This window comes from Pelecanus crispus, chromosome 7, assembly GCF_030463565.1.
Source record: "Pelecanus crispus isolate bPelCri1 chromosome 7, bPelCri1.pri, whole genome shotgun sequence".
NCBI classification, from domain to species: Eukaryota; Metazoa; Chordata; class Aves; order Pelecaniformes; family Pelecanidae; genus Pelecanus; species Pelecanus crispus.
The window spans coordinates 1,820,802-1,926,787 of record NC_134649.1 but is presented as its reverse complement, the minus strand read 5'-3'; the positions used below and the strand labels follow the sequence as shown (position 1 = coordinate 1,926,787).

Below are 105,986 nucleotides of genomic sequence, written 5' to 3'. Positions count from 1 at the left end.
GCTGGAGCAGCCGAGATGTTGCTTGAGTTGCAGAGAGCAGAGAAATAGGGCTAAACCCTTCAGAGCCGAGCCCGGATTGGGGTCACGCCACGGCACGCAGCTGGTGAGCACAACAGGGACCCTGCTTGGTGGGAAACCTGGGCGTCCTTGAGCAGGGCAGGGCGACAGCCGCCTGGCTGCACCCAAAATGAGCCTTCCCGACCTGTTGCTCCATGCTCACCTAAAAGCACGGCCGAGGAAGCACCTGCTCCTGCTCAGCGCCGGGACGGGATGTGCGCCCGCAAGCTGCAACACACCGCCCGCCCCATCCGGGTGCCGACCGCAGCCCACGTCCTCCCGACGGGATGCAGACCTGGATTTTCCCCTCTCCGCCGACAACCTGCTGTGCGAATCCCTCCAACAAGCTGTTGGGCCTTACGGAAAAATTCTCACCCACCTCCTGCGCTGAAGGGTTGGGGATAGCCGCGCTCCAGCCAAAAAACCCCATGGCGCAGCCGGGGAAGCTGCTGGGGCCAGGCTGGGGACGTGCACGTGTGTTGGGGTCTGGGGGATGCCAGCGCCCGGGCACCGCTGTCGCGGAGTGAATGCTGGTTTGGTTTTTGGTTGTAGGGGTGCTGGGGCTGTCGCCGAAGCCCGAGCCGTTAGCGCTGCAGGGGTGAGGGTCCCTTTGCAGCCGTGGCCGTCCCTTCGGACAGCCCAGCCCTGGCTGCCGTCTGCTCTGAGCATCCCTGCTCTCCGGTTGTACAATAGCTGCTGTAAATTCCCCCGAGAATAATGGTCTCTCTGTCCGTGCACAGGACCCTGCGTGCCCGCTCCCAGGCACGCCGGCCCTCGCAGGGGCTGGGGGGGGTCCGGAGTGATGGGGGCCACATCCTGACCCATCCGTGCCAGCAGCACCGGGAGCGCGGCTGTGCTGCTCGGGGGTCCCATGGCTGCGGGCAGGCTGGGGCCATCCCCACGCTGGCTGCCGGCACCCAGAGCCTCCGCACCCAGTGCTTTGGGGCTTTGTATCCCCACCTGTGAACGAGGGATTGCGCAGCCCACGCCGTGAAATCCCTGCTTGCAGCTGCGATAAGCAGCAGTTTTTTCGTGCGGGGCCGGGGGCCGGCGACGAGAGCGGGGGGCTGGAGCTAATCCTAATATTAGGAATTAGCTGCCTGCAGCTGCGCTGGCGCCGGTGGCTGCACCCCGGTGCCTGTTGGCACCCGCGTGTCTCGAGTGCGTTTGGCGAAGCCAAAGTTCAGGCTTCGTGCCCGGCAGCGGTGCTGCTGTAACCAAAGGGTTTCCCTTTCTTCCAGGATCGAGGAGCATCCACGGATCCCTGAGCCCTGCGTCCGTTCCTGGGTGTCAGGAGGTGCCCGACGAGCCCGTGGAGCAGAGCAGGGCAGGTGAGGACCCCGCGCTGCACCCGCGCCCCGACGGACCCCGGGGTGGCCCCAGGGAGGGGACCGGAGAGGGATGGAAACAGCCCAGGGACACGGCAGCCCCTCTCACCCCTCCGTGCCATCCCCAATCACTCTGCACATAGCTGGGCAAGTGGTTGCATGGCCAGAGAAGTATTTTTTAGCAAGAGGAGTGCAGCATCTGCCCGCAGCTCTCCTCCGCCCAAAATTTGACCCTGTACCCCAAAGAAGCTCCGTACGTCAGGAGAGAGGAGATCCACAGAAGACTCAGTCCTTGTGGAAATGCTGAGTCCTTTAAGCAAGTGGCCAAAAAGCTGAATGTGCAAAAATATTGCTTGGGTGAACACGGGGGAGGCTGCAATGCGCAGCGAGGATCCCGTGTGAGCACAGCCTGCGGGACGCCGGCTCCTGCACCTTCCCGGCGGGTTTACAGCTCCGGGTCGGTTCACTACGAACCTCTGGCAAAGAGAGTCGCTTTGGCTGCACTCATAATTATATTAAGTGCAAAGAAACCTGATTCTAGAGCACTGTGTGCTAAAACACGAGGAAAAATAGAGAAAAGGCAAGATTCGAGGCGGTGGCAAATGCATGGACATCACGGGGCAGGAGGGGAATATCGCAAACGTTCCTCCCTGAGCTTCCCGGCGCTCTTGTTTGTGCCTGAATAACAAGTCTCTGTTTTGCTTCTGTGGATGGTTTCCCCCTTTCCTGGGAGCCGGCGCACAAGGCAGGGCTTGTCCGGGCTCCAGCTCCCCGGCGGGCACCGGGCGGGCTGGCAGCGGGGGGGTCGGTGCCTCCCGCATCCCGGCCCCGGCCGTCCTGTGACCTTCATCCACCCAGGCTCTGGCACTTCCTCACGCTGGCCAGGAAACAGGTTTCTGAAGCCTGAAATATTTAGAAGATAGTGTTTGTTTTTCTTCTTCTTCTTTTTTTTTTTTTCTTTCTTTCTTTCCTTCTTCTCCTTTGGAAAACTTTTGCCCCCAACTGGGATAAACTTCCAAAAAACCCTTGCGGTTTTGTAAGCTGTCCAGGAACGAAGGGCTCCGTGCGGGAGCGGTGGGATGGGAAAGGAGCCGCCGGAGCCTGGGCTGCAGGATGCTGCCCCATGCCCCAAGGAGCACCCCGGGGTGCTCGTTCCCGGGGAACGTTTTGGGGCCTTTGGGTGGAAAACAGCAAGTGAGGGAGAGGTGTCTGAGCTGCTCACCTGTGCACCATCTCCCTGCTTTAGAGAAGCCCTGTTTGCCTGGATAAATAAGTTTCTGTGGCTCATGTCCCATAGCTGGGGCTTGGTAAGGACTTTTTTTCAGGCTATCACAAAAGTAGAAATGTCAGTGCTCCCAGCAGTCCTTTTTTCCCCGATTTTTTTACCCTCACCCACCAAAGAGCACCTTCCCAAGCAGTTTCTTGCCCGTGGGGTCCGGCAGCCGCCCTTCTCCCCACCGTCCCCCAGCCCTTTAACACCCGTGCGTGCGGCTTTTCACGTCTTCGCAATTAAAAAGCAGGTGAGTTTAGGAGGGGTTGGATTTATGGCGTCCTCCCGCCGGAGGCTTTCTCTTGTGATCCAGGCAGCCCCGCTTATTCTGCTTAAAACTGCTGGATCCTGGCTGGAAAAAAAAAAAAAAAGCGCCTGTCGTAACCCAGTCTCTTGACTGAGTCTTCTTGATGACGTGTGATGCGATGTGAAATAACACTCACGGACGAGCGCCTGGCTCGCTTACCCACTCATCTCAACACACGAAAAGAGACTTTTTCCCCCCTCTCTGAGTTTCCTAAAAACCTCTCAAGTTGAGAAAAAGCATGCAATATTTTTGCCCTCAAGGAAACATTATTCCAAGAAGCTGGAGGAGGGAGGAGGGTAAAATCCTGTGGTCAGTGACCCAGGGCAGCCCCGGGGGCCAGAAACACTTTGTGTTTCATCAGGATGTTTCCGCCAGCTTAGCGGGGTGGGAAGGAGTTGGGAAACAGAGTGGGAGGAAAATTGTGCTTGTTTACAGAATTTATTGACGAGCGTGAGATTTGTGTTCCTTCTCAGCACACGGGCCCAGGAGAGGTTTGGTTTGCCTCCCCCGGAAGGCTTCCCGGGGAGAAAATGGTCCAAAAATGGGGCCCCGGCCAGTACCCGCAAAATGCTGGTGCCAGGGATGCTTTTTGCATCGTTCCCGGGCAGTCCCTGACATCTCTGGGACCATGTGAAGTGCCCGGGGCGGGTGGGAAGCAGCACCATGGTCAAGGAGGGATGGGGACTCGCGGTGACAGCCCGGCCCCATGGCCAGGAGACATCTGGCCTCGCTTGGTGCTTTTTTCCCAGCGGCTTGGGAAGAGGAGAGGCTCTCCCCAGGCAGTCAGGGGTCTCTAGAAAGAAGAAATCATTGAAAAGTTGAGCTCCAGGGAAATCCCAGTCACTTCCTTCCAGGCTGGAAAAAACTCAGCTGGCAGATACCGCTTCAGAAATATTCATCTGTCTTTTGTCCTTTGTTTAGACCACGTTAATGGGATTAATTCTTAATATTTGTAAAATCAATCTACTGCCCTTTACAAGTTGGAGAAACACGGAGCGCTCTTTGCCTCTTCTTGTCTGTGCACCAAGGACAAGTGGCTTTCCCAAAGCCAACCGTGCCTGCAAAAAATCCCATCTCGGGACCCCTACCCCTGCTCTGGGGTCACTTTTGTGGGGCTGGGGTGCACCCACCACCCCAATGGGTGCAGAAGCAGAGGATTGTTTAGCCTGGAGAAGAGGAGGCTGAGGGGAGACCTTGTCGCTCTCTGCAGCTGCCTGACAGGGGGTAGGGAGGTGGGTGTTGGGCTCTTCTCCCAAGGAACAAGCGATAGGACGAGAGGAAATGGGCTCAAGCTGCACCAGGGGAGGTTTAGATTGGATATTGGGAGAAATTTCTTCATGGAAAGAGTGGTCAAACATGGGAACAGGCTGCCCAGAGAGGTGGGGGAGTCCCCATCCCTGGAAGTGTTCAAAAAAGGGGCAGAAGTGGCACTTTGGGACATGGTTTAGTGGGCATGGTGGTGTTGGGTTGATGGTTGGGCTGATGACCTTAGAGATCCTTTCCAACCTTAGTGATTCCTAGTTTTTTCTTTCCTTAAAAACTAATCCAGGCACCAAGCCAGGAAACATGAAATTCTTCCTCTCCCCTTAATTGGTTTAGTGGTGGGCTTGGCAGTGTGAGGTTAATGGTTGGCCTGGATGATCTTAAAGGTCTTTTCCAACCTAGATGATTCTATGATTCTATGATTACTGCTCTGGCTCTTGGCAGCTCAGCCCCACTTTGCGGGGGCCAAATGAGAGCAGCACCATGGTGGTGGGGGTCTCAGCTCCTTGGGAGCTCTGCCCTGGGCTGTACGACTGCCTGCTGCCCCCCGGTCTCTCCTCTGCGTGGACATTGCCCCAGTGCTAATATCACAGCATCGTACATCTCGCCATAGCATTGACCTTGGGCGCAGGCTGCGGCTCGTCCTGTCAGTGCCGGCTGCTGCAGAGCGCCCGCCGAGGTGCCGGAGGGCAGGCGCGGGGAGGAGCCGATGCAGGGACATCTGGATTTGCAGCACAACCTCGGAAAACGCCTTTTGGAGCATCCCAATGCGCTGCTGTCCCTGGCCCCCTTCGCTGGGGCTGCTCCGGCAGGGCTGGGGGCTGCGGGCGCGTGGGGCAGAGCGAGCCCAGGGGATGCTCAGGCTCCTGCCCGCCCGCCTGAGCGTGACCTCCTCACGGGGGGACATCACCCCACGGAGCTTCACGGCAGCCCTGGTGCTGCTCCGTGGGTCACGGCTGAGCGTGGGGCCGCCCAAATGCACGCACTGCTCCTGCAACACTTGTATCTCGCCGTCGGACTCGGTGTCGTAGAATCGTAGAATGATTTAGGCTGGAAAAGACCGGGTCTGTCCCCCTCCCTCGCCATCCCTGCCGAGGGGAGAGGTTTGGTGTGTGGGTGCCTTGGTGGGGGGCACCTTCCTGGGGCGCAGCACGGGCGGACGGTGCCAGCCCACCCGTGAAGGAGGCGGCCAGGCTACATCAGCACTGTGCTCCGGCGCTGCGAGGCAATTAAATCCCTCGCCTCATCATTCACCGCAGCGAACAGGCAAATGCAAAACCTCACGAGTAAGGGCACGGTGAATTCGGCATCAAACCTCCAGTCTGCTTTTTTAAGGCAGCCTTAACCCAAAAACGTGGTCTGGGGTTAAGCCCACGCTGCGGATATCCCACGCATCCCCCGCCGCAGAGCAGCCTGTGAACCGGGCACGGCCACCTCAGCTACGCCCCACGCCGCCCCCCAGCCCGCTCTGCGGGATGGAGGGGTTGAGAGCATGTTCTTTTTCGAGGCCCCACTCGGTGCATTTATTCCGGTGTTTATTAGAGCCCAAAGGTGTTTCCTGCGGCTGGGTGCAGAGCTGAAGCCATTCGCTCAGCTTCCCTCTGCCGCTCCAGCTGTTTGTGCCATCAGGCAGACGCATAAATAAGGAGAAAACAAGGAGCTTTGCTGGTTACTGGAGGATTTGGGTCTCCAAAGTGTTGTCGAGAGCAGGCTGAAGGGCTCTCCCCTGCTCCGGGGACTCTGTCTGCGTAAAGGGCTGGTGGGGAACGGGGAGACAGGGTCTCTGTCGGTGGTACAAACGCGCACGAGCCATGGGACAGACGCTCCGGCACCGCGTCCCGGCAGGAGCCGGTGAAAACGGAGCTGGTGGGGTGGGATGGGAGGAGGAGGAGGGCCCTGCCCGGCTGAGTCGCCTCTCCCCCCAAGAGGAGGGGGCCGGTGGAGATTCATCCTGCCCCGGGTGCGCATCGCGGCGAGGGGGGCTGCCTCGTGCAGCATCAGCCGGCAGGGGCGAGGACCAGCGTGCCCGTGGCTCTGCAGGCTGCTGAGCTCTGCCCGGCACGGCGCCCGGGGTTCCACGTTGTGTCAATAAAGCAAAAATTATGCAATTGCTTCTCAGCTTGTCATGGGGATCAAACCTCTATCAGGACCAGGAAAAAAAAGCTTCTTCCCAAGGAGGAGACTCTTTTCTCTGTTCTTGAACATTTATAACTAATTTGGGATATGCGTAATAATTTTTTTTACGGCGGGATCGAAACGTGCACAGAAAAACTTGATCTGAAAGAAAAAGCAGCTTCAAGATGCTGGTGGCATTTGGGACTGTGTCCCTGCTGCTGGCAATGGAGCATTTCCAGGCGGCATTTCTGCCCGCTGGCAGCTGTCGAGGGGCTTGCACGGCGTTCCCTGAGACCCTGGCGCGGGCACTCGGCCGGACCGGTGCTGGGGAAAGCAGAGCTGTGACCGTCCCCAGCCCCGGCCCGGGAGCCACCGTGCTCTCCTGGCAGCAGGAGATGGATGAGGTCCCACAGCACCACTGATGTTATCTTGGAGTCGAAATTACCGAGCCATCCAAACAGTAATAGCTGCATGGAGGCTTAATGGGGAGCTTTATTCTTCATTATCGACGTAGTTATTCTGCAATGGGATGTGCAGTTTTGCCAGTCTCATAAATACCCATAATCTGCCTTTTAGTGGTCAGTATATGATCCTTAACCGACCTCATACAACTATCCAACCCTTCCTTCCCCTCCCCTGTAGCTTTCTCAGGCTGGCAGGACCTGGTTTCGGGGCTCTGCTCATCGCTGCTGTGCTGCTACACGGGCGCGTTGTGTGCGGGGCTCCGGCTGCCGTCCCCGATGCCTGGGGCTGCTCCTCAGGGGGACACGGGAACGCCTCAACAAGCCGCATCCATCAGCCTGTGCTGGATTTCATGCAAGCCACCTTTTTTCAAATGTCAAGCAAGTGCTTCTTGCAGAGAAGCACAAATTCAAAAACTGAAGCCTTTGAATTGCACCATTTTAAAAGTTTGCTCGGTGGCAGCGTGCGAAATGGCTTTTCTCCGCGGCTGAGGGCAACCCTCCCTATTTCTAGTGCTTGCAAAAGCCGGTTGCACTGAAAATATCCAGCAAAAAAAAAAATGCCCTTCCTTTTTTGCCTCCCTGAGGAAGGGGCTGCCCTGGGGATGCTGCGTGGACCGGCCCCTCGCCTGTCGCAGCCGCTGCGGCCCTGCTGCCGTGTCACTTCATCCCCGTGCGGGGTTTGGGGCCAGATCCTGGCTGTGGCGGGCGAGGGGCGGCCGTGCCCACGCCGGTGTTTCGGGGGCTCTGAGCAGAGCAGCTGACTCGCCGGCAAACTTCACCTGGGCGTATGAATAGATGTTGCTTTGCATCCCGCTGCTGCTGGTAGGGTTTCTGGGTGGGTTAATGAGCACGTTACCGGGCTGCGTATGAGTCAGGTAATGTGCCGTGTACGTAAACGCCTCCATTTGCTGACGGTCTCAGGAGCAAAAACTATTTGTGTTGGAATGACTTTGTTCTCTAGAAGAAAGTAGGCGGCGATGCGTAATTATCCGAAACGGGGCTGGCAGTCGCCGGGGAGGAGGACACGGGGGTCGGCGTGATGGCTGCTGCCGGTGGCTCGTGGGGCTCGGCCTCGTGCCCTGCCGCCAGCGATGCTCCGGCTCCTGCAAAAACTGCCCGGGAGCAGCCCCGTGGGGATCGGATCCTGCCGTGCGTCGCCCAACGCCGTGGCGCAGAGAAGCAGGAAGGGTTTGTGTGTTTTATCTCAGCCTCCCGGGATGGTGAATTGAATGTTTTTGCTTTCCCTCTCTGCACAGAGCTCTTGTCGAGTCAATGAGAGACCTCCACAAGTCTAGCGTGCTGGGAAGCAAGCACAGCAGCCTGGTGAGTGTCCCGCGCAGGGCATTTTAATAAGGCTGGGACAGAGAGATGCATAGAAACAGCAGCTGAGCCCCAGCAAGCCAAGAGCCCAACTGGCCAGCTCTTGCTCTGCCGGTCCCTTGGCACAAAAGAGAAACCGCTTAATTTACACCGGAGGCTCGGCATTTCTTAGCCCATCTGCTTTTAAGTCAAGCTCGGGCTGCAAACGCGCCCGGCTGCCCCGGCCGAAGCATCCATCCTGCAGCAATGCTGAATCTGGACTTTCAGACACGTTTGGTGGCTGAATTGTGCCTGCACACTGCAAACATGTGTTGCTCTCTGTGGCGGAATTGTTATTAAAATGAAGAACGGGATGTGCCTAAATGTTAAATCTTACCGAGCCTCGTTAGCATGAAAGCCATTAATGTGAACAAAAGCCGTTTTCAAGGTTGAATTGAGAAGCATCAGAGCATTAGAGTACTGGAGAGATTAAAATCAGCATTTGTTTGGCTCTAATCTAATGTGCATGGAACAATAAGCATTTGATGACTAATTTTGGCAATGCTGGGTATCTTATCAAAATATAGCTGTTTAATTTCAAGCTTTTCTTTAGGGAGTGGATTCCAGCAGCATAAATCCTACATAGATGCTTTGCTAACGCGCCGGGCATGCACTGAGCAGATCGCATGCTCCGTGTCCGGAGGAGCCTGGGCAGGACACGTCTCGGGATGGCACCGTCCTGCCGCAGCCCGCAAGCGGCTCTGCCAGCTCCTGCTTGTGCATTTTCCCCTCCGAGTGGAAGAAATAGTGGTTTTGCTTAAGAAAAAAGCGAGTGGGGCTGGGACTGGGGCAGGGAGGTGGCTTTGCGGGGGGTCCCCCCACCACGCAGCGATTGCAGGGACAGCGTTTTGCTGTTTGCCAGCGTTGATTTAGGGTACGAGCACAGCCCCGCTCATCCCAGCGCTCCGCAGGCGCAGGTCCCCCTCAAATCCATGGCCAATATGCACCACGTCCTTTGGGAAGGGGTTTAATCCCCCCTTGGCCACGAGGCTCCTAAATGCCCCCCTGCCGACGCTCCCACGGGGCGTGGAGGAGCATCGCGGAGCAGGGACTTTGGGAATGATGGCTCTGTCCTGGAAGGTGCATGGCAGCACGCTTGGGAGCATGGCATGGCATCGGGTCTGGGAAGTGGCTTTTTCCTCTAAAATAAGCCCTGATGAATGGTTTTGATGGTTTTTTTTTCCCTGCTCTCTGCACATGGGAGCTGTGAGGAGCGTCCCCGCGCAAGGGCAGGGGGGGATCGGGCAGCCCTGTGCTTCCTGCAAATGAAGCCGGCTCCTTGGTTAAAACCTGCCGAAAAGCAGCTCTTGTTTTGGCCCAGTAACACTTCATTGCCTTAATGGCTGATCGATACTCACAATGTCAAACTTGAGCACCGCTGACCTTCCTGATAGAAAATAACTTCTGCCCAGCGGCTCCCGGGGATGTGCAGGCAACGTGTTGGCTCTGGAGAGGAGAGGGGGAAAATAACCCCACGCAAGGGGGGCACAGGGGCGTTGGGGGGGTAGGTTTCAGTTGTATTTGCTTTTCTTGGTACAAAACTGTGCCTTCTTCGTACAAAACTGGAAAGCCCCGGCTGGGGGATTGCTCACCAGAACCTCCGCCTGCGCCAGGAGGAGGAATGAAAAAAGGGGCTAATGTGATTTTGGAAAGGCACTGTCTCCTGGAGTGCCACAAAACCCCTCCTGAAAGCCCCCGATTTTCTAAGCAAAAAATGAGTGTTGGATTCCCTTTTCCCGATGCACTTTTTCATGCAAATATCTTTTTCTTGCTAGTCAACCATAACCCTGACGCTTAACCACGGGCAGAACAATAAGTCAGTCGGTCGCGATGGAAGAGCGCTGGTTTCCCATTAGAAACCTCTCTGAGGACGTGGGAGATGCTGCGTGCCATCGCGGTAGCCCAAAGAGCTGCTCTGGGTGCCACAGCCCCCTTGCCACCCCCCCAGCAGCGGGGTGCAAAGGAGAAAGGGCTCCCGCTGCGCCGGGGCTGGGGGGGCGGGTGTTGCCACCCCCCCAAAATGACTGCCTCGTCCAGGTAAAAGCAGAAATCCATTTCTCCGAAAGCTTTCATGATTGAGGCAGATTAAGCGCTGCTATATATAGGATATCCAGATTTTTAAGGGCTTCGAGTCCGCGGTGCTGTGTAGCTGCCTATTGCAGCGTCAGGGGCTCTTTGCGCAAGCTCGCCCTTCCGGCTGCTGTTGCCAAGACTCCCGATGCTTGAAAAGATGCATTTAAAAATAAACACATTGAGACAAGAGCTGTGTCCTGCTGCTGCTGGTAGGCAAGGGCTGGAGCTGCCAGAGGATCAGAAAAGCCTCCAAAGAGGGGCTGGGTTTTTTGGTTCTTGTTGCCTTTTTTTGTTTTTTGTTTTTTTTTTGTTTTCCCAAGCGAACGGCGGTGCCGTTCCCAGGGGGATGTGGGCAGAGCTGGGCCCCGTGGGTTCTGTGCGTGCCCCACGGCATCTGCTCTGCCTGGCCGATGAGGGCTGTGGGGTGGCTACCAGTCCTCCATCCTAGAGAAAAACCTGCAAAATAAAAAGTTGTTTGGTTTTTTTTTTTTAATGCAATTGCTCCTGAAGCTGCTGTCTGCTGTAGCACTGAACGGCAGCCTGAGACACCCACTTAAAAGCTTATTTCCCCCCCCTGCAAGAAGCAGGAGCTCGCAGGGTGCCCGGGACGGGGCAGCTCTGAGCCCGCCGCAGCTGCAAAATTGCTTTGCTCCTGGTCCTGGGGAGCTCCCCGCGCCGCTCGGGCGCGTGCCTCCATTTCTTGCTCGTGTGGCAGCCCCATGATACGTGATGCAATATTGCAGCTCCCGGGATAGATGGGGAAAAAGAGGGAAGTCAGCTCTCTGCAACCTCCGCGCACGGACCAGCCTGCGCTCTCAGCGAGGAAAACTTGCCCGTCGCTTCCCTGGTACGGGCTGCAGCCGCTCCTCAGCATCGTCGCCTTAATCCAGCCCTGTTATGTGTGGAAAAGTCTCTTGCTAGCTGACCTACGTTGCACGCTCCTGTCCGTCTTCTCCCCATAGCTGCTTTTGCGGTGGAGCGGAGTCAGATATTAATGCAACTCTGCAAAGGTGCCAGGGAGCGCGGCAGGCTCCACCCGGAGCCACGAACGCCGGGCTCCTTGCCTATAAAATTGTCCCTGGGGTCTTTCCCCACCTCCAGGTCTGCGCCTTTGCCTCTGGTTTTGAGGAACAGCACCGAACCCGACGCAAGGACACACAGAAATGACCCGGCGCTCCTCTGCGTTTCTCCTTCAATGAAACATTTTTGCTAAGCGAAGGATGTTGGCCCCAGCCTGGGTGCCCGGCGGTGGCAGATATCGTCGCTCCGATTATGAAACCTCAATGAGCTGCTTTGTTCTTTTGTTTGGAGAGGAGGAGGAGGAGGACGGCAGCGCTGCCCGGCGCTCCCCTCCCGGGGCTGCTGGGGAGCAGGGGTAGGGGAGGAAGGGCAAGGAGATGCTCTGCCCTGGCCTTATCCATTTTCTGCTCTAACTCGTTACAAAGGAGATTTCCACTTCCCAGCTTGGGATTTTGGGACACGCTCTTCCCCTCGAGCACTTAAAAAAGTAAAACATTGCAATGAGCCTAAAAACGCCGGAGAAGAACGGGGAATTTCTCTGCTGCTGCTTGTTTCACGCAGTTGATGTTGATGCCGAGTGTCGTGATTGGGGATGTGATTTGTTTTATTGCCTCGCTTCAAAGTGCTGTATAGTATTCTCATTTTTCATGGAAGTTCTGCTCAACCCAAAACAAGGGAGGAGTTTTGTAATGAAAGATAAAAACCGGCGTCCAAGAATAATGCAGAACGAGAATGAACCTTGGAAATGGTGGCACATTAGTCCGATTCTGGAGATGGATGGAAATTACTCCAATAAATCAATAATTTTTTTTTTTAATGCCTCTGAGCCATTGAGAGTGAGGTAGTGGAAAAATAAAAACACCCATTAGCATCAGTAGAATGTAGAGAACTACTCAAAAAGTGAGTTTCATAAGAATTATATATTGTAGGATTGCAACCACTCTGGAGAATAACTTCCAGAATTGCTGGATGTGGCACATCGCACGGTGACCGGAGCTGGTCCCCCGCTGCCGGGACCTCGATCCGAGCCAGGGCCGACCGGGGCTCCAGGGACATCTGCAGCTTCATGCAAGTGCACCAGGGCAAGCGGCACGCAGGAGCTAAAATTAGCAGGATTTTTTTGTCTTGAGCATCCTGCATCTTTCTGGAGAGCAGCCGGTGGCAGCACGCCCAGCGGCTGCGGGGTGAGGGCTGGGGGGCTCACAAGCTTCCCTGGATTCATCCCGAGTTTTTTTTTTTTCATTTTTCTGTTCTAGAGCAGAGAGAAGGCTATTCGTAGGGGTAAAATAATTTGCGAAGAAAATTATAGGTTCTGAACAGACATAATTTTGCACAATTTAAGTCAAAAATCCGCAGATAGGAGGAGAAAAAGGAAAAGAAATTTGGAACAAAACCCCCAAGAGTTTGAAGTGCTGTTCATTTCCACGGTTGCTGAAATGCAGATGGAGCGAGGGTTAAAATTCAAGGGGAAGACAGGAAATGCAACGTTTCTCTTTAAGTTTTGGGGAAGGTCCCTGTCCCCTGGCACAGGGAGGGCTTGCCTCAACGATGCCACCACGGCCACCTCTCCCCACACCCCGTGGGACACGAGACATTTCGGTCCCCGCATGCAAGCACCCGTGCAAAGCCCCCGGCCGCCGTCGCCGTCCCCCCAGGAGGAAGCGAAGGGCAGAGGGGCCAGCGTGGGACCGCGGCTGGGTCGCTTTTTCCATCCTTTCCTCTCCCGCTTTGTCTTGCACCAGTCCAGCTCCTTTGGGGAAGGGGCTGTTTTCCTCCCCGGCTGGGAAATGTCGGCACCACCTGCAAAATACTCGGTGCCGGAGGGGAACGCTGAGCTGCGTCCTGCCGGCGTCCGAAGCATCCCCGCATCCCCCCTCCTCTCCATCCCCTCCTTGTCTTCAAAAGCCTTCGCTGGCTCAGCCAGGAAATAGGATGTTTGTCCAGCGCCGAACTCCAGCGTGCCCCCTCCGAGCCCGGAAACCCCAGGGAGCGACGGACTCTGCAAAGCAGCACACAGAGGGAAAATAAATAAGTCAATAACAAAACTATTTCCCATTTGAAACCATACCCCTACCCTGGATTGCAGAGACTGTGGGATAAGAGATTTTCATCCTCCTGGCTAGAAAATTCAACTTGTTTTCAACAGCTTCCCATCATAAAGTGGTGTTTCTCGTGAAACTGTGTATTTTGCTGGGAAGCCTTCCCACGTGCAACCCGCCGGCAGCCGTGTTTGCAGCGTAAGGGCGGTGCATCGCCCTTGGCGCGTTGCTTTTTCATTGCCTGTCTTCTTCCTGGCATCCCGTAGGTCTCTTGGTGGCCTTGCATGTGGGCTTGCGCTCTTGTCCGCATCCTTCGGGAGCAGCCGGGTGCCAGGGAAATCTTTCCGGATCAGAGCTGTGGTGTCCCCGGCGGCGTTACCACGGGCTCAGCGCTGCGGCCACCATGGGCTGCCAGCAGAAACCAAAGGGCTCCTGCTCCTTCCCCTGTCCCCTGGATGCTTGGAAGCCCCATGAGATGACACTAGCTTCGAAGAGAAGGTTTAAGGATATATGGTGGGGAAAAGAAAGCCAACCGAATCCTGGGCTGCATCAAAAGCAGCGTGGCCAGCGGGTCGAGGGAGGGGATTCTGCTGCTCTGCTCTGCTCTGGTGAGACCTCACCTGCATCCAGCTCTGGGGTGCTCAGCACAAGGACACGGAGCTGTTGGAGCGGGGCCAGAGGAGGCCACCAAAATGATCCGAGGGCTGGAGCCCCTCTGCTCCGGGGCCAGGCTGGGGGAGCTGGGGGTGTTCAGCCTGGAGAAGAGAAGGCTCCAGGGAGACCCGATAGCAGCCTTGCAGCGCTGAAAGGGGCCGATAGGAAGGATGGGGACAAGCTTTTTAGCAAGGGCTGTTGTGACAGGACAAGGAGTAATGGATTTAAACTAAAGAAGAACAGATTTAGACTGGATATAAGGAAGAAATTGTTTACAAGGAGGGTGGTGAGGCACTGGCACAGGTTGCCCAGAGAGGTGGGAGATGCTCCGTCCCTGGGAATATCCCAGGCCAGGTTGGACGGGGCTGTGAGCACCCTGGGCTGGTTAAAGCTGTCCCTGGCACTGCAGGGGTTGGGCTGGGTGGCCTTGAAAGGTCCCTTCCAACCCAAAGCATTCGATGGTTCTGTGATTCTAAATCATAAAATTAAATGGAAAAATAAAGCTGGCATCTGCTTGGAAACTCAAAATTTTCGTCAATCCAGAAGGGAAATATCACTCACGGAAAGACCCCAAATGGGATAATGCAATGGGAAACCGGCCGTTTTTCTCTTGGCCAGGAGGTATTTCTAGGTTTTTATTTGTAGGCAATGCCTCCTGCAGCCCAGTGGGCTCCACGGGAAGGGGGTTTGGGCAGAGCGTGGCAGCCCGGGGTGGGCAGATCCCGCCGGTGCCGGCAGCACCTCCACGTGCCAAACCCGGAGGTGTAAACAGCGCTGCAGAGCAAGACGCCGCTTCCCCCGGGATGCTTTCCAGCCAGAGAACACAACCTCTGCCAAAGTCTTCTGCTGAAGGACGTGAAAGTGTTTTGAAAGCGGACTTTTCCTGCCCGCCCACCTCTTGAGCACCTTGCTGCAGCGACGGGACGAAACGCTGGCAGGAGCAGCCTGCTTCAGAGCCAGGCAAAGGGGCAAAGGATGCTGAGCTTTTTCTTTTTCAAACCAGAACCAACGTGGATGCATAAGTGTCCCATCAGCCGCTTTTCCCCCCTCCTCCTGCACCGCAGCACCCGGCGCAGAGCTCCATCCGAAGGCTGATGCTCCCCGCAGCCGGTGGGGCCGGGACCCCCGCGAGCCCCCCCCAGCTCCCTGGTTCTCCCACGCGGCACGGGAGCCATTTCTGGTGCGGGAAAACCTCTGCCGGCTGCCAAAACCAGAAATCTGCAGGAAAGGGCTCGGCTGGGAGCCGCCCGCTGCACAATGCCGGCTCTGGGCAGCCCTGCGCCCCGTGCCAGGGATTTTGCCGGCGTTTCCGGGCTGTCTGCATCCCTGGGGCCGCAGGGCGATGTGACGCTGTTTACAGGAAATACTGACTGAGGTTAAAGGAAAGAAACTCTGGATTTCTCCAGCGAAACAGGCACTGGAGCTCATTGCTTCCTCCTGGCATGGTGGGGGCTGAGTGGAGACTTGCCCAGTTTTTGGTGAAAGAATGAAACAGGGAGGGCTGGAAAAAAGAGAGATGCGAAAGTGCTGAGGTCCTGGAAGCAGCATCGCTCTCGTGTCTGGGGACCAGGATGAGTAGGGAGCATCCATCGCACGCACGCGAGGACCCACGTTAAGGGTAAAGACGCATCTCTGGGCTGCTTGGAGCTCGCTCGTGCTGGCGCTTCGTTTGGCAGTGACTTGCTACGTTGAATTTCTGGATGCGCAAAATACTGGGAGCCCCTTTTCTGCTACCCCTGTGCAGCAGGAGGAGTTTCCGCAGGGGGTTCCGTGGGTTTTCTCCTGCGTGGGAATACACTACGAGGCATCTGAAAAGTTTAGTGGGGGAAGGACGGAGCAAATGGCCCTTTTTGGTAGAATTTGGGGCTTTTTTTGCAGTAGGTCCAGAGCAGAGGGGCACAGAGGGCAGAAACAAGAGCAAAGTCAAAGTCCTGGGATCACGGAGCGAACTGAGAGCTTAAAAAGTATCAGAATGTATTTTTGTGCTTTTTTAACATTATAAAAAATTGAATTTCAATATGAAAACTCATCTGTTCAGACAAAGGAAAATGTAAGATTTAGTGAAACTCTTGAAAGCCACTCCTCGAGCTGCGGTCAGGGTGTTTTTCCTTGCCCTGCCTGGCTCTGAACGCTTGGGTAGGTTTGGCAAAGATTCACAGCGCTTTGTTGGACGCCAGTCTGCATTTTTTCAGCGCAGAAACCTTTCCAGCCAAAAATGCCTCTCTGCTCTCATTTCGTGTTTAAATCCTCAAGGATCCGCGTCCTTTTTCCCCGCAGCCTGGGGACTGCCGACAGCAACATGGCAAACGTGCGGCCCTGGTGCTGCCGTGCATCCTCGGAAGGATGCTCCCGGCGTACGTGCTGCTGGTGGGGTGGAAAATACAGCTGGGATTTTGGGTGCCATGGGTGGATGCGGGGTCAAGGCAGTGCAGCGGGAGCCGGCGGTGGGGTCTGCCGGCAGCCCCCCAGCCTCCCTCGCGCAGGTTTCCTGCAGGCAGGGCGTCGGATGCTGCGAGGAATATCGGCACAGCGGGGCTCTGCTCGCACGAGGCCACCGCAGCCTGTCCCTTGACATCAGCCCTGTATGCACGGGGCAGGCCGTTACCCTCCGCTGCTCCTCGCTCCGCCTTTTGCCCCGTAGCCATGAGTTAATCCTGCCGCTGGGCTTGCTTGTAAGAGTTAGGGACGGAAACGCTGCTGCTTCCAGTCTTAAAGCATTCCCCTTTCAAATTCAGGAGACGCTGCTCAAACACACCGTGCTCCCAACCGCGTGCCCGTGGTGTTGAGTTTGGGGCGAAGCAGGGACTCAGTCGGAGTTATTCGGGGTTAAAGCAGCCACCGGAGCATTTCATAGAATCATAGAATCATCGAATCGTTTAGGTTGGAAAAGACCTTTAAGATCATCCAGTCCAACCATAGATCATCCAGTCCAACCATAGGTCATCCAGTCCAACCATAGGTCATCCAGTCCAACCATAGATCATCCAGTCCAACCATAGGTCATCCAGTCCAACCATAGATCATCCAGTCCAACCATAGGTCATCCAGTCCAACCATTTCTCTGGTGTTGCCCCATGCCGAGCGATGCTCTCAGCAGATGACCCAGTGTTTAAGCACGCACTTACACGCTGTTGTCAATAGATGCTGGTTATGAAGACGTGAGCGGCTACGAGTCCTCAGGCGTGCAATCCCCATGTGTTTGGGTAGAGCTGAGTACTTGTGTTGCTCTAAGGTGGCTTAAACGCTTATGCTCTTCTGCACGCTCAAAGTGCCTTAAATCTGTATAGATTTTGTCGTGAACACTCGTGCTACCGTACGAACTGTTCAAAAGACGACTGAAACGGAAAAAGCAGTCTTTTTTTTACTTCGAAAAAGCAAAGTAGTGAGGACAAGCGAAAGCGCGCTCATTTCTGTGCATGCGCCTGCAGCGCTTGGGCTTGCTATGGGGAAGCGGGATGAGCCAGTGGGTCCTTGGGATCCCCGGTCCGCCGGGATCAGCTGGTGGGATCCCTGGGAGCGTCTCACATTGTTGGGAGCAATGGCAGCCAGCTCCCACCATGCTATGGATTAGGCTGTGCAAAATAAGGTGAGACAGCTGAGCGCAACGTGTACCAGCTCTCTGATGCTCGCTCCCTGCCTAAGTGCTCTTACTCTGCCCTGATGCATGCTTTCATGCGGTCCAGGCCAATCCATTTCCAAGTCATCGCATTAAAAGCCTTAATTCATTTGTCATATGCACATGAAGCAGTAGCGCTGCGTGTTCCAGAGAAGCAGTTCATGCTGGAAAGGAGATCAGCGTAAATTTTGCAACAGTAGAGAGCCTTTTAATGCCTTGTGTGAGTGAGTGGTACCTTGTACCAGGGAGACATCTTACATTTTTTCAAGGGTGTTATACTTGCAGATCTGGGCTGCCCCGATAGCGCTGTGCCTCGTCAGGCAAAATCCCTGTTGCAGCATGGGTTGGAAACTGGAAAGCAACTGGGAAACAGCCTGGGTGGGGTATTTTTGGAAGGCTAAGCCCTCTGCGTTTGCCCCGCAGATGTCATGGCGGCCGCAGTACCGCAGCTCCAAGTTTCGGAATGTCTACGGGAAGGTGGCGAGCCGGGAGCACTGCTTCGACGGCATCCCCATCACCAAGAACGTCCACGACAACCACTTCTGCGCCGTCAACGCCCGCTTCCTCGCCATCGTGACGGAGAGCGCCGGCGGGGGCTCCTTCCTCGTCATCCCCCTCGAGCAGGTAAGAGGTTTGGCCCCGGCGGAGGTGATTCCGATCCGGAGCCGGTCCCTAAGCGCGGGCGTGGGGATGCACGCTCCATCCCGGGAATCGCCTCCTGCAGCGGGATGTGTCGAAGCCTCTGCTGTCCTTTACTGGCGCTTTCTTGTGCGGGGAAGGGAGGATTTACAGCTGCCTTAGTGAAGTGAGTTTTTTCTTTAGGAAGAAAAAGAAATATTTGTTGAAAGCGTTTTTGGCGTCTCTCAGTGAGCACGTGCCGGCAGGGCGGGCGCTGGGCACATCACCCTGCCCCTTCGCAGTGGCAGAGGCCGCTCGGGTTTGTGACGCCGGTATTTCACCGACACAGCTCCCAGAAAGCAGGGGAGCCCCCGGGGAGCCCCTGGTCCTGCCAAGCAGGTAGCAGTCCTTGCCCTTTATTTAGGCTTGGCCGTATAATCTCAGCCCGCAAATTGCACGCCCTGGGCAGCGCGAGAGGGAGAACACGGCTGCGCACCCAGCTTCCCTGTTGCACAACCCCAAGGGCTTTTGCTTTGTGCGCTGCAGCAGATGGCACCTGGCAGAAGATTTATTTTTAAGACTCCATCGCCAAGCCGCAGCCCCTTCCGAGCAGCCGAGGCCCAGGAGCCCCATGCTGTGCAGAGGGCTCTGGGCTTCGATTTGCAGCTGCCCCCGTCTAAAGCTCTTTGCAGGGGAGAAGCGGCGCATACCCGCCCCGTGCTGTTAATCCTGTGGGCAGCACGTATCCTTTCTCCCCGCCGCGCTGTGCTTTTGCTTCCCCAGCTAAGGCTTTCCGGGGCTCTTTGCATGAAGACCCACGTGAATCCGCACGGCTCTTGCTCATGCAATTTTAAACTCCCAGAAATTCAGCTGATGCTTCAGAAGCCGCCCCGTGGGACCGCACCTGGTGTGCAGCCGTGGCTCCTGGCTGAGCAGTGGATGCGGAGCTGCGTCTCTTGGAGAAAAAGCCAGGCGGCAGCGACCTTGAACATGAAATAAATATTACCTTTGCTTTGCTACGCTCCCGAAAATTGAGCACAGGGCACGGCTGCGGCGTACCGTGGTTGCGCTGATGCTGCTGCTCTCCGGCCGGTGCTCCGGTGTGTGGACCCCCAGCTCCGAGCTGGTACCCACATCCCATCCCCGGGCACCCTGCCCTCGCCCCGCGGCTTTTGGGCTGAAGGAGGGGACACGGGGCTCGGAGACACTCATTCTCGGGAGCATTTTGGGCGTCGGAGGAGCTGCCCTCACTCCCCTTAAGGATGCGCCTACCCCACGTCAGTTGAAGACGCACCGCGTATGAAGACTTACAGCACGCATGGGGAGAAGGTGGTTGTCTCTCAGGCTCCCAGATGGCAAAGTCGCAGTGCCAAACCTGCCGGGATTTCCAGCCGGGAGGGGAAGCTGGCAGAGCCGGCCACGGTGGGATGGAGGAGTGCTCGCCTCCCAGCCCCTCCGCACCCCGTCTCCCCACGCCCTGGCATTTCTCTTAGACACTTTCCCCACGTAACGTTCACATCTCTTCTGAATTTCTCTTTAATTTCTGGAGTAGAATCAGCTACAGATGGAAGAAATGATAATCAGCGTTTTAATTGCAACGCACAGCTTGACTCTTATTAATATTCGAAAAACCAGGAGCTTTGTCTGAGCCCTCGGAGCGCTCCAGCTCCGTCTCTGCCTCCCTCCCCGTGCCACCAAGCCCGAGCTGGGAGGATGCCCATCCACACGCCGCTTGCTCCTGGTCCTAAATCCTGAGCTAATAACCCGGTACTGCCAGCAAATTACCCTTTTTTTTTTTTTCTGGCAGACGTTGCCCAGTCCCAGTGGGATAGGAGCAGAGGGAACGCGATGCCGTTTGCAACCTGTTCCGATGGGATCGTCAGCCCCATGTGGAAATCCTGGCAATATTGCACCTAATAAATCCCAGCCGGAGCAGACCTTGGCACTCCGTGTCAAGTGGCTGCACACGCCTTTGTACAATCAAATAATTTCTTTTTTTTTTTTTTAAAATAGGGACTGATTAGCTCATTAAGAGTAAACTAATTTTCTTTGGAAATCAGCAGCCCTCTAATTAATTGGCATCCATATTTAGCCGAACATAATTAAGGTAACCTAGATACTGCAGATCTACTCAGGATTTGATTTGCTGCCATCTTTTTTTTTTTTTTCCCACATTTCTGCCCTCTGTTCTGCTCAGAAATGTTCACCAGAAACCCCTCTGCTTTATGCTTTGAGTGACAATGCATTTGCATACGTTGGGCCATATGTTCCTCTGCCTGCACATCAGAAATGCCGGTTCCTCCTGTATTTACGGAGCAATCAAGCGGATGTGTAACCGCTTCTGCAAGGCTGCGTAGGCTGGAAAGATGGAGCACGGCTGCGTTTTGTTCCCCCGTCCTCCCCAAGCCTGTCCCCCTGCCCCGCGCTGCAGCAGAGCTGGGGCAGGATCCCAAATTCTGGAGCCTCGGCCACTGGGAATCAGCCTCTCCCTGGCACTGCAAAGGTTTTGTGCTGTAAATAATCCCGGAGAGTGGGCGAAGGACAGCTTGGGTGCTGATGCTCGGGCTGAGGCTTGAGAAGACGATGATTTGCTCCCCAAACCGTAGCGACAGAAGGATTTGGTCCAGACTTCAGCTGAAGGGGAGAGGAGGCCACATTGAAAATGGCCGTGCATTTTGAGTCAGCGATAATGGGTTGAGCTCCGTCATCACGAGCAAAATCCAATCTTGCTCGGACGGTGCAGTTCTGCAGGAAAGCAGCTCAGTGAAATTACGTCCCTGTCTGTGGTCCAGCATGGACCATGCTTCTGCTCCATCTCCTCTGGACATGCTCCCGGCACCGTAGGTCCACCCACAAGCCATCCAATCTTGCACCTTTCCACGTGCAATTCTGCAGGAAAGCAGCTCAGTGAAATTACATCCCTGTCTGTGGTCCAACGTGGACCACGCTTCTGCTCCATCCGCTCCGGACACGCTCCTGGAACCGTAGGTCTGCCCACGAGCCATCCCTCGTACTCTCCACCTTGTAAAGGGATGCGTGGATGGAGAGGGGCTGAGGGAGAAGGACCTGTGAAATTATAGGAAAGCCAGGATTTGGGTTGTGTTTTTAAAAAAATCTGTGCAAAACCCCCAGAAACATCAGCAATGGCGTGGCTACATTTTTTTAGCAGAGAATGTGCTTAATTGGGAGACCCCAAAGCGTTCTATGATTCTATGATTCTAATCTGAGATCGGACGTTTTACAGCCCAAACAGCGGTGTTTTCCCTGGTGCTGCACATCCCTCAACGCCAACACTGAAATCCAGCATCACCGTCAACATCGTCAACAGCACAAAGTCACCGATGGAGGAGCCTTTGCCTCTCCTGGGCTTTCAAACGCTCCAGGGTGCATTTTGTGGCATTTCCAGGCTTTTGTCGGTAGCGATGAAGCATTTCTGTTCCTCTGAAAGGAAAGCCACGGCTCTCACATCCATGTGTGACCCCAGCGCCGGGATGGGGCCATGCAGCCCCAAGAGCACCTGCTTTCCCCTCTCCCGGGGGTTTCCATCCCTAAATTGTTGTCTCCAGCTTTGGGCTGTTTAGTCTCCAAAATGCTTTAGCCTTATCCAAACGCGTGGGGAGCCCCGGAGCACGCTGGCCAGGGACGGGACAAAATACGTGGCACTTTTTGAAGATACTACACTTGCAGCCCTGAAGCCCGAGAGCTGCTCTCCTCCCAGTCCCAGGGCCAGGACAGCTTTTAGCAGCAGTTATTAAATTGGAAAAAAATAAACTCGTGCGTTTGTGCTGCAGCTCACCTGCGACAACCAGCACCGAGGAGGCTCGGAGAGCCCCGGTGCTTCAGGCAGCACCAAGGAGGCTCGGAGAGCCCGGGTGCTTTGGGCAGCACCGAGGAGGCTCGGAGAGCCCGGGTGCTTCGGGCAGCACCGAGGTTTTGCTGGCCCTGGGCTGGCCGAAACAGCTGGGGAAAACCAAGCTCCAGCGGCATGTGGCTCTGTCTCAGCTGTGCCTGATTTAGTTGGCTTCGTATAAACGGGGCTGGGGGTGAGGAGGGGTTTGTAACGCAGCTTGCTGGGGTGGCTGGGGGTGCGGTAGGGGCCCCCGAGGGCAGCCTTTGCAGGAGAAGGGTGGCTGGCATGGCTTGCGCTGCGACAGGAGGATTTTTGTTTCTAGCGGGGATGAAGACAGCTTGTTTTCCACAGCCAGACAATGCTATCTGCGTGCACGCCTGGAGGAAGCGGCGCGCAGGAAGGGGGAGTCTCTGTTTATGTGTAGGAAGCTGAGATCCAAAGCTGCGGCTCATGGCTGTTGTAGCTGCGCTCGGTTGTGTGCGAGCTGCTGGAGCTGCCTGTGGCGTGGGGCAGAGCAGGGGCTGAGCGTGGGGCGCGTCCCTCACCCCGGCGCTGGATGGGTGCGTGGGTGGTGTGAGCCCCAGGGTGCTGAGGTGGGAGCATGGGGGTCCCATGGGGCTGGCGAGGGACCGAGCCCCACCGTGTCCCCGTGGGATGCTGGTGCCCATCACTGCTTCTGTGGGGGTCTCTGCAAGGCTGCCCGGAGCAGGGGCAGCCCGTGGAGGTGACAGACCCGTTGCTGATCCCCACGGAGATCCCAAACCCCCACGGCAGCCCGTGGAGGTGACAGACCCGTTGCTGATCCCCACAGAGATCCCAAACCTCCACGGCAGCCCGTGGAGGTGACAGACCCGTTGCTGATCCCCACGGAGATCCCAAACCTCCACGGCAGCCCGTGGAGGTGACAGACCCGTTGCTGATCCCCACGGAGATCCCAAACCTCCGCGGCAGCCCATGGAGGTGGCAGACCCATTGCTCATCCCCGCGGAGATCCCAAACCCCCACGCAGCCCGTGGAGGTGACAGACCCGTTGCTGATCCTCATGGAGATCCCAAACCTCCACGGCAGCCCATGGAGGTGACAGACCCATTGCTGATCCCCACGGAGATCCCAAACCTCCACAGCAGCCCATGGAGCTGACAGACCCATTGCTGATCCCCACGGAGACCCATTGCTGATCCCCACGGAGGTGCCAAATCTCCGTGGCAGCCCGTGGAGGTGACAGACCCGTTGCTGATCCCCACGGAGGTGCCAAACCTCCACGGCAGCCCATGGAGGTGACAGACCCGTTGCTGATCCCCACGGAGGTGCCAAATCTCCGTGGCAGCCCGTGGAGGTGACAGACCCGTTGCTGATCCCCACGGAGATCGCAAACCTCCACGGCAGCCCGTGGAGGTGACAGACCCGTTGCTGATCCCCACGGAGATCCCAAACCCCCACGGCAGCCCGTGGAGGTGACAGACCCGTTGCTGATCCCCACGGAGATCCCAAACCCCCACGGCAGCCCGTGGAGGTGACAGACCCGTTGCTGATCCCCACGGAGATCCCAAACCTCCACGGCAGCCCGTGGAGGTGACAGACCCATTGCTGATCCCCACGGAGATCCCAAACCTCCGCGGCAGCCCATGGAGGTGGCAGACCCATTGCTCATCCCCGCGGAGATCCCAAACCCCCACGCAGCCCGTGGAGGTGACAGACCCATTGCTGATCCCCACGGAGATCCCAAACCTCCACAGCAGCCCATGGAGCTGACAGACCCATTGCTGATCCCCACGGAGACCCATTGCTGATCCCCATGGAGATCCCAAATCTCCGTGGCAGCCCGTGGAGGTGACAGACCCGTTGCTGATCCCCACGGAGGTGCCAAACCTCCACGGCAGCCCATGGAGGTGACAGACCCGTTGCTGATCCCCACGGAGGTGCCAAATCTCCGTGGCAGCCTGTGGAGGTGACAGACCCGTTGCTGATCCCCACGGAGATCCCAAACCTCCACGGCAGCCCGTGGAGGTGACAGACCCGTTGCTGATCCCCACGGAGATCCCAAACCTCCACGGCAGCCCGTGGAGGTGACAGACCCGTTGCTGATCCCCACGGAGATCCCAAACCTCCGCGGCAGCCCATGGAGGTGGCAGACCCATTGCTCATCCCCGCAGAGATCCCAAACCCCCACGCAGCCCGTGGAGGTGACAGACCCATTGCTGATCCCCACGGAGATCCCAAACCTCCACAGCAGCCCATGGAGCTGACAGACCCATTGCTGATCCCCACGGAGACCCATTGCTGATCCCCATGGAGATCCCAAATCTCCGTGGCAGCCCGTGGAGGTGACAGACCCGTTGCTGATCCCCACGGAGGTGCCAAATCTCCGTGGCAGCCCGTGGAGGTGACAGACCCGTTGCTGATCCCCACGGAGATCCCAAACCTCCACAGCAGCCCGTGGAGGTGACAGACCCGTTGCTGATCCCCACGGAGATCCCAAACCTCCACAGCAGCCCATGGAGGTGACAGACCCGTTGCTGATCCCCACGGAGATCCCAAACCTCCGCGGCAGCCCTGGAGAGCTGGGGACAGCAGCTGGGCAAAGCCTGAGCTGTGCTGCAGGGACCGGCTTGCAGGTATCGCCCCTCCCTTCGTTACCCAGCACAAAAGGATGCAGCGGAGGAGCAGCAGCGCCTGTGTCACGAGGAGCAGCATCACCGTCCCTCGTCTGCGTGGGATTAGTGGCAATAACCCGGGTAGGTGCCCCCCCGCCAGCTGCGTGGCAGCTGGTGAGCGGCAGGAGTGGGCTGCGTGCCCCGGGCAGCCCACCCTGGCTCCGGGATGGTTTGTCTTGGCTCGAGGTGCTGGTGGCATCTGCTCTGCCCCTGTGCTCGTGGCGTCACCCAAGGGACCCCCCCGTGCCTGCCCCCCTCTGTGGGGACACCCGCTTGCTGAGGCTGGGCAGAGAATGGGTGCGCTCATCGCACAGCTGCTTTCCTTGCTTCGTGGAGCTCCTGCGCTTCAAAGTGCTCGGAGGTTTTCTGTAGGAAAAAATACAGAATTTTCTCTGTTTCTCTGTCCTGTGAACCAATTTTCATGTCCTTGGAGCTTTTCTACCTTTAAACTCAGAACACAGGAGACTGCCTTGGTCTGTACTATGGGTTTTTTGGTTTTCTGTGAATTTTTCTCTGATTTTAGTCTGTGGGAGACATCTCCTTTAACCTAGAGCTGGCCAGGAAAAAAAAAACCAAAAGACCTGAGGCTTACACAAAAGCTGTCACTTCAGCATTACTGTTCCACACTGGAGCACAGTCTGATCTCCCTGCATTTATCAAGGAGATCACAGGAGAGCAGCTGTGGGAAGCCCAGCCCTGGCATCTGGCTTGTTTTAAGCACCTGGATGGGTCAAAAAGTGTCAGCGTAAGATTTTAATGCTGCCCTGAGAGCTGCTGGCGGATCAGAGGAGGAAAGGAGGTTTGAAAACGCGGGTCCTTGGGCCAACAGGAGCTTGGGAGGGGAAAGACGGATTTTTGCCCCCATTGATGCTGCTGCCTTTGCAGCAAAGGCTGGGGTCGAGCCTGGGGAAGCGGGAGCTCGGCTTTGCCTGGGCCATGGCAGTGCAGCCCTGCCTGCAATTGCCTGCCCCCTCTGCCGGTTAAAATAGAGAGAAACCCTGCCCTCGCTGGGGAGAAGTGGCTTTTTGTTACCAATAAACATGGATTTATTTTTAGTGTCCATAATCCAATTTAACGGGGACATTCTATGGGCTTTTGTCTTTTTGATTAACAAGCTTGCGCCTGGCTACCGCTTTTATGGTGCGGATAAATACTTCTGCAGCGAGGCTTCGGGCTTTTAATCTGTGCAAATTGTTGGTCAAAAGCTGCTGTGTGCGTTGCTTCGCGGGTTTTAGGGCCATCGGGCTCTAGAGCTCTGTGGGGCCGATGGTTACCCCACGCACAGGCAGTGGGGGGGCTGCCGTCTGCCCGGGCAGAAGACGGGATGCTTACAGCCCACAACAGCATTTATATTTAATTTAACGGTATTTATATCCACGCAAAGGGACTAACGTATTTAAACCTTCATCCTGGCAAGAATGGCATTAAGCAACAGTGATTTTTTTTTTTCCTGCTTTGACTTGCATGGTTTAGTTGTATAACAGAGTCAGTCTTCGATAAATTAATGTCATTTTTTATGGCAAGTAAGGTGGTAAATCTGCGACCGTTTGTTCACTCCAAAGCAGCCCTGAACGTGGAGTTTGCCAGAGGGGAGCCTCTGAGGCAGCGATAGCGTCGTCGCCTCTGGGGAAACTGAGGCACGGAGGCTTGAGGTGGTTGCTCGAGGAGCGTGGAGGCCAAGGCTGAGATGCCGTCCGGCGGCACGGGGCAGCTTCTGCCGGGGGAGAGGGTGGCTGAGCGTGCTTGCTGTATGGAGGATGGTCACCAGAACCTGCCTGGGTTGCAGCCTTTCCCGCTTTCCCCTCTCCCCGTGGCCAGGCCGGCTGGGGAAGGTGCCCGGGGACCCGAGCGGGTGGGAGATGCGCAGGCAATAAAAGCCATAGGATAGGCAGAAATCCTGCCCGGCTCTGCACGCCCCTGCACGTTCCCACTGCTCGGCTAAAGAATCCAAAGGCTGTTTTAGCAGCTGCTGGAGGGTGCGCAGAGCACGTCTCCCTCCCCTCCCTGGCTGGATTTCCCAGGTGTTCCAGGCTGGGAAAAGGGGCGGCAGTTCTCGCTCGCGGCGTTATTTTCCTGGAGGTGCACATCTGGCTAAAGAGCTCCTTCACTCAGAGGTGCCAGAACATGAGCTGAGCTTTTTATAATTTGTTTACTAGAAAGCTGGCTCTTGGCTTAGTGTTTTACTTCCCGCTCTCATTCACAAGAGCAGTCAAAGCTTGGCACTGTCCACGATAGCCAGGTTACTCTCTGCAGAACCCAGAAGCACGTTCAGACATTTCCAGCACCTGGAATTGATGTTTTCATGAATGATATTGTTGCTGCATGCATGGATTTCTTTTTTTTTTTTTTTTTAATGGGTTTACATTACTGCAAATCCCTGGATCTGCTTCCAGCCAGGTCAGTTGTGCGCCCCATCCTTCCCAGGGGACGATCCTGCTGGGAACACGTCTGGTCCCCCAATCTCCTTGGCCTTGGCTGGCTCTGGCCAAGCTGGGGCCATGCAATCGCTGCTGTCTGGTGGTCTGCAGCCGCTGGAGGCTGGGCGTGTGTCCTGGCAGAAGGGATGCTGCTGGGGAGAACAGACAAGGAGGAGGAAGGCTTGAAGCATCTGTCTTCGTTCAGTTGTTGGAGACATCTCCAGTAGCAGCATCCTTCCACCTGCACATGGGAATTTCCTTGGGGAATGATTTGTGCAGCTGCACAAGTGGCTGGGGCAGCAAGCGCTGGTTCTTGGTGCAACCCCTCCGCTGCCCAGTAACGCATCCCCTCGCGTTCAGGCTCTCCCCGCTCTTTCCTTAAACAGCTCGTGGGGCAGATGTGATGCCCAGCTGTGCCCGCAGCCCTCCTCTCGCCTCCCCCTTCCCGTGGGCTCTCAGCCGGGGCTGGTCCCCGCTACCGTGTGGGGAGAGCGTGCAGGCGGCAGCGCGTCGCGGCGATGGGTTTTCTGGGTCCCTGCCAAGGGTTTGTCCAGTTTCTCTCTCGCCCTGTGCTGGTTCTGTTTGACTTGGTTGCTAATGAAGACCGGTTCACCTGCAGCCACCTTCCCTTGTACCGAAATCAGTTGGCAATCTGGGAATTCTGTGTAATTTCCTCCTCTTTGGTTCTCGAGTCGGAGAGACCTCCTTTAAAAAGACAGCAGTAAATGTATTTACTCTTAATCTCAGCCACTGGAGACTTGTGTGTACTCAAGGATTTCCTGGGAAACCCTCTAAATCCCCTACGGCTCAGGCAGCGCTTCCCTGATCCCCCTCTAAAAGCTAATAAGGGATCAGCGGGCACCTGGGGGAAGCTGCTGGGTGGGGAAGGGTGGCGTGGCCGTCCCCGGGCTGGGGGTGGGTGCCCCTTCCTCGGGGATGTTCCGCACCCAGGGACAGGCTCTGAAGGTGCTGGTGTTGATGCCGGATGGATGCTGCTGCTGTTTCTGTAAAGTTTTCCCTGCAGGATTGGTTTGAGGGTAGAGGCGAATAAAGGTTTTCGCCACGCTTGTAGAGCTTCATAGGGAACACGAGGATTTGGAAACGGGTCTGGGCTTGTATTTCCAGGGAAGCTGGTGACAGGTTTTATGAAATACATCTATTAAAATGATTTATCTGAGCTTCCTGCTGGTTTGTTGCAAAGCGAATGCGGAGCCCTGCCATTGCGAGACTGCAGCTGGTGCTTCTTGGAGGGTCCGAAGTGGTAACGCTTCCCCTCGCTGCGCTCTGCCGATGGCCAAGAGGTTCACCGAGATGGACTCTGGTGCCAAAATTGCTCGTGAGCTCACGCCCCTCACAGCAACGCTTTGATGACTTAAGAGTGCTTAAAAGTGATGCTTCTAAGAATAAGGAGGCTTTTCTCCTAGTGATGGTGTTCCCCTTCCCGGGGCAGTCCGACCTCCCAGGGCCGTGCATCCGTCCCTCCTGGGCTCTGCCCTCGCTGCCGGTCCCTCTGCCCTCGCTGTGTTCCAGCCATGCCCAGGGGAAGGCTTCCTTCTCGGTCACCAAGCAGCAAAATAATTCAACCAGCTTAAAAAATTCATTGTCCTTTCTTCCCGTTCCCCCCCGAGACGTATACAAATAACTTTCTCCTTTTCAAGTGCTCCTAATTGCTCCAGTGAAGGGAGGGCTTTGAGGGGCTGCAATTGCTGGAAAGCTTGCTCCTTCCAGTGCGCGCCATGGAAAATGTCAGATTGCCGGAGCCCGGGGAGCTGCCCCACGGCACGGCTCTCGCTGAAGGGACGCTATCTGGGTCAGCGAGCTTCCCCTAGCCAGGATCCAGCGATTAGGATTCACTGCGGCTTAATGCATGGCTGCTGGCAAGGTCCCTCTAAGAATGGCTAAATGGGAAGCTATGGCATGAATCCCTGATTTTTTTTTTTTTTAAATATATTTTTTTCTTTTTATTCCCTTTATTTGGCTCCTTCTCCTCTTTCATGTGCCTTGGCCATGGGCACAACCCACCGCTGCTCTCGCACAAGGGCTGTCCCTTGCTGTGGGCACCGTGGCAGCTCCCGCACGCTGGCTGCTTTCAACTTATTTGAGTCAAAACTCTTGATTTCTTGGGCAGAAACTATCCCTGGTAACCAAACTCCTGTTTCGTCCACTTGAAAGCCTAATGAATTTTGACAAAACCCATCAGATCTACTTTGCAAAGGAGATCACTCGGCTGTTTGCTCAAAATTAAAGTGATTGCATATTAACTGGTGCCATTAAGAGGTCTGTCCGCCTGGAATTTAACAGCTGCTGCATGAATTTCTACTCTAGCCAGCGTGTTAATGATGTCATGCTAATGCAAATATGGAAACGGGGAGGGGGAAAGCTAGATAATCCGCGCTGTTTGGGTAAGCCATGTCTGCTGGTGTACTTACTGTAATAACCCGTAAAGCTGTGCTTTGCATCCCATTAATTCACGGGAGGGTCGCTGGGCGGGAGCGGGAAGGCAGAGCTTCGCGCGCTAACGAAGCGCCACCGTCGCTGCCTTTCCCCCCGCCTTGTGTCTCACCTTGGGGCTTTTTCCTTCCCAAACCTTGGCTGCTTGTCCCGGGGGCTGCATCCCTGCAGCTCGGGCTTTGCTCCGTGTGATGCTCGTGTGCGGGATGAGACCCAAAGCCCCTCGCCCTCTCGCCAGGGCTGTGGGGCGCAGGACTGAGCTCTCCCCACCCATGCCAGCTCCTCCCCACCTGTGAAAGGAGGGCAGAATTTGGGGTTTTTTTTTTCCCCATGGGAAAACTTAAAGAACCTGAAAAATCAGATTCAAATTCAATTAAAAAATTCAATTTAGTGGAAAACTACTTTTTTGATCAAATCTCTTTTCTAGGCTCTGCATTGGAAATTATTTATTTATAATTTATTGGTTTTATTATTTATTTTTATTTTTATTAATTTTTTATTATTTTTATTACTTTTATTATTATTTATATTTTATAATTTATTATTTTTATTTAAATGAAGCGTTTGTCTTCTCTAATGATTTTCCTTGCGTTATGGCCCGCATACTCTCAGCGCTCGGTCAGTCGTGCTCCTCCTTGGACCTCGCTTTTCCTGGGGACCGTTGGCTTCCAGCGTGGAGATCTGAGCGTTCTGGGGGGATCCCTGAGACGCGGGGGGCCATCGCCCCCACCGGGCAGGTTTGGCGTCACAGGGGCTTCCCAAGGGGCTGCCTTTGCCGCTGAGTAAAAGGAAAATTTAAAATCCATGGGGGATGCGTGCTTTAATGTATCGCCCTTCCTATGGGATGCTCCAGCGTTTGGGTGCTTGGTGTAATCTAGGCAAAGAAATTTGGGGGGGATTCAGGGGATCAGGTTCAGGGGACCGTTCCTCCAGCCGCGGCATCACCCACAGCCCCCGGCTGCCAGAGGTTTGGGTCACCCTGGCGAAGCTGTCAGAAAGTCACTTTGCTTGTTTTGATCCCTAAAAACCTGAACTGATTTATGGTGGCACTGATAAAAGCCACGCCCGCGGCGTTAACCAGGAAAGCAGCACAACGCTGCTCGATAACGTCGGAAGCGTTGTGTACGCCGGTCCCTGCCGCCTACCTGGGGCAAAGCTGCCGGGTAGGTGCGGCGACGGAAACGCGTTTGTGGATGGCAGGAGGCAGTTCAGGGTCCCGGGCTGACGTGGCAGCTCAGACCCGAGCCAGGCTGTTGCTGATGGGCAGAATTATCAGAATTTAGGCGCTCTGAGCGAGCCGAAGTGATGCTGTCGGCAGCTGAAGGAGGAGGCGGGTGCAGCCGCCCCGTCCCGGCTCTTCCATCCATCCCTGCCCTGACAGCCCTGAAATTGGCCCTAATGGAGGTTAAAATCACAGCGGCAGGTATCAGTCACCCCAGGGAAAATGAACCCTGCGCCATATGGGTAGGGAATTTGCGTAACGTGCCCTAATTAGAGAGAAGCTCGCGAGTTAGAAATCAGTCTTGCGTTAAGTGCTCGTCACGGAGCGGCTAACGGGGACGTGATCTCGCGCCTGTCGCACGCCGGGGAATTCGGCAGCATTTGTAAGAGACTGCGCAGAAGGGCAGAGGGGAAGGACTGCAAATGACCCTGTTAGCCGGCCCGTGATGGAGCCGAGGGTGTCCATTTGTTCATGAGCTGAAGGCAACGAGAGCAGGCACCTATTTTTTTTTTCCCCTTTGCCTCGATAACTGAAATAACCCATAAAACTGAGTCCCCGGTGCTTTAAGGCCAGCCTAGTTTTTATCTTATATATGAGCCACGTCCAAGGGATGACTTAGAGCTGTTGCAGCAGCTTGAGCGAGAACTGGCTTTTCACTCTAAGAAGAATGCCTATGAAAAGTATTTTAAAATTGATAAAGCGGGCTCGGGGAGGGTGGCGGTTGCCTGCGTTTCTCCCTGCCGTGGTTTTCTGCATCTCCGTCCCCACCGCGCTGGTGCCGGCTGGCGTTCACCGGAGCTGCGACCGGCCGTGCAGCGCGGCAGCGGGCACCGTGGCTGCCTGGCAATTAGCAGTCGTGTCTCCCTGGGAGCAAATTAATTCAAATAAACCTTCCCAGCAGTGACGGTGCAGGGGTGAGCCCCTGGGCCTGATCCGGCTGCCCAGGGCTCTCCTAGCCATCGCCCTTAGCCGCGGATGGTAAAAATGCAGCGCGTTATCCTCGGTGCGTTTCTTTGTTCGAGTTAAATGGAGCCAGGAGCTCGATATGTTCAAAGGTCAGCGCCGGAAGGGCTATGAAATATTTAGTGGCTGCGTCGTGCTGACCTAGTTAGTTTGCACGCTGCGAGCGTGCCACCACCTCCGGGCTGCGGCGAGGAGCCAGCGCAGGAGAAGGAAGGGCGGTGGGGTGGCCGGCTGGCCGCGGCGGCTCCCTGCGAGGTCCCTGCAAGGCGCAGGGGGCTCCCGCAACCCGCCTGCGATGGGAACCTTGAGAGGAGGCTGTGCCGAGTGCCGCGCGCCGTCCTCCGCTGCGGAGCTCTGCCGGTCCTCGCTCTGCCGGGATGGCGAGACCGGACCGTCCCTAAAAGTCTTGCAAGGATTTCCACCTGTGGGGAAGGATCCCATCAAGCGGTGGCACAGGTTGTTAGCGTCGTTGAGCAAGTGTTGACGATCCCGAAGCGGCTGGGGATTTGTCCCGCGGGGTACACGTGCACACCTTGCTCAAGGTCGCTTCCGGAGTTTGGGAGGAAAGTACCAAATAGTTCATGCGTGGCCCCATGGCTGATCTGCCCCGAGGGTCGGTTCGGAGCCTCTCGAGTCCCTTCCAGCCCTTTTGCCCGTGGCTTCAGAGGGTCAGCCGAAGGTTTCCTACTGAGCTCCCCAGCTGGTGGTGCCCCCTCCCAGGGCTGGGCAGCCCTGGGGGGTTGTGTTTGCAGAAACCCCTTCTCGCACACGGATCGGCTGCTGGGAATATCGATGGGGCAAAACCAATCCCTGCCTCAGCCGGGCATCTCCTCCAGCCAAAACCCCCATCCCAGCATGAGCTATGGAGCTCTCTCCCCTAACGAGGCTCCAGCCTTAAAAAGACCAGCTGTATCACTAAATTTTATTTTTTTCCCTCTCTTTTTTTGGGTTTATTTTAAATTACAGACAGGCCGGATCGAACCAAACTACCCCAAAGTCTGCGGTCACCAGGGCAACGTGCTGGACATCAAGTGGAATCCCTTCATTGAGAACATCATCGCGTCGTGCTCCGAAGACACCTCGGTGAGCTGGGACGCTTCGGGCCGGCACCTCCCGGGGGGGCGAGCGCTCGTGCAGCTCCGTGTCCCCTCCTGCCCCTAATTTATGTACCGAGAGATGTGGGGTAGGGGCTGCCGGAGGCACTGCGGGGTGGCTGATGGCTCAGCAGTCTCAGGAACGGAGAGGGGGTGAGAGATTGATGCAGAGCAAGAGGCAAATCGTGCCAATCCCCGGCTCCTGTGTCGGTGGGGCAGGGGCTGGGGCTGGTGCCCAGCTCCTCCGCTGTCCCCGCTGTCACTTATCGTCACAGCGCTGCTCTTTCTGTGTCCCCTGCTGCAGATAAGCCGTACAGCTATGCACAACAACGTCTTTTTTTTTTTTTTTTTTCCCAAGCCCAACAGCAATGCTATTATTAATCCTTCTTGCTATCAGGGACCGCAGGGGCTGCAAATGCTCTCATGGCCTGATCCATCAAGCGATACGAGCAAAAGGCGGTTTTGCAGGCTGGGGGATAATGAATCAGATCGTCTTTACATAGCGGTTATTTGCATCCTCCTCCTTTTTATTTTCTGGACGCAAACAAGTCCATCCCAAAGGCTGTATTGTAAAGGAAAAAAAAGCCTTTGTACAAGGGAGAAATCAGAAACCGTCGCCCGTTCTGCACGGCAAAAGCCAGGGTTTGGGGTGATCCAGTTTTTAACCAGTTACAAATCTGCCTTGCCTGATCCTTCGCGTTTCACTGTATGATCACCTAATGTCTCATCCTCTCCTTCAGTTCGGTATATTGGCATTTTTTTATGAGCTGAAAGCTTGTCAAGGAAGATATTGAGTGGGGAAAAAAATTCAGATCATGGCCATGAATCACGGTGAGCTGTCTCCCACTTTAATTCATCACGTTTTATACATGGTCGCCGGGGAATAGGAGCTGCTGGGAGGGAGGGAGGGTACTGGGAAGACTTCATGAGCCATCGTTAAACCTGGGAAATTAAGTTAATTGCCCCTGAGGCCATCCGGTGGGGGGGTTCCCCCCGATGGGGATGAATCGGAGGGGAGCGGCCCTGCAGCTGGGTGGGCTCGTGGCTCCTGGTGCCACCCCGTGCCCAGGGTGCTGCTTATGGGCAGGTCTTGCACCTTCGGGCTCTCTCTGCTGGCTCCCAGGAGGTTTGGAGAAGTTCAGGCCAATGGTCGTTATCAAAGAGAGAGGATGCTCGGGTCCTCGTGGAGTCCAAGCTGCAGAAAACCGAGTATTTGCATGATATTTGTCACTCGAGGGCACCGTCAGCCCCGGGCTGGGGACACCGCCGGCACAGAGGACCTGCCACGAGCGCGGCGATGCAGCCGGCCGGTCCAGCTCCGGACTCGTGTCTTTCCTCCAGCGTGCACTGTACGGAGAGGACAACGTGCGCAGCCTGGTCCCCGGAGCATCGCTACCGGTTAATCCTCTCCAAGGGGGCGATGAGGATTTTATGGCTTGGCAGGACCCGATATTAGCGGCCACGGTTTGACGCTGCCTTGCTGGAGAGTGATCTCTCTTGCAGCCCACCCAGGTCATCCCCCTGCTTGAAACCCCTCCTGTAATTTCTCCCTCGCTGTCAAACCCGTATCCATCCGTACCTGCCTGTCCCTGCTCAGATAACGGCGTCTGTCCTCGCCTGATGCTCTCCCTTGGGGCATCGGGAGTGTTAATTCGTTACTCGTCCTCGCAGGACAATTAGTGGCAGGGCTGATCCTTCAGTTCCCCATCCCGCCGCAGTTGCTGAAATGCTGTGAAGGCTTTTTGGGAAGGAGCTTTTAAAGGGCAGGACAAACCAAGCGGGAAGATTAAAAGGGGAATTGCCCAACCTCCGTAGGTGTTTCAGGCTCCGCGTTTTCCCTGTGCCGGAGCTCTCCGTGCACTCAGGCGCAGCGAGCTGATGTGGCATGCAGAGCTAGAAGGGGGATTTTGCAGCACACTCTCCTGTTTGCAGGATACATCTCTTTGCGGAACGCGGCGTTTCGGGGAAAATTTTATCAAGAAGGTTTCTTAGGATGGGTGGGAGAGGAAGCCTCTGGTTTCACAGGCTGCGTCCCATCCCCGCTGCTCTCCCTGGTGTCACGGGAGGAGGGTGGAGAGAGGCTCTTCTAGGGCTGTTCCTCTGGTTTTTTTAATTATAATTTTCCAAAAGCATCATTTCCATCCCAGGATGGGACGAGGTGTCGAAACGCAACGCTTGAGTTTTGGGTTAGCTCCAGCTATGCCTCTGCTGGCAACAGAATGGCGTTAGCACTGCAACCAGTTCCGACACGTCCATTTTCAGGTCATAGTGGCCACGCTAATGGGGAAACCTGCCTAAAATAGCCTGTCCCTGGCACTTGCCCCTCCCTTTTTTTTTTTTTTTTTGCAAGACACAAAGAATGATGCAACTCGGTTAGGAGCAGACCGCAGAGGTGATGCCGTGCTGCAGAGCCCCAGCGATGCTTCCCGGCCGAGCACGGATGCAGGATGCACTTAATAACCATCCTTTAGGCCACCTGCACGGCGAAAAGCAGGAGGGAGCTCCCAGCTGAGCGGACCCTGAGGATGCAGGGAGCCCGGGCGTCGCAGCTGAGCGCCCGAAGGTTTCCCCGCGCGTGTCCCCCGCCCCGGCTCCGACGGCGCGCGCCCCGAGCAGCGAGCGTGCCGCGGGCGCGTCTCCGGCGTGCAGAGCTCGCTCGGAGCCCTCCTGGGTGCAGGCAGCCGGAGCAAGGCGCAGCCGGAGGTTTGGCAACAGCCCTTTTGTAACCCGCCGCTTTCATAACCGCTTCCTTCGACACCCAGCGATCAGGGCTGTGTTGCTTGTTCCTCGTGTTGCGCCTTGTTTGAAAACTGCTGATGCTCTCAGAATCGTCCCTCCGAGCCGAACCGGCCTCTTAGCCCTGTCTCTCTCCTAACGCCGTTTCCTTGGTTGGATTTGATGATCTTAAAGGTCTTTTCTAACCTAAACGATTCCATGATTCTATTCCTCCGCACGCCCCGCAACCCAAAGAGCAGTGTCTCCCACCTCTAAATGTGCCGGTTCGGGCAGAAAACACCGCGCCGCCTGTACATCTTTATGCAGATTTTTCAGTGCAATATTGCAAATTAACTTTTGCTCCCCGGCTGTAGCTCAGCCCGTGGCTGGACGGGGTCACCCTTGGGGGTGCTGGTGAAGAGAGGGAGGAGCGACCAAAGGGGCAGCAGGATCAGTCCTCCCCAGGCAGCAGCCTCCCAGATATTCCCTGTTCTGGAAAAGCTTTATTGCAACTCAGCGGTGCTCCCTGGGGCAGCGCGGCCCTGGCTGCCAAAAGCAACCCCAAAAGCAAGCTCGTCTTTCGAGGTGCTGGCGGAGGAGGCGGAAGGGAACCCGCACGGGCCGTGTGCTGCATTCGATACCCTTCGGCTTTTTTAACGAGCGTTGCTTAAAGGTGATGCGACGTGTCCGCAGCTGATATTAGAGCCGGGGTGAGATGAAGGCTCTGGGAAGGACGAGCGCGCCGGCCAAGGCAGCCTGCTGCGGGGAGGAGATGAGAGCGCAAAGCTCGGCCGTTTCATCTCTCCGTCTGAACCGCGGTGACGTGCACGCACCACCAAACGCTGCCGGGTTTCGGGTGGCTCCGGGAAGCCGCAGGGCTGGCAGGACCCCGTGTCTCGCTGCTCGGATGGGGCCAGGGTGCTTGGGCATGGAGAGACCGGGGAGGGTTAGATAAATGTGCCAGGTCACTTCGCCTTCATACCGGTGACCTGCCGTGGAGATGAAAGCGTCTATAACCGCCCTTTGATAGCATTATCTGGAGCTGTTTAATTGAAGAAGAGATGCTACAGAAGCCTTATTCTGTCCCAGTGCCTTGCCTCCTTTTGTTCAGCAAGCACCTTCTCTGCAGAGGCTTTTCTGGCTTGGTTTTAACGCAGCTTTTCCCGGCTGGGTGAGCGGCAGCTCCCGGCGAGGCTGACGGCAGCGGGGGTCTCCCCTGGGTGTGCTGCATTGGCTTCATCGGGTCCTTTTCCTCAGCACTCATGGTCCAGGGGTGATACCGCTGCTTTTTTTGGGGCTACTCTTCCCCTGGAGCTTGTTGGTCTGATGGGACGGACTCGCCGTGCTCCCGCTCTGCCCTCGCAGGGGACTGGATGGACCCCTGGGACATGCATTGGGGCGCAGGATGAGGCCGCTGGCACTGGGATTCAGCAGCTCGGAGCCCCCCCGGGCGGGTGTCGGGGTCCTCGCAGGGCTCCCAAACCCATCCCGATGCCTGCCCCGTCCCGCAGGTGCGGATCTGGGAGATCCCCGAGGGCGGCCTGAAGAGGAACATGACGGAGGCCGTCCTGGAGCTGTACGGGCACAGCCGGCGCGTCGGCCTCGTCGAGTGGCACCCCACCACCAACAACATCCTCTTCAGCGCCGGCTACGACTATAAGGTGAGCACTGCCCGGCCCCGCTCCTTGTGCTCGGCCGCTGCCTGGGGTTCCCTTGCAGAGGCTTTCCCTGCTCATGGCACGGGTGGGAGTCACCTGCCTGCAGCCAGGACCCTGCTGGCTGGCAGAAAACGACCCACTGTGTCGCGCAGCAGACTGCGCCTTCCCTCGTGCAAGGGTCTTGCACCCGCTCGCAAGGGCTATTTTAATTTTGCACGAGCTGCAGGGCAGCCCTGGGAGGAGGGAAGGGGATTTGTGGGTGACGAAGGGGTGATTTCAGCCAAAATAGGAGACGTTGGCTGAAGGCCAACAGCATCCTGGCTTGTGTCAGGGATAGTGTGGCCAGCAGGAGTAGGGAGGTGATTGTCCCCTGTACTCAGCACTGGTGAGGCCACACCTGGAATGCTGTGTCCAGTTGTGGGCCCCTCAGCACAAGGAGGACATTGGGGTGCTGGAGCGTGTCCAGGGAAGGGCAGCGGAGCTGGGGCAGGGTCTGGAGCACAGGGCTGGTGGGGAGCGGCTGAGGGAGCTGGGGGTGTTCAGCCTGGAGAAGAGGAGGCTGAGGGGAGACCTCATCGCTCTGCAGCTCCTGGCAGGAGGGGGCAGGGAGGGGGGTCGGGCTCTTCTCCCATGTAGTTAGCGATAGGACGAGAGGAAATGGGCTCAAGCTGCGTCAGGAGAGGTTTAGGTTGGATACTGGGAGAAATTTCTTCATGGAAAGAGTGGTCAAGCATTGGAACAGGCTGCCCAGAGAGGTGGGGGAGTCCCCATCCCTGGAGGGGTTCAAAAAACGGGCAGAGGTGGCACTTGGGGACATGGTTTAGTGGGCATGGGGGTGTTGGGTTGATGGTTGGGCTGATGATCTTAGAGATCCTTTCCAACCTTAATGATTCCTAGTTTTACTTTCATTAAGAAATAATCCAGCCACCAAGGCAGGAAACATGAAATTCTTCCTCTCGCCTGAATTGGTTTAGTGGTGGACTTGGTAGTGTTAGGTTAATGGTTGGCCTGGACGACCTTAAAGGTCTTTTCCAACCTAGATGATTCTATATGAAGATGCCTAAAGCAGAACTGGAGGTTGCAGGAGGGGTGGGGGGTCACCAGCAGTGGAGACGCCGGGGCAGCCTCCCCGCTTCCCGCAGGTCCTCATCTGGAACCTGGACATCGGGGAGCCGGTGAAGATGATCGATTGCCACACGGACGTCATCCTCTGCATGTCCTTCAACACCGACGGCAGCCTCCTGGCCACCACCTGCAAGGACAAGAAGCTGCGGGTCGTGGAGCCGCGCTCCGGCAGGGTCTTGCAGGTGCGGTGCTCGTGCCGGGGTGCTGAGTGCTGCGTGGGAAGCCGGGGGTTGGAAATAAGATCTTGGGGAGGAATCCTACTGAAACGTGCAAAAACATTTGCAAGGAACTGTACCGGCTCGTGATGCGATGTTTTGTGCGTGTCAGGGTCTGCAGGCGACTCTCTGCTGTGGGGAGGGGCTGGTTGTTTTAATTAGGTGGAGATGATGGGGAGGGCTCTGCCTCATCCCAAGCACAGGAGGTGGAGGCTTTATTTCTTTTGTTAATTAAGGATTTGTGGAAAATAGGAGAAATTAGGGAGGGGTGCAGGAAGTTCCAGAGAGAGCCACAGTTTGGAGGAAGACGATGCTTTCTCGGTGAAGGCGATATTGGATATTAAGGCAGATGGGCTTTTTCATTTTGCGCAGGGGACGGGCGCCGAATCACGGTACCTCCATGCCGGCTGCCGCCCCGCCAGCACAGAGCCGGCGTTTCACCGGGGAGAGGCACTGGGGGGGTGGCGGGTCGGGGTAGCCCCCAAGGAAGGGGCTTCCCAAGGCGAGGGAGGGGCGGGGGGCTGCCGGCCAGCGCGCTCCTGTCTTGCAGGAGGCCAGCTGCAAGAACCACCGCGTCAACCGGGTGGTCTTCCTGGGCAGCACGAAGCGGCTGCTGACGACGGGGGTGTCGCGCTGGAACACGCGGCAGATCGCTCTCTGGGATCAGGTGGGTGCCGGCACCGCCGCGCCGTCCCCACCGGGCCCCCCTCTCAGCGCGAGCATCGGGATATCTTCCTGAACAACGCGCTTTTTCCTCTCGCGCAGGAAGACTTGTCCATGCCCCTGATAGAGGAGGAGATCGACGGGCTCTCGGGTCTCCTTTTCCCTTTCTACGACGCCGACACTCACATGCTGTACTTGGCCGGCAAGGTACGGGCTGCGATTCGCATCCGGGGGCTGCGGCATCTCCCGGGGAGGCGAAGGGGCCTCTGTCCCCCAAATGGCACGGGGGAGAAGAGCCGTCCCGGGGGCAGGGCTGCGCTGAGCCCCCAGCAAAGCGTTACACGGCTCTTCGGCCACAAATCCCTGGTTTGGGGAGGTGCCCGCCGCCGTGGCATGAGCGGCAGCATCCCGTGGGGCGATGCATGCTGCTGCAGTGGCCCCAGCCCGCATCCCTCCAGAATTCCCCAAGGACGGGCTGCCGGGGGTTGTTACCGCGGTCTGTTCACCCTCGTGTTTGCCAAAGCAGTGAACCCTCCCTCTTCCCCGCGCTCGCTCCAGGGTGACGGCAACATTCGGTACTACGAGATCGGCTCGGAAAAGCCTTACCTGAGTTATCTCATGGAGTTCCGCTCCCCGGCCCCACAAAAAGGACTGGGTAAGGATGGCTGTGCTGCTGACCCTTCGCTCTGCATGCGGAAGGTAGATGAGGGAAGGTGGGGTTTTGTGTTCAAAAAACGGGCAGACGTGGCACTTGGGGACATGGTTTAGTGGGCACGGTGGTGTTGGGTTGATGGTTGGACTGATGATCTTAGAGGGCCTTTCCAACCTTAATGATTCCTGGTTTTTACTTTCATTATAAATAATCCAGCCACCAAGCCAGGAAACTCATGAAATTCTTCCTCTCCCCTTAATTGGTTTAGTGGTGGGCTTGGTAGTGTAGGTTAATGGTTGGACTGGATGATCTGAAAGGTCTTTTCTAACCTAAACGATTCAATGATTCTATGATTCTAAGCTGTTTAATTAACTTGTAAATGGGTTTGGCGGTGCTGTGCCAGCTCTGGAGCATCAGCATGGGGCTGCAACGCTCGCGGGGCAGCATTCGCATTGCTGCGGTGATGCAGCCCGGCTGGGGCTGGGTCCTGGTCCGGTGCATGCCTGGTGACACCCTTCCTGCTGTCACACGTGCCACGGCTTTCCCAAGGGACATCAGTCAGCGATTCCTGTGGGTTTTTTCCTAAATAAAAGCTGCTCATCCCTTTCCCAACGTCCCTGCAAATGCCCCTGGCGTGGCCCAGGTCTGTGCCCCAGGTCCCCAGGGTGATGGCAGGGATTAATTCTGCAAGGATCCAGGTCTCCCGATGGAAAGCAAGGATCTTTTGGGGTCCCCCGTGCCGGGGAGGCGGGTGGGTCCCAGCCGGCTTGCAGCACCTGGGGGTTACCGTCTGCGCCTCCTCCGCAGGGGTGATGCCAAAGCACGGGCTGGACGTGTCAGCCTGCGAGGTCTTTCGTTTCTACAAGCTCGTCACCCTCAAGGGGCTGATCGAACCCATCTCGATGATCGTGCCGAGGAGGGTGAGTCCCTCGCTGCACCCCGGGGCGCGGGGGCAGGCTGGCGGGGGCGAGCGGCGTCCGTAGCGGCTCCGGTGTGATGGAGGTGCCCCCGCTTGCACTGCTTTGCTGACCGGTCCCACGGCCGGCTCTCTTTGCAGCAGTCTTAGACCTCCCAATCATTACGCTTCGCAGGCATGGGATTCCCAGGGGGGTTTTTCACCCAAGACTTAATGGGAATGTGTTTAGGAAATGCCTCTCTGCATTGCTCCCGGCCTTGAGGCAACTGTTTTGTGCACAACCAGCTTGGTCCATTGCGACAGGTAACACGGGGCTTGTCTCGCCTGAGGTTTGGGGGCTGTTTCTGCTAAAATATATCCCGGCGCTGGAGCAGGGTTTGGCGTTTGCCTTTCCAGCACCGTCTGTGGCCGGAAGCAAATGCAGCCGCCGGCCAGGGCTGCGCGGAGGAGCCGATCCCGGGCTCTGCCGCAGCTCAGCAGCCGCTCGTCCTCCTCCGGCCCCTCCGCTCCGCTGCGGCGGCCGGCCAGCATTTCCCAGATTCTCTGCGTGTGCCCCGAGCAGGCAGCGCTGGCGTTTCTCATCTAACTTCATGGTGCAAACGCCGGTTTATTACGTCCCCGGATGCCCTGGGTGGCTGCATCGCTGCATGCCAAAGGAGCGAGCGCAAGCATTTGCAGCGCGTTGCAACGTGCCGTTAAAATCGCGAGCGGATTGACAGAGGCGGTTGTTCTTCTTTCCCCGTGTTTTTAGTCAGAAACGTACCAAGAGGACATCTACCCGATGACCCCGGGTACGGAGCCAGCCCTCACGCCGGATGAATGGCTGAGCGGGGTGAACAGAGGTAAAGCCACCGGTGCCATGCTGGGTGGGCGGCACGGAGCCCCGAAAACGGCCGGGCAGCGGGACGGGGGCCGCAGCCCCCCCTGACTCGCTCCCGCGCTCTGCCCCGCTCAGATCCCATCCTGATGTCGCTGAAGGAGGGCTACAAGAAGACATCCAAAATCGTCTTTAAGGCGCCGGCGAGGGAGAAGAAGAGCGTCGTCGTTAACGGCATAGACCTGCTGGAGAACGTGCCGCCGCGGACGGAGAACGAGGTAGGGCAGCGCAGCCCTGGGCGCAGGGACGGAGGGGACGGTCGCTGGCTGCGGGGACATTTTCCGGGTGCAGCTTGGGAAGCCACGGCTCTGCGGGTCTCTGCTTCTGCTCCCAAACTGAAGTGCCTGGGCATTGTGTCTGCCTGTGGCTTGAAGCATCCCGCTCCGCATTAACCACAGAGCACCCGAAAGGAGCCGCGTTAAGCTCCTTTTGTTTTGGTTTTTGGTTTGTTTTTTTTTTAATTAAAATCCTCTTCCGGGAACAACATAAGGAGGCGCTGGGGAAACATCAGCACTTGGTCCCGGAAGGAATTTGTTTTGCTGGAGCTGAGGTTGCAGATTGCATGCGTAGGGCATCCCCGAGCTGGAAGGTGAAATTAAATCCCAGCGAGCGGGCAGCACGGCAGATGAAGCCGCGTTGCAAAAGCAGCCGAGTTACGGAACGGCCCCGGCGTGGCTCCGGGGGCTGGCAGGAAAGCGAAGCCCCGGGGGCGAGCGGCCGGCGCGGTCCCTCCAGCTCCCTCCTTCCCTTCCAGCTCCTTCGGATGTTCTTCCGACAGCAGGACGAGATCCGGCGGCTGAAGGACGAGCTCTCGCAGAAGGACATACGGATCCGACAGCTACAGCTGGAGTTAAAAAACTTACGTAACAGCCCGAAGAATAATTAACTTCCAGGGACGTTTTCTAAATAAACTCTCTTTGTTTATACTCGCTCTTTAATTTTATTGTATCCACTTACACAGAATACGAGCCAGAAGTCAAGTGACCTGCCAAGAGCCCACTCGCTAACTGGAAATGCGTCCTCCTAGTCTTGCCTAGCACTAAAACCGCTGTAACCGAGAGCTCTACTGCATGAGAGGCGGCTGGGGCGGCCGCCTGCCCCAGCCATGGTCTTGGAGTAAGTAGACGAGCAGCGTCCCTCCGTCGGGATAAACCGGCACGGGGCAGCCGAGGCGGCGACGCCCCGGGAAAGCGCGATGCTTCCTTGCTATTCGTTTTTATTTCCTATGCAAAAAATGTGACAGCAGGTGCAGAACTGGAAGGGGGTGCGGGAAGGGCGTCATTCACAAAAGCACGCTGCCGCGGCGGCAGCCCGGGACCCTTGCCGTGGTGGCGGTGCTGCCGGGAGGGGGATCCGGCACAGCCGGGTTTTGGCAGGAGCAGCCTGTGAGCATCCCCAGGCTCCAGCCCGGGGAAGGGAGTTGCTCCACGCGTGCGCGTGCATCCGTGCACGTGCACCTATATCCTTTAAAAAAAAAAAACAAAAACAAAACAAAAAAGAGGTTGGGTTGCCTAACCGGAGAGGGATTTTTTTTGCTCCCTCCGCCTCCGCAAAGAGGGCCTCGCCCCGCTCCTTCCCGCTGGGCCCCATGCCAGCGCCACGGGGACGGGGCGAGGATGCCACCCGCTCGCCCCGAGGGTCCCCGGGCGGCCGCCGCGGTGCTGCCCCGAGGGACGGACCCGGCGGGCGCTCGATGGGTTCAGCACGTGCGTTACAATCACAGGGTGGGGGGTTTTTTTTGTGGATTAGGTCTGTAGCACAGCGAACGACACCAAATACTGCTAGTTTACCTATATATATATATATATATTTTCACTAAATCAAGTTGCTGAACTGCCCGGCACTACCAGTGCGACGGTTTCACCTCTCCGTTATTTTACATCGTGCCCGCGCCCACCGCTTCCCCCTCTGCGCATTACATGTGCTGTCATTGCCTATTATTTATGCTACCACGGAATAGTGATGAAATAAAATGTTTTCAAGATACCAAAACCTTGCCCGCTCCTTTCTTTCTTCGCCGAGGGGCCGTGCACGAGCGCTGGCCGCCACCCCAGAGAGGGTGGTGGGACTCGAAGGGGAATTTTTGGGTGCACAAAAAGGTGTCTTCTGCCTGCCCTGCAGCTTTTCCCCTGGCTTGGAAGGTCCCTGCAGGGACCTTGAGCATTTCCAGGGCTGGGGCATCTCCCACCTCTCTGGGCAACCTGTGCCCATGTCTCGCCACCCTCAGCGTAAAAACTTTCTTCCTTACATCTCATCCGAATCTCCCCTCTTTTAGTTTAAAACCATCGCCCCTTGTCCTATCCTGCTCAAAAGTCCGTCCCCGTCTTTCTTATAAACCTCCTACGCCGAGACTGGCCCCAAATTTGCAGGTAAATCGCAGCCGGGCGTGCACGAGCGAGAGGGCAGCGCGAGGCATGCCGAGCTGGAAATAAAGGTTAAAGCTCTATTTCCTTTTTTTTTTTTTTCTTTTTTTTCGGCGTTGAGGAATGTGTCATCGCTTGGTGTCAGGACTGGCGTTTCCTGGTTTTAGCGTGTTTCGTAATTGGAAGGAGAACCCACGGCTCGGCTGCTTCGTGCAGCGACGGCTCAGTCCGGTTCGAGGTTATTTCTGTCCTACGCCGGCTGCGCTGGGAGTTACCGCACGAAATTGGCTCTTGTAAGGGAAAAGCCAAGGTTTCGCCAAAGCCCCTTGAATGCGTGCGAACCGAGCCCGATTCCAGCTGCGGGTGGTGATGATTAATGAGCCAATTAGCATATATGCAAACAGCAGCACAAGCTAGCTGCGGCTGCCGCCTCTGTTGCAGGCGAGGGGGGCACTGCTCGGGGTGCGGGGGTGACGGGCGCAGGATGCGGCCCCACGGGCTGGCTCTGGGTGGGCTTCGGCGTGCGGCGTACCTGTGCCGAGCGTGCTCGCGGGGCTCCCTGTCGGGGTTCAGCCCCAGCCCCAGCTCAGCACCACGCAGCCATCGCTCACTGCCCCTGCCCCGATGGGATGGGGGAGAGAATCGGAGGAGTGAGAGTGAGAAACACTCCTGGGATGAGATAAGAACAGGTTAATAATTGAAATAAAGTAAAATAATAATAATAACAATATAATAATAATAGTAATAATAATATCCAAAGCAAGTGATGCCCAATGCAGTTGCTCACCACCCGCCGACCGATGCCCAGCCAGTTCCCAGCAGCGATCGCTGCTCCCCGGCCAACCCCCCCAGTTTCCATACTGCCCATGATGCCGTATGGTATGGAACGGCCCTTGGGGCAGTTGGGATCAACTCTCCTGGCTGTGCCCCCTCCCAGCTTCTTGTGCCCCTGGCAGAGCAGGGGAAGCTGAAAAGTCCTTGACTGGCATAAGCAGTACTGAGCAGCAACTAAACCATCAGTGTGTTATCAGCATTCTTCTCATCCTAAATCCAAACCACAGCACTGTGCCTGCTGCTAGGAAGAAAATTAACTCTATCCCAGCCGAAACCAGGACACTCCCGAAACGTTTGGGAGATGCAAAAAAAAAAAATCTCCAGCCCAAGCCGTGGCTGTGCGGTTTCCAGGGCAAACCCCCAGGTTCTCACCGCGCCTTTCCGCCCGGACTCCCCTCTCCCGGGAACAGCTTGAGCTTTTCCCGATGTCTCCTCCTGCACCATCTGGGCGCTATTTAAAGCGGAAAGGCCCATTTTTGGGGCACTCGCTCCAGCCAGTTTTAGCACCGAATTCCCTGCGCTGCTGCAACCTTATGGCTCGACCACGGCGCGGGGGCCCCGTGCAGCCGGGTGCGATCCCGCAGCACCCCCAGGTCCTGCTGCCTCATCCCGAGGGGTTTGTGCCGCTTGGGAACGGTGAGACCGGCTCCTGCACCGACCCACGTCCCTGCCCTCTGCTCTTGATGAGCCTGCGGTGCTGGCTGTCGATTTTTATAGACGCTTCTGGGTCGTTCGCAGTATTTTCCAAGGTCTAAATGAGACCAATGAGTCCGTAACCTCCCAGCTTTTTTCCCTCTCAGCCCTCTTGCGACAGCATTACAGTTTCTTTAAAGCCTCCCGGCTGTCTTAGCAGAGCTGATCCCTTGCTCCCCGTGACCAGCTCCTCCAGGACCCCTCCAGGAACGGGATCCAGCCTCCGTAATTCACAAACATCCCATTTATCCGCAGCGGTTCCCAAGCCGTCCCCATCCAAACCCAGGCTGAGGTCTCACCCTTCCTGCAGTGCTGCTAATTGCAATTACCTCTGCATCCCAGCCCACATCTTCAGGGACAACAGCGTTTAAGGAAAAAGGCTTAAAGATCCCAGCTGTCCGTAGCGGACAGCCCCTTCCTTCTTCAAACACGGCCATGGGGCGATTTCTTTCCTACTTTGCTTTTCCCCTCCATATTCATGCTGTCCCTCTGTGCTCATCCTTATCAACCTGACCTACTTTCTGCTTCCTGGAGGTTTCGCTTTGTCGGAGGCTTGGCCTCCTCGCATGCTTCCTCGCTGCAGGATTATTGTTAATTCTCTGTTTTCCAACATTTCGCGAGTGCCTGGCTTGAAAAGATTTTTGATGATTAAAAAAAAAAAAAACCAACCCCCTGAATTTACGGATGAAGATACAGGATATGTTTTTTGAAATCTAAAATTAAGCAAACGCAGAGGAGAAGCCACTATGTGTTTTATTTTAATTAAATGGGAGTTTCCCATCAATTTGCTGAGGGTGATGCTGGTTCCTCCTTTTTCTGCCCTCCTCAAAAGCAAAGGGTGCTTTGCGCTCGCAGAGCGTGGCCCCGCTCGGTTCAGCAGCGCCGGCTACGCACTCAGGGACCCTCCGTGGGGAGCTCAACCCCCTCACAGCAAAAAATTAATTAGACATTTTTACAAATTCACCCCATTTTTTAGAAATTATGCGCTGCTGCCTATGGACCTAAAGCAAGATTCCCAGGATCCGACTTTCCCGACCCCTGCCGGAAGCTTTCAAAGACCAAAAGGGGAATTTGGTGCCGAAATGGAGCTGCAAGCGCACCGGGATTTGCGCGGCGGCCGGCCGCTCCTCTGGGCGTCCTGGCGAGCGCCGGGCACGCGCCGCGTGCCGCCTCAACGCGCCCGCGAGGACCGACGGCCGTGCTTGGACGTACCCGCTTCAGCCAGATGTGGCCGCGCCAGCTGTTCCGCAGCATCCGTAAGGGCTCAGCAGGGAAACACCCCGTCGCCTGCCCTACCGCCCAGCTGAACAGCGCTGGAAAAACGACAGTAAAATTAGCAATGACAGCGATGGCGATCCATAGGGATGGTGGGAGCATGGACCATGGATGTCTCACGTTCTCTCGTGCATGTCCAGGGTGAAATGCTCGCCTGGCGCCGCCTCTGCTGCCGCCTCCCTTCTCCGCGCACCTCTGGCAAGCGCCAAGTGTCCGAGCGTAATGGAAAAAATAAAAAGTCCAAACAGAAAGCCTTAAAAGTCTTGCCAAAAAAATTCTTCACCGGGTTTTTCTTGGCTCTGGGCAGAAGGAGCAAAACCAGCAGCGACAGCAACCAGCTGACAGCGGAAGAGTCACACGGTGATGTTATCTGGACCGAGCGAGAACTGCCGAGCCGAACAGAACAGCGGTCAAAATACATTTGGAGGAGCACCAGTAAGAGTTAATGGGAGATGCTGGGACAGACAAAGCGGTCAGGTTTTCCGGTTGGAAGGGGATTGATACCTGCAGCTCCCCAACCACAGATGCACGTGCTCTGACTCCAGCCCGCGTCCCACCCTGCGCTTACCCCCCTGCCAGCATTAACCCCCCGCCACCGTCCCCTTGCCCGATGCATGGAGCAAAACAGCGGCTGAGTATTTAAATCCTGCCTTGGCGATTTGGGCAGCCGTGAATCAGGGTGCTGCTGCCGCTGCCAGAGCCTCGCCTGGAAGAAGGGCGAGCGCTGTCGCAAGCGAAGGCGTGGGTTGCGCAGGGCGATTGCTTCACCCGCCGCCGCGAAGGAAGGGTTCGTCAGCGCGCGGGAGAGAGGAGGAGAGCTTTCCCAGCTCCGTTTTGGGAGGTGGGAGGAATTATTTGCAAGAAGAGAAGAGAGCGGTGAGCAGGGACGCCAAGGGAGAGCCGGCTGCCCCGGCCTCTTTGGGCACCGGGAAAGCGTCGCGGTCCTTCTCTCAGACCTACCTGCCGTCAGCCTTCATCCCATTCCCAGGCTGCCCGCCTCTTTCTGCCGGAGCCGCGCCGTCCGTCGTGGTGCGGGGGGTCCCCTCACTGCAAAGCCAGCGCCGGGGCGTCCTCCCCGGCTGCAGAAACGGGTGCTGCCAGCCCAAACCCCCGCCCAGCCCGCGCTCGCTGCTGCCGTAGGTGCAGCGGCGCGTCGACATCAACAGCTAAAGCCGACGTGACCTCCAGAAAGCCGAGAGACGGTTATTTTCACATCAGGGTGAGCTCCAGTGCAGCTGGATCCTTAACCAAGTCTCATTTTTTAAGCACTCTGCAGTACGTTTCTTCCCTGGACAACGGGGACTGAGAACCCTCAGCCATCTCGCTCCCAGGGCTGCAGTCATCAGACGTCTCCAGATTTCCACACGGGATGATTCATTCCGACTGAAACGTAAAGACGTCTTCAAAGGCAATTGTAAGAGAGCCTTGGTGGAAGCAGGGGCTGCGAGAGAACTAGGGCAGCAGTTTCGTACCCACCAGAGCATGGCGGGGCAGGGCGAGACCCCAGACAATCGCCGTTTCGGGAATCCACTTTTGGCAAGGCTGGTCAGTCGTTGCATCTGCCTGCGGACCGGCGGATCTGCCCCTCTATACGTCCAAATCTCAAGTCGAAGCGATCTGGAATCTGTGTGCGCGGTCAAGCAAGTCACTGGCCTCCCCTGGGGCAACGGGATGAAGGAATAGCTTTCCCTGACTGTCACAAATTCCTGAGTTTTAAGGAAATATCATTTCAACTAGCGGTGGGGGACCCGCGGCAGGGTCCAGACGGAGCCGGCAGTCATCTCCTCCCGTACAAATGGACAATGTTGAGAACCGTTTGGGCTTGGAAAGCCTTCCTGCCCTTCACCAGAGCCCCGTGCCCGTGCTTCAACCTCCACAGACAGTTCGGGTCCAAGAAAGCGTTATCAAATCAACCGCGAAGCAGCCGCCGTCCTCGAGGGTGCCAAAATGCAAACACCTCGGCCATTACGCTATTAAGGCCATACGGATTTGCAGTCCCCATAGGTTCAGCTGGGCACGTAACGATTTTGGCCAAGAGCATCTTGTTCCCGACTTGCACGCGCTCGTTGGCAGGCACCGCGCAACCCCGAGCGACACAGGAGGGAGGTTTGGGTTGTGAAGAGGGGTCACAAAGGCGGCTGCAAAGCCCCAGCAGGACATTTTGGGCGGTTTGAGCTTTCGAACCAGCTCAGGACAGCAAGGCAAAATAAAGCACTCCAGGAACAAACTCCTGGGATTTCTCCAAAACAGGAGGCAAGGGAGAGGTTTCCATGAAGGAGAGGTTTCCCCCAGCACCCAAGAAGTTCCAGGTAAAGCAAGTTTCATGCTACACGTAAGGATGAATGCACAGAATTGTTTGGGCATCCAGAAGACAGCAGGCTCCATCCCCACGGTCCCTGCCCGGGCAGATCTATCCACCCTGGACCGCTGCATGACCAGGGCTCCCCAAATTATGGTGTGCAGAAAGAGCCAAGCGACACACAAACTTTGCATTTGAATGAGCTCAACTCTCCCATTATTCATTTCCGACAGTATTTCTACCTGTGTTTTCCTGCTGAACTGTTATAAAATACTGGGGTTTGGGTTTTTTCCAAGAGCCGGCAAGTCGCTAAGTATCGTTGCAAGTTGCTACGTATCTTTAGCCAGCACTTACGTACACGCAGAGCACTTGGGAACGCAAGGCCTTGGTTCTCAGCATGAAGGGACTGTACTTATGCACCGAAATATGAAATAACTATGAAATTATCCATCTTGGGCAAACCTCATTTTTGTTTTCAGTGGCAGCAGGCAGTCACGGTTTCCCCTCTCCCAGCACCCGCAGCCAAAACCTTGGTGTTCATCAGATGCCCGCCTCCCCTCTCCCCTCTCCCCTCTCCCGGAGGATCAGCGCTTCAGCAGAGCTGGAAGCAAACGGGGCTCCGCTTCGCAGGGAAAGCCATAAATACTAGGCAGGGGTAGCAAAGCTCTTACCGCTGCAGTTTTCTTTGAGAAACCCACTTAATTGCACAGTAAGTTTTGAGGCAATTAACAGTACAAGGAGTCACTTCAATGACACCTGGGCCGTTCGCTGCTTACAGAGGGTGGGGAGCTGAAGGGTTCCCGACTGCTTCCAGGGTAAGAGGAAAAACCGCTTTGCAAGCCCGAGGTGGCTCAGCGGAGCCCACGGGTGACAAAAACCCAAATGCCACTTCAGCATCACCACCTGAGCCTGGTATCGCTGCGTTTTCTGCACGCGAAGGGGACGCTCATCCAGGCGTTTGCTGCGGCTCTGGGACCTACGGAGCCTCGTCGTGCAGGAAAGGTCAGGTCCGGTTGCTGCCAATTGCTTCTAGCAGCTCGAGTAAAAAGCTGTGTCTTTGGAAAACCGAGTTTCCCAGTATAAAGCCAAACCGAACTCTTAGACTAAGCTGGTTTAGGGTGACACCAGGGCTTGGCTTGGCTCGTAGCTCTGGAGCTGCCGGCCCTGCCCCTGCCTGAGCCAGGGCTGGCGGCTGCTTTCGCTTTGTCGGAGCCTGACCCTGCCCTGCCAGTTCCCGGTTTCGGTTTCACGGCAGCAGATCCTTGGCTGGGGAGGGAGCAGTTTGCCCAGTTTTATTTCCTCTTAAAAAAAAGAAAAACCAAACACACAAATAAAAAAAACCCCGCCCTAGGCAAACACTTCAGGATAGTATAGCTTTCCACCTAGAAAAAAGGCCTGTTTTTTTCCAAAGAGATCCAGTTAAAAAGGAGCAATATGCGATCTTCCACGGCTATCTCATGCTCTTGGCACGGCACAGAAACTTAATTTTAAGTACGCAGTCTATGCTACTTGCTACGCCAATCACTTTTAATACACGGCTCGCTCCCAGGAGAGAAAAACGCGGAGACTTAGCTCTGGCCTGGCAGCAAGTGACAGCAGACAGCCCTCGTCTCGGGTGAGCACAGCTCCTAGAGACACTAACCCCGAACTCGGACACCGAGCCGCGGCACCTCACTCGACGAAGGCCATCGAGAGTTCTTTCTTCTGGGCCTGGATAAATAGGGATAGGATTAAAGAGTAGAAATGAGCATGCTGAACTGCAATCATCACGTCGGTAACACGGGAGAAACCCTCGTTTTGAAGGAAAAATGGCATACCATACTTGCGTTAAGGCCAAAACCTCTCCCTTGGCTTCACCCAACCATGGCTAGGAGTAGTTTTTATGGTGCAAAACGTATCATCAAGCTACTAAAAATAGCAGGGAGTTTACCAGAATAGCTTAGTAAATGCCTTTTTAAAAAGGTATGCGATTCCTTCCCAGTGGCCCGTCTTACTCAAATAAGCCACAGAAAAATTGTATAAAAAGATTTATTGAAATTCATCAATGACAAACAGACATAAAACTCAAAGTTTGGCTCTTCTGGGAAAAAAAACCTGTTGCAAATGTATTTATACAGATGAAATATTGACTAGGAAATACAAGTCACTTCTAAAGCTATTTTAAAGAGGGATATGAAAGTAAAACTGTACATTCACTAGGTATTTTCAGTCATTTTACTGACTTCCACTAGGTAAGAAAATACAATTTTGTATTAGTATCTCGTGCTTGAGTGTATGAAAAGAAACCTCCTACCCTACATGCTGAACTGCCTCCTGTATTTAGGTTTGTAAAAATTTTCAAAGTATATAGCACAAGTGGAAGTAGTTTCTCATCACTTAAAATTGACTAGGTGTTATATATTACAGACCAAAATAGTACACACCTTATTTAAAAGGGTTGAAACATTTTTTTATTACAATTGTCAAATTCATTTCACTAGTAACTCAGGAATTAGGAACACTTTTTATATATATTTATATATATATTTAAATGCCTGCCATTTTCAGTGTATTGGCTATACCCTAGCCAAAAAGAAAAAAAAAAAAAACAAACCCCAAAAACAAACAGAAAGGAAAACACACAACACACAGGGCGGGGAAGGGGAGGGGATTGCAAATTCACCCCACAAACCAGATCCAAAGGAACACCCCAAAAAAAAATCCCAACAAAAACATTTGGTCACTATTTACAAACAGCAAAATAAAAGGTACCTACAAAAGCAGGGAAAGCATTGGCTGAAAATGGCAGTCATTCACGGACAGGCAACAAATAAATCACTTTATCAATATGCCATTCTCACACCTGTTGCTGTGGAGGGACGCTTTGCCCAGATTTGCAGCATCCCCCAAAAAATGCTTACCATGTATTTAGTGACTGGCAGCGGTGGAAAAATCCCAACAACCGACGCTATTCAGCTGTCTCAGAACAGAGTATGTGTATTTGGGGTATCGTCCACTGATCTTAAACTTTTTTGTCTTTTTTTTTTTTTTTTTAAAGATGTCAAACTATCCACTCCAATAATAAGAAACAAATTACCACTTGGTTTATACTTACTATTGCAGTTACAGGGACTAAGAGAGGGACAAAACCAAAAAATTTAAAATGAATAGGAGGAGGAGTGGCAGTAAAAATAGTATTTTATTCCCTTGCCCACCCAGTCTGCTTCTCCCTCTCGTTCCCACAGCAACGTTACAATCAGGAGGAAAAAAAAAAAAAAAAAAGAAAAAAAAAAGAAAAAAAAGAGGTTGGGGGTGTGGGGAGAGGAAATACAGGGTAAAAACAGTCAAATCACAATAGGAAATTTTCAAAATAGGTTATTCAGTTTAGTCGTCTTCATCCCCTTCGTCTTCAGGTTCTCGTTTTCTCTTCTGTCCCCGTTCTTCATCTAGAAAATAAAACACAACTTGAATTATATGAGTGCTCCCTCATGCTGCTGAGAAGTTGAACAAATTCAACAAGCTTCGACTTTGGCAACTGGCTTGCTTATTGAAGAAGCAGGAACACAAACATGAGCCTGCTTTTTAGAAAATGGTATTTTACTTTTTAAAAAAAATACTGTTATCTCTAGTAAAAACTGGATTACTGCCATACCGGGCTCTTCTTCATCTTCATCATCATCTACCTCACCATCATTGTAGCCTTCTTCATCCTCCTGGATTAAGAAAAAAAAGAAAAATAAAAAGGAAGGATTAGAAAGGTCGGTTTCAGTGCAGGACCTTTCGCAGTTTGGCAATATCCAGCAGCATTTTACAATAGAGAGAAAGTCCTTGAAGCATCTTAAACAAAAACCAAACAAAAAGGCAGACACTTCCCACGCGCTTATGTAAGTGCAGTTTTCTGCTACAGTATAACTGGACTCTGGCCCAAGTTTCACTGCAGAAAATCACAAGCAATCATAGCAGCCACTTCTAGCTTCAAGTCTTCAGCGAGAAAATGGTTTTAGACTTCACGCTGATACGTAGGGGCAAGTTTTGTTGTGATGTCCTGAGTTTAGTAAAACGTGATGACTGGTCAGCAGCAGAAGGCGCGTGTTCTAGGGGCAGAGAGAGTTAAAACACAACAGACATCTTCTCCAGAGCCTGAGGAGCTGCTGTTGGTTTTGAGAAGAGGAGGACCAACCATTCAGGAGTGGCAGTTAAGCATCTAAGACTGTTTGGCCGGAGGGCAGATGACACGACCTCCTGCAGTCAAATTTTAGCCCCACTCCCAGTGGTTGTGCTAACAGCAGAGTCTCAGCAGACTGTGACTGGCTCGGCACACCCTCCACACAGCAGCTGGCCTACGCTACGAACGTAAGCGTGCTGGAGAATCAACAAGGCGCGTGCCCAAGGAGGAACCTCGCTCCGAGAGCACGGGGTCAGTAACTCGCGTCCCACTCTCTCGTGCGGACGGAGGCTGTAACCCCAGCCCTTCAAAGGCACCACAAACCAGGCCTGCAGACGTTCCCGATCGTGTTTTTTGACATCAGCCCAATAAACAGAATGATTTCACGTCAATGGTCACTAGATGGCAGCTGGCTCATAGACAGGCCTGCCTCAAAGCCACCCCCCGCCGTGATGCTTCTCAAGTAAAAAAGCACACGCTTCGAGTACTCAAAGCCTCGAGTATTTGCTGCATTTCTTGCCCAACTATTCCCAGTTAATGTTCACTCCACACCCATTAACTGCATAAATCCTTACCTCCTCTTCTCCGCTCACATCCTCCTCTTCTCCTTCCTCCTCCTCCTCCTCGTCTTCTTCGTCTTCTACTACCTGAGCATCATCATCATACTCCTCTTCTATACAGTCAAACAAGATTAACCACTCAGACGTTTAAAGTTTACTTTTTTTCCAACACTGCCACCTGAGATGCGACCTCCTATCGACACAAGGAGCAAACTGGAAGCATTGCTTAAGGGCAGCACAGAATTAAAGGCAGCTCTCCAGCTGCCAGACAGGGCTGGAGGTAGTCCTGTGCCTCTTTAGCCTAGCGACAGGGTAGCGTGGCAGCTGCACCCACGGTCTGAGCCGCTCCAGGGCTGCAGAGGCCTCGACAGTAAGTCACGGCAGCCTCGGGACTGCTTTAGCTTCAGCTGCTCCAGTTCCCACTACCAATACGCGTTTTCGAGCCCATGGGACACTCGCAGCTCTCCATCTGCAAGCGTCCATCTGCTCCCACCAGGGATGGAGCAGAACTTTACAAGCCAGCATGCACTGGAAACCCTCCCCGAGGGACAGCCCTTGCCCTCATACTGCCAGAGCAATACACAAGGGTCACACGCAGCCCGCCTCGTAGGTTTGCAATCTCTTTTCAAGAGGAAAGAGATTAAACGCAACTAGCCCAAGCAACGCACCACAAAGTGTTTTCCGTGCTGCAGGAATGGTGTTTTGGAACTTTTTCATGCATTTGAACGCAGGCCCAGACTTGTGCTCTGATGAGGAGAATCTGTCCCTGCCGAACCTGGCTGAACGCAGCACTCTGGCAGGCACTGCTGCAGCGCTCGCCCCTCTCCCCAGAGCTCACGTTCAGCACTCGAGGGAAAAGTGCAAGTCCAGCTATTCTGCTTTTGCTGTGCAGCTGGGTTTGAAGAGTCTAGCAAATTCCCCCAACTCAGCCGGATACTCATCCGACCGGTACACTGATGCCTCCGAGCGCAGCCTCCTGGGGAGGCAGATCGGCACCTACAGCACAGTGGGACCCACCGTGCATTTTCCTAACATTAAGAAGTTGCTTGCTGCTTCGTTAGTGCCTTTCACAGAGCTTGCCCCAGGGCAGACTTCAATACGCACGCTCTCCTCTCTTCTGCCTGATCCCAACTAGTTCACTTTGTCCTCACAGAGCAGCTACAACCTTCTATTAACGCCCCGACTCCTTTACTTAATCCCTTGACTCAGCTACTTTTTTCTAGTCTGGTTCTCTACCCTACCCTTCTCCATCAGGGTCTACACGACTGCTCTTACTTCCCTGATTACGCTGTTCCTGGAAAACTGCAGCGTGTGCGAGCCATCCTTTTTTACCCGTTTCTCCCTTATGTCCTCATCCCCTGGGGTTTACTGTTCCCTGAACTCTTTCAGTGTCTTACTGCTTGTCTTACTCCTCCTGGCCCCTTTTTCTTCTACCACCCTTTCACTCCCCACCCCTAGCTTGAGATAAGACTGAGAAAGTAGCTCTCTCAGGCCCTGCCCACCTCCTCACCCCTCGTTCCTCCAGAGGACACTGAGATACTTCTCCTTTACATCAGTCAGGAAGGAGCTGCTGAGAACACCCTTCTCCTGCCAACAAGGCAGAGCTGGAAGCAAAACGTACCACGCAGCATATCAATCTCACAACTTACGTACACCAAGCAGCACAAATTCACATACCATCTTCATCCTCCTCCTCGTCGTCTAAGCCCTCCACGTAGCCCTCCGCATCAGAGTCCGGTGCTTCTTTGTCATCCCGATCTTTCACTAGAGATAAGACTGAGAAAGTAGCTCTTTCAGGCCCTGCCCATCTCCTTTCCCCTCGTTCCTTCAGAGGACACTGAGGTACTTCTCCTTTACATCAGTCAGGAAGGAGCTGCTGAGAACACCCTTCTCCTGCCAACAAGTCAGAGCTGGAAGCAAAATGTACTAGGCAGCATATCGATCTTTTAACTTACGTACACGAAGTAGCACAATTCACATACCATCTTCATCCTCCTCCTCGTCGTCTAAGCCCTCCACGTAGCCCTCCGCATCAGAGTCCGGTGCTTCTTTGTCATCCCGATCGTAGCCATCGAGGTATGTGAGTTGCGGGAGGAGCTTGAATACGTTTTCTCTATAATCGTTCAAGTTGGTTACCTCGCAATTGAAAAGATCTAGACTCTTCAGGTTTTCTAACTTTTTCTGCAAAGAAAGAAAACTCTCTGAAGTTCAGCGTTACAATAATTCTCCACAGAGCAGAGAATGGAACAGCAGCTGGAGTTAATGTGCTCAAGAGCTTCCCGTGACAGAAGGGTCATTTTGGTCTCTGCCTACTAAATTGGCGTGGAACAGCAATCTGCAATGCTGGCCATTGCTGCTTTGGTAGCTGAGAGCGGAAAACACTCACTCTCTCAAGTTCAGCATCTCGCAAGTAGAAGACTGAGGTTTGGAAAGAGGTAACGGTGCAAAATCACACATGCTGCGAGGGGCCAAGCTAAGAGTAAGTATTAGTCCAGTCACTTATCCCAAAAGCACCAGGCAAGATATTGGAGCCAGCAGTCAGGTATATTTAACCTACTACTTTCAGTGGAAGAAGAAACGGATTATTCCTTGGACAGAAGAATCTTGCTAAGAGAGATTTTAAACATTTTACTGATTGTACCGTAGCCTTTGGAAAAATAAAAAAGGCTTGGAAGTTGAACAGGAATTGAACTCCTGGGGCTCTGGGGGGCTTTTTGGGGTTTGGGTTTTTTTTTTTTTGCAGAGGTCGTCTGCGCTGTCCACAGCACTTTGAAGTACTAACAATAAAAGCACGAGCAGTTGAGGATTTGCATCAAGTCCTATGAAGTATCTCCTTCTGGAGTTTAGCATGTAGAGCAACGGTGACATCAAGAAAACAAGAAGCCTGAGAAGTGGGAACAGTTACAATCCTCTCTCATCTGTTTGCCACGTGAGTTCAACTGCTCTGCTCTCCCCTTCTGCTGGGGGAAAGCAGATCCAAGATGGACTCATCTGAGAACTGCTCCCCGAGACTTTTTAAGAGCAAGTATTTGGGAAATCAGCACGAGCTGAAACTCTTCACTTCTGGAGAGCAAAGGGCACACAAACCAAAAACTAGAAAACAGCACTACCAGAAGTGACACTTGGATGCTTTTTGGAACTGCAACCTGACAAAACTGGAACTCAGCACTTGAAATAAGAAGTAGAATGACCATGGGCAGGAGAGGTAATGGAAACCAGGAGGAATAAGTTGGAAGCTCAGCAATCTCTGCCCAGCTGCAGTGAGCAAACCCACTACGGAGGCACACGGTGCTGCAGCTGGCCCCTACCACCACCAGCACACGCCGCACCCTGGGGCGGACGCAGTGGCTGGTGATTTTAGACCCAACGCTTCAGGGAAAACGCCCCTAGCTCAGGCAGAGCGTCGGGGAGCCAGACCCACGGCCCACGCCACCGCAAAAGCAGCGGTGCTTGCCGCAGCGCCCGCGGGGAGAGCCCGGCGGCAGCAGCCACTAGAGGGAAGCAGCCGCTCACGCTGCCGGCGCAGCCCCGGGGCACGGCTGCGAGACAGCCCGGGGCCACACCGAGCCCCACAGCAACCTGGCCGGAGAGATAAGCACCAAAGACACTCCGCTGCAAGTTGCTTGGGACTTTCCAAGCCCGAAATGCTTCTACTCATCACAGAACACGGTTCGATTTCCCCCTGTACCACATCAACTTACCAGCGGTTCTATTGTACCGAGATCTCTTATTTTGTTGCCACTTAGATTTAGATGCGTGAGGTTTGGACACTTTTCTGCCAACACTTCCAGTCCTCCTGAGATTCTGTTGTCGCTTAGCTCGAGCTAAAAGGCACATAAACATCTTGAGTTTTTAGTGCAAACACGTTTGGTCAGCTAAATTACGTTTTTATACAAACAACTAATTTACATTTGGTACAGTGCAAAGAGGGAGGGATATAGCACAGGACATTTTATTTACCTTCTTAAGTTTGTTTAACTTTGGTAAGTTTGCAACTGAGGTTAAGCCTACGTTGATTGTACTTAAGAATTCCAGCTCTTCAAACTCATCTGTAAGGCCTTCGATTTTGCCTTCGTATGACCTACAGTTGTCAAGAACGAGTTCTTTAACCTGGAAAAAGAACAGTGCAAAATATGCATAAGACGTTCCGCGTTGAGGATAAAGATTTCACTCACAAGCAAAGGATAACACGGATCAGGCAAAAATGAAAGGTATTCCAGTAAACTGGCAGGTATGCCAAAGGTTATTTTCAGTGTCTGATCCCTACTGTTGCTGGCATGCCAGGTTACCAGCATTTCAAAAACGCAGATATTTGGCTTTGCGTCATCGGCCCACCTTTCCATTGCTCTATAAATGGTGTAAACAGGTCAAAAACATGAATCCTGGCCTAACCGGTTCGGTTGTTAGAAGTAACATCATCTTTGGTATATGCAAGCAACAAGCATTCTAAAAAAATATAAAACCAATCTATTTATTTTTAAACTAACCTACAACTGTGACACTCCATGCAACTCGTGTGCTATTGCAACACATCATCAGTTGTTAAAATAGCTTCCCTCTGCACGCAAAAATTATTCAAGCTTTTCAAGCGTGGAGAGATCACTCTCTGCTCAGACACTCCTGAAACCCAAGGGCAGGTGCTGGCGATCCTGAACCAGGTCTTGCTGGAGTCTACCCTCACCCCTCCCCATTACAGCAGCTTGATGGTACTTTAGGGGAAGATCTCTGCGGAGGCAATTCCCTTCTTGGGGAATTACAAGGGATGCATCAGATGATGCCAGCAGGGGAGGTGCAGTGAGCATAGCTGCTGCCGCAGCAGCGTACCCCTTATCTCCCCTGCCCTGTTGCAGCAGGGAGGCTCGGAGGGAGAGGTGAAGATAATGTCCCCACGGGTCTGAGCAGCACAGGAGCTGCCAGCCAAAGCTGGGCAGCCCCACAAGCGTGTACGGCAAGTTACAGGCTGCAGGGTTTTTTTGTTTGTTTGGTTTTTTTAAATAGAGCACCGCTCTTTTTGCAGGTGCTATCTTCAACGGACACAAAACAACAGCATCATGCAAAAGAGCCCCTAAATACGCCCCACCCTGAATAAAACTGCTCCTTTTCACCCCAGAGCCAGGTCAGCCCTACGGGATTCAAGTCCCTCAGTAGCCAACGTGCGTTTTCCTGGGCTCTGGGGAAGCTCTGCCAGCAAGGACTGTGACTCCGCAAGGAGGGCTCACCCCTTTGGGGAACATCCAGACATTTTCACACCGACAGAGGATTTCCGGGGGTTACTTCTCCCCTATAAAACACCCAGGAAAACCCATCCTTCTGCGTGCGCTGCAGACCCCGTCCCGTGCCAGAGGTTTCTTTACAGGTTTGGAAAGGGAGGGGTGCTGCTTTACGCTGAGGATGGGATAAGACAAGCCTGCAAGAGCGGTGTATGCAGAAACGTGAAGCAAGCCTTCAGTTCACACCAAGGACAGTTAATATGCAAATGTTTAATTTTCTTAATTTTTTTCTTACTGTAATCCCGCTGCACAGAGAGGAATCCTATGTAGTTTTATAGCTCCAAATAACATCCCTAGATTTCTAATTAAATCCCAGGCACTGAAGTCAATAGGGAAGTCAGCCCAAAGCAACACGAGAGTACAAGTGATTCATTGAGAGTAGGAGGATCGGCGTTAGACAGGAAATACATTTTCCAAGACTCTACAATTTTCCTAGAAGAATTATGATAGGGAATGACTACAAGAAAGTCTTCCAGAAGAATTTCAGGCTGGTTAGAAGAAACCAAAGATCAAGTCAAACGCTCCTGATCCTACGTACATCTATTCCACTGGGGGGGTGGGGGGAAACAAAACCCCAAAAAGAAACTACAAAAAACCCTCTTTGCTTTGAAATTTGGACAGCAGGAAAGCCATTTGAAAGGCAAACATGCGTTAGCTTCTTCCTGTAACAGTAGTTAAGTACCAGGATCCTCCAGCGAGATCAATTTGGGGACAAACACTGAGTTTTCTCAGTCATCTGCTTCACACACACACAGAGCTCCCGCCAAAAAAAAAAAAAAAAAAAGTAAAAAAAAAAGTAAAATAAAAGCAGCTCCACCCCAAACCCAGGCTGTACAGCAGCTACATTTCCCCCTATCTGCGTCCTTGCTCTGCAGCACACGAGGCCCCTGCCTGCCCCATTATCTCCCTGGGCCAGCGAGGTGGCTCACCCCAGGCAGCACCCACCTACGGACACATTTCGGAGCACGGAGGGCAAAGGAGAGTGCCACGGTGCCGACCGCGCCGCGGCGGTGTATGGCTGGAGAGCCCGGAGGTCTTTTTTTGCCTTATCCTCTTTGCAAAGGAAGTTTGCAAGATGAAGCAAGGCGAGAGGGAGTTCAGGGAGGGAAAATGCTCGCAGCTGCAGCAGCCAGCACAGCTTAGGGTCAGCTCTGGCTTTGAGCTACGCAGCAGGGCAACGGCACAGAGTGAAGCAGCACCTAAACCTCACACTGAGAAAGAACCGGCATCTGTCCTCACCCCAGGAGGTGGGACAGCCCTTCCTCCTCCCCAAGGGCAGGATGGAGAAGAGGCAAACAGGGAATTGGACAAAGCTTCCTCAGGGGTAGAGATTTCAGGGGGAGCTGGAAATAGCCATGGGTGCAGAAGAAAAACCCTTTGCCATGGTGGCAGGAGAGCCAACCAGCTTCTACTTTTAGTTTGCTCTTTTCAGCGCAAGACTGCAGTTTCCTCTTTACCCTTCAGAAAACTTTGATGCAGAACTGCAATGCTCTCTTCTTTGCTGCGCCCAGTACCAAGATACTGGGCAAAGGTACAGCCAAAACAACTCCACAGGTACGCTATCATGGAATACAACCAGCCAGGTTTGCAAGGGGTAGAATGCTTGGTGGAATTGAAGACCTTGTTTAGTAAATGGCAGAGCACAGGCTCCTAACGCTCAAGAAGCGCAACTGCAGCAACATAATTTCGGTGCTTACATGGTCAGAGGTGTATTAACACACTGAATCGCTTCTGAGAGAACATGACTCCACAAAATAAAATTCAAGTCAAAATTAAGACAGCTTTATGTTCAAAGAGATTTAAGAATCCTGTAGAAAAAACACACGTGCAAAAGGAGGATGAACCGGGCTCGTGGGGCTTCTCCCAACTTCACTGCCACGTGCACGCTCACCGCTGCGTCAGACCCAATTCTCCTGCATACAGTACAAGCAGTAAAAACTACCACCAGCTTACACAGGTTTTCTAAGTATTAAAATTACCCTGCAGCTATTCGCCCGTAGCCCTTCAGCCCGCAGTCTTGCGCATCCCACTCTCCTTCTCCTTCCACTCTGACTTGCCATCTCCTCACTCGCCGCTTTGCAGTTAACCGGAGAGGCAGCACCGTCGCTCCGGGGAGAGGGTACTGCTCTCCAAGGCCCCTCCGGGTTACGAAGGGGACACTTTTCCAACGCGCTGGCTGCTGCGCAGAGGTCTCCTCTCAAACCTGAGCCCCCTCGTGAGGACGCTGGGCCTCGTCCAGGCACACTACAGCCTTGACAGCTAGCGAGCACATAACTGTGTCAGCACGCAGAGAGGGAGAAGTAGAAAGGTGACCTTAGTGAAGCTACATTCCATCTAAACCAGCTCACGACCACAAAAGTATGACAGAAGGACTGAAAACCTATTCCTCATTTGCTTTTTCAGAAGCCTTTGTAATTTTAAGGAAAATTCTAGCTCCTGAATCACTCCCCAAACATCTACCGAACTTCCCTGAAAACGCACAGCAAGACTACAATTTTCACATTTCTTTCCTCATATTCTGTCACCCGAACGCAGAATAAACTTTTGCCCGATGTAAGTAGCCTGGGCGAGCACCCTTGCTGAGCCTTGTTATATACCCAAAGGAGATGAGTGGGCCTCAGCTAGCCTGAACCAATTTAGCTGTATCCCACAGCAGTCTCTGTAATATTACAGAGACGTAGATGAGCAGTCAGAATTAGGGAGGACAATCTGAACTCGTTTGGAGAGAGAGGCTAAGGGAATAAGTGTCCTCAGCTAATTCATGTTTAGCTGCACCAAAGACCGGAAATTCGACTTGCAGAAGTTGTATAGGGTCAACCTTATCACTGTCTACGCCACAACGCATAAGCAAATCAAAGCACTAATTGGAGTAAGTACTAATACAAGTAAGTACTAGTACAAGACAGACCACATGAGCTGTACTTATCTTTCCTCCCTCTCCCAAAAAACTGCTACATAGCGCGAAAACAGCGGCGGAGCGACGTGCCATAGGTAACCAACCACTGCAGATAACACCGCAGTACTTACCTAAACAGCTAAGAGAACACCCGCAGGTGAACATCTAGTGGAAAACCTAACAAGCAGGTGGCTGGGCTGGTTCCCGTAGCACACAACCACGTCTTCGACAGCATTTACGACACGGCACCATCAGGTGCTTGGGTAGGGATGTTACACATCGTACAGCTTCAACTGCCGAGCGTTTCTCGCCCAGCCTGCCCCTCTGCCTCATCCCTGGCGCTCCTGGGGCGGCTGAGGGCTCTGCTGCCCCTCTCCCCGCTCCGCGGGTGCCATCTGCTCGAGCAGGTGCTTCCTGGTTGTCCGCGCACTTCTGCTCGAGCGTTGCTCTGTGGTTTGCTGGTATCAGTCCTCAGTTTTCAGCGGTCACGCGTAAGCAAGTAGATTGCCGCTCCTCCAACAAACTCTTCAGACAGCACGCCTTGGACTTGTCCTCCTGTGGTCATCCCAGTTTCTATTTCTGATGGTCCCAGACGCTTTCAGCATATGACATCACATCTCTGTTAACGCACGCCACGCCGTTAGCTGTGGGTTACTGCATCCCTTATTATCTCTTCATGACTTGCGTGACATCATGCATTACCGCCTGCTTGATAACCAGGGACTCTTAACCGGTTTCCTACTATGGTTACTGCGTTAAGCCATGTTCCCAAATGCATATATGGTATCCTTAATATAGCCATGGGGTGGACGGCGAGACTCCAACCAATCCCCAGGGTAAGTACAGGCAACCACGCGTAAGCAGCCACTGGATTTCACGGGACTCATCGCGGGTGACACTGGGGACTCACCGCGCACGGTACCTGGCGGAATTTCTCCTGCCTCCCTTTCCCAGCACAGGCTGCCTCTCTGGAAGGGACCATACTCTCGAGTTATCAACACGTACACGATCAATAGAATATAATTACACACAGACAACTATTAAGCCACACATGTTATCACCTTAACCTTTAATCTACATCTCCATTGTAACAGGTAAAAAGGCAAAGTCTCTACTTCAGAAAGCCTACAACCCACGGGCAGGGAGATCCATGAACTTGGGACTAAGTTCCCAAATCCCGGTCTGTAACTGAAGGCTTAACAAGGTGACAGAAGGACACAGTTATGAACATAATTTTAAAAGATAAAAGGCAAATTTACAAGTACAAATACCGTTCTGCTGGCTTTACAAGCAGGAACAGCAAAGGCTGTAACATCTCATTTTCAGCACAATGGACCAGATGCTTTTGAAGCGTACGTTGCATATGGTACCCCTAGGACAGGAACATCCCACTATGTGGCATTTTTATCAAAAAAAGCAGGTAACAATAAGGGTGTTAACTCTGTCTTGCACTGCTCCCAAATAAATGGTCCATGGGAGCATTTGGAGATGTCCATCGTACCTCTTAACCCAAAAGGAATTCCATTTGGAGGAGGACAGAGCTGTGGAAAGAAGGGAAGGGAGAGCAAGGGAAGCCTGTTGTGGCAAGTCGAAGCAAAGCCCAAATTACTTTTGAAAGCAGAGACAGTTTTATTGTCTCCCAGATGCACCAACATTTCTTCAAGGCAGCTGGGTTTCCGTCTTTGAGGATTTTTTGGTCTGAAAAGCCTGCGTAGTCCACGCAGAGTCCTGCATCGCTCCACAGTAAGAATGACTATTGCTGTAACCAGACTGCCAAGGGCTGTGTCCTTCTAGTTCTTGTACTGTATTCTAGATCTGTACTCTTGCAGATCTGGGGATCCTTGAGCAGAAATGGATCTCCTTAGGTTCCTATTCCACTTGATTTGTGCAGCAAAGTTTAAGAGAAGTCAGCTCTCCACAGTCAAGACGTTCTCATTTGTTGGGGAAGGCATGGGCTCGACACGGCTCAAGATAACGCCCAAGTCTTGCAAGCAGCCCATCGTTCGTGCTTAGCTCCACAGTGATGGTAAGGATATGATGTTCTCTGTGCTCAACTTTACAAGCTTCCCCCAAGGTGCTACTGAAATGAGTGAAACGTTGCATGATTTCCATTTCAGATACTATCTGGAAATGACTAGGCCAAAAAATGCTTGAATGAATACCTTGCGCTAACGAAGCTGCTCTGAAGGCTCAAAGACACGATGCAACTTCTGCTCTAAGACGGTCACCAAAATGTAACCAACCTGAAGAACTGATTTTGTTTTTTTTTTTTTAAAAATGAAGATAGCACCACATGCCACTTGCCACCTGCATTCAAGACGCATCTTCAACCACGTTAGGGCCCCCTGCGATATAAACACGCAGCAGAGCCAGGCTGCGCAACGTTCAGCTCCTGGTGGAAAATGGCAGGAGACAGAGGAGGACAGAATAATCTCTAGCCCAAATCAGAGCAGCTACTGGGCTGCTGTAGGTCCATTAAGACACAGCTCAAGAGCTGTTCAGCCTTTCCAGGCTTGCCAGAGCGCTGCCCGTTCGGGCTGTGCCCCCTCCTGCCTCTGGCGTGCTGCCCACAGGCAGGGAAGCAGGCAGGGGAGGGAGGCAGGTGCCGTGGCACCGACTGCGCTGGCTTCCTGCCACGGGGGATTCCCCTTCAGCGGGGCAATCCTCAGCTGCTCCTTCTGGGCATCGCCCGCTGGAGATGCTCGGGGATGAGGATCTAGCCACAAATAGAATTATATTTAACAGGGAAGGGAAAATTCCAGTAGTGTTGACATCCTTTTCCTCCCCCAAGATACACAAGTAAAAAGCAAAGCAGAATAAAGCTCACCGACACCAACCGCAGGTGACAGCAGTGAAGTTTTTTTTTCCTTGCCAAACCAACATGCGATTTGGATTTTTGGATACATCCCTTCAAGGCTTTACGATGAGTATCTGAGATGAGAGAGGTAGATTTGACTCGCAGTATACGTCTTAAACTAGTTAGCCGATGACCATTTACCTTGCACGGGCTGCGGTCACTACTGCGTTGGGCAGAGAATCTGCAAATCCAGAGGCAGGGAGAAATGCTGCGCAAAAAAATGGCGACGGAACACAACCCACTTCCCTTGAGATACGGGCAAGATATCCAGCAGCCAGAGTACTTGAGAATCCTATTAGCAGAGGCAGTGACTGACGGCTGGGAAAAGACTGGACGGGATTAACGTGTACACCTTGTAATTTTGAGCAGTGCTCCATTACTGCCATTACGGACACGGGGTACGAGCGCAGAACCTCGCCGCGGCCGAACGCCAGGCTCCTGTCAGCACTGCAAAGCGGTTCGGGCTCAAGCTTGACAGGATTTCCCCCAGGCTGAAGTTTACAGTTTTTCCCCCAGGCGCACTCCCCACACCTGAACAAAGGCGTCCCTTCCACCCGCGCTCTGCAACTGGCCCCTCGGATGCCAAGCAATTCGGAACAACACAGCTTCCAGCGCAGCCTGGTTCAACAGCAACCCGCTCCGCTTCTAGCCGATTTGCCTATTTTATAGCCATTCAGCCGAGCTGGAACTCCAAATTCTTGCAACGAGGTCATGCGAAACTACTACCAGACCTCGACATTCATCTAGGGTGTCTCCAAATGACGCAACCCCGTCAAACTTTCGTATTGGAATTCCTCTTTCGCATCTCTTTCTCGGAAACTCCCACCAATACTTTGAAACGCTTCCGAAGCCCAAAATTGAACTTCCAGCATCATGCCAATACAGTTTTGGTGCCTCTCGTTATTTTTCACTACAAGCAACAATACGCACGGACGCACACAGATCCAGATACTGCTCTCTACGCAACTACAACGCCACAGTTCTCATACAGGTTTACTCTGCATTTGTAAACTACACCCTTTGTATTTAATTTAGTTGATCTAACAATCACGTGATGAAGAAACGTGGAATATTTGCTGGATTGCAGTTCTGCACGGTTCTCAAACCTTAAGCGCTTGAGAAGGGTGCCCAGGGAGAGGAGGGGCCGTGCACCAGCTCCTAAAGCTGGAAGCAGCAAAGTGCCATCAACACGGCACCGAGCCCCCGACGAGGGTGCGACCAAGGAATTGCACGGAAGCCTTTGCCTAGGAACCAAGAACAATCCAGTGACAACACGGGCATCTCAGTGGACAGCTGTCACAGTCTTCACTCAAGCGTCTTTTTAAGTCGCTGTCCCCACGTTCAAAGTGATGCAGTAAAACAGCAGTTTAAAGCCACCTTCTCAACTCCCCTCCAGCCGGGCCCTGTTCACGTTAACTCCCACAAGGATGAGCACGGTCAGCGTCCTCTTTTTGCTGGCCACTCTGCATGTACGGCAGACGCTGCATCACCCCTACCCCGGCAAAAGGAAAGGAGCAGGGGAGGAGAGACGGGGAATTTCTGTTGGTTTGTGTGTTTCGTTGTTGTCGTATGGGTTCACTTTTTTTTTTTTAAAAAAAAAATCAAAGCTGCTCTGTGTTCAGGGACAGCTTAAGGCTGCTTGCATAGCTCAGAAAAAATCTGGCTCAGTATCAATACATTTACTTTTTTTACCCTCTAATATTTTACATAACATAGCTATAAACCCTGAGAGCAATACATACGGCTCCAACTAATTTTACGTCCCTTCGCTCTGCTCTGTGAGAAACTAAAGGTCCAAGTGAAATACGTTAAGTGGCAGAAGGTTGAAGAGTCTTGGCAATTCTGACTACGTCTTACGCTCAAATCTAATTACGAGGCATCTCCAGTACTAAAAAACTTCCAGAAAGAATTAAGCTACCGTTGTCTTTCTCAAAAAACACTCTCCCCCCCAACCAAGAAACCCCATGAGTCACATAAATATACTTTCACACATTTACAAGGGTCAGTACAGCCATATGCATAAGCAACACACTAATTAATAAATCGAGAACACACTTTAGGGACACGGAAAGCTGTTCCATTCAAAAGCATATAGCTAGTTTTCGTTTTTGTTTCTACTGTTAGCAGCATAACTCTGTAAAAACTCCAAATATTTCTTCAGACAGACTGTTTCAAATACGTGATTAAGTTGCTCGATCTTTGCATTAAATGCTTTTTAATATTCACATTAATGCTGTCTGCTTCTCCCTCTCCTACAGACGGTATCACATACTGGCAGAGCACTTCACTCTGCTCCTGGCTGGGTGACTTCGCACGGGTCACTTCAGCTCCGCGACTCAGTTTCTCTCTATTTGAGAAACGAGAGGGCCTGATACCACATCCAAAGTGCTTTTCATTCACTGCCAGCTATTATTAAATAAAAGAGAAGCAAAACGTGAGATCGCATTGCACCTTTAATTTGAAAATTCTTCAGCTGGAAATTTTAAGCGCTTAGCTGAACCGCTTAGTTTGTTCGGTTCCACGTACTCCGAGTTGCCCTCAGCAACAAAGGACTGATGTGGAGACACACAAAAAAAAGAAACACTGCATTTAAATTAAGACTAATTTCAAGAGCTGCATACTTAATACGGAAAGCAGCCTCTGAAGATGTCAGCTGCTATGGAAGGCATTGGCAAATCACACTTGCAAAAGATAAGCCTTTCCTAGCTTTTTTTATGGCTTTGAAGGGAAAGTGTTCGATAGACCGAGTCGATGGACAAATGAATGCTCCGATAGAGAGCACAACTTTTACACAGCAGCGTAAAGGCAAACCACTGAGGCTTTTTTTTTTTGGAACTATTTCAAAGGTCATGCTTACATACGCAAGGGCTTCAGGACTGGTTTTAGCAACCTAGTCAAAAAACACAGACTACGTATTTACTAGCTATTTTGTCTGCTCTGGCAGAGCAAGAGAGGAGACAGGAAAAAATTAGATGCAGAACAAGTCCAGCAGTGTCACATAAATAGCTGAGAAGCGTCCGTCACTCCAAAGCACAACAAAAACATCACTGCTCTCTATTCCCCCTTGAGACTTGTCCCTCGCTGCAGACACAGCCAGTTTGGTTCATCGAGCTGAGCTGCGTGTCAGTCAGGACCGCTGAAAGCCATCACGCGCTCGGCAAATGGCAAGCCCGCCTCGGCGGGTGGCAAGGAGAGGACCTCCCCTCCTCCCTTCCCGGCACCCCGGGCCAGTCCCGCTCCCTCCCAGGCACGGCACTGGGATCCCAGCAGGCGCCTGGGATTCTGGTGTGCAAAGCGGGGCTCCTTCCATAACCTTCCCTTACTTTTAATTCATTCAAAAAACGTTCAAGCCTTAGCACCCATGCCCGTTTCATAGGTCCGGTTCTTAATTTTCAGGCTTCTCCAGCTTACCAATACCTGTACCTTTACGGCAGGAGGATGGGGGAGTAATCCACAGAATGAATGAAATGGGAAGAATCAGTCAACATCAGCCTTACGGGATGTAAATATTTAAGAAAACAGCCACCAATACTTGTGCCACCATTCAATGTACATTTAAAGATGCATTACTGACGTAGATAATATGGTCTTTTAAATACAGCTCAAGCCAAAATATTTTTAAAGTCCTAAATCCCTGCAAGTGATTAATGGTACCTTGAAACACCCAGGAGTTTTTGCTGCACATTTAGAGCAGAATAGCAGAAAGGTATATTCCATTTATTGATACATAACGCACAAATCCTGCTGCAAGGGTGGATTATAACAGCTACGCTTAACCCTAGAAGGTTTGTACTAACAAGCTTGCTTTTTTTTCATTGTTTCAACAACTTCTTTCATTTGGTGGGCAGGACAAACCCCCTTGTTTCTTCAGGAGACGCGTTTCTTGATGGACTACAAGACAATTACATCAACTAAACCCCAGCTATTTCTCTTAATGCATTTTTATCAAGCCAGTATTTGGACACACGTCTGAATCATAAAGAAAATTTGGTAACTGTGACTGCACTTTACATACTGCTGGTCAAAAGGGAATTCTCAAGAGTTGAGGGTTAATTAAAAAAAAAAAAAAATTCTACCATTGCTACTTTCTAGCAGCATCACAGAGAAATGGGAAAATTAGGCAACCAGTTTTAGATCCATATACTGGTAGTTTTCAATTCTATGTTCGTAGCTCCTTTCATATGTTTAAAACTTGGTCCGGGTTAAGAGAAGAGAATTTGCCAGACACCTCCCTGGTCAGCCCAGTAGTCAGCTGTGAAACTAGTCTAAATTTCAGTGAGGACAGCTCACACACCACACCCGTCCTCCAGCCTGATTTTTGTGGGCTGCAGTCCCTCCAAGATGAGCATCCATCCATCCAACGGGACACTCATTTTAGAGATTTTCACCTGGAAATTCAGAGCCATGAAAACCAGCTGTTAGGGAAACTTGGGAAGTTTGCAAAAAAGACAGCTACTTCTTTGTACATTCACACCCTGCTACGTTAAGTGGTTAGGTGATACAAGTCTGCAAAAATCCAGGATAATCTACACACGGCGCACAGAGTTTGTACCGCTGATCTCATCCCACCCCAGATACAACCATATCCTACTTTGTTTCAAACCTGGAGTATGTCCCCTTCCCATCTGGAGGCTGTTCAGCCTGAGGAAAATAAAAAAAGTATCTACCTGGAGCCATACACAAGACCAAAATATTTTTTTAAATGCAAGTCTTTAAAGTGATGTGTACCACTTTAAACGCTTTACTGTTATTGCAAGTGTCACAACAAGGAACTAGCTTGGGGAAAAGAGGCTCTTTTTATTTATATTCTTCATTTGAAAGAACACTTTGTAGAGATGCTTGCACGGTATTTCCCTTCAGTGTTAAAATCCACAGGAAACCAGAGAGAAATCAGACTGTCAAATAGGGTTTAAAGTGCAACAGAGAGTTAGGAGAACTGTAAGAAATACTCACTGTTACAGTCAGTATTTTATCACTGTCACAATTTTGAGCTGATAAAGCACTAAATCCTCAGACTAAATGAACTGATGTGGTACCGCTAAACCAGAGAAGATGAGTTTTGTGCGTAATCTCAAAAACCTACCTCCGTGTCACACGGCTGAGAAGAGCCTTAGTACTGAGCTTGTTGCACAGTCTTTGCGTTTTACTCATGAGTTTACGATGGGAATTGAACAAGAACACCCACAAACATGCCCAGGTGGGCAGCCCCTCTGCAAGGTCAGGAGTTAACACCACTACGGGCTGATGGCTCTGGAGGAAACCCACGTAAAATAACTGTACCTGGCCCACCTCTAGCAGGCAGCTAATTACCACAGAAAGCCACGTCAGTAAGATAAGCAAAGTGACAAAGGCTACAGCAAGTGCACTACTGTAAGCGACCATTAAACGTGATGGGATAAAAAGTTGAAGTATCTGGGCAGAAAGTAGATGCACGAGCTCAACTCTGCCTATACAACACACAGAAAAACCAAATTTCAAGCACCCAAACCCCACACCTCTCACCAACACTGAATTCAGATAAAAATGGAGGGAGAATTAAAAAAAAAAAACACAACAAACTAACACAACCAAAAAAGACGCTGAGGAAGAAAAGGAAGAAAGAGCTCCCATACAATCCACTTTAGGACATTTATATTATGTTTTATTAGTCAACATGTAACCTTACAGGATTATATGACTTAACAGCTCAGAGCAGCTAGCTCAGCTGCACAGTGGCACACAGTATTCTACACAAGAACCTTATCAGGCAGATCAAACTATAAAGTACCAATATAGGCTCAGAAAGAACCACACCACCTTACCAACATCCTATCACCTAACTCTGATTTACAACAAGTTTTGATCCTGTACGCTCTGATAACGGGCTATATTAAGATGTACCGCAACACTTAAGCGCATATGGGGCAGAAGCTCCAAAACAAGTATATTCGCGGTTATTTTCACCAAGATTTATTTACATTACCATTAAAAGTTTGAAAATAATGATCCCAACAGAAGGAGGAGAAACACTGCCTATCTCTCAAAGCAGAGACTAATGAAAACAATTCACAGAACCATCCTGTTCACGCCCAAAGGCTTACTAAAATCCATAAATAAATGACGCTGGCATTAGCATCGCTTGTAAACCCCAGTTCCAAGTCTTTTAGCCAAAGCACTAGCTGGATTTAGCTGAATTTTATTTTCACTGGTGTTTTAGAGAAACAGACTTCAAACCGCATGCTTAATTCTCGGCGACACCAAAGCACGTGCACGCATCTGTAATCAATGGCTTTACAAAGCGGACTCTGAACAGAACAGCATTCCCAAATGACATCTCTATCCCCCTTCCTATGAAAATGGGAAGATTTGGCTTTTCTAACGGAGGCGATCACCTTCATTACCTTGGGAGGACTGACACATAACCCATCGACAGAGTTAAAGGCTAGCAGGTAAAAAGCGAGAGGTTAAATAAGCCATGTTTCACAACTAACTGCTGTCGATTTCCGAGATACTGAGGAACAGTGAACCCCCACCAGATCCGAGATCTCTCGGCTTTCTTTGGTCTAAGCCAGAACAGAGCAAAAACCGAACAACATCAAAGCGTGGAGGGGAAAAAAAAAAAAAAACAAGTCCAGTTTATATCTAGCGCGCTTTGGGTCGAGTCTTTAAACCATAGGGCTGTGTTTAAAATGGTGAATAAGCCTCCAGCAGTAGGAGCGATGGATGAATCGACCAAAACTAGTGGGGGAAAAAATAATAATTAAAAAAAATTAAAAAAATAGAAGCCCCCGCAGCAGAGACCTACCTTCCGGCAGGGCCCTGCCCAGGAAGGCAGCGTGTGCCCGGTGCCCGGGGGGCTGCAGGGGCCCCTCGCCGCCGCCGGGCACCCCCGGCCCGGGCCCAGCGCGGTGGGGCCCGGTCCCCGCGGCAGGCCGGGGGCGGGAAGGCGGCCTAGCCCCAGCGCGTCACCCGCGGGATGAAACGAAAATAATTAAAAATAATAATAATAATAATAATAATAAAGGGGGGGGGGGGCGACGGCGCCTTTTTACCCTCCTGGCTCGTCCCGCTGCGGTCGTCACGAGCCTCCTCCCGCCCCGCGCTCGGCGACGGCGGCGACAAAATGGCAGCCCCGGCGGCTGGCAGTCATGTCGGAGAGGGCGCCCGGGCGCCCCGCCGCCCGGCCCCGCCGCAGTGCCGGCGGGAAAGCCCCCCTCCGCCAACGCCTCATGTCGCACTTCCACACACCGCCGCCGCCTTCCCCTCCGCGGCCTGCCAGAGCGGCAACCAGCGGCCGGGGCGGCGGGGCTCCCCTCACGGCTCGGCGGGGCGGGCAGGGCCGCCGCCCGCGCCCGGCCGGTGCCTCCGCCGCAGCTGAGGAGGAGGAGGAGGAAGAGGAGGAAGGGGGGGGGAGAGGGAGAGGGAGAGAGGGGAAAAAAAAAAACATGGCGCCGCGTCCTACTTGCGGTGTGGCGCTGGCAGCGCCGGCCCGGCAGCGGCTCGGCGGGGCCCGGCCCCGCTCGCCTCACCGTGCCCCCCGCGCCCCACCGAGCCCCCGCGGGCCGCGCTGGGCCGGGCCGCGCCTCAGCGCCCGCCGGGGACGGCGGCGGGAGCCCTCCTCCCCCCTACCACCACCCCCCCCGTCCTCCTCCTCGCCCAGGAGTTTTTAAACTTTAAAGAGCAGGTTCCACCGACCTGCCCGCCTTTGTCCCTCGGACACCGCGCTCGGCCACCGAAAAGCCGCGGGGCCGCGTCCCGCCGCCTTGCCTCCGCCCTCCCCCCGGAGAGGTACGTTCCCCCCGCTTCTTCCCCTTCCCCTTCGGCGGGGCCGGGGCGCAGCTCGCCCTCCCCGGCCATGATGGCAGGGCCCGGCGGGGCGGGGGGGGGTGAGGAGGGGGCTTCCCCGGCCTCCCCGGGCCCCGAGTTCGCGCCCCGCCGGAGCGGGCTCAGGGCCCCCCGCCCGCCTCCGCGCACCCCCCAGCCCCGCGCCGCCGACTCTTTCTGGGTGGGTTTTTTTTTTTGGTTTTTTTTTTTTTTAAGTAATTTTCTTTTTTTGTCCTGACAAAGTTTTTTCCTCTCCCTCTCGTTTATTCCACCAGACGCGGAACAACAACCTGAAGTCCGGCCCCGGGGGAAGGGAAAAAGGGGGGGGGGGGGAGAAAAACACGCACACGCACACATCCAGCCTTTTTGTGCGTGTGTGGGGATGGAGGGGGTGGAGAGTGCGTTTATTTCTTGCAATATTTTTTTTATTCACCGCTCGCGCTACCGGCGGCGATACCCGATCGCCAAAAACGCTAAGCATTGGTTTAAAATTCTTTTCTTTTATCTTCTCAGCATCTGGAGAGAGGGAGAGAGAGAGAGAAAGGGCGCGTTCATGAGGACTACAAAGTTACAAATATGGCTCCCCAGTCTCTCTTGCCTGATCACTGCAAAGAAATGAAGACGCACTTTAAACTAAACCGTTCGCAACTCACTCGCAGTCCCTGCCTGCCTCTCCCTGCCCAGCACCCAGTACAAATATTTGCGAACTAAACACGCCAAGAGAGGAGCACCAACTTATTTTTTTATTTAATGCACGGCGAGCCCCCCCTCGAAAGGCATCGCACACCGGCAGACTCAGGAGCAGCCTCTAGTTTCTCCCCCTCAAAGCAGAACGGGGGCGCCTCCGGGGCCGCCCCCCCTCCCCAAATCGGGGTGCGCGGCCCCCCACCCCCCCAGGTAGGCACCTCAAGGGCAGCAGCGGCCCCGCCGCCCCCTCGCCGCCGCCGCCGCTCCCCCCCTTCCCCCCGAGCCCCGCGGGGTTGGGCTGCACCCCCTAAAAAAAAAAAAAAAAAAAAAAAAAATAAACGTGGGATGGATTTTTATTATTATTATTATAATTTTTTTTTTTTTTTTTTTTTGGCATTGCTTACATCTGAGGGCGTCCTGTTCCGCAGCTCTAAGTGGATCCTTTTCTTCATGTCCATCTCCGTGGCTGGCGGGAGTCGCTCGCTGTCGCCGGCTCCGCTCGTGCAGTGACACCGATGGGGACCCCCCCAAAGCCAGCGCGGTGAGGGACTTTGAGGGCTCAACCAGCTCCGCTCGGAATCCCGAGCCCCAGCACCGCGGCGAACACTAACCTGATAACTGCGGAGGCGGGCGCTCCCGGGGGCTCCGGCCCGATTGACGGCCCTCCCCGCCAACCGGCGCGCCGCAAGGCGAGGCCGGAGCCAATGGGGCGGGCAAGGGGCGGTGGAAGCCAATGGGGGAGCGGCGAAGCCGGCCAGGGGGACAGCCCGGCTGGGAGCGGAGGATCATTCCGTGCTGGTGGCTGATGGGGAAGGAGCGGCGGCGGCTCGGCGGCGGCGACGGGGAGCGCTCTGCCTTGCCTTCTTTCCCGCCCCGCCGCGCTCCTCCGCTCCGCTCCCCCGCCTGCCGGATCCTGGGGGAGGCGCCGAGGGGCGGGGAGCGGTGCTAGAGCCGGAGCCCGCCCGGGCAGGGGCGCGGAGCCAGGAGGGAGGGAAAGGTGCGGAGCGGAGCGGGGCGGCGGAGCGCGGGCCGCCGGCGGCGGGGGCGGACCGGCGGGAGGGAGGGAGGGAGGGAGGGAGGAAGACGAGAGGGAGGGGCGGGCGGCGCCGAGCTCCTCAGCGGCGGCGCCGAGCTCCTCAGCGGCGGCGCCGGCCGTGAGGGGAGGCCGGGCCGGGCCGGGCCGCCCGGCTCTCAGCCCTGCCCGCCCTGAGCGGCGTCCCCGCGGCCAGGCCCCGGCGGGGGAGCCCGCGGGGTGCCGGCGCTGCGGGTGCCGGGCGGGGTGGTAGCGCCCGGGGTCCCCCGCTTTGGGTGAAGAAGGGGCCGCCGAGGGCTCTGGGCCGCCGAGGGCTCCGGGCTGAGAGAGGGAGGACGGGGAGGCGTTGCCTGTGCAAAGGAATCCCCGGTCGGTCGAGTCCCGCTCTGGGAAGCTCCCTCGGAGATGCTTGTAGCTGCTCCCAGTGTCAGCAGAAGCCTCGCAGCCTCTCGGCAGCCTGCGCTTGCTGTTGCTCACGTCCAGTTGTTGGATGAAGCGGTGGGGCAGGGCCCGTGGTGCCAACAGGAGGTATATTCTCCCGTATCTTTTGCCAGGCAGACCCCTGAAATGAGGTGCCAGGTACGTCCCTGTACTCTTTTCTGTGTCGGGTATGGGATCCGCTAGCGTTCCGACAGCGGCGAAACCCCACGCTCGCTCGTCTCTGTGTACTTGTGACTGGTTTTATCAAAGGCAGGGGACTGTTGTCGTGGGGCGTAGCAGGGGACAGGTAAAATGTGCTTCGTTCGCTTCGTGAGATCCCTGCTTGTCCCTTCCTGCAGAGCCGCTGGAGCGTCGGTGGACTTGTTCACCTTGCCTTCGCCTCAGGCGGTTGAAAAAGACAGGGCTGTCAAAATCCCAAAGAGTTGTTTGAAACATTTGATACTCAGTATCAGCAAAAAGATGAGAACTGCTGGAAAACTGTCTGTCTTGTCAAAATATTTTGCAGTGCGGGATGGAGATGATGCTTCTACCTGCGTCATCCGCGGATAAACTGTAATGAACGCAGTTGACAACTAAGCACAAGTGCTGTTGAGTGTGCAAGCTGGGAGAAAGGTCAAGCTGGATCCAGCTTAAGGTAAAAAGCGTAACCTATAGTCTGGTACCGCTAGTATTCTGCAACAGGTTGATATTTTTGTGGTGGATTAGGGCCTCGTTACGATTTAGCTGTCAGAGCCATTGGATTTTGGTTTTGTCTGTGGCACGGACAAGTCGTTTCATTGCTCTGTGGCACTGGTTTCAACATAATAGAAGTTACTGCAGTAGTTTTAGACTATAAACTTTACAAAGCGTTTAGGACTTCGGGATCAGGGTGAATTTTATTTTAGCTCTGTTTTAAATTCTCCTTTACAGGTGTGAACAAAGGTGGCCCCTGGGCTGAGGCTTCACAAAGGAAGGTTTGGTCTGGAATTTGTTTTCATGGCACAGGTGAAGACCTTTGGAAAAGAACTTTTATCATGGAAACAAAGTGTTTATGAGCATTTACTAAACCAACATAGTATTTTAAAAAAAAGAAAGTTTCTGAGAATACAGAGATACTTTTTCCATTGTTTTCTCAGCAGAGAGAATGTGTTGTGTGTTCTAATTATATAAACTTGTATAAAATGCCCCCCTCCAAGCTGTTGGGGGAAACTTATTCAAAAACCAAAATTAAATGTTTAAACTTCTTGGTTTCCCGTCTGTCCCATTCATGTGCATGCTGTTTGTATTGCAAGGGTTTGAGAAGTCTTGAGAACTGTTTGGAGAACTAAAAGGGAATGGAAATGTCCCACAGGCCAAATAGCTAAGCGTCCTATCACAAGAGTAAATAAATTTTAAACAACATCTTTGCAAAGTACAGCTTTTCTTAAACAAACAGCAACAAAAAAAATCTGGTCACTGGACTGACTAATACTTTTAGGATACAGAAAAAAGTAAATTGGCTTTAAAAATGGATGCGATTGTGCCATTTAAACTAAGGATCCGGTTTTGTTCTCTTTGTAATAGAGGAAGGAGCTGTTACAGTTTGATGAAGCAATACTGAGTCTTAGTTGGGGAATGTTTACGATGCATTTCTGTGAACAAAGCTGTCAGCTGTCTGTTATAGATGTCATTGATCAGAAATACAGCGTACTGACACAGTTTATGGAATCCTGTCTTGTCGGAGTCCTTAACAGAGCGGAGCAGCAAAAGTGGTCTGAGCCCTGCTTACGGTGGTGGGAAACTGCTCTGCAGGATCCCTGCTCGGTCTCCCCTTGGAAGATCAAAATATTCTCCGTTCTTATCTGTGTGTTCTGGTTTTTAAAGCTCAAGTACAAAGAAGTTAATACTGTGAGTAATCGCTGTAATCGCTACAGTTAATGTTTGATTTTCTGTACACGGTTCACATACTTGTCCAATTTCTTCATTCCTCAAAGTAATCTGTTGTTAACTGTATGAAAAGGGAATTCTAAATACAGGTTTGCACGTTGAAGCTGATCGCATGTCAGAATCTGGGGCCAAAATCTAAACCACTAAAGCACTTGCTGTAGAAATTTCTCAGTTATTGCTGAGCCCGAGTTAGTTTTCATGTGCTTCTGTATGATTCTCTTTCAGGTATTTTCTGTTCTAGCTTTAAAAACTATTTAATGTAACTGCAATTTGAGCAATTAGGTGATTACCTCCACAGTTTACATTTTGTTATGGATGTTTTTCCATGTTTCTTTCCTATTTTTATTTTTTTTAACATGAATACTGCAGCCGACATTGACACAAGTTTCATGTGAAGGACTCCTATACCTTAAGCATATGCATCGTGTGTGAAATCCTACTGTGTTCTATGTCTGTAAAATTGCTGGGTAGCTGAGCATTTGCTGAAATGAGCTGCTGATTGGTTTTTTGGATTTTTTTTTTTTTTTTTTTTTTTTTTGTGGCTTATAATGCTCCTTTGTAGATCTGCTGGTATCTTGTTTGTCCCTGCTGCGTCTAGACAATGCATTCCTTCATGTTTTGTGTAACATCTTCGGTCATTTCTGTGTATGTAGATGTAACTGGAAAGAGAAAAATCTCTTCTTAAATTGTCCCTCTTCCCGCCCCTAACTTCCCCACCCCCCAGCAGAGCTGGAGTATTGGTCATTAAGGGGAATTTAGAATGGTACTGGTTGCTGGTATCCAGGAACTCTGGGGAAAAGGGACAAAAATGAGCACAGGGAAACTATATAAATTTCCTGACAATGCAAATTTATGCTTTGAGACCCATTAAAATCCATAGGGGAGTGCTACAGGCAGAATAAAAAAAGGAAGAGCTCAAGATGTTGGATGAATAAGCTCTGGAGCTTACGACTGTTTTAAGAGGCTCGGACGTTGGTGCCGTGCCTTCTGTCTGTTCCTCAGTTGTTCAAATCTCTCCCAGTAGTGGTAGCAAGGTGTAAACCGAGTGGTCGAGCCTAAACACGGAATGGTTGTTGTCTGCTGTTATTTGCTCGTTTTTTAAATGTCATCGGCTCTTTGAGGGAGAAGGGCAAGTTCCAAACAATGTGTTTTTCAGTGCTTGCTTTGGGGACCGGTGTATAATTGCCCTGGCGTATGAGTGAATCCCATTGGTTTCTGCATTAATTGCTTGCAAATACTCCATGTTTGTGTCACAATATTCTGTTTTCTAGCAGTGTGTCAAGTGAGAGGTTGGTACTCAACTGGAAAGCTCAGACAAGGAATGAAGAAAGGTTATTTAAAGCAATGTCTAGAATGGGAAGCAGCTGTTTTAAGTTAGCAAATTAGGGGAAGAAGAGGTGAAAACTTCTGGTATGTCTCAAAATGGGCTTTATTTTTTTTTCCCCAGAGTTGAGTGTAGGATGTTATTTCCCTTTTTATTTGCACAGTATCAGGCGTACCAGTGGAGCCTAGAAATTCATAATGAACAAAACAAGGGAAGAAATTGTTTCACACGTTTTTGCTGGTCTGTGGGAACAAGCCGATCAATATATACACCCATAAACCTTCCATAACTTGTCTACCAGTGTTTAAAATAGTTTAAATAGTTTTCTGCAAGTCTTTTGCAGTACACCATTCCCCCTCCCTGTCCCCTGCAGTTTCTGTTTGTCAAATACATATATATTTTTTTTTTTTATTTCTTACTGAAACTGGTTGTTGTAGTTGGCATGCTTTTAGGACAGAGTTTAGATGAATTTGGGAGGGGTTTTTTTTGTTTCTTTTTTTTTTTTTTTAACCAGGAGATGCACTGTATATCGTCTCTTTTTGTGAAAAGGATGCTTAAAGAGTATTCGTTGTTTATTCTTCGGTGTTCTTTAGATAACTGGGCAATTCCTTACGTAAACTGGCAAATTTGTCTTTTCTGAAGCATTCATAATTTTCCTATGAAGGTAGGATGACATCGTTACAAATAAGTGGGTTTTTTTATGGCTTTGATACTTCATTTTACTGTACAGGATTTAACAAATGAAAAATAATTGTTCAGTTAGTTCCAGTGGCTTATAATACATATTACTTATTTTGTAACTGAATATTCAGCCATTCTTACTGCTGTTGGTCTGCCTTTTACAAGCTGTCCTGTCCGTGATCAACTTCAGAACTTTTGTAAAATCTCATGAGTTAGACATTGTAAGCCAAAAAAATTACGGAGTAGCTTAATTGCTAGATAAACCTTCAGGATAATTTTGAGGGAAAAATGTCTGTATAAGATGAAAGTGAAAAAACCCTAAATTGAAGAAATAGCACAACGTTGCAGTCAAATGAGCAGGCCATGCAGCTTTCCTGAGTAGTTTGTAGAGAATCAAAATACAATAACTTGTTAGACATGTGACAAGGGAGGATGGGAAATCAGCTTTTTTAAATTTTTTTTTTTTTTTTAGCCTGTCATAAGTCTGTGAGTGGGTCAACAGAGAAGTGAGAAAAGAGCTTTAGAGATTCTTGCAAAACTCCTGAGCAAATTCCTTTAAAAAAGCTGATCAACTCAGCTGTGGTGTGGCAGAATAAAACACAAAATCAGAGGGAGGAAAGAAAAATGACAATTTTTAGTACAAAAAGCTTAAGAAGTTTGCATTCCAGAATTCAAAGCTAAAAATGTGTGTTAATGTATTTTGTAACTAAGGTGGAAAAGATGGTGAACGATGATGTCAAAATGAAACTGTATAAAATCAAGTTTATTGAAAAGAGTTTGCAGGACTGATTTAGCTGTTCCTGAAGATGACAGACGTCTGGAGGACTCTTATCAAAATAGAAAATTTGGCGATTCTTGTCAAATCTGTGTGTGTTGGGATAAATAGAAAGGTGTTGCGTTTTTTTATAGCAGTTTGTCTGAGCGAGTTACAGCAACAAGAGCACGATGTCAGGTTTTTACAAGGCCTGCACACCAGCAGTGTGAATGTAGTTGAAAGTACAGCAGCCTTACTGTTCCTTTAGGACTTCAAGAAAACTTTTGAGAATATTTGACCAGTTCTGCTCTTCTCAGGGGGTGGTGGTGGGGAATGTACCTGTAGTTTTTATACTTTACAGAATGATTAGGCTTTGATTTAGCAGAAGTACTTCAAAAGAACAGAGGGCATTTCTTTCTTACGCTCAAAATAAGAAGCACCTGCTGTAGGAAGGGCGTGTTGTACGAAACTTGCTGCCGTGGATGTGGGCGCTTTCAAGCCCGTCAGTTTAAGCAGTGAAGATGAAAGTGAGGACAGTTCTTGGGCAGGGGACTTCAAGAGGAATGTGATTCATGGGACATAGTTACTAGTGTAATGACCAGTGCAGCTGCTGTAGTAACTTCTGCCAGCGCTAAAAAAAATCTGTCATGCCCACTGCTCTGTTGGTCATAGTGCAAGTGATAAGATGGGAGCAGCAGAAGTGTCATGCCTTGTTCCACTTGCCGACCTCAGGCCAGCGTACGCGGATGCAGCTGTTTGTGCGAGGTGTCGAACGGACACCAGAGTTTCACAGGATTTCCGAAAGTGTTTAGGCTGGGCTGAAATTTTGGAGTTGGAGGTGGTAATGTTTTGGTTTGTGTTTTCTGTAAATAATAGTGAAAGGGCAGGGATTCAGAGGGACCGAATTACCCTGATAATGAGTAAAACCTGTTGAATTCAGGCAAGGAAAAAAACCCAACCCTTAAACATAAAAACCTTCTATTTTTGCACTTCATTACACAAGGTTTTATTTCAGTAATAAATTCATTTGTTTCAGTGTTGTAATAAATAGGACTTTTCTACTTCTCTCTGTGATAATACTTGCTGTTTGCCATTCCTTAAACTGTAGGTCAGACTTTTCATTTATTAATACTTGTTTCCAATTATGTTGAATGGAATGTTTTCGATTTGATCCAAAATGGAATTTGGAGTTAGGAGCTCTTGAATAATTTGGGGGGACAAGGGATAAGGAGTGTTCTGCTAGACCCAGGCTTCTTTTTCATATAAATACTAGTTCAGATGAGAAAAACCTTTTACTGGGAGGTGAGGGACTTCTGAAATACTAACCCCAAAACATTATTTTCTCTCACTAATGTGTCATCAAAACTCAGTTTTCTAGCACTCAATAAGAGCAGTTTCCACTTAAGATTGTTAAAGTGAATTGCCAAAGGTCATGCATCAGTCTAGTGTCAAAGATGGGTCTGGGATTCAGGAACTCTCATTTTTATAGTCAGAGCAGTCTATTTAACTGCCTAGCCCCAACATCTGCATTAGCAGATCATAAAATTTCACCTGTGCAGTAGAAATAATTATTCTGTCCTATTTAAGAGACTACTTGGCTTCCTTCCTAGCTGTTGTGAGTATCAGCGACATGTACGTACACACACGCAACCTTCCTGATTTCATTCAGCCTTCCTTACCCTCTTCAAAGAATTGCCAGGTTTGTTCTTCTCAACCTCTCGTCTGCCTGTTGCTTCGCCTTTGTCATTTCCACCTCCTGTTTCTCAAGAACTTACCTCCTACAGCCTGTTTGGCATTCTTGAGCAAAGGCTTTTGTGGCTTGATTCAGGAAGGAGGTAAAGAGGGAATCAGACGTTCCAGCATACAAAGTTGTCACAAGATTGTTAGTTATGTCATGAAAATGTTCTGTAAGCATCCCCAACTGTTGCCCCTGTTGGCTGCTGTGGTACAATTCCTACAGACTTAAATTCAGGCACAACATGAGTCCTGTAGTGGTCCTGCTATGGGACTGAACTCTACTCTGAACTCTACTATGGGATTGAACTCTACTATAGGGCAAGAAGAGACTCCCTGTACTCCTCCCAAGCACCTCCTGAGCAATAATAAGTAGTGTAGTTCTGTAGCTTCTGTGTCTGGCATGTGTATGTATGGATTGGGGCTCAGCCCTGATAAAGTGACCTTTTTTCTGGAAGTTATATTGCATATTTTCTTCGTTGTAGATGGCTATGAGTTTATGGAATGGGAGTCACACAGTGTTTTTGAAAATGCCTTTAAAAATTAAGATTCTCTACAAAATTTATTTTTGCCTGAAGGTTGTGGTTATTTTTTTTTTTTTAACAATGAAAACCCCAAGCCTGAAAATTGTAGTTTAGTCCTTTTTCTGTGCCATCTTTGAACCCCTTTCCTATATGGAAAGCAGAATGAAAACTGATCATTTTTTAAAAAATGAAATAATCTCCTTTTAAAGCCAGTGAAACAAAAATAGTTCTAGTTCTAAAATGAAAACTACGGTTTCAGCTAGTGTAAAAGATTAGCTCATCCCAGAGTGGTTTTCGTCAACAATTAGGTCTTTGCAGTCTCTAAAGTAGGTTAACAAATAGAGTTTAACAATCCTGTAGTTTCTCTGCTTTTCTTTGCGACTTGTTAATTTTTCTGCCTAATGTAAAGGTATGGTGCATTGTACATACATCACTTTTGTTTCCCAATTATGTAAATAATTCCGTAGTTAAGCTCGGAGGTCAGTCACAGGTGGCGATAGGATATGAAACTTCTGTTCTAGCCAGCGCTCTGAAAGAGGATTTTGCAATTCTTGTAATGGTTCGAAAACTCACTGAGCCAGAGACAAAGCCAGCCAATGGATCGATAACTGTGAAGAGTCGTAGAATCATGAATAATATCCATGAGATGTACAAACTAGGAGGAAGACTCGCGTCCATTTTATAGATGGGTAAACTGAGCTAAGTGGTGTGGACATCGTGTGGGAAACCTAGATAGATCGGAACTTACAAATGCTGACAGCGGAGTTACCCTCCCTGTCCGCCCCAAAATACCTGGTGCTTCTTAGGTGTGCAGGCTGGTCTTCGAGTGTGTGGTGTGTCTTCTGTCGTTTTTTATACCCTGTTATAAAAGTAAATGCAGCTACTTTTAAGACCCAGAGGAAGAAAAGGAAAAGTTAATTTCACAAATTGAAGACTTGACTCGTGCTAGAATATGTGGATACTTTCTTTATTCAGAGACAGAATGAAGGGGGAAGGAAGCAAATTCTGTAGCGTAGTTGTTATCAGAACCAAATTAATTGTAAAGATAAAGTAGATGGGCCTTTTTAGAAAGTTACAAAGCAGGGTTCCTCTTGCATGCCTGCGCCACTGATGCCTTTAAAGTGGAAGGGACGTACTGGAATAAGTATAATGAATTGGTGCGGAGCAGCAGGTTGAGCGCAGAGTGGATGGGGTGCCCTGGCTCGTAGAGTTAATGGAGCTGTTGCCGTTGGCTTCGTGAGCGCTTTGGGGTTTGGCTCGTAAGCCGCTTACAGTTCCACTTCTGCAGTGAGAATAAAGAACAATCAGCAAGTTTGTACAGAAGCTGCTGGTAGACATCAGCCATGAGATCTAGCCTGGCGCTTAATTAAAATTTAATTAAATAAATGTTTTTCTGGAAATAGTTGAGAACCCTAATCCTCTTGTGGCCACACTGTGGTGTTTTCCCTCCTAGGTGGGTGTGGAGTTTCTGGGTGGCAAAAGCAGGAGTTTCACAAGTAGTCCGTGCACTCTGTCCTGTAAAGCTGTCACTCAAGTACGTTTTGTGTCTGCTAACGCAAGAGTAGCTACAGGGGTGAAGCAGGACTTTGATAAGGAACGTTCAGTTTTACTTCAGTAGGCTGTAGAGTGAGGGTCCCTACCTCCTTCCTCATGGAAAGAGGACCCTAAAACATGGGAAGTGCTTCGTGCACCGCCCTGGTAAATGGAGGCGTCTGCTGAAAGATAAAACGCGGCGTGCTGCTCCAGTGAAATACATTACGCGGTTGTTATTTTCTGGGTAACAGCCAAATCATTTGTCGTCCCTCCCCACACACACTTCCATTTATAAAGTCTTCAGTCTTTTGAACGTCATACAAAACTGTTCAAAACTGGAGCAATGGAAATCCAGTTAGTTCAATCGGAGCAATTCAATTGACACAGCTGACTTCTGTGATCTGAACAAAAGATTTTGCTTTAATTGCATAGGAATATGTAAAAGATGATGCGATTGTCTTGTTCCCAGCCCCTCCAGATAGATGTAATGCATTTTAAAGTTTACTGGTGTACACCCCATTTTACTACTTGAGGTTTATGTGGTGCTTCAGCCTTTCATAAAATTACGGGTGAAAACAGTCCCCTGGAAAACACGAAAGCGTGGGTGTTTTCTGTGGGCAAGCCTGGTGAACGCTGGAGGTTAACACGGAACGTTACAACTAAATTCGGTAAATGGCCCGGTCATCCGTTCTGTCTTGAGACATATGGTCTTGTAACATCCATTTGCAGATAATAAATCATTTGAGGTTGTGATTCACGGCTCAGCTGTAGTGATGTTGAAGTCAAAAACTGAACTTTATCTCGGAGCGGAAGAGGTTATGATGTCTGATTTTCTTAAATCTGTTCAAGCTGGTCAGTTTGCAACATAAAGTGGAGCGCAAAGCCAACGTGAACGTGTTTATTCCTCAGCAAGAGGACCACGATTCTCCACTAGCTAGAAGCAGAAATTTCCTTCATCGTCTTGCTTCTGCCACTAGCAGTCATGCTCTTGGACTTCTGTTTTCCCATGGCATCTGTGCCTGGTTGCCACCACTTCTTTTCTCGCCTTCCTAGATGCTTCCTTACCATGTCATGGTTGTCCCTCTTTTGGTTTTCTGTATATAATCAAAGACCGCAGTCGTCATCTTGCTTCCTCTGTCCCTCACTTTGTGTAAGCATGAAACTAGTGGTCATGCCAGCAGTTCTGGGGTTACCTAGTTCTGTTTTCTGTCACAATTTAAAATCTCATTTTGTCTTTCTGAAGGTGTCTGTGTAAATGAGGCGTCAGCTTATGCATCACACGGTTAAACGGGAGATTCTCTTCCTCTGCCAGTCCTCCTTCTTCGCTGTCTTAGTTGCGGCAGATGAAACGGCCTTATTTGCAAATTCATGCAAATTCAAATCAGGAATCATCTTTGAAACAAGATTGTCTCTAATTCTGAGTAGGGTTGTCTGAACTTCCATATTTCTTTCTACATGAAATCTTAAGCGATGAGGTCCTTGGCCATCTGCACATGTAAAACTTCGCAACATCTCACCATCTAATTAAATCACTCCTTCCAATATTGTTTTCTCTAACTTGACAAATTTCATCATGTGTTACATCCGCACGGAGCGATGCTGCGGAGGGCATCGTACGGGATAGTGGTTTGAGATTTCATCCCTTTCTTGTGCTTTGCTCTCTTGCTTTCAGTAGGAAGTTTTTTTCCTTATCTCGGATCCCGCACTGCCTTATTTCTCATTACCTCACCTTAGTCAGCCAGTAATCTTGCTTGGTGTGGTGTGCCAGCCTCCACTGTCTGCCTGTTGCATTTATAAAGCATTATTTTCATAGAAGGAGGAGTAGCCCATAAACAACCCCTTCTCCTAAACAACCCTTAATTTTCCTTTGCTATGACAACTGCAAAAGTCTTTAGAGTTACTTGTTGACGTGCCATTGGGACTATCAATGCTGTCTTGCTGTTTCTTTGGGCCTCCCTCCCTGCCTATTCTACTCTTGCCTCTTACATTTCTTTTTTTGTGCCTATTGTGGAATTTCTGTCACATGTTTATCCTATCCCAGGACTTGGCATGAGTCAGTGGCTAGACTGTATAGACATTATAGTAAAGCAAATAAATAATGATAGAATATGAAATAATCAACCGTTGACTCATAAGTATGGAAGGCCATCTAGTCCATACTTCCTTTCAGGGCAGGGTCAGCCACACATAACTTTCTTCCTAACAGATGTTTATGTCGGCTGCTCTTGGAGGTAAGTAATATTGAAATTTCTGCTCCCCAATAATTTGCTCCAGTACCTTGCCATCCTTGCTAGTCATAACATCTAACCTGAGTCTTCCTTGCTGCAGTGTAAGGCCATTTCTTCTCATACAGGCCGTGACAGGAAAAAAGGTATTTCCCTTTTTTTTTCCTTTAAAAAAAAACAAACCACTTCATTTAAAGTACTTGCAGTCTTTGTGGTCGTGTTGTCATGCCAGCATCCTCTGTTTCTTCAGCCCTTCCTTGTAGGTTGTTTGCTGAACATCTGCTCGTTCTTCCTGGCTTTCTGTAGATAGTCTGTATTAGGTACACCTCTTTCTTACGGCACAACATTCCAAAGCTGGGTGCTGTACTCCAGCTGAGACCTGGGTTATATTTGTCTTTGATCCCCGTGAAGTGCAGTGCTGCTGTCAAAATAAATAAACATTGTTGGCTCCTGTTCACCTTGTAATTTCTCTGCAACTGTCAGATTGTTTTCTGTAGAGTTATTTAGCTCATTCTTTCCATCCAGTATTTCTGTGATTGAAGTGGCAGTAATAATAAGTAGCTGTGGTTTTTTTTCCTCAGCGAGGGTCTCAGTCTGGATGGTCAATATGTCAATGAAAAACTATTCCTAGAGGGAAGTATGATCAGCACGAGGAAGTTGCATGGCCTTTAACTGGAAACAGAACTGGAAAAGATGCTGAGGCTGTTCAAAAGCCTCTGGTGGATATAAGCCATCTAATTTTTTTCATGGTGGTTTGGCTGTATACTTGTAGTCATAATATCTGTTAGATCAAATAGCGCTGCTTCTCTCTTATCCCTTAGGTATATCCCTTAGGTATGTAGAGGGAGGAATTTTATCCCTTTTCAGCCTTCACTTTTGTGAAGCGCCTATATACTTGATGAGATCTGTTACAAAGATAGTCTTAGCTCTTCTCTGGACTTGTTCTTTGCTAACAAGAATAATTAGGTTTTTACTAACTTTTCTGATCTATTTCATCCTGGGTGTTGCTTCCAGTGTGAGGGATCCGGGTTTCATTGCTGAATCTTGAACCTCAGAGACAACATACGGAAACGTAAGCGTGCCAGATGGTGCTTTGAAGGGCGAGTCAACGGGCCAAGTGTCTGAAATCCATCCTTCCCATCCACACAGTCCCAGAGGGCTGCAGTGGGTGAGGAGCACACTCTGCCAGTGCTGGACCCAGAAAAATCTTACAATGATTTTCAGACTGGAAAAAAATGCTGGGGAGGGCGCAGAAAAGATCTGGGTAGAAAAAGAGAGGAAGGATTTCTCGTTATTAATCACTACCCATATTGAGTGCAGTACTACTGTTCTAGGCCCTGGGAAATGACATGTTCTGTTCTTTTCTTTTAAATATGACAAAAGCAAAACCTAGAACTAAGTGGTGGATATTAAATATTGAATATACCAAAGAGGATTTGTCATCTGCTAAGCATAAAAAGACTTCACTTCAAAAAGAAACAGGCTGGCTAGGCCCTGTGTGTTTGTTTTTCTTCACATGGCTCAGGTATTCCCATTTCTGTTAAAGCAACATTTACATTCAGGCAAATGGAAGTGCTTTTCCTTTACAGAAATGCTATTACAAAAGTAGTAAATGATTTAATCAAATGAGCTTCACAGAATATTCACAGTTCACCCTCTTGTGCGCTGGAGTTCAGCGTTGTACAAACAGGATCAGAAATTCTTTGCTTACCTAGCAGCAAATTGGCTGCTTAGTCAGATATGCAAAGCACCCTGTTGAGCATACAATGCTGAAATAAAGTTTTGATAATTTAGCTTGCTTCTGTAGTGCCATTTATTGCGGGGTCAGACTTTTTGGATAATAGCTGTACAAAGTGCCTCAGCATTCCGTGTGTCTTCTGAATGAAGCTCAAAGCACAGATCTTTACACTGGAATGTGTGCTTGGAGATGAGCGAGGGAAATATTCAGAGGCTCTGAATGTTATTGCTGCTTATGTGCTGCGTTATTCTTTTTGAAAATTCCCAGAGCTTGCGATACGTTGTGTTTATTTAAAAGCCCCATGAGGGGAGGAATAAAATACATTCTTCTTCTTTCCTCCATACTTCATGAATAGCTTCTTTCTTGAAAATACAAAATGATATAACCTTGTTTATTTTCTTACGTCTGCTTCTACTGTTTTTACAGTAATCTTAAAAATGTACTCTTTCTGTCATTGTTCCTTAAATATTTGCTTTCCTATCTCAGCCTCATGAGTGGAAACCCATAGGAAATGAATGTTTGTGGTTTATTAACATTTTGAGTTCTTCTGGTAGTTGAGAGTTCTAGAAATCACTGCAGTGTGGGCAAAACAAGTAGAGTTGCATTTTCAAATCTTGTTTCTCTATGTGAAAATTCTGTGGCCACCCTCTGTTTTTTTTTCTGAGACAGTTCCACACGTCAGTCAGGCATTTGAAACTCAAATTAATTTGTGTGAAAATGGATTTAAAAAAAAAAAAAAAAAATCAGTTGGCAGTTATGGGGTATCTTACTACAGGCATCAGAAAACCCAGGAATGCCAGCTAGCATAAATGAGAGTGTGTGCTTACAAAGAAAGGTGAGTGTTCATCTGAGGAAATAGGCAGACTTACAGGATCAGATTCTGAAGATACAGAAAGGCTGAAAGAGCATCTGCTGGTATGTAGAGCTGCGTGCCAAATGCTCGTTTGCAATGACCATCCATGCAAATGGAGCTTTTGTGGATGCAGATGAGCTATACTTGTTTTACTGGGCATGTATGTAATTCACACGCAAGTTCGTGACAAGTGATTATACAAATGAGAAGTCAAATGACTTGAGTGTTTTGTATTAATTAGTACGTTTGTGAACTTTTAAAACACTTTGATATACGTGGTCATATACATTTGAAGATACATCTCTGCATACATGTTACTAAAGGTAAGTTCTAGTACCAGGAAAAGTATTAGTACGAGGACAGTAGCATGACATAAACAAATCACCTTTGGTTTTTGTTCAGTGGGGTAAAATGGGGAGATTCTGATGTATTACTTACTAGGTAGGGGTGAGTACTAAAGGTGTTTTGTTCCTCTAAAATGAAGACAGTGGCTCACCAACTTCTGTTTTTCACAGACCCCAGCAAAATATCTTCCCCTTGATTTAATCTTCAGCTTGTTCCAGCTTTCCACCTTCCTTCCGTAAATACTCACAATATGTCTTCACTCAGCATCTCTGAACACAAAGGAAATGCGGGTGGAACTCAAAGGTAGGGGTAGGAAATGAATTTAAGCAAAGGGAGATACTACTTGAATTTTTTTTTTCCCTACAAAGGGCTTCTATCACAAATTCACTTTATAATTGTAGAGCAATGTTGTACTCTCCAGAAATGTCTAAACTCCACCCAAAAAAAAGTCCACGATAAAGGAGGGACAGGAGTGTAGGAGTACCTATAGAGAGCATGTCTTGCCTTTTTGGGTTTTTTTTTTGGTTGGTTGGTTTGGGGGGGGGGGGGGGGGGGTGTCTTTTGTTTGTTTTTTAAGGGGTATCCTTTAGACTGCTGCCAAAAGGTCCTATGACTGAATCCTGTACATTAGGCTCACTAAGTGTTTTAATTAAAAAGTGTAGGTGCTCTTCTGAAGTCCTGATTAGATGTGCACGTATATCGCTCCCTCTGTTGAGATCCATCTCCTTCCCTTGGTTCTGGCCACCTCTTCTCATGGCCTAATCCTGTTTTGACAGAATCCCCCTGCAGCTGACTTGAGGCCTGACTGCGGGTGGGAACCCACGGATTTGCAGCACAGTTGATCACATATACAGAAAGCCGTTGTTTTTAATTGATGGTTAAAGCATTGAAATTGCGGAAGAAACGCTCTTGAGATCCGTAGCGTTGCCGTCCTCTGATCTCCTTTGGCAATCCCTCTGTTGAGGCAAGTCAGATCCTTATGTTTTACTGAGGTTTTGATAGAGGCAAGTCCACCTCACCGCAGTGACAAAGTGGATCTGTCCTGCCCTTCTGTACTTAGACAGTTTCTTTGGCGACTCTGATCCCCTCTAATCTCAGAATCTTGCAAGATGCCATCGTTTTCGAGGGTGCGTCTCCTCTTGACAAATCGGTTCCCAATGAATTGTAGTTCAGTGGGTTCATCCTAAAGTCAAATAGTCCCGTTGCTAGCCTATACCAGTACCTTTTAGGGATTTCCATCCTACATGGAGAGTAGAAGACAACAGGATGAGGAAAAGCCCAGGTTTGCATTTTGACAGGCACCATTGTTTCAGCAGGAGACCAGTAACTAAGGATTTCCAGATCGGTTAAAGAGGAGGACTGGAACGAGCTGTGCCGAGGGAAAGTGGAGCAGAAGGAGCAGGGTCCGTATCCTTGGCATCGCCATGACCGAAACTGGACCCTGTCATCTTCAGATGCAGTAGGCTCATAAGCAAGGGAAGGTCAGTGAGCACAATAATGTGTTGAGCCTTCAGAATCAGGCTTTGAATTAACGGGGCTACCCCATTCAGAACCTCAAACAACAGTAAAAAGGTGACTACTGATTAGGCAGAGCAGATGAAACAACCTGAACGTTAATTGCGGTTGTGCAGACCTGTGGAATCGCGCTGTGTGGAAGGGGCTGCAAGTGGGCTTCAGCCCTGCCATTGCCCTTCTCCTTGCCTGCTCTCCCCTAGGCAGAGTTTGCAAGAACCAAACCTTGAGGTAAGGAAAATGTGCTGCTGCTGTGAGATTAATGCTGGCGAGGTGCTCAAATGAGGGAGGCAGATCCCACTACCTACTGGTTGTTGAGGTCCAATAGTCTTTTTATTTCATAACTCAAATTGTAGGGAATATCCTGTCCTAGTGAGTAGCAGAGCAGAAGGCAGTTGCTTATCTGGTGAAGCTGATAGAAAGGACTGGTTTTGGCTTGACCTACAACTAGCTTGCATTACGAAGCTTTTCTTGACGTGATGATCATACCTGCTGCTTATTTGTTCATTAATACCACTGAATACATTCAGCCTTTCTTCCAAGGTAGAGGAATGACCATTAAATGTGTATCTACACAACAGCCTGTCTTCCAAGCAAGAGCCATGAAGTGCCACAATGTTTTTAACTTTCCCATTTATTCTCGCTTCAAGGTAAGTATATGTGACTTGGGTGTCGGTGTAGCTGTAACTTAGCACTGAAATGAAACCATTGCCTAATATACATAGTCAGATATTCCAAAACCACCAACAAAATAGTCTTCTCTCTGTGTGGATGACTCTGGTGAATGTCATCTGTGTTAAAGTGTTTTTAACTTGTTGCCCAACAAAAAAAACGTGTTATAGCAGTGCTTTGTTAGCATTAACATTTTTCTGGCCATATCCACTGCGGTTTCCAGGGTCTTATCTTATGTTTCTGGTTCCGGAATTCTGCATCTCTGGATTTCTAGAAACAGAATTTGTTAATCTCTCATGCATTTAGTAAACATATATCCCAAAGCAGACTTTATTTTGTCTTTTGCTTAGCGGCTGTGTGCATAGAGCACAGCATACATTTTGCTAGCTATACTTGATTTTAAGAAGTGGAAGTAAGTAATAAGGTAAAATCCTTAGTGTGCACAAGTTTGGACCAGGAGGGATTCGTGTGCTATGAAATTTGCATAAAAGAAAGGCATTTCTGGCTGTCGTTATTTTATATAATTATGTTCCTAAGGCTTTTGTATTGAAATTTCTTTTTACCAGAGCTCCATGATTTGCACGTGTTGTTCCTCAGCAGAAATAACTGGCTTGGCTATTTTGTAATGTTATTGTTAGGCAATCCAAAAGTAATATTCTTTAGAATCGCTTTCTACGAATCGCTTTCTACGAAGTTTACTGTTCCACTGATACTGGTGTTTGGCAGATACGAGATGCAGAAGGTGTGAGAATGACAGGAGTGACTAGCCGTAGCCCTCGAATAGGAGCAGAAAGAACGAACAGAGTGATTGAGCAATCTACGTGGAACATTAAGATTTCTCCAGATGTGACTTTGCATCCTCGTGTCCCCAGAAGGGGTTACCAGCATAGGGCAGGCGTATGGAAGCGTTAATCAGCTCCTAGACTCCTCAGCAGGCTGTGGAACGCTCTCGGGAACAGTCTGCCAAGGAATGCCGATGATCAAGTGACTCTCCACTTGCATTTCATTGGGGAAATGTGGTGTCAGTCAGCATCTTGCCAAGCAAGTTTAATGGAGTGGAGATTCTGGGAAAACTGGTGGGACTGGAAGTAAGTAGTACTTTTCTAATATTAAAATTGAGTTAGGCTTCTGAATAAAAAGTGATTATTTGCCTAATTTCCCTTCAGATGTTCTAATACACACATGGGTCCAAAGCTAATTCTCTGACTATTTAATAGCATTTAGCTGGTTAAGATGCAGACCTTAGAACTGCGAGGGGGTGGGAGGGTGGTGAATGACGACAACTCGTGGCTGGGAAATCAGGTAAGAAGAAAACTTTGGAATTTTTTTTTTCTTTGTTCCTTCTAAAATATTTTCCTTTATGGTTTCTGTTATTTCCAGTTCTCTCATTCCTTTGTGACCTGTTTTTTCTATGGACGTTTCTCAAAAAGCTGCTGCTCCTGCTTGTAGCATATAGCAGAACGGGGAGAAGTGGTTTGTAATGCCATTTTCTTAAAAAATATTTTCCATGATGCCTAAAAGACAGGACAGAAAAGAAATCCTCTTTTATCTTTTCAGAAATATGGCTTACATTTTTTTTTTTTCTTTCTGTTGGGAGTCTGTGGATAACCCAGAGGTGGGGGACTGTCAGCTTTGATAACCCTTGCTTGAAAAGGCAAGGATTTGAAGTCTCAGCCAACATTACTTCTCCCCAGGTATTTGAGTTAATGAACATAAATAGAAACCAGATAATTTTAAGCCACCTGTAGTAAAGCAATTTCCTTTGCAGAGCAAATTTTGCTACCAGCTCTCTCAGATTCTGACGACGTGTACCCCATGGGAGAGAAAACCTCAGCATCCAGTGTAAGATCTCAGCAGGCAGGAAACTTTTTTTCCCCCCTTTTAAACAAAATGTAACTAGTTACGCTTCACCTTTTGTTTCTAGGGTATGTAAAGAAAATTTACAACCTGGGGGAAAAAAAACCAAAAAACAAAACTGAAACTTTTTTAATCTTTCCCCCAAATTAATCAATTTGGAATATTTTCTTTGAGCAGATTGACTTTCTCTTTGGTTGTGCGTGCCTGTTCTGTAGGCTGTTTGTGTTGTCCAAAGACTCCAGGTATTTAAGATCCTCATTCCTGAAGGTACCATGCGTAAAAAAAAAAAAAAAAAACCTCTAGGAGTTCCTGGAGTGCATCCACATTTGAAACCCATCTCAGGGTTTCAGTATTTGCATTAAGCATTTTGCATTTCAGCCACTGTTGAGAGAGCAGAGTGCCTGTAGCGTATAGATGCGTTATGGTTAAGCTGTTTTAAGTAATGGTATAGCCAAAGAGCCGGGTGACATTTTGAAACGGGGAGTCATCGTTCTGGTAAGCCATCTCATGGTTCGCTGTGGTGGAGCCGTGCCACGTGTCTGGCAGTTACTGTGTTGGGTGTTGTACGAGTTGTATCGGGGGTAATTGAAATTTGGGACTTAAACTGAGCAATCCCTGTGATGCTTCTTGTTTTATACTGTAAGTTTCCTTGATATTACCCACACACACACAAAAGTAGAGACAGCAAAGAGGAAGCGATGTGCCTCTATGCTGCATTCCTCACGCCGGGGAGTGCAAGCCGGCTGCTGCAGGCTTGTGTAAAGGTAGGCAATACACCTAGACCCAGTGACCCTGAGAAAGGGGCTGAGGTAGAAGAACATGCTTCTTTTTTATTTTTTTTTAATTTTTTTTTTTTTTTTTAAATTGAGGAAGTTCATGCAACAAATGCCAGTTTGGGGATCAGCCAGCTGACCCTGACTGGGAAGTGCTGTAAGTCTGCAAAAAGAGAAGTTGAGGATGTCTAGAATGGCTTTTCTCTGTCGCAAGTCTTGTTTTGTGGCTCCACAACTTTTACGTGCATTCACTACTGCCTCCTCTCCAGCTACAAGTCCGTAGCTAGCCAATTCGGTATTGACAGATAAATCACTAGGGCTCCTCTAATGGAGCCAGCACTGCTGACTGCAAGGTGTTTGTCCCCCCTTGGGTTACTTTTCTCTGAGTAATGCACAGGAACTTGATAATGGTTTGAGACTTTTTTTTTTCTTCTATTTTTTTTCTCAGTGGAGTTTCTGAATTGCACGAAATTCACCGATGGGACTTGTATCACAGAATCATTTAAGTTGGAAGGGACCTCTTCAGATCAACTAGTCCAACGCCCTGCTGAAGCAGGCTCAACTGCAGCAGGTTGTCCGGGACGGTGTCAAGTCAGGTTTGGAGACTGTACCTCCTCTCTGAGCACCCTGCTCCACTGTCTGACCACACTCGTAGGTTTTTTTTTAAAAAAAAAAAAAAGTGTTTTCTTGTGTGGAGATGACACTTCCAATTTTTTTTTTTTTAATTTGTGCCCATTGCCTCTTGTCACTGCGCACTACCGAGAACAGTCTGGCTCTCTCATCTTCGTTCCCTCCCGTCCGGTATTTATACACGCTGGTGAGATCCCCCTCAGCCTTCTCTCCTCCAGGCTTGAGTCCCAGCTCTCTCGGGCTCTCCTTGTATGAAAGATGCTCCAGTCCCTTGATCGGCTTTGTGGCCCTGCACTTGACTTGCGCTAGGACAAGTCCGTGTCTGCCTTGCACTGGGCAGCCCGGCACGGCACACGCTGATGAGCAGAGACCTCACTGCCTTTTTGCTTTCTGCAGCTGGTCTCCAAGCTCACTTTCAAGAGAGGGTGTTTTGCCCAATGTTTTTCCCAGCCTCTCTGACCACCGTGAGGTGACTGGGGGAGTTCCTAACTCCAGGAATGTATTAAGTTGGGTATTTTTTGAGAAGAAAAGGGCCACAAGATACGTGCAGGCTACAGCGCACTTTGTGAGTGCAGAACCAAGGTGTTACTCAGGAAAACCTTGGCTCTGTCAGCCCTGCCAGGTCCTGGCCATTTCTCTGTCCTCTCCTCTGTCACGCTTTATGGAACCTTTACTCCAATCTTCCACTTTTTATCTCTCTTTTGGCCAAAGCAGGCTCTCCAGGAGCGTATTTTGTACCGTTGTTCTTTTGGCGTAGATGGGCCAGGGATTCGGAGGCGTTAGCAGCTTTGTTAGTAGCAGTCACCAGCGTCGTCAAGAAAAGAGAAAATTAATTCTAATGGTTGGCTAGAACATAACCGGCGGAGAGTCTGGCGGAGGTGCGCCAGCTCGGGGGGGTGGCTGCCTGCCTGCGAGCCCCCGCTGTGTCCCAGTAAACTGGTTTCCTAAGAGTTTCTAAATACCAGCTATTTCCTAACAAATTCTTCTGTTTATCAACACAAAATGCTTTCTAATACCAGATAGCAGAGCTGCATGAAATTTTGAATATAGGCAAATTGTTAGGCTTGAGGCCTGAACGTATTTTCTGGAACTTAATGCTATCTCTGTGTTCCTGTTATCTCGGATTCCTAATTTAGATTTGAGATCTCCAAGGGGTTCATTTGAACATACTCTTTACTAGCACTTTTAAAAATGTCAGGCATATGTTTGTCAAATTTAGAGCTGGTTTAAGCACAATTATGCACGCATTTAAGCATAGTAGTTAAGTGATTTCATGAACTCTTATCAGTAAGTTTATACGAATATAATTACACTGATGCTAGGAAGTTTTATGAATTAACTGTATTTGTTTCCAAACCAATGTAGTTAGTTGTATTGGTACAAAATCTGCGCACAGGCAAACCCTTACTTGTGCTAATAATAGTGTTGCAAAGGTGGGGTGAGTTTTGTAAGGCGCTTCATAATATTCTTTCCCTTAAATGAGGAAACTGTGGAGTTGGAATGAGACGCTTTAGTAAAAAGTGGGTGTAGATTTTGGTTTGGTCTCTGGGGGGCTGTGGGAGTGGGGGTTTTTTGGTTTGTTTTTTTGTTTGGTTGGTTTTGCTTTTGGTTTTTGGGGGTGGGTGGGTTGGTTGGTTGGTTTGTTTGAGGGAACAGGGGGCTATAGATTTCAAGGAAGAAGCATGCTTGACGGCAGTCCAGGGATTGTTTCGAGCGTACCACAGTCAAAAAGTCAGGATAACGTGCGGGATCAGTACTGTCGGGGCTGTCTCGACCGGTGGTGACCGGGGAAGGGCGTCTTTGGTGGGTGAGCGCGGGGGCTCTGAGCACGGCTGCTCCCGGGGGAGCTCCCTGCAGCCCGCACCGTGCTGGCAGCCAAGGTTCTGAGCCGTCACAGAGAAGAACCTGGCAACAACTTTGGCTCATCGCTTCTAGTAGCTGAGTGTTCACCAAGTAGGGGTGGAAGAGCTGGGGAGAGACACACACGCGGATTGTTCCTGGGAAGTCGTCTCTTAATCGGGTTCTGCTCCTGCAAACCACGCAATACGAGAAACCGCTCCTGGAGCTGGGGGATTTGGTGGGTGCAGGGGAACCGGCTGTGCGCGTTGGGCGTTCCGCTGGATGCCTGCGGGGAGGAACAAGAGGATGGTTGGACTCAATGGTCGTAAGGCTCCTTTCCAACCTAAGGAAATGGGCTTAAGCTGCGCCAGGGGAGGTTTAGTTGGAAATTAGGAAAAATTTCTTCACGGAAAGGGTGGTCAAGAATTGGAACAGGCTGCCCAGAGAGGTGGGGGAGTCCCCATCCCTGGAAGCGTTCAAAAAATGGGTAGATGTGGCACTTGGGGACATGGTTCAGTCTGGTCTACCCTTGATTGGTTTAGAGTAGACTTGGTAGTGTAGGTTAATGGTTGGACTGGATGATCTTAAAGGGCTTTTCCAACCTAAACGATTCTATGATTCTATGGGAGTCCCGCTGCAACGGTCCAGTCCCCAAGCTTGCTTCTCTCTGCACGCAGAAGGAATGCGACAACCTGCAGCCGCTGCTGTGGCGTTGCCAGCGTTAAATATCGACGTTAGCCTTTTCCTTCTGTTTTCCAGTTCTGCAGCCCCTGCGTGAGCGCTGCCGTCTCTAGCCCTGGGGAGTGCTGCTGTGCTCCGTCTGCTGCTGCCGCCTGGCAGCGGTGTCAAGCCTGATTCATCTCCGAGCGAGGCTTGTTTTAAAGGGATGAGCCTACAATTCTAAATTAGCTGTATTTTAACTAACGGAAAGGTAGGCCAGAGCCCGCGCTGCCAACTCTCTCGACAAAAAGAAATTTTGTTTTGAGAGGAATGCAGTAAAAAGTCTGAAGTCTTTTGTCTGGAGTGGATGCCGTGTTCTCTCCAACTGCTTTGCTGGTGGAGGAACCTCTCGGGATCAAGTTCTCACTGATTTGGTTTGGGGAGTAAACTGGAATGGGCGGAAATGTTTGGGTAGAAGTTTCTTATCAAGGCATCTGTTTTTTAAAATGAACGTGTTGATGTTTCAGTAACATTTGGGGGAAAAAAACGTAAAATCTTCAAAAATTGCCATCATGTTTTGGTTTGCCTTTCCCACCTCCCTTTATATTTGACAGCGTAACAGGTCTTGTTTGACTTTCCGACTTCAGCTGTTATTATTTTCGCTCTTTTGAGGTGGTTCTTATTTCAGCAGTTCTCTGCTGGCCGCGGGGACCTGCCGCTCGCTCGCGGCTGCTCCGTGCTTCCTTCCCCGCGGGCGCTGCCCCGGCACCGGCGCAGGAGCACCCGCGCAGCACGGGCACCTCGCCTGCTGCAGACTGGCAGCTGGGCCGGCCCGTTTTCTCCTCTGTTTTGAAATGCAGACATCAAAGTGAAAGAAACGTTCCAGTAAATTTGTTTTGAAGCCCCAAAAGAAACCTTTCCTTTTCCCATTTTTCTATTTTGTTAGTTTTGCAATATCAACTTTTCATCGGATCGTTTAGGTTGGAAAAGACCTCTAAGATCATCCAGTCCAACCAAATCAGTCATCCTGATTCAGATCTTTTTTTTTTTTCCCCAAAAAACAACAATAACAAGAAAGCCAGCATTTTCCTGGAACAGAAATCCCATTTTCACACATGGCTTTCCATTGATTTTTTTTTTTGCAGGACTACTCGCACACGTAAAGTTAAACAGCTACAGAGTGTTACTCAAATCGCAACCGTAAATTTTTGTAATAGGTTAAAAGTGTCCTGTCAAACGGTGGATAATAAATTCTGGATATAACAGAATATGTTATGAACAGAAATGTTTATGACTTTTTTGGGGGGCGGAATGAGACTGCATTTCCCCCAGTGATTTGCAATGGGTGTAATTTTTAAAGGGCCTAAAATAACTTGCCGATTCTAAAATTATTTCAGGTGCTTCCCCTGAACGGTGATGCTATGTTGGCCATACTGCTATCTAATTAAATATTTACTATACTTCTGTATCTGGTGGCTGAACCGGGACCGTGGAAGTGCTGATGCGCACAGCGTGTCTTCCAGCTCTGCCAGCCTTGACCTTGGCGGGCTGACCCTGTGCCTCCCACACCCCCGCTTTGCTCTGGCTCCTCTCCCCCTGGCACTGCAAGCCTTTCATCCCTCACGCTCTCCTGGCTTGCATGGATTTTATTTCCCAAACTCTCTCTGACAGGTGAAAATGTCTGTCTTTGAAGTTCCCCGGAGAGGCGGATTCCCCGTTGGTCTGCAGTTTGCTGCACCGGCGCCCGCCTCTCCGCGTGTAAATGTTTCTGTTTGCTCTACGAGCCTTTTGCCTCTGCTGTGCTCTAAATATTCCTCATTTAATGAAGCAAAGTTCTTTAATTACTATTTTTCTTTGTGGAATGGCTCACAGTCCCTTGGTCTTTTGATACTATCAGACTGAAAGGGGAGGAAAAAAAAAAAAAAATCCTTTAAACAATTTTCTGACTCCCTCTAGAGGATTGCTTTCCAAGCCCAGAAATAGCTCCACAGTGGGAGAAGCCGAGCATTCAGTCGCTGCGCCTGCACAGCCAGGTTTCAGTGCAGATTACAGCTTTTTCCAGTACCCACAGACTGCTTTTTTTTTTTTTTTTCCTCCCCCTGTCAGTTGCTGCTAATGTCTCCCAGATTTTGTTCCCACTGTTCTTTAAACATCAATGCTCGCAGTCCATTTTTCCTTAGGCAACGCGAGCGCGGCATTCCCTGCCAAGGACCCCGCTGCAGTTATCGCTGCTGGAGGAACGCCGTTCCTGTGATGTGCTCGCTCCTCTGGACCAAACTTTCAGAGGCTATCAAGAAAGCTTAATTTTAACACCTTTTGGATGCCTTCTTTCCCATTGCAGTAGCAAAATTTAACGTCTGTCACGAATAGCAGCTAATTTTCAGGATGCTGTGGGGTTTTTTCCCCCCTTCGCATCAAGGGGTGTGCATAATTTTCCTGTATTTTTGTCGTTTCTTACAGCTGTCCATTGTGCCATGCCACAGGCGATGAAAAACGCCATTGAAGTTGGATGGACCCATGTGGCTTCTTTACAGAGGTCGCGGGAAGAGCGGAGACCTTTTTTGCTAGAGCGCGCTAATGCGGCCCCTCCCTGAAAGGTGAGAATTTGGCCTCAGTGGTCTGTAAAGAAAAATGCTCCCGGGCACTCTGTGTGAAGCTCGTTTCTCTGACACGTCTAAACAATAAGGAATTTATTCCCCGTATTTCAGATGCATTACCTTATGTAACCACTCAGTACCGTTATCTTATTTAACCATTTCAGATGTGTTATCTTATTTAACCGAGGGGAATATTGCTAGCAGTGGTCGGAACAAGCAATCCCGGACTCTTCTTCCTGCCACTTATTAGTTCAAAATTCTTTCAGGATCTTCCTTAGCAGGCGGCTGCAGATAAGAGCTAATAGCTGGATTATTGCTGCACTAAATCATTATCAATTTGATACAGGTTGCAGCCACCTCTGATTCCCCCTCGTATTTCCTAAAGGAAATGTTAACCAGAGCAATCGCTTTCAAAGCAGTAGCTAACGATGGGCAATATCGTTTGATTCTTTTAACATACTTACAATCAAGAGAGAAGTAAATCACGGCGTAACCCGCTAACGCTACCGTCAGTCCCTCGGACAAGGGGCCAGGTGTGGGTGCGTGCACACACCTCTCCGCTCCCTCGCCCGTCCCGTGCTCCACGGTTCAGCTGCTTTCTTTGGAGAGCCGGGACCTGGATGATTTCATCCCTGGCAGAGGCTGCAACGCAAAGCTGATGTCGGGTCCCCCTTCTTGCCCGTCGCACCCCTAAGCCACGTACTGCCGGGACGCGGCTCCCCTCGCACGCCCTAAATGCAGCGCATCTCTGCTGCGAGGGCTGGGACTGCGGGGAAGGCTGTTCTAATGCATAGCTTTAAAGCAGCTGGCAGTACTTTATTAAAATGTGCTGCTTGCCTACAGCTAGCAGGGTTATTTTGACCCCTTGACCAAAGGCAAGCATGATAAAAGGCACCCCGGGCTTCGGAGGGTCCGTCGGTGGTTTGCCTGAGGTGTTTCTGAAGGGCACAGCAGCAGCAGGCACCGCTGGTAGGGTGGAAGCAGTTACCTATCGCCGGTCATGCACGTTGCCTACAGCTGCGTATTTCTGGGTTTTTTTTCCGTCTTTTTTTTCCCCAAAATCCTGCTGGTCTGAGGTTTTCCTGAGGGCGATGCAGGGCCCGAGCAAAGGGGCAGTCACCGATTTGTTGTGTAGCTGGTCCTGGGGCTCACATGCCTGTTTAATTCCCGGGCACCGTCATGTTTTGTGCTGTGCTTTATTCCTGGTGCCAAGCATGTAAAAACTGACAGGAAGCGTTAGAATTATCCATAAAGGGGATGCTGACCTGCTTAGCTGCATGTACAATTCCTCCCCGAATTAAAATGCCGAATACCAAAAAAAAAATTGTAAAGGCACTATCATTATACTGCTGAAGCTAGTGGCATTAGATACATTCTTTTCAGGTATTCCTAATACTCCTTTTTTAAAAGGTGGTTGTAAGTGCCTAGAAGCCGCGTAGCTTCTGTGTGCTTATAAAAATATATTTATGTCCTGTCAGTTATCGGTTAAGGGTTGTTACTCCGTCACATCATGAGGGGCCTAGAGGAACATCACGTTCGCGTATTTAGGGAAGTGGCAAGCCGAAATAGCTCTTCTGCAGCGCTGAAAGGAGCAATCTGGTGTGAATGCTTGAGCTTTTCTGCCACCAAGCGAGGCAGAGCGCGAAGTGATGAGTGACTGGCCCATCTTCTCCCCGCAGTCATCGTCCCCCGTGACTAATGTCGCTTTAAAATTTCATTTTCCTTCATTGCGTTTTCTGCCTGTTTCTTCAAATTACTCTCTCGTTTCAAAGGTTGGCATTTGTTTCGCTGGGAGTATTTGATTATGACCCAAACCACTGGTGTTTGCTTAGTAATAGCGCGTTAGTCTGTTGTTGATGAAAACGGTAACTCAGACCGAGACTTCTCTTCTTGCTTAAATCAAGACTTTATTGAGAATGATGTTGTCAGATGTGTTAAGCTGGGGTTCAGCACGCGTCTGAAAGGGAGCGAGCAGGACGGGGAGCCCGGGAGCGTGAGCCTGCGGGCCGTACGCCGCTGGCGTGGGCTAGCAAGGGCACCGCGTCTGCCACCGCCGTCACCAACCCGAGGAAAGCTCGTGAATTTAATCCAGTCTGAGCTCACGTTCTTCCATAGTGTATCGCTCCTTAAACCTTCGAAAGGAGCGGGCGCGGAAGAGATTTGATATTTCTCTTTGTACAGAGGATTCTGCCCGGTGGTTAATTGTACGTGCGCCTGCGGGAAGCCGTTGCTCGCGTTAGTCGTGCTGCGTAAAACACCTTTCTTCCCTTTGATTGTTTGCTGAGCAATGGCTTGTTAGAGAAGACCGAAAAACTTTACGTTCTTGCTCGGAGGTTGAACAAACTAGAGTAAATCTATGGCTTTTTCACACGGTCTTCTGTGTACCTTTTTACGGAATATATATTTTAAATGTTTAGCCATTATGGAAAAGTTTACAGAAATCAAAACAATACTAGGCTTTGCCCTGTACAGTAATGAAACTTGTACGTTGTCTCCACAAACTTCTCCCTGAATAGACTGTTAGAACACTATCCATACCTCAAGGCAACGCAAAATAAACTTGTTAAAAAGGCATCTATTACCCAAAACCTTTCCTCGTTTACATGTACTGTTCCCGGCGTGGTAGAAGGTGTAGGGCTGTTGCTAACTGAGGCATAAGGAACATTGGGAAAGAGCAGGAGGCGCTTACAGATGCCACCAAAGTTTGTAATATTTCCATTCTGTTGGCAGTTTACTTGATGGTAGCGTTTATAAATGTTTTCTGTGGATATAGAGGAGGGGATATACCTTTTTTTTTTACTTTACACATTTTAAGGAATCGGTCCATATGATAGCTATGCCTTCGAGTTCCCCACTGACAGCATTCGGTCCGTCCGCATCTTCTGTGGGACGGCGACTGCCATTTCGGGGGCTGGAGGGCTGTTCTGGTGAGCCTGTGGGCAAGAGGATGCAGTGATGGGCTGCCCTCTCCTGCACGGATTGCTATTCTGGGGAGGTTGGGAGGAAATTTTAAAGAAGACAGCTGAGTACAAATCAATATTTTTCTTGACAGCCCTGGTCCTCTTCCTCTCTTTCCAATTTACATCTGTCCTCCCGAGATGACAAATTGCCGTGTAGGAACCAGAGAGGCTTTCCATCTTCTGGATTACGATGTGGGTTTGGGGATGGTTTTTTTTGTAATTCCACAGACAAAATGGATTAATCGGGGTACTTTCTCCACTGTAAACCCTTTGAGAACCCTTAGATTTTCAAATTCTCCCATTGCTTGGATAGTGATATAACTGTAATTTTTTTTTTCCCCTGTTCTCAGGTTAATTTTTAGTCAATAAGATTATTCATCTAAATTATGAAATTAGAAAACTTCATGCTATAGGAAGCACTGCATGAAAGTTTCTGTAAAACCTCACTTGTTAGAGAACTGATCATGTGAGGAAAGCTCTTTGACATCAAAGGTAAGGTAATCTTTTTTTTTTTCTTTTGTGGTTTCAGCCTTGCTCCAAACATGATTTCTTGTGTGGATGCTGTTCTGTACATAAAGTTTTAGCTGACAGAGTGATAGAATCGTATTTACTCCGTACATGTTGAGGTGTTGTGAAGCCTCATGAAAGACAGGAGAAAGCCAGAAGATTATTTGCATTCTTTCAGCAAAAAAATGGCACACCCTTTGTTTGTGTAACATTTTAATTTGATTTTATAATGGTTAGTTTTGTTTGCAGCTCTGTTTACTAGCTTTTGGTTCCTGATTAACCATGGAAGCTTTAACTGTGAAATTCTTCTTACTTTACATTGTCTGTCTCTCAGAAAAACATAGAACTAGGAAACGGTTTGGAGTATTTTAGGTTGAGCAGTTACTGCAACACAGCCTTACTATTAAGCTTCAAGGTTCAATATTGTCTTTGACGTTTTTCCCTTTGTGTGTCTTTTTAATTTTGAAGACTTACCGAAGCGCAATTTTTACATGATCTGCGTAGTAATGTAGCTATCGTAATGATCACACCATGGAAGCGGCTGGACAAATGCATGCTGGCATTTCGCTAGTTCTGTTCTGCCATGCAAGTTATTTAATAGCTGAGGTGGAAACTCGCATAGCTCTTTATCTAGCAGTAGAAGATCAGATCTCATTTTTATATTACATTTCATGTATTTTTTCCAAAGCTGCTCTTTTGTATTGCTCAGGAGGGTCCAGTAAGATTTTCTGTACCCATGCAGTGTCATACAGGCAAATTGCGCCTAGCTTTATTTCTAACTCGCTCTGAAATTGTTAGGATGAACTGATTATGTAAGGTGGAAGTCAATCCTCCCAAAATAAACCTCTGAACTTTTGGGAACACTTGAACGCTTTCAAATATGTGCCTGGGGAATCGTGCGGGCACGGGGCAGGGAGATGGGTCGTAGTCTCTGGAAGGTCAATGGTAAGGCTTTACAGCATTTTGCTGGAGGCGGTTAGACCGTATTGAGTCACTAGATAGGATGCTTCAATGGAATATCTTTATTAAGATGCTGCGTGGGAAAATAATTCATTTTCTCCTTGTTTCTAGAGGTTCTGATCCTCTGAAGCAAATTCCAGCTTTGGAAGGGAATCTGCGTTTCAGAAAAAATCCGTACAAGTTTCAGACGACTCGTTGCAAAAAAAGAAACCTAGCTGTAAAAACGAGACCAGTCTCTTCTGTTCTTTCACAGCAGAGCTGTGCAGCTTTCCTTTAGCAGAACTGCTTATGACATGGCAACTTCTATTCAAAGCAGAAGATTATAAAGTACAGAGAACAGCAAATTCAAGCCTATGTATCAAATTGAGATCACGTTGTTTGTGTTGTGCTGAGTGACTGATCATGTTTCTAAAAATTTTTCTTTCTTTTAGCATTGCAGCATAATTTCAGGAATGCAAAACGTGGAGAGGTAATTTTAACGAGGGGATTTTGGAACATGGATGTATTTATTTCTCATTAATTACTCCTTTGGTGCTACTGTGTCTATGATAAGCCATATTCTTCTGCTCTTGAAACTGTTAGGAAGCTTTCCTGTTGATTTGTATGGGAGCAACGTCAGGGGAGACAAAAGGGAATCCTAATAGGTTTCCAGTATGGAAAGACTCGCGTGAATTCAGTTTTAAAATTTGCAAGGTAGAACCTTTCATAAAGACACTTATTTATTCCTAGTGAAGAGGATTAATTTCACCAAGTGGCAGTTTTTATAATATGTCACTTAGTTTTGATATGTCACACTGCTCCAGTGCTAGGGTTGTAATGATGACGTAGGAACAATAATCATCACGTTCTTTTCCGATTTTGTGTTTTTCAAACATAGTAATGTGGTTTCCGTGTTTTTTGAAAGTGTGTGATATGCTGTGAATGATACGACATTTTATTGTAGTTGTTAGCGATGACCAGCTTGGTTCAGTATTTCAGAATAGCTCTGGGTGGAGAAACTTTGCTTCTGAGATGCAGGTTATTTTAAAGAATGCACGGTACTTTCTCATAGTTGTACGGTACTCTTCAAAAGCTGTACTTTCTTAGTTGTGCTGTACTGTTCAGAAGTACTAAGTCTAATGATAAAAGAATATACCATATACATGTAGGGCTCCTGGCCTTATATGAGGCTTTTAGACCTGAATGTACATTAATTCATATTCAAATTTTTGCACGTGTGAAAGTTAGTACGCATATTTTTTGCGTTTCAGCATGCAGACCGGGTAGCTATTTAGAATCTACCTGCTGTAATTTTTTTCCAAGAAAAAAGGTAGGAAAGCAAAGTGTAAATTAAAATGTTCATTTGAAAGCGTTCATGTGCAAGTCGGATTTTGACATTTTTAAACTTGAAAAAGCCTATGTTCTCCCCCACATAGTGCATCTAGAGGAGAAGCAAATTTATGAGTTGTGAGTATTGTAAAGAATATATTCATGAATATACTGGGTTTTTTTTTTTTTGGCCTGGTTTGATTGCTTCTTTACTAAAAATAGTAGCCTTAACTTTGAGTTTCCAGGCCTCTCTAGGCGTAATGTTTTGATTAAAGTTGTCTCCTTCCACCCCAGGTTTTTTTACAGTAGTTTGTCTTAGTTCAAACCTAAAAAATTCAGTGCAGTAATATGGCAACGAATATTATCACTTCCACGAGCTGGAAGTCCTGATGTGATTGAAGTTAGTTTTTTGTGTTTGACAGATGATGGTGCATCATCCATCCTCATCGACTGAGATTTCGGCTGTCGACGCAGTCAGTGCTATACTCCCCGGTAAGAACTTTTCCCTTGCACAGCAACAAGCCACGGTTCAGCTGCATGCTAAGCAGTAGGACCTTTTTCAAACCAACAAGCTCTTCAGGAAGGCATCCCGTGCTCATATTCCTGTGCGCATTAGGGCATAGAAACTGCAGCTTTCAAGAGCAGCATGGAAAAAACCTCAATTTCATTGCAGAGACAGAGTGAACTGGAGAGTTCACTGCATTATTTATCCATTCAAGAAAGCAGGGCTACCAGCTAGTATGGCAAAACGAATGGATTTTCTGTAAATATGAAGATTGTAATTATTCTAGCAAAAGTGCATTTGGACTAAAGTTTATGTTATTTGTGATGTTAACTGAAGGGTGAGCGTAGCAAATGTGCGTTCAACGCAAATGTCAGATGTACAGCTTGAAAGCTATTTCATACTCTTTTGCAGTATCTCAAACAACTCCTCCTAGGACAGAAGCAGCTAAAGAAGAGGAAGCCTTGAAGAGCCTCATGGACGTTCCGCAGCAAGTAATGCGAAATGTGCCCGCGCAGGGCACAGCAGCTCAGCATTCAGCCCTTACACCCACTCTTTCATGATACCATTGATGGTCTTTGGTTAAAAGTATACAGGAAACATGCTAAAAAGCAAAAAAAAAGAAAAAACCTAGAAAACATCACAATGACAAGAAAACCTACTCCATCTACAACACCATCAGTTTTGAGGCTCCAAACTGACCCAGATATTTCTGTTGTTTTATGTGTTCATGAGTCTGCTCAGCTGACAACAGCACTGAAAGAGCTAGCCTTAATATTTCAA

General features: G+C 50.7%; 2 protein-coding genes and 1 long non-coding RNA gene across 8 annotated transcripts; 2 read left to right on the top strand and 1 right to left on the bottom strand.

Annotated features, from left to right (window-relative positions):
- Positions 1-1,305: 1,305 nt before the first annotated feature.
- CORO2B (coronin 2B) lies at positions 1,306-42,541 on the top strand. Its single transcript, XM_075713710.1, has 13 exons — positions 1,306-1,388; positions 8,061-8,127; positions 17,989-18,189; positions 32,707-32,823; positions 37,061-37,210; positions 38,350-38,514; positions 39,098-39,214; positions 39,313-39,417; positions 39,769-39,865; positions 40,670-40,782; positions 41,530-41,620; positions 41,734-41,873; positions 42,410-42,541. The coding sequence occupies exons 2-13, from the start codon at positions 8,077-8,079 to the stop codon at positions 42,539-42,541; spliced, it is 1,479 nt and encodes a 492-aa protein (XP_075569825.1). The 5' UTR covers positions 1,306-1,388; positions 8,061-8,076.
- Positions 42,542-51,129: 8,588 nt separating this feature from the next.
- Positions 51,130-73,916, bottom strand: ANP32A (acidic nuclear phosphoprotein 32 family member A). Of its 5 annotated transcripts, none has more exons than XM_075714150.1 (8): positions 73,741-73,916; positions 57,784-57,933; positions 57,525-57,647; positions 55,804-56,004; positions 55,501-55,519; positions 53,839-53,936; positions 52,751-52,808; positions 51,130-52,544 (listed from the first exon to the last, which is right to left on the bottom strand). In XM_075714150.1, the coding sequence occupies exons 1-8, from the start codon at positions 73,792-73,794 to the stop codon at positions 52,483-52,485; spliced, it is 765 nt and encodes a 254-aa protein (XP_075570265.1). In that variant the 5' UTR covers positions 73,795-73,916; the 3' UTR covers positions 51,130-52,482. The 5 variants fall into 5 exon arrangements, with proteins under 5 accessions (XP_075570265.1, XP_075570262.1, XP_075570263.1 ...); XM_075714147.1 differs by having other exon boundaries at positions 52,751-52,811; positions 55,501-55,599; positions 55,806-56,004; XM_075714148.1 differs by having other exon boundaries at positions 52,751-52,811; positions 55,501-55,587; positions 55,806-56,004.
- A 372-nt stretch (positions 73,917-74,288) lies between these two features.
- LOC142593949 (uncharacterized) lies at positions 74,289-76,036 on the top strand. Of its 2 annotated transcripts, none has more exons than XR_012831207.1 (3): positions 74,289-74,333; positions 75,316-75,444; positions 75,720-76,036. It is a non-coding gene; the product is annotated as an uncharacterized LOC142593949 (long non-coding RNA). The 2 variants fall into 2 exon arrangements; XR_012831206.1 differs by lacking the exon at positions 74,289-74,333 and adding an exon at positions 74,731-74,948.
- The last annotated feature ends 29,950 nt before the right edge of the window (positions 76,037-105,986 follow it).

Bases quoted from the DNA above. Each gene is read 5' to 3' on its own strand.
- CORO2B (XM_075713710.1), top strand. From the start codon at position 8,077: ATGAGAGACCTCCACAAGTCTAGCGTGCTGGGAAGCAAGCACAGCAGC. The intron at 18,190-32,706 runs GTAAGAGGTTTG...TTTAAATTACAG, and splicing joins TCGTCATCCCCCTCGAGCAG to ACAGGCCGGATCGAACCAAA. The intron at 40,783-41,529 runs GTGAGTCCCTCG...CCGTGTTTTTAG, and splicing joins CGATGATCGTGCCGAGGAGG to TCAGAAACGTACCAAGAGGA.
- ANP32A (XM_075714147.1), bottom strand. From the start codon at position 73,794: ATGGACATGAAGAAAAGGATCCACTTAGAGCTGCGGAACAGGACGCCC. The intron at 57,648-57,783 runs GTAAATAAAATG...TGTGCCTTTTAG, and splicing joins AGTTAAACAAACTTAAGAAG to CTCGAGCTAAGCGACAACAG. The intron at 55,600-55,805 runs GTATGTGAATTG...CTACTTTCTCAG, and splicing joins CGAGGAGGAGGATGAAGATG to TCTTATCTCTAGTGAAAGAT.